A 126417-nucleotide genomic window follows, 5' to 3' on the forward strand; every position below is an offset into this window, starting at 1 on the left:
AAAAACCGAGAATTCAGTCTCCCATGAGAGGAGGACTCCGAGCTCCGAGCAGCATGCTCATAGGCGACCCTTTTAGAAAAGGGGAGCGCTGCTAACTACCGCGAGAATTGCCCACACAGCCCCCCATGTTAAGGGGCGGTGCTTGAGGTGTATTACAAATACACACTGGTTGGATGAAGCCCAAGGAACCCCGGGGCTAATCATCTTAAGAAAGGGAACGAAGCGGAGCGCGTAACCCTTACCGTACAGGATTTTAGAAAGTGCGCAGAGCCTTGCGTGCACACTTACCACTTACGTGGATTTGAGACAGTGCGCAAAGTGTTCACGTGCACACTGACCACCATGTGGTTTTGAGAAAGTACACAGGCTTAGCGTGTGTACAGAAAAAGGTTACCTGACAACCACTGTATGTGGGAGCTCACCTTCAGAGAGACCTGTGAAGCCTACTATCTGATAACCACAATATGTGGGAGTTCACCTACAGAGAGGCCTAGAGAGGCCTACTACCTGTTACCTGATAACCACCTCAGTGGAAGGTAATATGGAACTCGACTCCAGGGAGACCTGGTGAGGCCTACTACCTGACAACCACAGTATGTGGGAGCTCACCATCAGAGAGGCCTGGTGAAGCCTACTATCTGAAAAGACCACAATATGCGGGAGTCCACACAGCCCCTCATGTTGAGGGAAGCGATGCTTGGGGTGTATAACAAATACACACTGGTTGAATGAAGCCCAAGAAACCTCGGGGCTAATCATCTTAAGAAAGGGAACGAAGCGGGGCGCGTAACCCTTACCGTACAGGATTTTAGAAAGTGTGCAGAGCCTTGCGTGCACACTTACCACTTACGTGGATTTGAGACAGTGCGCAAAGTGTTCACGTGCACACTGACCACCATGTGGTTTTGAGACAGTACACAGGCTTAGCGTGTGTACAGAAAGGTTCCTAAGCATCGCAGAGGCGCTGGATCGCATGGGAGAGGCGAGCTCCAACCCTCAAGCGAGGGGAGCATCACCTGAGGCAGTACATACAGAAGGACTCCGTAACTACCACCTCCCCGGATGCGCCAAGCGGCCAGGCGGCCCCTCAGGGTGACCTGGCCGGATATCCATGAAATTCCCTGCAGTGCTATGCCAGTTCTGACGATCAGCCAGGCTCCTCGGGAGGGGTGTGGGATGAGCAACCGCAGAGCGCTTGCTTCCCGCACGTGGAACTCGCTCCGCGGTGGGTGTCGCGCCCTGGGGGGGGCGAACCCACGCGGCACGGCCGCCTGCCGAAAGCGTGTGATCGTGGCCAGAGCACAAGGCTGGAACTGAGCACTGTAAAAGGAAACTCACAGAGTCTGTTAGAAGACATAACCACCAGCAACATAACACCCATAAGCAGAAAGGGTTACATACTCACCCACCCTCCTGTACTGGAGTCCCGCTTTACGGGGCGTCCCCTTTTGGTCCGGACCGTCAGTAAGGAGGTCACTATGAAAATAGGACCAACCAAAAACATAACAGGTCCAGGATAGGAGACTGTTATGTGAGAAACTTTCCACCTAACCACGATCAGGTGGAGCGCTGGTGGCTACAGGGGAATTAGGCAGGGGAGAAATGAAACAGAATTTAAAAACATCCAAAAGGAAGTGACAAACTCCTAGGTATCGCTCTGATCCAGACGAGAACGCTGCCCCGTCTGAATCACATCCTTCAGACCCTGCTTACCTCTTTCGTGACCCGCGATTCCTCTTGCCCCTGCCCTCAGGCGGGGGAGGAGCACGAGCCGCGACACTAGCCTTCTGCGCCCGTCTTCGATCCTCAGATCGAGATGGGCCAGGACCCCTTTGTTGTTCGGGCTCTGCTACTGCGTATGATTTACCATTTAAGCGGGATGTATCCTGGAAGGGCTTAGATGGCAAAGAGGGAGATTTTAGAGAGGATGTTCCCCCACTGAGAGATAGCAAGCCAGCATCTCTTCTACAGGGGGCATCCTCTCATAGCCGTCCTCGTGCATGCCATCGATATCAGCATAACTCGTATGCTGAAACCGATGGATGCAAGAGAAAACGGCCTCTTCCATTCCTTTTCAACTTCTGCATGTAAGTCAGGCAAGAATGGAAGGCTCACCTGGGCTGCGGGCTATGGTCAGAAAAATAACACTCATCGAGTCTACCTCGCGACGTTACTATTCTGGCACACTTCCATGGCAAGTTTATTTATTTTTATTTTTATTTTATTTACAAAAATTTTTTTTTTTTTTTTTTTGGCCGCGGCGCGATCCATAACCTCTAACAGCTCCCCATACGCAGAGCAGGAGAAATGAGCGGCTCAGCCTCAGCTTCTTCACCACTCTCAAATATCTCCTGCTCTTTCTGGTTAGAACCCAGCAGAGCACTAACTTCAGTGTCAGAAAGGGTTAATGACAACGCATCTTCCTCTCGAAGTTCGCTCTCGTTTGCCGCCGGAGAGTGTGAGAGGAAAGTCCCTCTCTAAACTCCTCAGCGAGATCCACCTGCGATCCCCACGAGCTCATTCTCCTCCGTGCCTCGGCAACGGCGGGTCCTGAGCCGCGAGATCCAGATGACAAACGAGAGCGGAGCTTTTCCACAGAAAAACGCTCGCAGTGCGCGCAGATTGCCCCCTCAAGGACATCGCGCGCGTGCTCTTTGCCCAAACAAGAGACGCAAAGACTGTGTGTGTCATCAGGTGTCAAATAACGCTGACATGGATGCACACACTGTTTAAACGCCTTGCTAGTGGATGCCATGATAACCATAATAGATCGCTCTTACCATTCTGGTCGTTTCTCAGATGCACGCTTCAAACAAAACAGTCAATGAAGACGAAGAAGATAAGTGACGGGTCCTACGGGCGCGTATTTATAGTCGCGCCGGTAGCGACGTCAGAGGCTGTCGCCGGCCAACACATTGGCGTTTTTCAAAGTATGCTTCAGACACGGGTCACGACGAGGTGTTCCCCATCGACAGTCAGTATGTTGTTAAACAATCCATTGAACATGCTGTTTTTCTATTCATCGCTACCTTGACTGCTGTGTTCATGTTGTGTTGGAATTACTTTAATTCTACGAATTATAAAACTGTTTCAGTTTTCAATTTCAGTGCTCATCCAAAATGGATCCATGTGAAAAGTTTGTTGGAAATGCACACAAGAAAAGCACACAAGGTAACACCAGTGAATATGGCATTTACATTAAAAAATTAAGAGTTTGAAAAAGACATGAATGGATCTTACAAGTGGAAAATGTGCAATTATGGCAATTAATACAGACGTGACCTGAACACAGCATAACATACAGAGCTTGCCATGCTGGATCAGGGAGTCGTTTCTTATTGAATTTTGCATCAAATCAAAAGTGGATCGATAGTTTTTTCCCTGTATTCTACAGTGAAATAAACATTCTTCTTTTTGACATGTTTTACCTTTTAAATAGTGTTTTGTGTGTTTTCGGTTTCCAGGTGGTGTAGTGGTTAACGCTCTGCGTTGGTTAACCAAGATGCAACCCTTCAATTAACATACTCTAGACTACACATGTATAATACCCTTCAAATGTTTGGGGTCAAAAGGTGTTTTTTTTTTTTTTTTTTTTTAAGAAAGTAGTGCAAGGATACATTAAATTGATCAAAAGTGACAGTAAAGACATTTATAACATTGCAAACAAAAAAAAACTGTTCTATTCATCATATGATCCTGTTTTCAACATCTATTATAATAATCTTTCTTGAGCAGCAAATCAGCATATAAGAGTGATTTCTGAAGGATCATGTGACACTAAAGACTGGAGTAATGATGCTGAAAATAAAAGGAATAAATTACGTTTTAAAATATATCGAAAATAAAAAGTTACTTTAAATTGTAGTTTTGTAATATCAGCATTTATACTGTATTTTGTTCAAATGAATACAGCCTGGGTGAGCATCTTAAAGACTTTTTATTTATTTTTATTTTTATTTTTTTTTACCAACGCCAGCTTTTAAATGTTAAGTGTATGCAAGTATATTCACAGAATGAACAGGTTGCAGTGTTAAAAAGTCTTAATCCGTCTTTATATAAAAAGTTGTTAACTTTATTTTGGGGGAACACTTTAAAACCGTTTCACATTACATGATGCATGAACTAACACTGAGCAACACATCATTTAAACGTTTGTAAATGTTCGTTCTAATGTTAACAGACCCATCTTCTGATTTTAAAAATGTATTTATAAATTGAGAAACAAATACATTTTGCTAAATTGTTGTTCATTGTTAGTTTATATTAACTAATGTTTTTAACACCAAATGAAATCTTGCCAGTAATGTGTTAACTAGTTTTCAAGTAGCGTGTATCTAATCTCTAGAGATCTTTGGCACAAAAATCCCTTCATATCTCCTGTTCTAGTTATTACTCATATCATATCAAAACCAATGTACTTGTGTGTGTTGTAGTATTTTCTTCTCTTTTGGGTAAGGAACCAGCTAAATCTCCTAGTTTATTGTTAGTACATTGGTTTTAAGGTTCAATTGTTTTAAAGCAAATCCTTTTCTTGCCTGTAGATGGCAGTGCAAACTTTAAGATGCTGTTTAGCAAGACAACCCATACATTTAAAATCCCCAAAAGGCATCAGTCATCTCTTATCTCCTCTTTTCTGTGTAATGTAGCAAATAAAAGTTAACCCAGGAGATATTACACACGTATGCGCTTTGATTTCTCTCCAGTCGTAGTAAACAAATGCCTACATAGTCCTGTGCATGAGAACTATCGCGTTTCCTGCTCTGACAGTTACGAGATAAGATCTTTAGGCAGTTGTAGAGATGCAGATGGAGACACATGAAATATGACGGCTGCATTTTGCCTGTGCGTGCATATGTATGACCACCAGTCTCATATCAGGCCATTTCCCCGCCACAAACTATCAGCGCGAGCTCAACTTATCCAACTAGATAAAGCCTGTGGCCTCTTCCTCTCAGAGGATAGGTGAGCTAGAAAGCACCTGTTTGCTCCGGTTTTCTAACAAAAACAGGCATTTCATGTTTTACTTATGCTTGATGTCACCTGGCAATGCCAGAGCCGAGAATGTAGCAAAAGATCCTGAAATCATGAAGAACACTTTCAGCTATGGCTGGTTGTGCATCGATATATTTGATTCTTAAACTGCATGCATCTGTTATTTGATTATATATAGATAGACAGAGAGAGAGAGATAGAGAGAGAGAGAGACTAATTAATGTGTACTGTTTACAGTGGTTAACCATTAAATTCCTTACACTAAAAGCTACCAGCCATCGATATGTATAAGATATATAGATATAAGATTCGAAAAATTGGATCGATTTGATTCTTTTGACATCGAGTCTTTGATTCTACATTTGCAGTTAATAAATACAATAAATGCAGTTCTAATCAGATTATAGATATAAGAGATATATTAAAGGGACATAAAGGGCGTCGAAATAACCACCCTTCTTTGTTTATTTTAGATACAAAAAGATTTGATTCTTTTATTCGACTCTTTTAAGACTCGGTGTTTACAGTAATGAGTACAACTGATTTCATCATATAGACTTTAGACCTTTAGCCTCGACTGTGTAAGGATAAAAAATAAAAATAAAAACTTTATTGAGTTACATTTTTAAAGTTTCACTTTTTATTTAATAATTTGTGTAATTATTTAATGTACAGTTATTGCATCGCTGCTACATTTAACATGAAATACACCAGCTCTTGTGGTGTGTTGATAAAAAATGATTTGATTTGTACAGTTGGGCTACAGAATGAATCAAATATATATTTGATTATTTTATTTATGTTTTAATACAGTTCAAAATTAGCAATTTTTTTTCTACAGTTAATCTGTAGAATCAATCTTTCACCACTGCTACATATAACATGAAATGAATTCTTCCACGGTTGTGTCTTGATACGTTGATTTTTCAGAATAGAATCTTTGATTCCATTTTTTTTTTTTTTTTTCAGTAATTTAATTTGTTATTGAATTCAAACTTGGATATTCAGTGTTTACCTTAAACATGTATGACTATTAACTTTAGTTAACAGTTGACTCTTGACTCAACTGAGTTAAATATTTGCTTTTTTTATAACAATTATATATATATATATATTAATGTACTTTAACATTAGACAGTGATTTCACCACTTCACCATATCAAATGAAATTAATTCCATCAGCACTGATAAAACATTAGATTTTTCAGAATTGAATCTTTGAATCAATGTTTACAGTAAATAAATGAATACGTTTGTTTTGTTCTTTAAAAACAGACAAAGCATGAAAGGCACCAAAATAACAATCCATCTCTGTGTGACTAGATGTAAAAAGAATTTATTCATTGATCTCAGTTGGAATCTTTGAGAGGATTCTTGATTCTTTTTTTTATTCCGTTTTTCTTCTATCATTACTTTTATGACTCAATCTGATCATTTACTATTGGGTGCGTGTCAAAGAGGATTTGATTATTTTATTATTCAATTCTTTTGCAATTTTTTCTAATTACTATCAATAAGTCACTAACTTTGATCATTGGTCATTTGTCAGTAGTGGTCCCTGTCACAGTAATTGATGTTCCAGAAGCAGCCCCTCTGATCTGACGTCACTTTCCTCATATTTCTAAAAGCATGAGCTCTCCACTGGACAGAAGTCAATATTTGGCGACCTCATTGTCACTGTTCCCCGCTGCATTCTTCAGACAGCCCTGTGTTTGCATGGAAGTGAAGGCTACATCTGAGTGGGAGTCTCACAGGGACAAGAGTGCATTGATTTTTCCGTCAGTGCTAATAGATTTAGCAGCTCAGTACTGACCTCTCTCTCTCTCTCTCTCTCTCTCTCTGCTCAGAAGAAAACACTATGTGACTCGGTATGAATGATGTTCAAACAGAAGCCAAGGCAAGCGCTGTCAGACGTGCCGTGTTGAGATTGTCCAGCGCTGCGTGAAGCTGTGTGTACAGTTTGAACAGATATCTGGAGAAACACATCAGGACACTGTGTTTCTGAGGCGTACAGTCCATCAAATGCATGAGAGAACAGCACAGAGGTTATGTGGTTAACTGCCACTAATGCATGTTTTTTATGAAGTCGACATGCAATCAAAATGGACCTTTTTCATTTTTTAACATGCATTTCTGGTTTCGTTGGGGACAAGTAATTTGTTTGTGTACAGTGATATTTGTGTTCATAATCTTTCATCTAAATGTAATTTAATAACTTTGTCTGTCTCTGAAAATACTTTTTTCAGTTGATGTCACCATATTTACCACATGACTACATTCTGTTATGAATCATTTTTTGTGCGTATATAACCTAATCTGACCTTCCATCTTTTCTCATTGATTTCATCATTGATGGTTTTTGTGTTTTTATAGGTTCAGCAAAGAACCATTTTCTTCTTGTGAACCATTTTTCGCAGGATAGGGTTCTTTCTACATGGAACAAAATGGTGTGGAAATCATTTTTCAATCAGAAATTTTTTAAGTAGAAAGACTGAAGTATTTATTTTACGTACTCTAATAATCTTTTTTTATTATTGTTTGACATCTTTTCTTAGATACATAAAATATATATAAAAATATATGCATGTGTGTGTATATGTGTGTGATTTATTTATTAAATTGAATTAATTGTCATTATTCTCATACTGCATACATGTGGATTTAAAAGTATATAAAATGTACATTATTTTTCATTTTTTATATTTTTCATATTTTTTCATCATCATTATTATTTTGTTTGTTTGTTTGTTTTACATTATGGTAATGACAATTGAGAGGGAAAATTAGCTTGAGTGTCATGAAAACAGTGTCAAAAATGTTCATTTAACTAAGTAAAATATAATTTCCTATTTCTTTTCATTTTGAAATATGACCTGGACATTTTTGTGACAGGTTTTGTGTTATTTGCCTACATATCACCCTATAAACAAATAAAACTCCTGGTTTTGTTCAACCACCAGTAGATAGATGTTTGTTTTTTCGTTTAGTTTTTTTCAGGACAAACTTATGAAGGTTGTTCCAGGCTATGGCATATAAAACCCCTCTTGCTTGTGAACTGAATCTACATTTCCATGATTTTATTGTAATTCCCTCATCTGCCTATGTGAGTCACTAGTATCCATGAAAACAACCTCTCTTTAACTACTGATAGCCCTCGGTGAGATCCACCCAGATAAGAAGGCACTCCTGGAGAAAAAAAAAAAAATCGGTATGTTTTGTTTTTGACCTTTTATTTATTTGTTTATTTTTCCCCTCCACATTTCATTTCTGTCATCACAATTTTCCTTCCTCCTTTGCATGAATGTAAATCTTTGGCTCTGGAGAACGAGTAAGCATAAAACTCAGCATCTGACATGTCAACTGCATGCATTTCATATTCAAAAGCATGATTTGTAGGCTTTTATAATGCACATGAGGACTATTTCAATGCTTATGAAAGTTTTGGCACAGCCTGTGTTTTATTACATGAGGAAAGTGGCCCAGCCCCCTCTTTTGGTGTTTTTTTTTTTTTTTTTTTTTTTTTGCGAGACCCTTAATGCAGGGCCCTTGTAAAATGCCATTATGTGTAAAGATGATTTCTATGTGGGAACTGCATGGCTCTCTCCTGCTTCTCTTTGATGTTTTATCTCGCAGACTTCCAGGATCTAATCCCAGACACCCCTCCTTCTCTAGCTTTCCTTCTCTTTCCACCCTAATTTTCCTGGTCTTTTTGTTGGTCACCAAAACAACTGGAACTAGTTAGAGATGACCTCATATAAGTTCACTTAAGTTCATTGTTTTGCAGTGAGTGAGGGCATATTAATACAAATTCAACTTAAAGAACAAATCCCACAGGATGCACTAGCACCCACTGAAGCTGTGTGAAGTTTTGGGTGTTCAGGCTGGTTTAAAAAAAGAGAAAGGAAACTCAAACGGACCTCTTGATACTGTAAAGCCCTTTCTGGGTTCCTTCCTTCCTGTGTTTGAGATGTCAGCCTTTGAATGGGGTCGTAAAGAGCCCCCAAAATGCAGAAGTACCTTCACAGCTGCTTAAAGAAAGCGTATATTGCGTTGCATTCCCTCCTGACGTAAACACGGCTAGAAAAGGTGTCCTTGAATCAGGAAACACTGCAGGAAACACTTTCCGTGAAGGAGGCAGAAAATCAGACTCTTGTGCAACAAATGGACAGTGAAAAAAAGTTAACCTTCAGAAAATAGGTTGAACCTCATTAACAGAAGACCGAAATGACATGATAATATGATTTTTTTTTTTTTTTTTTTTTTTTGCAATTAGGAAAGATGGCAACAAAACCAGTATCATTGTAATTATTATAGTTAAAACCATGAAATACATTTGAACTGAAATTACACTTTAACTTATTTTGAGTTAGTTTCCAATACAACATTTCTCATTTTCATTTAGTTTAGGTTGATGTATACAAAAAAATCTCAAAAATACACAGCAAATTTACTAAAACTTTTATTTTAAAATTAACAGAATAAAATCTTTTTCAAAATATTAACAAAAACTATCTCAGTAGATGTCTGAATTATTATTTTATTTTATGGTTGTCTGGTGTTTCATTACAATAAGAAATTAATAGTCAAAATTAATGTTTGTGTTAAAATTATTTAATTTCTAACAGTGTAATGATTATTTAACATTGAATTGAATATTTAAAATAAAAAAATGTAATAAATTGTTGAAGCTCTCACTACATCTTTTTATTAAATATTTACGTATATAAAAATACATATGCATTTTTTACATATAATTAATCATTTGACTTTAATGGCCAGAGTGATAGAAACACTTGAGGTTTTATGCTTGGTTAATTTTATTCTGGATGAAAAGTTGAACAGATCTAACAGTTCTGATGATAAAATGCTAAATATATTTCTTATACTTTAAAAATAGAAAGTGCCTACACTCACTTTAGAGAGATAAAGCAGAAAGAAAGACAATACTTCAGTGTTTTGTGTGTGTGTGTGTGTGATCTTATAGCCAGTTTTCTGTATTATTTTTCTTCCTCTCAGCAGTTCTTTTATCAGACGTTGACGCAACAGCTCTGTCCTGCTCTTTCACAGTTTGATAACAATACGCTTTTGACCTTTTTTTGTTTAGTTTGCATGCGATTTGATGGCCCATCACCAACAGGCTCAAGATGGCCTCTAATGTAATTAAGCGGTCTAGTCAATGTTGATATGGATTTCTCCCCCCATATGAGCATCTTTCAGCCTTGAAGAAAAATCAAAGTATTGATATGTTCCAAGAGGCTGGAGTGTTCAGCAAAGTGGCTTCTTTTATGTGTCCCCTTGTTCGTTTTCCTCAGGTAAACAAATTTAAGAAGAAGGACAGAGTGCCGAGCGAAAAAATGCTTCACTTAATCAGCAGACCGCGTGTGTTTATGCCTCTTCAAACACAGCCTTTCATTAAAAAAGGATTATCAAATTCCATATAAATGAATATGGTTTATTTGCAAAGAGTTTGATCATTGAAAACCCAGTGTCTTGCGCTTATAACAAAAGACATGTCTGGAATATATTGTGGTTTGATATGAAGCCTTTCATGAAATTTATGTTAATGTCTTAAACTGAGACAGGGAATTCTTTTTTCATTCCAATATGCAAATGAGGAATTAAAGAACTCGGGAAGAGCTTTTATGTCATAATGAGGACCTTTTGAACCTTTTGAAATTAATTAGCTTATGTTGTAATGTAAGACAGGCTTTTATAAAAAGATAAATCCAACTTTTAGATTTATGCTCGAGCGAAGCTCAGGCACTTATAGATAAATATTATAGTTGCTTATATAATTATAGTTTGAGACATGTGTATGTGTGTGTTCACACATGTATATGTTTAATGTAATTTTTATTTATGTAAATATTTTATTTTTATATATTTATTTATAATCTATTATAAATTGTAGTATTTATTTTTCAAATTCCGTGAAATAAATTTGTGTGTTTTTATTTTAAGTAATTTTATTTAAAATGGTTGAATCCTCTCTGATTTCTAAATAATAATAAAAATAAGCCATTCTCATTATGCATAGATATAATTTTTCTTTATTTACAAAATGTAAGACTGTAATTGAATAAACAATGTATAAAACTTTCTTTTAAAGATATTTTAATTTTAATTTCTCATACAGGTGAATCTCTTGAACTTCTTAATAATGAGTAAAATGAGTCATTTTTTATTGTGCATGAATGTCATTTTTCTTATTTTTTTTTTAAACATAATATACATATATATAACATATATATATATATATATATATATATATATATATATATATATATATATATATATATATATATATATATATATATATATATATATATATATATACTATTCTCAGCAATGCTAAGTAAAAATTCTTATTGGGCATACATGTTATTTTTCTTATTGTATAAAATAAAATTTAAAAAATAATATATTTTTTAAATATCATATTACTAATTATCTGTTTGTGTACGTATTTTATTTATTAATTCATTCATTCATGTATTCCCTTTTTGTTGCAATGTGATCTTATCTTTTATCAGAAGATATATGCACTTTGTTTGTAAAAGTATTCATGCGGTGCTGTTGTTTGCATATGCAATGCAAAGGTCTCTATTTCTACAACAGAATTGTCTTTTTTGCATTTAGTAGGAGGCCATTCACAGGTCTTGATTTGTCAAGTCTCTTTTGTGGCTGTGCTGTATTCACAGTTGTGTTGTTTTTGTCTCTTATGCTTCTATCCTGGGTTGTCAGGAAGCATTACAATGTGACAGCTCTTTTGTTGTTCTTCTGAGATGGAGGGCAGTGTTTTAAAACAGTTCAGCGGGGGGTAGAAAAATAAGTATAATTTTTAGCCAATGGAGAGCATCTGAATGTGCTTTGCTAAACCCCCATAAAAGTCCTTTAATGGACAAAGGAATTAATTCCCACTCCTCTTGCCAGAAATGTCATTTAATGACCTGGGTGCTCCACTTTTTCTTTGGAAAGGGCCTTTTAGAGAGATACAGTGCTACCTAAGAGCACAAGCCTCCCATTGTTATACAATGACTTTTTATGTAAAGCATCACAGCCATTGTTCTTCAGTTTTTTTTTTTTCTTGAAAGTGTGATGCAAATAATTGCATGGAGAGGGAACATGGGAATTATTAGTTTCATTTGTTTACTGGCTTAAGGGTTTATTGTTTTTCTGCGATCATTTTAGTCAGTCAGTCCAAACGTTGTACACATTAAAATGATTTGCCTTGTTTTGCATCTATCAGAGTTTAAAATTTGAATTGCATATGAACACGTATGTTTGGTTGCATGTGTATGTGCGTTTGCTTCTGTTGTAAATACAATGTGCTTTGTCATTGAGTTTTAGCCTTAGACGTGACTTATTTTACTCCAGTCAGCAGATTTTGTTGTGTTGGCAAAGTCAAAAGCTCATAGCTCACGCTCCATAAAGAGACAACCTTTGTTTTCACTACCGTTTGGGAAAAATGGTTGATGACTCCTCCCACAGGAAAGAAAAACACATGTGAGATCTCTTTATATCTCAATCGCTACTTTAGACAATAATGAGATTAAATGAAGAGCAAAAGGAGGCATTTGCTTTAGATGTGTCTCCAGAGAAAAGGACCACAGTAATCTGTCATTTGTAAATCGCTTTGGATAAAAGTGTCTGCTAAATGAGTAAATGTAAATGTTAATGTCACAGGGTTTAAAAGAGATCTCAACAACATCCCAAACTGATCCCAGATTTGTTAAGATGCCAAAGTCTGCAGTCGGTTATCAGGGATCTCAATGTGAACTCAAATATTCCTCAACAAATTCATCCAAGACCAAATGTTCTGAATTATCACATGTATTTTAAAACTGTAATGCTGTAAAGTGTAATTATGACTTTACAACCTCACAATATGACTTTCTCACAATTGCATCTTTATTTCTTGTAATTGTAGCTTTATACCTCACAATGCATCTTTCTCACAATTGCAACTTTATTTCTATAATTTTGACATTATACCTCACGCTTGTACATGTATTTCTTTTAGTTGTGAATTTATTACTCAAATTACGGCCTTCTCACAAAAGCAAGTTAGTTTCTTGTAATTGTGACTTTTTACCTCACAATTGCAATTTATTTTTTTGTAATTATGACATTATACATCAGAGTGACTCTCTCACAATTGTAAGTATTTCCTGTAATTATGACTTTATACATCACAACTGTAACTTTATTTCTTATAATTGTGACTTTATTCCTCACAACTGCAACTTTATTTCTTGTAATCGTGATATTATACCTCACATTTGAAAGGTTGTTCCCCACAATGCAACTTTCTTACCATTTTCACTTTATGCTGCAAAATGGAGATTTATTTCTTGTAATTGTAACTTTTTACCTCACAATTACAATTGTGATGTTATGTCTCACAATTGCAACTTTATTTCTTACAATTGTGATGTTATACCTCACACGTGTATGTGTATTTCTTGTAGTTGTGAATTTACAACTCACAATGTGGCCTTCTCACAAATACAAGTTAGTTTCTTGTAATTGTGACTTTATACCTCACAATTGCAAAAAAATTTTGTAATTATGAAATTTTACATCAAAATTGTTACTTTATTTCTTGTAATTGTGACTTATCCTCACAACTGCAACTTATTCTTGTAATTGTGACTTTATACCTTGCAATGCAACTTTCTTACAACTGAAACCATATTTCCTGTAATTGTGACTTTATACTTCACATTTGCAATGTTTTTCTTGTCATAGTAACTTTATACCTCACAATGCAGCTTTCTTACAATTTTCACTTTATGCTGCACAATGGAAAATTATTTCTTGTAATTGTAAGTTTATACCTCACAATTACAACTTTATGTCTTGTAATTATGACTTTTTTACCTCACAATTGCAACTTTATTTCTTACAATTGTGACATTTTCTGTGATGTTATATCTCACAGTGTGACTATTTCAATACTTTCAATGCGATTTAGCCTTAGTGAAACAATATCGGATTTTCCTAATTTTTCTTGCATACTGTACAAAAAAAAAAAGCTCAATAAAACCACTCTTAGTCATAGAGGCGATTGAAGTAAACCGCCTTGGATGAATGCAAATCAGTGGCTCGCTCAGAAAGCATGCATATCCAAATTCAGCAACCCCAAACCATGTTTTGAATAGTATATGGTCAGATAGGTTTGATTTGGGGACAGGTTGGTTTAATGAAACAGTCATGAGGGCATTTGCTATTTTCAAGCCATGTGCATAATAAATCAAATTAGCATTAGGCTATTTTTTTTTTTTTTTTTTTTGAGATTTCACAACATTCAACAGATGGCCACAGGGAAGGCCAATATTTTCTTTGCTCTGGCATACCTTATCCTAGGAAAACAAACATGAAGGAAATCTGATCTCCACGCATCTTATCCCATTGTCCAACTGTGTTGCTGGCTGTGTGTGTTTCAAAGGCATCGTTTGCTTTACCTGCCCATTCAAGCTTGCATCCTCAGTGGAGCTGACAGCAAATGCCACGGCTGATATTTCAGGATGGAAATGTAGCATTAGCCATTATCTCTGAAAGGAAACAGATAAAATTAACTGTGCTGACTGAAAAGGCTGAAATGACACCAAGGTTTATTAATAGATCTTGTTTGATTACCAAAAAACAGGCTTTGCAAATAAGTGCTACCATTAGCAAGTAGAAAATTGCTTCGTCCTCTCTCGAATCAGTTTCTTTTCTTTGGAAGCATGTTGGTCAACAGAAATCACAATGGCCTCCCACTGTTTTTTTTTTTTTCTGTTTTTTCTCGCATGCATCACTCAGTTAGTCCATTAACTCTGCTATTCCTGATGTTGGAAATATTTCAGCCACAAAAACTCCCTGGTTTTTCTTCACTCGCTGAAATATATTTATATTAGTTGAAAAGGTATTAACAGTTAATATTAATTTATGAAGGTATGCATTGGCAAATACACTACGAGTCAACAATTTGTATACCAATTATTTATTTATTTATTTATTTATTTTCTCATCATAACATCTTGGTCTACAAGCTTTAAAAATATTTTTATAAATATTAATTGTTTGTGTGTGATTTATGTATTTATTTATTTAATACTTGGGATTTTTTTTTGTAATTTTTATTTTGTTTCTGCATCATCAAACAATTAGGTAGCGTGCGCACACACACACACACACACACACACACACACACGTGGGGACATCCCATAGGCGTAATGGTTTTTCTAATGTAGAAACTGTATATTCTATCACCCTTCACCAACCCTACACCTAACCCTAACCCTCACAGGAAACTTTGTGCATTTTTACTTTCTCAAAAAAATCATTCTGTATGATTTATAAGCGTTTTGAAAAATGGGGACATGGGTTATGTCCTCATAAGTCACCCTCTCCTTGTAACACCTGTGTCATACCCATGTCATTATACAGAGTTGTGTCCTGATATGTCACAAAAACATGCCCACACACACACACACACATATATATATGTGTGTGTGTGTGTGTGTGTGTGTGTGTGTGTGTGTGTGTGTGTGTAATTCTGCAATGTGTGTTTTTTATATTGAATATTTAGTTTTCTTGTTGGATGTAAGCAGCGTTATACTGTATACCATATATTTGATAAAACTGTAATCTTGAACCAGAATCAGAACTGCTGTCAATTTTCAACGATTCACATTCTCTCACTGGTCAGAGCGTGGCTGTGAACCTGCTGAACTCATGCTATGAAAACATTAGCGCTCAAACCCATAATCATTGTGGCACACAGGAAAGAAACCACGAGCAGATGAATTCTGAGTGCATGAATGGACAGACAATGGCCATCAAGAGCAGAGATGTGGAAACTTCCACTGAGGAGTGAAAACACCATGGTCTGAGGATCAGATTACTGCATGGGATACATGGAGGGAAATGACCATGTGATGAGTTAGGACTGTTAGTTTTCCAAGTTATCACAGACTTAAAGATAATAAAATGAGTGAAGCAGCTCTTCTAAGATAAAACAAATTATAGAGTCTTAAAAATGTGTAATTTATGGGCCAAAACACCAGGAAGTGCATAGCAATGTGCCACTCATGACTCTTCAGAAAAATCTAGTCTAGTTTAATTTGTTTCAGATTTTTTGTGTCCTAACAAATTTTTAGAGAAACGTATGAGACTAAATTGATGCGCCAAGAAACTATTTATCGAATGAATTTTCCTCTGAACTGTTTTGTTAATCCCAGACAGTTTTCCAGACATGCACATCTCTTTTCATTGATATTCTAAAGGCGGGTCGGTGCAAGTGGACACTCGGTGGCTCTTCCAGATGGAAGAATGATGCTTTGTTTTTATAGTGGGCCTGGAATGCATCCAGATCTGTGGACATCTGCCAGATTAGCATATGAGATCCCACCCACCTGCACTATCAATGTGTTGGTGGTCTGATGATCTCTTCATGGGTGAAAGAGTCTGCAAACGTTTTAATGATGTGGTCATTGTGAAGCTGTATCACACTGCCTTCAGTTTCACTCAGTTTCTTTCAAATTTATGGAGACAGGCTTTGGTAAACACACTGCGGATCACAAGTTTGGACACGTCACGTTACTCAAGACTGTCTGCTATATAAAATACATATAGTATATATAAATCTAAAATAATTGTAAATCAAGTTGTTTTGTTTAGTTTAGTTTTTGTTTTGTTTTGCTGACAGTGTCTAGCATGCATGCAAACTTCAGACAATACAGTGTAAAAAGCACATCATGCAGTTGTTCATGCAGTTCCTGTTGTTTCTCTAAGTATGTATACATTTTATTTTTATTTAATTAATTTATTTTTTTTACCTGACAGAGCCTAGTATGCAAACTTCCTCAATATAGTGTAAATAGCACCTTGTGCAGTTTTTTTATCTATAACTTAACTATTTATTTATTTATTTATGCTGACAGTGTCTAGCATGCATGCAAACTTCTTAAACAAAGTGTAATAGCACCTCGTGCAGTTTATTTTATTATCTATAACTTTTTTATTTATTTATTTATTTATTTATTTATGCCGACAGTGTCTAGCATGCATGCAAACTTCTTAAATCCAGTGTAAATAGCACCTCATGAAGTTGATTTTATTATTTTTCTAGGTTTTTATTTTATTTTCCAGCACATGTGATCTCCTTTAATGCACTTTAAATAGCACCTCATGCAGTTGGTTGGGAGAATGGACATGTGTTGACATCCATTACTCATCGCTCTTTTATTTTTTTATTTTTTTTGGTGTTTGTGAATTATGCAGTTGCTTCGAGAACACACAACCTGCCGAAAGTCATTTGAGCTTCTCTTGACTGTTTCCACCTGTCTAAAACATTCATAGGCTTCCTTCTTTCCCTCGGTGTGAAAAGAATCCCTCCAATGCTCTTATGTTAATAGCACACTGATTCTTAGTAATGGATAAGATGCATATGCAAGACACACAAGACACATAAGCCCTGGGTCAGATATCATCTATTAAAAACGCCCCGGTGTAACCCAACACCAATGTAGGAATGCATTCAATCACTGCTATTGTGTTTGGTTACATACAGTTCCCTTTTGTGTGATAAGTGCACCCTGGCCGGAGAGATAACAGTGCTGCCCTAAAAGCTCAAATGAGACACTGGGTGTCAACGCCTCACCAACAGGATTCCTGCACAAATTAATCTGCTGGGTTCAGGGTCTATGTAGGTGGTAATCATCTGGAAGCCGCTGCCTGGGAATATTTTGCTTAGAAGTTTCTCTAATTTATGTTTGACTATTTTATTGCTTAGGAATAATGAAACTAGCCTGATATGTAATGAGGCATCAGATACCGGTTTAGTGAAAAATATTGGGGGCGAACTGGACAATGATCAGTAGTTGATGCCTTTTCTGTGTTGTTTAGTTTGGTGACATGATGAAACTTGGTGGTCACACTCATGAAAACCATTTACAATTCTTTTCAAATATTAAAAAGTAATGCTTTGTTGTAACATACATTTTTTGTTTGGTGTGTGTGTATTTTAACATGTATTAATAATTTATTAACAAAAGATATATATATATATATATTGTAATTCAAAGTAAAATGTTACTAAAACATTCCTTGTGTTGACCCAACAAATTATGTGACGGCAAAAAAAAAAAAAAAAAAAAAAAAGGATAAAATAAAGATGCAATAATTAAAAATGTTTGCATTAATTACTTAAATATATATATATATATATATATATATATATATATATATATATATATATATATATATATATATATATATATATATATATTAGTGCTGTCAATCGATTAAAAAAAATTAACTAATTAATCGCACAATTTTTTAAAATTAATCGCGATTAATCGCAATTAAAAGACTAAAACTTTTTGGATATGTAAATGTAAAATGTAAATAATTAATGTAAACTCAAGACAAAGAAACTATTTAAATTCAAAATATGATTGTTTATTGGAATTTTTGTTTAACTTGTAACAGATTTTCTCATGTAAACAACATACCTGCAATAAACCATCAATATCCTCCAAATTAACTGTTGGCTTGAAAGCCATATTTATTACAGAAATAAAAACACAGGCATGTAAGTACCATTTGAATTTCAAAACAATCAATGCCAATAAAAAACAAAAATGATTTCCATGTTGAATTCTAAGTGGACTGCAAAAAAATTCCAAAGTATAGTCATTGCCAGTGCTTTAAGTGGGCCGGTACGCACAGGTACTCAGTACCGCCACTTCCAAATATAGCTCTTGAGCGTACCGCCACCTCTCCGTGCGCCCAGAACGTGCTTTTAGCGTACCGGTACGCTCATTTGGACATCTGTTTTAATAGAGGTTTTAATCTTTTTGCCGATTTTCAGAGCGCCCTTCACAATGCAAGCTTCCTAATTCATCCCACCCAGAGCAGAAACTACATTACCCATTCACCCTTAAGTTATACAAGTGAATAGCGCATGTGTCGCTTTTCCCACTGTTAAGTGTCAACAACTCAACGTGGCCGGAGAAGGTGTGTGAAACTCGTTGTGAGTTATACTAAAGCAAAATCTTGAGTATTTATTGTCTGATAAACATTAAAAACTGTCTGCGGAGGTTGAGTCGTCCTGCAGCCCCCGCCGGCTGCTCATTGGCTGCAGCATCTTTTTTCTAAGTTCTAAAAAAATACCGTAGACGGCAAGGCACAAATTTAGATATTCATTTATCTAATTAATCTATAGCCTATGCACAAAGACAATATGATCTTTTTGTCCCCTTTTTGTTTTAAAGCTTGATGAAGAGAGAGAGCGCAAGTTGCTGCAGCTGCGAGGAGGACAGTGATGCACGCGCACAGGAGTGATTGACAGTTCACGGCACTGTGTACAAAAAATACTCCGCTACACAATTATTTCGTTATTTTCGTTTAAGCTTATTAACGTTAGCGTTACAGAAAGGTCTGATTTACGCACTGTTACAGTCATTGTTTTTGTTTTTTAAACAATGACATTTGAATTCATGATTTTAATGTTGCTGTTTCTTGTGGCAGACTGAATGAAGAGTAATGTTTCTTGTGGCAGACTGAAGAGTAATCCGGCAGAGTTTTATACTGAAACTTTCCGTCTAAAACTCCTTCCTTGGTCTTATCCACATTTCTTTGCACGTTGAACACACATAGGCCACAACTGGAAATAAAAAAAAACTGCAACCGCGTTAATTGCGTTATTTTTTTTTAACACGTTAAATATTTCAAATTAATCGAATGCGTTAACGCGCTAATTTTGACAGCACTAATATATATATATATATATATATATATAATTATAGAGATTTAGTGTTATTCCTCCAGTCTTGGGTATCATGTGATCTTTCAAAAATCATTCTAATATGCTAAATTTAGTGCTCAAGAAACATGTTTTATTTGTGTGTGTGTGTATATAAAGTAATACATACAATTTTTTTTTTTTTTTACAGTAAAATAGTTTATAAGGTCACAAAAGTTTTCTATTTCGAATAAAAAATGAAAACCTTTTGAAATCAAACCTTAAAGATATTAATCCACAAAAATATGAATGTTTATGGTGCAGCCAATCAATATAGGGAAGAAATAGAGGAATAGCACTAAATCTCTAAATGTATTCTCTAAAATTAATTCATGCAAAATTGGCCCTTTTTTACAGTATCGCATCTTTATTTGTATCAAAAAAGTCATATTTTTGTCATTTCATCATAGAATTTGTTGGGTCAACACAAGGGATTTTCTAGTTTCAAAATCTCGATCTAAAGACAAATCCACTGCGATCCTTGTGTAATTTTATCTGTCTTTCACTCTGTAAATCTCAGGGACTTCAGCTGACACATCCAAACTTGCTTCCTCTGTGAGTAAAGCTAATTAGCGAGTCTGGGATTCAAGCCTCCCGTTTGGGGAATAAGCGAGTGCAGTTTGTAATCATGGCCTACAGGTTTGTTCTAATGTCAGCGTTTAACATTCAGACTTCACAGCTTCTGTTCTTTCCACAGTCTCTCTCATGCCTGGACTGTTAGTCAGGACGTAATGAGCACTATAAACCCAGTCAAAGGGTCACCGTCTGAATAGGTAACATCAATTTTATGCCTGAGTTGCTGTGAGTCAGGATATGAAACCTCTAGGCATTGTGAAGCACTGCTTAAGTTAAAAGGGCAAAGGCGGAAGTTGACGGAAGATTTGTCATCAGAGTTTATCTTTTCAAAGAGGGCCTCTTTTTAGAGGAGTTTTAGATTACAGATGACCACGGACGACTTCAGTCATCTTTAATTATTATTCTATATTATATATATGTTATTTTATATATAATGCACTGCACATATAATAGCCTACATACACACATACACATTATTTAAATTAGTATTCTAATTTAGAGAGATAGAGAGAGACTGTGTATTAAACTACTAAATATTACATAAATATTTCGTTTATGATGTATGATTACATGTTTGATTTTCTGGATTAGATGATTTTGCGTGTGCGTGCATGCGCGTGTGTGTGTGTGTGTGTGTGAGTGTTTATGTGTAAAACCCCACCATCCCAAAAACTATGGTAACTACATTTTTACTAGCCTATAATAAAACCATGGTTAAGTTTCTTAAGGGATTTGTATAACTACAGCTGTAGGTCTATGGTTTTACAATTTAATAAAAAAGGAAGAAAGAAAACAGAAAAAATTGATTTGTGAATCCACTCTGAAACCCCGATCTAAATCAAATGATTTGTGATATGTATATATATATATATATATATATATGTGTGTGTGTGTGTGTGTGTGTGTGTGTGTGCGTGTGTGTGTGTGTATTTGAAGGCTTTTACCATGAAGACAAAGGACAAATATATCGTCCAAAAGTGCTAAAATGGACATTATTTCCTCTGAATTAGAAAAGTTGACTGTTGCAAAGAAGCGATTTTTAGAGAGCCTTGCTGAAACTTCAGCCTGTATAATAGTTTCCATATGGAAGGCCTTACACACCTTTAACAAGGTGTTAATTACGCAGTTTGTGAAGGGAAGCATTAGTTATTTCCATCTCACGTTCTCTGTGGTGGGACACATTTTGTGCACAAGTTCACACAGGAGCGGGCAGTAATTATACACGGCTCGTATGTGCAGCGAGCTATATCAAGAGAAGCACTGTTTCCCAACGCTTGAATTCAAGTGCTACATAACAGTGTGCTCAGCCATGAAGCCCACCTCCCAGGACCCTCCGAAAGAAAAGGTCAACCAGCTCATTTCCTAATTACGGTTTTCATTTATATTAAACTACCTGTATGTTGAGAAGTCAAACTTTTAGAAAACGGAAATCACAACAGTGCGATGAAGTGTTGGTCTTGATCTTTCAGCGGTTTTTGGAGGGGCTTTAATCCAGAACAACTGCCCAGGATGTCAGGCGGTCGGGGGAGGCAGAGCTCATCTATTGTCCTTGAAATTGTTTAATTATCTCCTCAGCGGGGGTGTGAGTTCAGTCATACAGAGGCATCAGAATCATGCTTGACACCATTCACTGCTGAGTCAAAGAGCATTAGTGCCAATCAAGAAGTTAGGGACGTTTTGCTTCGGGGGCTAAAAATTCTAATTTCACGCATTATACATTGGAGGTCAAATATTATAACGCGTAATCATTTGCCAAAGTTGCAAATAAGACTTGATTTTCAAATAAATTCCAAAGCATTGCTTAGTGGAATTCCTGACATCATTCAAAAATTTGAATTTCTTTTAATGATATTTGGAATGTTTTGTCTGAATGGTTGTTATGGTGTTTCTATGTGGTTGCTATGGGGATCTAAGTGTTTGAAGAACACTGTATATGATTGGTAGCTAAATAAATAAATAAATACCCACCCCCCACCCCCACACAAACACCATGTGTCAATCTTTTAGATGCATTTCAATAAAATATAAATATATTTGTATCATTTGAAGGATGTTGTATATGCTTAAAGTTATTTTTGCAGTGTTTTTTTTTTTGTCATGACCACTGTGAAAATCTTTTCGAAAAAAGAATGTAAAGAAGTGTAAAATATGTAAGTATCTTAAATATGAAGTGTATTTATACTTAAAACTTAAGTATAAATAAATTTATGTTTTCAATAATTATTTAATTTCCTAAATATATATTTACAATGACTTTTTAGTCTACTGTCATGCATGGATTAAAATAAAATGTTTAAAAATATGTAATCACTTACCAGAAATGTTATTTTGTGTTTATTTTATTTGTATTGGACAGTGAAGGAGAAAGCAGTGGGACAGGAGACAGTGTTGTGCCATTTGTCAGAGTTTCTGCCCACTAGGTCATGGATCCAGCATGATCCAGTTTTCTGTAATGTAACCACTACATAGGAGTAATTGTGTTATATTGTTGAATGGAACTCAAAGCCTGCAGTTACAGCAAACAACCACTAGTAGTGCTGAGACAAAGCAAGAGAAGCACTGACAGACACATGCTACACCTCAGGCATTATGCTCAATCCTACTGAGAAACATTACATATTTACTTTCATAATACAGCAATGTCAACACCATTTTGCCATTATAGTCATAATATAAACTAGTATCTACCCATTTTTGTGTCATTTCAGTAACTATATCATTCAAAAGATTAATAAGAACAGGTCAAATCAATATTTTATAGCAGGTAAGGATAGCATCAGTCCACATTTACTCAAAGCATCATATATTAGGCACGCATCAATGAGAGCCCGCAAACTTCATGTGTTGTGCTTCACAGAAGAGAGCGAGTCTTGCAGGTGTGGAGGAACTGATGATTGGATGCTGGGGGTCTGTCCTCAAAAAGAGTGTCTTCCTCTTCCAGCGTTCACCAGGGCGGGTCGCCAGACCTCCCACCATCCACACCAACCCTGTGTGTGTGTGTGTGTGTGTGTGTGTGTGTGAGGGAGGGAACGAGATGCCAGAAACGCTGCCTTATCAAAGCATCAGGAGGCCAAATATAGAGGCACGCAGCTCCAAGTGGACACAGTCCAGATATAAACAACTGGTAAACAACTAGACGAACGGCTAAATATCAGCGCTCAAGCCATTATCCTGTACTTCACTCGCATATCTGAAGATAACTAGATCATTTTGTAGCTTGGAATAGGTAAGGCAACAAGATTAACTTGTTAAATGAAAAGGTCACCCAGAAATAAAAACTGTCATTAACTCAAACCTGTGTGTAAATATATTGTATTTTCTGTCACACAAAGGCAAGTAGGTATGTTTTTTTCTTCTTCTATATAATAGTAATGAAAATATCCTTGTTAAGTGTTTCTCAGAAGAAAGAAAGTCATACAGGTTTGCAGCGATGCCATTATAAAAGTAATAATTATAATAAATGATGACAGAATTAAAAGTTTTGAGTGAAATATTAATTTAACTTTGGCAGCCTTTAAATATTACAACTAAAATATAAAAAAAAGTTAAATTTTTATTTTATTATTATTATTTTTAGAAAATTAAAACAAAATACGTTCAAATTATTTCTAATATCCTTGTTTTTTTATTTTAGATAAAAATGTTCAAATGTTCATGTGTAAAAAAAAATGATACAATAAAAATGCATAATTAATATTCTTAATAATTATAAACATTAAAAAAATTATAACCAGTGTCAATTATATAATATTCGGAAATCCCAAGCTATAATAAATATATATAGTAGGAATATTTTTAAGACACAATCGCCATAAAATAATATTTTGAAATTGTTACATTGCTGAAAAACTGTTAAATTATAACTACTTTTTTTAAATATAAAAAAGGAAATCATATAAAACATATAATAAAATGAATAATAATTTTACTACTTAATGATAAAAATTCTAAACTATAATATCTTTAGTTAGAAATATCTTTAACACATAGAGTCTACATGTCATAATAATATTATGTAATTGTTATTGCTAATGTTAATTGTTAATGTATATAATATAAAATATAATAAAAATATATTTAAGAAATACATTTAACATATACAATCCCCATGAACTAATATTATGAAAATCTTACATTGTTAAATATAATAATATATATGTAATAAAAAGGTATATAATATAAAATATAATAAGATATCCTTAGTAAGAAATATCTTTAACACATCTCCATTACATAATATTATGAAATTGTTATGTTAAATATAATAAAATAAATGTAATACAAATGTATGTAATATAAAATATAATAAATAAATATATAATAAAAATCATATAATTATTTTATATTAATATTTTAGATAACCAATTTTGATTAGAAATGTGTTTTATATATATATATATATATATATATATATATATATATATATATAAATGAAAAACTACAGCAAAAATAAATTTCTTCAAGATAAAAACAATCTACATCCAATACTACTAAAGTGATTTTTGATATTTATTTCTGATTCATTCAGAGTAACTGAAATAAACCCAGTTGATGAGAGGAAGGCTGAACACTAAAATCTTCAAACTTCAAATCAAATTAAAAGATGTGATATGAGTTTAAACAGTCAGTCATAACGTCTAATCATGTGAAGTTTGATCTTTGATCAGCATCTCTACATTTCAGATTTTTTAGCTCTATTGTGACCGAGCTGTTTGAATGTGATTGAGAAGCAGGAGGTTAGTTTAGGTAGATGACCCACCCTCCAATGTCCCGAGTCAAACACACCCTGCCCCCCTCGCGCTCTCCTTCATAGGAGGAGGGGTGGTGAGGAGAGATTACAAACCATCTGAATCTCTTTTAACTGAGTGCCCAGAGAGGGATGAGGGCAATTATTCCTGCATGATGCATTCCTTCCCAAAAGAGCATTCCTGCTGAGTGCAACACGTGGAATGCAGCTCAATGCATCTGCAGCTGATCGCATGTTTCCATGACCTCAGTTTAAATCAGCTCAAATGCAGATAGAAATGCTCCTGTAATAGTCAAATGATTTGATTTGTGCATTCAAATGAGTTTGAAAGTGTCGGACTTTGTGCTTGAATCAAACAAGGTTTTGTTTTTGATAGTCTTCAGGGATAGTTCACCCAAAAATGGGTGTTTGGTCATCATTTACTCATCCTCATAAACCTGTCTGACTATTCTTCATCTGTGGAAGACAAAAGAAAAAGAAGAAGGGAAAGAAGAAGGGAAAAGTCACTGGGTTCCAATGTTGAGTTTTTATAGAATTTAGATTTTATTTGTCACACATCGACTTATTGAATGACTTTGTATCAGGATTTTTATTATTTACTAAATCCATTAAATATGTGTTATTTGAAATAAAATAAAATGCAGTAATACATTTTTTTATATATAAAATAAAAAAATTAGCAAAATATTAGCAAAATTAAGTTGAAGCACTAAAATAATTAAATATACTAAAACCTAATAAAAACTATAGGCATGTCAAAATAATAATAATAATAATAATAATAATAAGATAATAAACACTGACAAAAAATGGATAACAATTAACACACAAAAATGTCTAAACCTTTATCTGTATTTATATTATTGTAACCGGTTCCTTCTTATTTTTATTTTATAAAAAAATTTTCATTTTCTTCTACTTTGTAAGGAGTATTTATTTACTTATTTATTATTTGTGTATTGATATTTTAAGTAAATGCTATACGTATATTTGTATGTTTCTACAAAGTTGAATAAAAACACAGTAAAAATAAATGACTAAAACTTTCATTAAAAATAAAATTATAATATAAATTATAAAAACAAAAACTACACAAGTATCACTAACACTAAAATAGCACTGCTTCAGAACAAGGTTATTTATTAACATAAATTAATATTAAAACTATTATATATATATATACAGTCGCCACGTTGTCAAAATCTCTCATTTTGTTTAGTGCAATTTGATGTTAAAAAATTATATTAACAAAAATACTCAGTATTCAGTTAAGAACACTGAAAAAGAAAAAGAAAAAATTTATGACAAACAAAATGAAGCAAAAATTATTGAATAGAAGATGCTCTTCCTCCTTCAGCTGTTCACGTGTAATTCAGCATGTTTCTATCTAATTATTTGGGAAGTAATTTCTTAGTGAAAATAGTTTGGAAGCTGTAGCACACAAGTTTTTGCGGTGTTCTTTGAGAGCTGTGATCGCTGGCTTACATTGTGTGGGAAGGATCTGTGTGAAGGTCTGAAACAACATGAGGGCGAGTAAATAATGAAATAATTCATTTTTGTCATTTTTCGGGTCATTACTTCACAGCCGTGTTATCACTAGAGCTGTAGATGGCCAGCTGTACTCGAAACTCATGACAAATGATAAAAATCCAGCTGCTGCAGTTTGAGAAACAGAAACCTGCAATTAGAGAAGATTAATAAGCACATGGGGTAATGAAGACCCCCGGCCCCCTCGGGCAGAGCTCTTTGAGAGCTCTTTCTTCTGTTTGTTTGTTTCCCCTCTCTCCGATCATGTTGATTATGAGGAAATGATTTTTTAGTTGTAACTGTCACGTGGAATTTCCCGCCTCTTTTTTAATCAGGCCGCTCATATTGCTTTATTTTCACCTCAGGAATGTTTACTATGTGGACTTTTGTTTAATGGTAATTACCGTCCTCATCATTTTAGTGAGAGCGCTGGTTTCATAAGAGTCGGTGTTGTTTTTCTCTTCAGATTTTTATTTGGTATTTATTTATTTGCTTGTTTTTTATTGAATTTATTTTTTTTAATTTTTATTTATTTTTTTATTTTTTAGTCTGTGTTGTGTTTCTTTTCTGTTTTTTTTTCTGTTGTCATCTTTCTGTCTAAATTTTTTTTTTTTTTTTTTTTTTAAATAGAAATTTCTGTTCTCATCATTTCAGTGAGAAAGTTGGTTTTACTACCTCCTCAGTGTTTTTATTTCATTTTATAATGTTAATGTGTTGTTTTTGTCCTTGTTATTTATTTATTTATTTATTGCCTGCTGGATTATTTTATTAATTGTTTTTATTTCATTCATAATAATTATTTATTATTTAACTTTATTTTTTGATTGGTTGTTTTATTTTATTGTGATAAATCTTGGCTTTTTCTCTTTTAATTGTTTCATTCATTCGTTCTTTCACTTCAGTTTTATTGATTTTATTTTATTATCCACTTGATTATTTCATTATTTGATCATTTATTATTTATTCATTAATTTATTTTATTGAGTCTGGGCTGTTTTGTCTTCATAATATGTTATTATTATTATTGTTAATAATAATTTATTCATTCATTTATTTTGTGTTAAGCTGTGTTGGGTTGTTTTTCATCTTCATAATTTATTTATTTTATTTTAAATCATTTTTTTAATTTTGCATTTAGTTCTTGGTCATTTTTCTTTTCATAACAATTTTTATTTGATCCTTTTATTATTATTTTTATTATTTATTTATTTTATTCAATTTTATCAAGTATATTTTATTTCATCAGCATATCAGTGTAAGAGTGCTTAAAGGGTCTATGCAGAATCTTCTGAGATGTTTTAGTTCCTGATGAATCTGTGGAGCATGTGCCTCCCACAGCGTGTGATCTCACAGGTAACCCAAGAGCATCATAGTTCACGCTTGAGGTTGTGCTGTGAGTGCTCTCTTGTATGTATGTGTCTAGTTTTGGTCAGTAATGTCTATCCGTGGTGTTAAATGGAGCACATCGTATCCCAGAAGCCTCACTGTTCCCTCAGAAACCGGACACCCCTGCCAGGATCATTAGCTGTTGCCTTTATTGGTTTGAAGTGAGGCGTTGTGAAGCCAGTATCAATACACCGCAGCGGTGAATATATCTGATGAGCTGAAGAGACTGCAGATCAGGGCTCATCCTCATGGATGCATCTGGTTCATATTTCTCTGTGATGACGAGTAAACCAGCGCTAAACATGTGTTTGTGTTTGTGTGACACGAGGAACAGGGACTTGACTGATAGCGGGATCTCAGGGAAATGTTTATAATGCATCTTCTCATAACAAACTTGTTTTTCTTGGTTGTTTGGGAACAGGAATTGTGGGAATTTACTTTAGAGGCTAGATTAGGGTACTGTAGATGCGATATCATTGTTTTATATTGTTATAATTGTATTATTTTATTTGACTGAACATGAAATACCGAACACTGAGCACTTTAAAAGCAGTTTTATTACTATGAAAGGTACTTTGGCATTAGACAGATTTTATGAAGAATTTTTTTTTTTTTTTTCAGATGTTTGTGCAGTTTACTTTTAATTTCGGATATTAGGTTTGTATATTTTAATTCAATTTAATTTCTTAAATTTTTTATTTATTTCTTCATAAAAAGTGATCAAAACTAAATTATTTTTTAGACACTTTTACTAAAGAAATATATCAATAATAACAGTCATGTATTAAAATCTTATTTTATTTTAATTTGAGTGTGTGTGTATATATGCATAAATGACTATTATTTAGTGTTTTTTTTTTCATAAGAATATTACTTCGGGGAAATGATATAATCCTTAGTAACTTGGATTTTATAATTATATTAGAAATGATATTCATTATATTTTAAACGAATAATTTATTTAATATATTGTATGATATGTGAAATAATTGTTACATTTATTTTGTTGTATTTGTATATTTTCTCTAACAAAAAAAAAAATATATTTTTGGTATTACACCAATTTTATATTAGATATCTGATAGACATACAATGGTACTTTGAAGGTAGCAATCCCATGAAAAAACATTAAAAAGCACCGTTTTTCATTAACTCCTAAATGCTGTGGTAGCTTAAATAAAGTCTTAACAGATTGTTTCCAGTGTCTGCCTTTCATCTACAGTCATTTTGTAATAACAAGCCCTGGATAGGTCAGGGTTAACCACAGGCTTGTCGCTGCACCATTATGTGCTCTGTAGATGATAAGAACGCAACCCTACGTTTACGAGTTTCTAAACCTGGCCCATATTTCCGAAGCTGTTCAGATTTGACTGCTACCTCAAGAGACCGAAACACTAATTGTATAGAGATGGCACAAGCATGAAATCACTCAGACCTTTGCAGGAATGTTCTGGGTTTAATACAAGACAAGCATTTGTGGCATAATGCTCATTAGCTCAGAAATCAATTTCAGCTCATCTAGACACTTGCAAAGGAATTATGTGGAGAAATGTGAAGCTTGTGTTTTTTGAAAGTCAAACAGTTTTTGAATGACATGATTGGTGAGTAAATGATGAGATGTCTTTCATTTTTTATGCGAGCTGTCCCTTTAAATATGCATCTATTACCCTTCAGGTCTATCAGTAGAGTCTGGTTATCTGAAGACCTTATATATGCTGATCCATGTCTCTTACCAGATCTCCCAGATTAACCAGTCTTGAGCTGCAGCTATGTCTGGAATGTGTAGAGTCATTGCACTGGTTGATGAATGACAGCGTATACCTAAACAAATACATCAAATCATGATCTATCACCCCAAATAGACATTCTGGTGCAAGGGAATATATGGTCAACATTCAGTCTACTGTCTTATTCTTAAGAAGCACAAGCTTCTGGACACATCAAATCAATGTTTTCCCTGATTACATGTGATGTATTTGTCCTAATCTCATTTTCCCCACAGCCACAGATCAATTCTGTGGCCGGTCTGCTGTTTCAGAGCGGAGGACTCGAGCTGCGGCTTTGGTTAACTGTAATAAAAAGGAGGACGCACATTAATTTTTCATGTGGATTGTGGTTGACAACTTCAGCAAAGTCCACTATAACAACCTTCAAGGGCTTCCTGACCCGGGGGTGACCTCTGACCTTATTTGGGCTGCTTTTATGAGGATTTTTTTCAAGGCTCTGACCAGATGGCCAAACTATCAAAGGCTTTTTTATGAGAAAAATTTGCAGGCAGGAGCGGAGTAATATGTTTCTCTCATTGTGCAGCGCTGCCTTTAATATCTCTCTCACTGTGTTAAATGTATACTATCTTCACATAAGTATATTTCACAAAATATAATTATATGCATTTTAATTTATATACATATAATTATATAATAATTATATATATTTTTTTTTCTTCATTTATTTGTATTATTAATATTATTTACAATTATTTAAAATAAATTATATTATATATTACTTATCTTTACAAAGATGTTAAGAAACATGTTTTTCAATATTCTATATTTTAAGTAAAAAAAAAAAACTTTTTATTTTGGTAGTATATTTGTCTCTTGAAACATTTGAAATTAAAACTTGAATATTTGTGCAAAATATTGGCTATAGCTATGCTTGTAAAGAACTATCAATTGATTAAAAAAGAAACATTAATGATGATATACATTAATATATATTTATATTAATTGATTATATATATATATATATATATATATATATATATATATATATATATATATATATATATATATATATATATATATATATATATATATTCTACATATAAAAACTTTCAAACTGTCAATTTTTCTCTTTGGGTAACAAGTTATCTTTAGAAAATTGTTTTTTAATAAAAAAAAAACAAATAATACATTGATATGTGATTCATAAAAATTATTTGATTGTTTCAGTATTATTAGAAATATATTTCTCTCATTGTGTTATAGAATTTTATCTTTAGTCTTGATCTTTATACTTTTAAAGTTTCTTTTTAAACTTAATGTTATACTTGTGAGTCATATATCTGAGAAAGTATCCTCAAATTATTTCTCATATTTAAATCTCAAACTAATACAGGTGCAGAGTTAGTTTTGTTACAGCATTTTAAAAACCATACATACATTATGCTTGTTCTGGAAAAGTTGTGTCTTCACTCTTACACCTGAGTAGTGATGTATTTTTAGAGGATGACATTAAATGATATGAACATGTGTGGGAACATCCATGATGGTCCTCAGAAATCCACTGTGAGAGGATGACTGGTGTTTGAGGAAGGGGAAAGAGTTGTGTGTCCCTGGGTCGCTATAACTTCCACTGCTCCACATCAGTCATGAGGCTCCTCTCCTTTATGAGAGATCAGCTGTGTTTCTGAGGGACCGCTGGTCTCATACAAACTCCCTTCACTGCCAGCAAACAGCCTGACTTCAAGAAAGATCATCATGTTCCAAAACAGGGCTCATATTTCAGCTTTATGGATTTATACTTCAATATAGCAGTTCAACAGTCCAGACTCCAGTGCAGTAAAACAACCAGCTTTTTACATTTCTAAAGACAGTGTGAGTGTTAGAATCATCACAATGCTAGAATGCTCTTGGTGGTTGCCGGGGCGTCACTGTGCAGTTGCTGGGGTGTCCTGGAGAATCGCTAGAGTGTTTTAGGTTGTAGCTATGGCATTGCCACTGCTGCTCTTTGTGTTTGACAGGGCATGTAGTTTTGTTGCTCGAGCATTTTAAGGTGTTCTGTGATGTCGCTGGGGTATCCCAGACATTATAGTGTGTTTGTTGCATTTTAAGGTGTTTTATGATGTTAGTAGGGAAGCAAGATCATGACCGATTCATTACATCAAACTGACCAATCCTGATACCGATTTCCAATTTTTTTTTTTCTTTAAGCAACAAACAAGAAAGAATGAAAGTATGCATAAACAAGATGTTTATTTAGTATTTAATAGGCCAAACTGGCTTTTGTCCATTGAAAACAATAACCATAACCATCTGAAATGAACGGCAGTAAGTAGCCTACATTCAATACAATACAATCAGCATTTAGCTTTTGTTTTTGAATTGGGTTGAAACTACATAGAACTGGCCTTAAATTAAAAGATTAACTGTAACCATGTGAAATTAAAGACAATAACTGAATACAGTCCAAACAACACAATCAACACACATTCAATAAGATGATTCTTAATCAGCATTCGGTATTTGTTTTACTTTTTACGTCTGGTTTTAAATAAAAAAAAGGACTAAAAAGTATGCTGTATGAATTAATTATTACAAAATGTTAAACTCAAATATTGTTGGTGCAAATAAAACAAAGATTCAAAGTGTTTCATCCATCCAGTAAAAATAATAATAATTAGGGTAATGATTCACATCTATATTTGAAAGGGACGTGACATTCAGCCAAGTATGGTGACCCATACTCAGAATTTGTGCTCTGCATTTAACACATCCGAAGTGCACACACACAGAGCAGTGAACACACACACACACACACACACACTGTGAGCACACACCCGGAGCAGTGGGCAGCCATTTATGCTGCAGCGCCCGGGGAGCAGTTGGGGGTTCAATGCCTTGCTCAAGGGCACCTAAGTCTTGGTATTGAAGGTGGAAAGAGAACTATACATACACTCCCCCCACCTACGATTTCTTCCAGCCCGAGACTCGAACTCACAACCTTTTGATTGGGAGTCCAACTCTCTAACCATTAGGCCACGACTTCCTTTTTATTACTTGAGCCAATGAAAAATAAATAACTATTGTCTCAAGTTAAAAATATAGATGTGAATCATTACCCTAAAATGTTTTAATTGGATGAATGAAACACTTTTTTTCAGTGTGCTACGGAAGGTGATTTTTCAGGTGTTTTATGATGTTGCTAGGGTGTACCAGACTTTACATTTTGTTGCTAGAGGATTTTGAGGTGTTCTATGATGATGTTAGAGTGTTGCTAGTGTGTTCTGGTCTTTATAGCCTGTAGCTACAGCATTTTGAATGTTCTGTGCTGGGCAGGGTCAGCTGTGACCTAATGGTTAGGGAGTTGGCCTTGTATCCTGAAGGTTGCAGGTTTGAGTCTCAGTGCAGCAGGAGTTGTAGTTGGAGGGAGTGAATGAACAGTGCCCTCTTCCACCCTCAATACCCATGGCTGAAGTGCCTTTGAGCAAGACACTGAACATCCAATTGCTCCCTCCCACTGCTCTGTGTGCGTGTGTGTGCGTGTGTGTGTGTGTGTGTGTGTGTGTGTGTGTGTGTGTGTGTGTGTACGTACATACGTACACACTTGGATGGGTTAAATGCAGAGCACCAATTACAAGTATGGGTTACAATACTTGGCAAATGTCAAGACTAGAGGATTTTGAGGTGTTCTATGAGGTTGTTAGGGTGTTGCATTTATGTTTTATATATATATTTGGTTTTTTGCAACTGCATTTTAAGGTGTTCTATGATGTTGTCAGGGTGTTTTTAAGCTATTCTGGACATTATAGTTCAGGGATCCTCAGATATGGCCCATGTCATTTTAAGCTGCTCTGACATGTTGTTGGGGTGTCACTGGGGAGTTCTGGGAAATTGCTGGTGTTCTATAGAGTTGCTGGGTTGTTCTAAGTGTTTGCCAGTGCATTATATGTAGTTGCTATAGCATGTGTTCTATAAGGTTGCCAGGGTTTTGCTAAGGTGGCTGTGGCTGGTTTCTAAGACTTTACCAGATATTTGCTAGGTTGCTCTGTGCTGAAAAATAATTGGACATTTGTAAATTGTCAGTAGCCTCTGGATTTCATTAATAACCCTGGAGGCTCCTGACTTCAGTAGGTCTCTCTCTCTCTCTCTCTCTCTTCAGGAAGTAGCAGACTCTGTTAATGACAGCTGTTGTAAACATTAGCAGTTGGGCATCACCCTCACCACCCCTTGTCTCCTCCTTCCCCTGAGCACACTTCACTTTTTCCATGTAAAATCTTCAGGAGCAAAAACAACACACGTGGAAGCTTTGAGAGCACATCCAGAACAGTCCAGACTCCCGTTTGTCGTTGATATTGATACTGACCCACTATTTTTGTTTGTTTGTTTGTTTTGATTTCAAACTGAAAATCTATTTTTAATGATATACTGATGCATTATTTATAATTTATCATTTTATTTCCTGTACATTTTTAATGAAAGTGAAGGTAACAATCATATGTCAAAATAGAAAAAGAAAGTGAAGATGAAATAAATTACCTCAAAGTATTTTAAAAAATATGGTTTCTTTTCATATTTTCTCTATGATTTTGGAATGTCCCTAGGTTAATAAAACAATAAAAGTGAAGACAAAATAAAAATAAAATAAAACTATAAAAAGTGAATTAATTAGTTAATTGACTGTGATTTTGACTAATTTTCGATGTTTCAATACAGCCTCATTATGTTTTGTTTTAGTTTTTTTTTTTTGGGGGGGGGGGGTCAAATGGAAAAAGTATATTTATTTTATACTACCTTTATAATTAAAAAATTATTTTTATATACTTTTTTCATGCAAAGTGAAGATCAGTTAATAATAAATAACAATAAAGGTGGAGTGAAGATAAAATTGCATCAAAACATGCTAATTAATTAATTAAATGTTATTCTGTCATAATTTTGCAGTGCTTTTCATATATTTCTGAGGACTTTTGCACTTGGGATTAGACTGAGTTGAAGTCTTTTAGCTTATTTGCTTCTGCTTTTTTGGCTTTTTTTTATTCAAAACCATTTGAAATTCAACTTTTAATTTGATAACATTTTTGTTGACATTTTCCCATCCCTGTTTTATTATTTCTGTAAGATTGGACATTGCACCAAATTACTAGTCAAAACATTGAATCAAACATAACCGCAATTAATTAATCAACCTGATTTTGTTTAAATATTTTGATGACTTTGTTTTATTTACTAACGTCAAGAGTGGAATTGCAGTAAATGCTCTCACAAAATGTTGTTTTGTCTTTGTTCTTCATAGGGTGGTAACCTAAGCTGTCCTGCGCTTAGTGTTTTAATCTGTCCATTTCTGTTCCTGATTGCACTTGGAGGTCACCGGGATCTAAAGTCACTGGAAGCAGTTAAAATAATAGGAGCTGACCACATGTTGGAGGTTATGAGATGTGGGCCCCCGACATACTGTGAGCCGAGCTCAGCGAACCCACTGTTGTTGTGTCTCGCTGACCTGTTTGTTTAAAACTTATGCAAATATTTGTGTAAACTGATTTACAGCAAACATTTGATGCAAGTTATTGCTGATATATGAATACAAATACACAAAACCACATAAACGGAGCTCTTTTTCCTTTCATTTTTTTTAGATGACGCAGCTACTTTTCGTGTAATGGTGAGTAAACACGCGCTTGTAAATATAAATCAAATATCAGGTGCGTGTGATTGTGTGTGTATTGTGGGAGCGAATGCACACTTCCTGTTTACCTTTCCTCACTGATACTTTACCTTTCCTTCACTATTGCATTCACACAAATTTACACATACTTCCACATAACTTCATTATGGGACAAAGGGGTTGCAACTGTTCTGCAAATTGCACCATCTTCCCTATAAATTATAATTTTACACATCTGGTGGTCATTTCCTGTTCATTTAGTTCCCATAAAGCACATGTAAACATGCATCAGTCACCATACACTAGACCAATTAAATAATGTGTAACATATCATAATGTGATATTCCTGTATGAATGACTGTTTCTTTCTTTGTTTAAGTTCTTGACTCACTATAATGGGATTTTGTTTGCAGCGAAGCAGGGGAGATTTATTAGTGGTGTTTGCCTTTTGCTTTGAACGAACCACTTTAATCTTTACATTTGAAACACTGGTCCAAAACGTCACTTTTCCGAGCCATTCAAAGCAATCAGTCTTTGTTTTTACTCTTTTACTCAAAAGCAAACAAACAAACAAACAAAAATAGTGGGTCAGTATCAGTATCAACAACAAATGGGAGTCTGCACTGCTCTGGTGTGCGTATGGTCCCAAAACCATAGTTGCTAAGTTAGCAACTTTGTTGGTTGCAATGCAAGTTCCTAAAAGGTTAGCAACTATGGTTTTGGGAAACGCACCCCAGGATGTGCTCTGAACTTTCCTGAAGACTGAAAACCATCCAGCATCATAGCAAAATGCTAAAAAATAACAAACTCCCAGAACACTCAATGTGCTTAAGTACACTTATAACACCTTCTCTAACCCTTGCAACCAACAACAACACCTTAGCACCTTATGGTGGTAAGTTCTGCAGAGGCAAATATCACTTTAATTAATTTTCTTGTTTAAATGACTGAATGGAGTTTGATTAGTGGCTCTACTTGTCCCTCAGTAAAGCAGACCACATGTCGTCCCTCCAGCCCACCGGTAACCGTGAGCGGCCGTGCACTGGAAACAATTAAGATTAATGATTAATCGAAGCCATCTGAAACCGAGCGCACTATTTTCCATCTCTTTCTTAATATCAACGGCCACCAGCCGGGCCGGTCTTGACAGTGACCCTCAGCGCACATCTGCGGCCCACGAGTGTCTCCAGCTGCTCCACGCGCCGACGCCACACCTGTCCAATCCCAGCATCCCTCACTCGAAGCACGTGCGTCCCAAACGACTTCCGATGAGTCTCTTGACTCGGAACCATACAGCTGGATTCGCTAAGGGTCTGAATCGCTGACCAAAAATGTATATTTCACAGAAATTAGGAAAGCATTTGTACACGATGTTTATGCTGATCTTCTGAATGGCTGTGATTGAACCGCGTGTGTCTGCCAGCTCCTTTCTTTGCTTTCTAATTTTTAGTTACGGTTAAATCCACTGAGCTTCAGGGCACACAAAGGGCTGCTGAACGCGGGCCACTGCACCCCACAGATGGTCTGGGGATCAGAGGCTCTCAGCGCGCTCCGAAAAGCCAGGCACCGGGGTTCAGTCTCCACAGGAGCACGGCGGGTCTGAATGGGAGCATTTCCACTCGCTTCTATAGCCCCCCGCTAGGCATTTGTAAAATGATTTGTGGCAAATTTGTTGGACCAATATGGATGCCGGAGGTGAGGCTCCTGTTTCTTTGGTTCCTCGCGGTCGAGGCTGAAGCGCCTCTGTTTGAAGCTCTGCGGCGGTAAAGACATCTGGAGATCGGAGGCGATGACACGTTGACCGTGACTGAATGCGCTAAGCCTGAGGAAGAAACATAATTAGCTGTGATAGGCTTGGGACAGAGCGATTGTGTTCGAGGTGACTCGCACTTGCTAAGTGGGTTTGTGAACATTTGGAAGCATGACGAGGAAAAGCCAAATTAAAAACTGTAGCTTAGGCTGGTTTTTAAAGGAAAAGTCTGTGTTAAGTGTTTTTTTTTATGGTCTCCAAATTAATGTTTTGTGCATTCTCTTTTACCCAAAAACAACTACCCATAGACCCCCGCAAAAAAGTGCACAAGTACCTAACAATACAATTTTGATGATAATACAAATAATGGTCACATATATGTATATATAAATATAATAAATGTAATAAAATACTTATTATAATTAATTATTTAGGAAAAATATATATTATAAAATAAATAAGTATTATGAGTAATTCATATTTTAATGATGAGGATAATAATAATAGTCACTTTAATTAATGATGCTATTATTATTTAGATACTATATTTTATTTATTATATGTAATTTTACAATAGTAACCACAGTAATATTGAATGAGTAATTTCTCTTGATTTTAATCATTAGCGTTATTAATAATAATAATAATACATTTTGATGAGGAAGTATTATTAATATGCATTAATGTGATTAATATTATAATTAAAATACATTTTAATTTTTGATTATTAATATATTAATATGCATTTTAATATTATTAATAATACTTATTATTAGTTATTATTATTATTATCCATACTACATGTTAATAAGTATTATTAATATGTATTATTTTATTAATTATAATAATTATAATAATTTTTATTATTGTAATTATTATTATTGTTATTATCAGATAATATGTATATTATATTTTATTGTACAATAGTAATGTGTCCAGATTTTTCTTTTTTCTTTTTTACCTGTATTTAGAATTTTTAATTATAATTTTTGTAATTTGTCTCTTCATAATTTTGACTTAATAAATAATAATAATAATAATGTACACTTTACAAAATGTAGAAAATAGGGCACAGTGTACTTTATTATTATGAAGGGAAATTAATGGATAATGTCCTGACAGAAAATTATAATATAATATAATATAATATAATATAATATAATATAATATAATATAATATAATATAATATAATATAATATAATATAATATAATATAATTATTATTAAAACTACATTTTTTTTTATTTTTATGTTTTTGTTGTACTGTAAAATAAAATATATTGTTGTGTAATATAAACTTATCAATATATAAAATTTTGCTTAAAAAAATAGATAAATCAAATGAAAGCAGCCATGTGCAGCTTGTATTTCTGAGGTCCAGCCTAAACCTGGATGCTGAACTTTGTCGCACCTTTGGTTTAGCGATAGCAGATTGTGAATCTGTGTAGTTGTGACTGAAGCGTAAGCAGGTGCTAAATGCTTCACAGGAGTAAAACCTACACCTGATTTCCCTCCCATTCAATCTCTCGGTATCTCTTTCTCTCAGTCTTTTCGTATCTCCCTTTTTGTCAGTGTCTCTCTCTTGTAAGCTGCGGTCCAGCTGGACAGCACGAGGACAAAAGCTTCAGTCACTGCTGTTGAATTGACCGTGCCTGCAGGTCATTGTTGCAGTGTTTCTCATCTCATACGGTCACATCAAAAACCTGTCGCGAGAAAAGTCACATTCACGTTTCATTTACACATGAAAAGCAGCAGATACCTAATCCATTCCATGCATCACTTCGACATCTGCCCGGCGACTGGCCCGCGTCCCAACAGCTATAATGTTAGAGGGCTAAAAGCCTTTCGATATGATGCTGCGGTCAGTGTGATTTCCTAAACCCTGCTGACCGCTGAAGTGGGTTGGATTTCCTGTGGTACATAAACATCCCAGTGATACTCTAGCAGGTAAACTGAGGTTAGACACACGGCCACAGACCACAGCCACACTGTTTGCATATTGTAATTTTACCCCGTTCACAACCCCCGTGGTTGCCTAGTGCTGCAGCCATTTATAACTTCAGTAAGGTCTGATGGAGATGCTGCATTAGGCAGAACGTCCCAGAGACACATTTAAGTGCTGGACTCGAGGTTAGGAAACATAGAGGTCACATTTATGATCTGTTAAAAACTGCATGTCTTTCTTCTGTAGAGCATACTTCGAGTTAGAGATCAAGCTGATCTGAGTAGAAATTTTAAGTAGTAATATAACAAGTATTGCACAACATGATTCATAGGAGAACATAAGATTTTTAATGAAAAATGAAAAAGAGCATGAATCTGTTCAACTGGCATGAGCTGGAATTAGAAAACGTATGAACGATATCATACAAAACCATAAGAATTTGTCACCAATTTAAACGCTAAAATATAAAATCGCTTCAAATTATCAAGAGACTGCTGAAAAATCTGTTTACTTTTAATTCTGTGTCACTGAGAAGCAAAAGAGATTTTAAAGAGACTATTGTGCTTTTTTCCCATGGAGATGTATTCTGTGAGTAACTGTTTTTTCTAAATGTGTTAAATACGTTAAAATTTTAACTGATTTGAATACACATTTCTATGATAAACACATTATTTTTTTTAATTCAATAAGAAAATTCTAGAAGAAAACCTTTAGGACATTGTTCTGCATAATATTGGATTATAGTTTTATTTATTTATTTTAAAAGCTGTTTTCTTTTAAAATAGTTTTTTTTATTAAATAATTATTTAAAAACGTCTTCCCACCTAAATTTTGTAATGGTATCATATATAATATGATCGAAAGTTTGAAAACAGTAATGTGTTTTTACTTTAATGTTTTTGAAAGATTCCTCTGACGCTGATCAAGGCCGCATTTATCGGATAAATAATACAGTAAATTGAGAAATATTATTACAATTTAAAAGAAATGCTTTCTATATTAATATACTTTGAAATATAATTTATTCTTGTGATTCAAAGCTGAATTTACAGCATCATTCCTCCAGTCTTCAGTGTCACATGATCCCTCAGAAATCATTTAATATACTTTATTTGCTGCTCAATGTTGTGTTGCCTAATATTTTTTTGAAACCTGTGATATTTTTTTTCAGGATTTTCTGAGGAATAACAAGTGTAAAAGAACATAATTTATTGAAAATAGAAATATTTAGCAACAGTTACTATCACTACATAGATAAATATATAAGTTTCGGTCTAGGCTACATATATTTCTACTTGATAATATGTTTGAAAAAAACAGATTTGTTTCAAAACTTCTGATTTCTGTGATTTATTAAATATTTCTCCTTTTCAATATCTGGAAAATCCTTATTTGATCCAAAATGTAGCTACCCAAAAGTTTGAGTTTCTGTTGATCGGCTTCAACGGTCGTCTCTCTTGCACCGTCCTCCCTGACCTGAACAATTCTGATGATGTATTTACTAAACAGCCCAAAATATATGAGGCACGGGTGTTTTTTGTGAAACAGAAGTTGGCTGATGTCCACAGCGCGCTCGTGTGTTCCACCGTCTGCCGCTTTTCAAAGAGGGTGGCGGCACACACACACACACACACACACACAAAACATAATCGGCAGAACATCCCATAATTCTGAATGTGAGGCAACAGATGTTGATGGTGAAGAAAGAGGCTCTCAGGACTCTGGCCTGTAGAGCTGGCCATTGTTCGGCCTCAGAGCCATTTATGTGGTGGCTATGGCAACACTATGCCACTTTTATCCATTTCCCTTCGCTGGACGCATGCTAATGCGAGATCATAGCTCTTATTGACAAAGATGATAGAAGCAGAACAACAAACAGAACGGCGTGGATGAAAGCCAACAGGGCTCCGAGCTTTCATGTACATGGTGCAAAACAGAGTTTTATTTAGCAGCGTGCAATTTGTTTGATTATCATTATGAGCATAAAGCGAACCGAATATGTTATGATGTTCTCGTTCAGGAGAAAGCGATGTTCTAAGTTGTTTACAGCTTCAGAAATGTCTCGAGGGTGCCACTTGTTATTGGAGTCGAGTTGGTAAAATGTCAGAATGACCGTGGTTGTCCATCCAGCTGCATGAGTCTCGACAGATTGTCTTTTTATGTTACAAAAAGTTTATTATCTGCGGGACGAAAGCTGGCCGTGTCAAAGTGTCCGGCCAGGTGTCGATCTGTCTTTGAGCTGCTGGACAATACTGGGACTCATTGTCAAGTGCCCCGTGAGTCTCTCTGTTCTCTCTCCCAATCACATTCATTCACTTCTAGATTAAGGCCCCGTCCACACGGAGAAGGAGCTTACTCCAATCCGATCTTTTTTTTTCCTTGTCTCAAGAAATATCCGCGTCCACACGAAACCGCAAAATGATGTAGTATACATGCCAGACCAGTATGTGGCGCTGTAATTCTGACACAGAGGTACACTAAAAACAGAGAAGAAGACTTGGACTATGCTCATAAACTTTGCGCATGGTAAACAATCGAACATGAAATAATAAATTTATTAATCTGTGTTAATGTTAGTTAATAAAAAGACGTCATCGTTTCTGAAAATATACGGATTAGCCGTCCAGACTAAAACGCAAAGACGGCGATTTCAAATTTATCCACTTTGGGACCCGGTTTCAAAAAATAGCGGTTTCACCTTACGAAAACACCGGATGCGTGTGGACGAAACGCCTATCCGATAAAAAATTTGTGTGTATTCACAGAAACGCGTCTCCGTGTGGACGGGGCCTAAGCCAGGTCTAGAAGACTTGTAAGAAAAGTGGGTTTGGTGCTTGAGATGTCCGAACGTTTAAAACATTGTACAAATATATATACAAATAATGAAATCAAATCAAATGAAATTAATAAACAGGTAAATACATTTAAAAAAAGCAGAGTAAAATGAACTCAAATGGTGTCTAAATAAAGAAAATAAAAAAAATAAACGTAATCTTCAATATTCATTAAATTGATTCATTATTTTTATGTTATATACATTATACAGTATGTTAAACTGTTACTATGTTAAAGGGGAAGTTGTGACCAAATGGTTAGAGAGTTGGACTCCCAATTGAAAGGTTGTGAGTTTGAGTCCCGGGCCGGCAGGAATTGTGGGTGGGGGGAGTGCATGTACAGTTCTCTTTACACCTTCAATACCACGACTGAGGTGCCCTTGAGCAAGGCATTGAACCCCTAACTGCTCCCACTGCTCCGGGTGTGTGCTCACAGTGTGTGTGTGTGTGTTCACTGTGTGTGTGTGTGTGTGTGTGTTCACTGCTCTGTGTGTGTGCATTTCGGATGGGTTAAATGCAGAGCACAAATTCTGAGTATGGGTCACCATACTTGGCTGAATGTCACGTCACTCACTTAAAATTCTAAAATATATTTTATTAAATATTGATTAATATTTCAAGTAATACTTAAAACGCCAAAACACATTAAAATATGATTTATAATGGTGGTATAATAGCAATAATGTGTTGCATGATGTTATGTTGTTATATAACAATAAACTAAAAGTAAAACTACAATTTCAGCTTTCTGCTCCTAGAAGATGCACTTCAGTATTCATTTTTCTAGATTGGATGTATCTATCTGATTTGGTCATTATATATTTATTTTTTTTGATGTTTCTGAAAGTTTATGCTCGCCAAGGCACCAAAAATAAAATATATATATATATATTTTTTTTGTAAATTGTGAAATATTATTATTTCTGTTTTATTATTATTATTATTATTATAACTGTTTTCTGTTTGAATTTATTTAAAAATGTAATTTATTCCTGTGATGTAAAATATCCTGACTTGCTACTCAAAGAGATTTCTGATTATTATCAACACTGAAAACAGCTTAATACTTTTGTGGAAACCGATACATTTTGTTCAGAATTCAGAAAACAGCATTTACTTAAAATAGAAATCATGTGAAAGTCTTTACTGTTTTTATTTTTAAATCAATTTAATGAATCCTTGCTGAATGTATACTTTTAAAAAATCTTACTGACACTAAACTTCTAAATTTCTAGAAATGTTTGAGGAAATTAAGCAATTTCATTGACCTTTTGATTTCTAATGTTAAAGAGAGTCATTCAAGCACTTAAAGGGACAGTACACCATAAAATGACAATGCTGACTCAGTAGTTGTTCTCCATTGACATCCATAGACAAAAAAAAAACAACGGAAGCCACTGGCTCCCATCAATTGTTTGGTTATTCACATTTTACTTATGTGTTTAGCAGATGAAAGAAACTCATACAGGTTTGAAGATGAGTAAATGTTAACAGAATTGTCATTTCTGCGTGAATTATGCTTTTAAGTATTAGTCTTAGTCTCCAGAAGGACTGAAGCTGCAACCAAAAAGCTACTGAGGTCAGAATCTCACCGTGTCTTCAGGCAAAATACATAATGCTCAAGTCACTTCAGACAGACTGTCCCTGCAATAATTGCACTGCAGTGTACTGGTGAAACACATCAGCTAAAGGCCGAGAAACTTGTAATATCAGCAACTACAATTACAGGTTGAGCTCTCTACAAACTATGACCATGTTTTACACCCTTTTGCCACTGGCGTTGCACTGTAACACTGGCCAAAAAGTCAAATACACTCTTGCTGTTTTGCTTGAGGGGAGTTGACTGCATTTACAGGGTAACTGTCCTTCTCAATGCACTCGAGTTTGTGAGTTCAAACAAAAGCAGTAATGATATATCCATTCTCAAGCAGAGCTTAATGAGAGGTTTAAGTCAGGAGAGCCCGGGGACAAATGTGTTGATCATTTGTGTGTTTTAATCAAATCGGATTCATCAAAAAGTGTTTGCGAGTGTAAATTGTTTTGATCAAAAGACTGCACGTCTTGTTGACAATCAGTCTTGTTTGTAATTGATTTTACAGTATATATATTAACTTCAAAGGATTCCAGTATGCATGCATGCAGCTGATAGTAATAAAACACTTTCATGGTGCTTTGTTTTCTAATTTCTCCTTTTGTTTAACGACGCATCAAAGAAGCTGCTTTTGATACTTTGATGTTGAAAATCTGAACAGTGTCAGACTCGTTTTTAGAAAATGCAAGCAAAGAACTAGAGCATCACGGTGTTGTTTGAACTGAGGCACAATGTTGCTACTTGTATTGTCAAATCAAGTTAGCAGTGATCATAATAACACAGCCATGCTAAGAAAAACACGCACAAATGTTTGTCTGCGTTTGTTTGTTAGCATAAGACTAAACCTTTCTGATAGCAATCAAATCACATGTTGGTGATACGTATCAAATTTCACACTCAAATTTGCACGTTTAACTTAAAAGGTTTTGTGTTCATTTAGGTCATGCAATAAAACAAGGAGCTGGCAACACTAAGGTAATGGGTTCGATTCCCAGGGAAAATCGAGCAGCACTGGCTTTTGCAGTTGTATTGATTTCTGTTCCTATTGAGTTAGTTTATTATTGAACATATGTCTTTAACAATCTGCTTAATTAATTGTAAAAAAAAAAAAAAAACTGATTCTGTGACTGATTTTTGACAGCATCTTGTACCGGAAACAGATGTCCAGTCAGTTTCAGGAAACGGGGCTTTTTGTGTCCTTATCTATTTAACAGAATATTGATAAATTTTTGTTTTTGTTTGAATATCAAATTTACATCATATATTTTACATGATATATTTGAAATGCCTAAATGTTATGTTTTTTGAAATTATAAATACATTTGATATTAAATATCATGCTTTTACACATTAATATACTATTATATGTGGATTAAAAAAAAAAAAAGCTAAGTATCTTTAGTTCTTATTATCATTTGAATGTTCAGTGTTGGTAAGATTTTTTTATGTCTTTGAAAGAAAAATACAGTAAAATACAGTAAAAATAGTAATAATGTGAAATATTGTAATAAAATACTAATTTTCTTTTGAAATTTATTGCAAACCTGAATTTTTAAGAGACATTTATTGTTACTGTCATAGTGCTGCTTAATATTTTTGTAAAATCAGTGATCCTTTTTTCAGGATTCTTTAAAAGGAAGTTCCAAAAACTTTTTTAAATATAAATATTTTTCTGAATTTTTTGAGATAGGAATTTTGGGTTTTCATGACCTGTATGCCAAAATCATCAGTATTAAAACAATAAAAGACCTGAAATATTTCAGTGTGCAATGAATCTAATGAATCTAAAATATATGTGCAATGAATCTAAAATATATGAAAGTTTAATTTTTATCATTACATTATGGAAAATAATGAACTTTTTCACAATATGCTAATTTTTTGAGAAGGACTTGTATACACACACAAATTATTTTTCACATGCTTGACTATGAGGTGAGAAATGTGTATGCTATGTCAATGCTTATATGAATTGCATGTTTGAATGGCCTGTAAAGAATGTGACAATGCTTTATCTGTGTCTGTATGCAGTATTTAGTGAAGGTGTGTTTGGTCATTAGCATGTAAGTTTAGACACACACAGAGATCCTCCCAGCTGGTCAATGTTTATAGCTCTGTTCCTGAGATTGCATCTGAGATTTGAAGAATTGACCTCCTGTTGTTTCACAGCATGATGGTGACGGCAGGACCCTTGTGTATCTCAATCGCTTTTCATTCGCACCGCTCCCATATCCATCCAATAACTCCACACACCAGAATACCGCTGCTTTATATATTTTCACATATATTCAGTTGTTATAAATTGTAATAATATTTCAGATTTTTACTGATTTAGTTGGATGTTTCATCAAATAAATGCAGCCTTGCTAAGCATACTTTTAAAATGATAATGATTATTTGATCAAATGCAGTCATTGATGTTGGGAATCTGTTATCCTCTTACAGTGCGAGTGTTTTCCTTCATTAGGATGATGTGACAGACTGATGGGGGAGTTTATGGTGAGAAGTGTCCTCAGCAGGGGTCTCCGTCCACTGTGTGGCCCGTTCTCCCCCTCACACTTTTATTGTTTGTTGATGGAAGCAGTTGTCATACTCTGGCAATAACAAAAGCAGAGCCATCACTCTGTTTACCTCTGCACAGGAACCAATGGGCAATTCACCATTAAATTACAGCCATGTGTGGAATCCAGATGCGGCTCCCCCTCCACCCCTCTCAGACACACACACACACACACACACACACACACAGACATTTAAAAGTTGGTGTGAGATTCAATAGCTCATTTTGTCTTTCTTAAAATCATAAAACATTTTAACTACACAAAGTGAAACTTTAACTGGAATAAAATATATAAACTATAAACTTATTTCAGTAACGTTTCTCATTATCCTTTAGTTTATCTTGATGTACTAAAATAACTAAAACTAAAATTTATATTTAAATTAATAAAAATATACAGATGTTTTTAAAAATATATATACAAATGACAAATTAACAAAATTACTGTAAAACATTACATAAAAATAAACTGAAAACTTAAAATTTTAAATAAAACCTATAAATCTCTAAAGACCCTAAAACTCTTTCTTTCTTTCTTTCTTTCTTTCCAGGGTAATTATTGTTAACTAAAAATAAGACCAAAAAATTATTTCATTGAAATAAAAATAATTACTTGAACTTTAAACTTAAGCTTATTTCATTTAGGAGCCAATGCATTATTTGTAATTTCTGAACTTAATGTACAAAAATAACTACAATAAAACTGTACTAATTATGTAAAAAGAATAATAATAAAGTACTAAAATAAAAAGCAATACAAATTATAGACATATTTTTTTTTTAAAAATCATAAAAATGACAAAAAACAACAACACAATTACTAAAATATTATCAAAAATAGAAACAGAAAACAAAAAAATAAAAGCTAATAAACTATAATTTTACCTCACTGATACAAATAATAATAACATTAACCATTAACATCATTACTTCTTTCTTCCACGTAAAAACATCATAGTTTTATAAATAAATGTAAATATGGTGTGGTGAAATATTTCTTTGCCGGAAATATTTTTAATTAATTCAGTCTCACAGAATTGAACTTAATTTAAGACATATTTTAGAGGATACATTTTCAAGTTTTGTGATTTAAATCTCAGATTTTCATTCAAAAATGCTTTAGGAGTAGACACAGATGATGCAATATTAGCATTTAGGGCTATGAATGTAAATGTTAACTCGGATCATCACAAAAAAAAAAAAAAAAACAGAGCAAGGTTTCATCGCACTTTGAGCACAGTTTAAGACATTAATGAGACCTCTTCTCCAACTTTAGATGTGACGTTAAATTTTAAGGATAAAATTTAATCTCCATTTAATCTCACTGCAGTTTTTGAGAATTGATTTAGAATCACCAAATAAAAAAAATTAAAAAATGTGTCATTAACTGCACTGACATGTCCGTTTTCAGCTTCACAAACAGCGAGCTGAAGTGAAGTTGTTTGTGCGCTGCTGTTGGGTTTGATGTGGCCCGTTCCACCCCCACCTCCCCAGTGATGCTCTCAGACCAATCACAGTTCACTTGTTATCTTAAAAGGGTCACATCTCTCTGAGGACTTCCTGTGAGACATTCATCTGAGCATCACAGCATTGTCTCGCTCTTATTGCCAGTCATATACTCGGCATTTCCTCACTCTGGGGGAACTCACTTGTCAATAAAATGAGAAAACAACGTCTTGAAAAGTAATGAGATGTTTGGAATCAGTTATTTTATCAGGTGCATGCAAAAAAAGGTTACTGTTATTTTGAAATTAAATATTTATTTTGCCCTTACATTCTTTATATAAGATAAAGCTGCTTTTTTATATATATATTTTTTTTTATTTACATGTTGCTCTTGTTATAAGCTGAGGTGCATATAAAAATAAAAGCAGCAATTTTTTATTCATTCAATGTTTATTTTTCTTTCATATTCTTGTCCTAATCAAAACCCAGCAGGCAGATATGACTCAAGCTTTAAAGTCGACATGCACCTTTCCGAAATGTAGGACTCTGTGACCCCAAACACACTTAACCTGTTAAATGTCACCCCGTCCCATATACAGGACGCCTATGTTGACTATACTATATTACAATCAAATCTAATCTAATCTTGACAAAGACTCCCAAATATATAGTATACCAATATTTTTTGTTCAAAATTATGTAGGAAAAGTAATAGATCAATTTATGACAAGAGTGCACCCTCAGAAATCTACATTACAAAAGGAGTTTTGACCTTTGTTTAAAAAAAAGACTTCCTCGTTGCCTTTTTCTCTATCAGATTTTAGAAATCATCAGAAGTTATATATCACTTGAAAACATAAAATCTCAAAATTCATCCTTTAAAACCCATTTTAAAATCAGACATTGCATTACCGTGTAAATGGCACATCAAAATCATGTTACAAAATGTTTTCAGTCATGAAATATAAAAATGTAGGTTTGTATCATGCACATTCAAGTCTATCTTCAAAAACGTGAGTGACAGTTATCAGGTTAATATAAAAAAAAAATTATGAATGAGGCAAGTTATTAAACTGAAATATGAGTTCTCTTCTCAATATCAGTTATTATAAGGAAACGTCTTTAGGTATCAAGATATCAACCTGATAATTCAATGTCAAGTATGTTTTTGAAGGTTCAATTTGTGTGTGTGTGTGTGTGTGTGTGTGTGTGTGTGTGTGTGTGCAAGCGCGTGCATGCGTGTGTGTGTGTGTGTTTATGCTTGCTTGCTTTATTTATTCATTTACCTTGATGAAAATTGCACAAAAAAATAAACATTTGATATGTCTGCTAATAAGTGTTTATATGTTGTCATTTTTTTTTTTTTTTACATTTATTTGTTAGTTTTGTTTTGTTTAGTTTGTTAGGTTGATTGGTTATATTTGTAATATCTGTGAAGTAAAAACTGCAAATAGAAATATAGGATGTGTTTTACATCCTAAAAAGCTTTTGTTTGTTTGTTTTTTATTTTGGTCTTGTTAAACTTATATGTATATTGTTAATTTGATATATATGTATATCTTGTCTATCTATCTATCTATCTATCTATCTATCTATCTTGTTACACTTGTATTATCGTTAAGGCCAAAATTGCTAATTTAAAGATTTTTTTTTCATCGTTTTTGGGCGATATATCAATCAATAATAATCAAGTAGATGTGTACTGTATGAGAACTGCTGAAACCTAAAAAGCTATTTTATAAACATATTCATCTCTCGCTCCACATCTCATGCTTTCATCCATTATGTTATGTCTGCAATTATCTAAACATATAAATATGAGGTTTGGGTCCTTCCTTTCATAATCTCTCGCACAAAGAGAGTTTAGTTACAAAACAGATGAAGATGAATGCCGAACCAAGTCTGAAGTCACAACATAAAGAAACAAGGTTCACCCCTTGATGAAATAGTTTACAGAAACAAAAACCACGTTCTCCTGAGAGAGCAACAAATGATCGCACCAGGCCAGCCATTTATTTAAATCAATCTATTTTCCATTTCTTTATTTGTATGTTTAATCCTTTGAGGAGAGCAGATGCTGAGCTAAACAAATTATTTTTAGAGTCGAATGGTTCCAGTGTGTGTAGAAACTTGAGCGCTGCGCTACACATTAAGAGTTGCTTAAAGCGCTTGTTTGATTTGGTGATTTTGTGCCTTATGATTCATTTTAATCTAGCGAGGCGATATTGCAGAGCGTTTTGAGTGATGAGATGTTCCTGCTGGTTTGATGTTGATCACCGTCAGGCACGCCAAGCAGAAACAGCCATGCCAACATCTGCCAGCTGTGCAAAACTACACTTTCTTTCATAAAACACAGCATTGTAAAAGATGGGTGAAGAGCATCCCAATTGATCCAAACTTTCTCATTTGCTTTGTTCACAGTGTCAAGCAGACTTTTAGGAACAATGTGCCGCGCCGACGTGAGAAATTACAGCAGCGTCTGATCGTGTTTGACACAGACGCAGGGAACATGTGTTCAATTTACAAGTGCACTTCAAGCGTCTCCCTGCTGCTGTCCGGTAGCTATTAGAGCTGATACCATCAGAAGAGCTTTTTATAGAGGCCATCTGAAAAAACACAAGATACTGACCCTTACAAATATGAAATAGGTGCCTTTTGCATTTTAAGAAAGGGTTTTTGAGCTGAATGAAAACGCATTGACAGCTTTTCAGTTTAATTTGATAAAATAAACTTCATACCTATGGACATAAAACTACTGCATGCTAGAAAGCAAATGTTATGCTGATAACAATCGAAAAAAATTATAATAAATACATTTTTATTTTATTTATATATATATATAATCATTTATTTACTAAAAGGCTCACATTTTAAGACGAATCAAAGAAAACATAAAAAAAAGTTTGTGTTTTAAAAGTTAACTTTCTGAAAATATGATGCTATTATGATAAAAATATATTTTTTAAATCAAATATGATGGTATTGTGGAAATGTTGATGCACAGATATGTTCATCTATTTTGTATTATATATATATTTATCTCATTTCATACTTACATTATCAATATAAATGCAACTTTAATATCATTTTTATTTACTTTTGAATAGACATTTAAAAATGTTATACATACATGCATACATATACGCACATACATACAATTATTTAAAGATTTTATATAGTAATATAAAGTATTTAATAATTGAATACATTAATAAATATATAATGTTTAATAAATAATTCACACTATATTATATTATATTATATTATATTATATTATATTATATTATATTATATTATATTATATTATAAAACAAAGTCATAAAAGTATTTTCTTTTCTTTTCTTTTTTTGTTATGAATTTATTATTATTATTTATTTAAAAAAATTATGTATGAAACATGCTAAGTATTATTATTAAAATGTTAATGGTCAAATTTGGGGCAGGAATTGTATCACATGGATCTCGAATTTAAAGTATCACTATATATAGTGCTTTTGTCAATATAGGATCACATTTTTTATATTCGTCCCTCAGAGATATTAATCCGTCCTGTCACATTATCGACGTTGCATTACTGGCAGATTTATCCCTGAATCATAACCATCAGTCCACGTATCATTAATCAATTGAGTGCATCTGTGTGAATCTTCAGACAACACGGCTGAAATTGATGTTTTGAACACAGATGCACACGGCTTCATTCACGCAAACTGTTCTTCCATACATTAGCTTTAGGTCAGCTTTTTAAATACAGCTACTGCTCAAAAGTCCACTGTCAGAGGTTAGTTCTTTTCAGAATAAACATCAGCGTATACATCCACAAACAAATATCTCATCCTCTCTCAAAACAAAGGACAGAGAGGTGAAGACCTGTGCTATTGTCCACAAACATGCAACAATAGTCTATAGCATGCAGAAGAAAAGGACTTCACACTATTCATTTGGGAAACATCTATTCTGAACTAAAATACTTGTTTTGTGCATTGTGCAATGCACAAACAACTTTGAAATTAAATAGTTTTTTTTACAGAGAGAATATATAAGGTTTTAGTTTCACATGACACAGTGTTCCCATATCTTTTTCATGTGTTTCCGATCATTTTTGTGGATTTTTACATATTTTCGTTGCATTTATGACATTATGTTTTATAGTTTGCACTCACAAAACAGCCATTTCTAAGAATAACTAAAAATATATATATTCACTAAAGAAATACGCATGACTTTTATTACTTTCCGTAACTTTTCCAAGTCTGGAAATGGGAAAATGGTTTCTGAATGTTGTCACATATAACTGCTTGAATTATAGCTAAGCCTACATTAATGCATGAAAACACCATTTCTATATTCAAAACTGAAACAAACTCAAAATGAAACAAAAAACCCATCTGTCCATCCTAAGAGGGGGAGAAATATAAGATGAGACCTCGCTCATTCCCACCGTCCTGGATTTATGGCTCCGCTCTTACAAAGTGAGAATTGTTTAGTTTGAACACAGTTTCTTACTGCTGTCATAAAGCGTCTAGACTGCACACCCCTCCTCTCTGCACCCTCAGTCCGTGCATGATAGACGTTTGTTTTTACTAAATATATAGAGTCCTCTTTGTGTCCTGATGGACAGACGGTCCATTTTCAAGGCTTGTCTTTATCTAAAAACAGTGCTGATGGTGGAATGGCACGGCTGATTGTGATTAGCTGGACAAAAATAATGATCTTTGCAGACATATTGTGTTTGTTACAACTCTAACACTCTTAAAAATAAACGTGCTTTATTAGCAATGATGGAACCTTTAACATCCTTGGAACCTTTCCAATAGATGCATGTTCTTTATAGACATGTAATGCTCTTAACATTAAATGTTTTATTTTAAGAAATGTTCAATGAAAGGCTCTTTAACCACCCCCCAAAAAATGGTTCTTCAATGGAATTGCTGAATTTTTTTTTTTTGTTTTTTTTTTTACCTTTATCTTTAAGAATACACTCTTTAAATAAAAGTTCTTCACTGGCATCCATGGTTCCATGAAGAACTTTTAACAACATTCCTGGAATTTTTTCCATTCCATAAAAAGTTCTTTATAGAATCTTAAAAATAAAGATTTCAAAAGGTTCTTAATTTTTTAGTGGTGATGCCATAGAAGAAGAAAAAAATTCCCCAAAGAACCATTTAGTGAACATCTCTTATATCTAAAGTAGCTTTTGTGGAAAAGAAAGTTTTCACAGAAGTTACCGGTTCTTCGTGGAACCATCAAACCCATTAAGGAACCTTCAGTTTTAAGAATGATGTTTTTTTTTATTTAGATCCTTTAACATCCATGCAACTTTTCCATTGGACAAAGGTTATTTGTGATGGAAAAGGGTGTATAAGATTAATAAAATGTTTTTAACAATATGCAAAAAAAAAAAAAAAAAAAAAAAAAAAAAAAAAACATTCTTGAGGACTCTTTACTGAAAGGTTTTTTGGGGAACCAAAAAAAGAAAAAGATTATTCTCTAGCATTGCTGTATTTATAATAATAATAATTATTATTATTATACATTTTAAGACTCTTTAATACTCTTACAAAATAAAGGCTTTTTATTGCTATTGCTGGTTCCATGAAGAATCTTTAACGTCCATGGACGTTTTTTTGAAAAAATGTTTGTTTTAACTGTTCGCTGAAAGGTTCTCTGGGAAACCAAAATGTTTCTTCTGTGACATCGCTGTGAAAACTCTCTTTTGGAATCTTTATTTTCAAAAGTATATGAACTTAAAGTTTACAAATAGTGTCATAAAAATAGTTTTAAAAGGATCTTCTGTGGCATTGAGGGAAATTCATATTCTGCTATGGAACTTGAGAGATTTTTTGTGGAAGAACTGCGGAGCTTCTGTCACGAACACAAATTCCTCGTATGTGTAAACATACCTGGCAATAAAACTCATTCTGATTCTGATTCTGAAAAAGGTGTGTTAGATTATTAAAATGTTCTTCGCACTAAGAAAACAGTGTTTTTTTTTATTTTTTATAAATGTTCACCGAAAGTCTTCTATGGCTATTTTTATGAGTGAATGTCTGCATCAAGGTGTTCCAACACTGCTAAGTATTTTCCCAAACACCTAGCGTCCAGATTCCTGTAAGATGGGTGAGTCACAGCTCCTGCTCTAACCTCAGCCCTCAGTCAGTTTTAATGGAAACAACACTTACATGTCTGAATTGGGCAAATGGATTGAAAATATTCTTTCTTCCTGTTCTCCTAAGTCACAGAGGCCCTCCATTAAGTTTAGGGGCATCAATCTCCTCCGGTGTAAGGCATAAACGCGGCTGACAGTGAGACGGGTGGGGGGTGATGGCCTATCTTCTTTTGAGAAAAGCTATAAATTCTTTCGCACCCTTAAAGCACTTGCCATTCTCACATTGCCTTATGAAAAAAGGGGGCGGGGGAAGCGGGGGTTAAAAAAATCTCTGTCCATTCTGAGCTGGGAAATTTACAAAACCATAGCTGTCCATCGCAGAACAGGATGTGCCAATTGGTGTGTGCTTTAACAGCAGTTACTGACACATCTGATGTGCTGAGATTATCCAGTGAAAAGCAGCGCATAATGCACATTGTTAGCTCTGAAAGGCTGGTTGTGTGCATTAAATAAGATGGAAGCCTGGCCATTTGCATGAAAAGCTAAGTGAAGAATTAATAAGCAAATGTATCTGACTTCACTGTCCAGTGTCTGCAAAGAGAGCAAATGACTCATGTGCCCACCTTTTCCAAAAATCATCCATGATGCATCCTCACTAAAACCATCAGACCTAAACAAAAGACCACCGTCCTGCCGGTATTGTTAAGTCCAGTAAGTGACATTATTAAAAAAATATATATATTTAAGCTTTTGATGCGTTGTGTCTTGCATAAGGATATTTTGGTAATTTTTAGTCTTAGAAACCCTTAAAATAAAAATAAAATAAAATTAATAAATAACAAACATAATACAATTTATGTTGAGTATTTCCATTAAAAACTTAACAAGTCAGATACAGATAAAAAATAATAATAAATGTTTTATCATATATGTTTTTTTCTTTTTAAAGAGACCATTGCATCCAGAAAGATGACATCAAAAAAAAAAAAAAAAACATTTTGGTCATAGCAAAAAAAAAAAAAAAGATTATAGATTGTACGTATATATATATATATGCACACAAAATGAAAATGCTAAATATTATTTGTTAACTAATATAGTCACATATCCATATTTTTGAAATAAGGTAAGACAATTGCTTTGCATACTGCATTTGAATGAACTAAACAACTCCAGGTATTTTCCCCATTTCTTCTTTAACATTTGCATATATTTACTTGTCTGCTCTTCATTCATACATTACACATGAGTACAGTGTGACAGGCAGGTCTTTGTGTTTAATGTGATGGGTTAATGTCAGTTGCAATTTCCATATTTAAATCACAGAGTGAAGAAGCACGCACAGATTTGTCTTCATGTACACTAAAAAAAATACATTTTATGTTTGCATCATTTAGAATGAAGAACATCTTCATGCAGTGGCAAGTATAAAAGGACAAGTTTATCATTTCATTCAAAATATAAGATACAGCATTGTACAAAGTGGAAATACAATGATTTAATAATACATCCAAAATATATAATAAGGTGTAAATTCATAAAGTAAGACACACATATACCTGTATAAAGTATGTTAAATAATTATACTATATAATATTATAATTCCGTTATCAAGATAGATAAAAAAAAAGTTGCATGGGGGAAAAAAAATTGTGATAATGTTTTACAAAAAAAATGACAGTTTTTGTTTCTCCCCGCCTGCTCACTTGCTTTCCTCCCTCCCTCTCTCTCTCTCTCTCTCTGTCTCTCTTTCTCTCCAGCATCACTCTTCCCTCCCTCCCTCTCTCTCTCTCTCTCTCTCTCTCTCTCTCTCTCTCTCTCTCTTTCAAGACTCCTCCCCCTTTCTCTCGACTCTGCATTTCTCATCAATGAAGCCTCATTTGAATAATGCGCGAGTACTTTGGACCGGAGCCAATCAGCTGTCAGAAGAGCATGATAAATCGCAATGCATTATTGATAATAATAATTACTTTGACATGCGCATTTCTACTCAAGGGGCTAATTTCCCCCGACCTGGAGAATTTCTAAAGGAGAGGGACTAAATAGTCTTACTACTCGCCCCTGATGGTTGTAGGTTACCATGTCGCGGCGCAAGCAATCCAAACCACAGCATATCAATTCAGACGATCCCGCTTCGACACAAAACGGTAAGTTTGAGGCGACACAAACTTTCTGTATAATTCTGTGCTCGTGTACTGTAGGTTGAATGTTTAATTTCATACCTGAATCACGAAATTCGGCGTCAGTGGGTTCACGAGTCTCGATATCGAGGTGATGTGGTTTTATAAATCGCTAAATCAACCAGAAAGTTGTTTTAATCAAATTCGATTAAACTTCGGTCACTGTTTATCGTGACAATTTCACCAACCTAGTTAAAAAAAAAAAAACACGGTCGTTGTCTTTTTTTTTTGTTTTGTTTGTTGATTACGTGTTTAGCTATTTTGTTTACATTTTTACGATTTTTTTTCTTCTGATGTTTAACGGCGTTTTTACGTTTGTCGAGTCAGCCATGCTTTTAGTTTTACGTTGATTCAAAACTATAATAAAGTAATTTCTAAGGTGAGAGGGGAAATATTTACCCACTGAAATTACATTATTGTAACTTAATTTCGTTAAATGTGTTTTAGCGTCGATCAGTTGGATCACTGGCTGATAAATATACACGTAAGTTATATTCCAGACTGTGCTTGTGTGTTAATATTTGATGTGGCGTATTGGTATCACTGACCACTGTTAAACAAAGGTGCTCAACAGGTCGGCATGAAATGTGAGTCGCGAGCAAGCTTGACCACAAAGCAATAAATCCCCCACAGTTTCTTTTGGTCGCATATGGAGATGTGAATGGGGGGATGGAAATGAAGTTGTGTGTAATGGGGGTGTAAATGTAAACTACATGACTCTTATCCACGACATACTGAAATGTGGTTATTCGTAAAGATGGCATAGATGTGTTTGGTTATTTACATGTACTGAGGGTTGGATTGTGTTTGTCTTGTTTCCTTAAAGTTGGTTTTAATTTCAGTCAAGCTGCGTTATAAAATGTTTGATGTGGAATTCCCTTTCAGTTAAGGTACAATCCGTGTGTAACGCTGTGAAGGTATCAGTAAAGATACATTGTATCCCTTGTACATTGATCAAACGCCCCCTTGTGGTGAGCAGAACAGCGCGCAGGGGTTACAATGTACCCAGTCGACTAACCCTAAACACATGGTTGAAGCATGATTAATTTCTGGCACTTTTTTTTTAATCCGAACATTTTTAGCTTATTTCCACTGCCTTGGTTTTTTTTTTTTTTTTTTTTTTTACTTTTTTTTTGAACATGCAATAATTTGTACCACCACCCGTTTTTGAAAGGAATTTAGTTTTTAAAAAGTCTTATCGTTTTTTTTTTTTTTCTAAAATAGATGTGCTGTTTGATTTGCCTAGTAGCTCTGGGAACAATGCAACTTGTTTTCTTTACTTCTACGTGAACAATTAACATGTCCAGTTTCACTGTCAGAATGTTAACAGGTGGTCTTTCCCTTTCATAAGAGATGATGAAATTTGCATTTAACAATGGCCCTGTTAAAAGGGCCTTTCTAATGGTGCTGCAGCTTAATTTGATTTGCTTTGCATTTTCTGCAATTAGAAAGACCAACTGGCTGCTATACACCTTATCAGCATTTTTTTTTTTTTTCACTATTAGGACTGCCTAACAACAATGAACATCAGTTAAGCATGTGCTGTGCTTTATGAGCCATGTGTATTTTACTGTTGAGGAACATGGTAACAGATGGAGGAAATTTATATTTAAGATGCAGTTTGTCTTTTTGTATTGTTAAATTTATTTCTAGTACAAATTGGATTAAAAAAAAAACAATTTCTTGAACATGCTGCCCTCATCTGGTGGGATTAAATGGAGGGCTTTAAATGTGGCTTCTTACAAAAGCAGTTTGAGTTTATATAACATCTGGCCTATGCAAATTAAATACCCCAAATATGTCACTTAATGCATGACTTCAGAACATAAGTCCCAAGTAAAGCTGAACTACTTCTGTAAGTTTTAATGGCCTCTTGTTTAAAAAAAAATAAAATCACTATGCCTTGCTTTTCACCCGTGAGTACTGGTAACATTTATATTTATCTAGACTTTGTTTAATATTTACAGCACATTATCCTTTGGTCTTGAATAATAAGTTATCTTTTAAACTTTATCTCTTTGCTGCAGGGATCTTGCACAACGGTCAAGGTGAGGAGGATGGTAATGAGGCTAAGAGACGGCGATCAGAGGAGACGAGGGTTTGTGACAAATGTTGCGCCGAGTTCTTCGATGAGGCTGAGTTTCTCGAACACGAGAGAAATTGCACTAAGAGTCAGCAGGTCGTGATCATGAAAGATGCCGATGGGAATGAAGTGCCCTCCGAGTTCTCCCAGCGTTCTCCGGGTGATTTCCTGGGTGATAATGGGGATCAGTCAACCAGTAATTCCCAATCAAAGCAGAGTGCAGATTCTGAGGAGATGGAGGAACAACTCATGCTGAACCAGGATGACCCTTCAAGTCAAGATCAGAATGTGTCTGGCAGTTCAGAAGCGGGGTACATGGCATCTTCCAAATTACAAGACTCTAATGTGACTCTTGAGTCCATGGCTGCTACTAAAGTTGCTGTAACCCAACACTCGTCCAATTCATCTAATCAGAAGTCTCCACCCCCACAACCACACCAAGATGCCCTTCTTGCAATCCCCATGATCCTGGAACAGCTGGTCAGTCTCCAGCAGCAGCAACTGCAGCAGATTCAGCTAACCGAGCAGATACGCCTCCAAGTGGCCATGATGACGCCTCAGAGTTTCCACTCCGCACTGGGTGCCGCTGTGGATCCACTGAAAGCACTGGGTGCACATCTATCACAGCAGCTTTCGGCCGCAGCTGCCCTCATTGGCAAACGGACGGGCTCTCAGAACTTGTCCTTGGAAGCCTTAAAGCAAGCAAAGCTACCTCAATCAGCCACCATCCCCACATCCCTCGCTGGAGGTTTGGGCTCGGTGCCCTTAAAAGCAGAGTTGAAGGGACTCCCCGATTTAGCTAGTCGGCTTCCAGCGCTCCTTCCTCAATCCCCAGGGGTCATGGGTTTGCAGAGTCCCTTTAATACCCTTGCAGCAAGCATGGATTCATCTAAAAAGGCAAAAAATAAGATCCCTGCCGTGTCGGAGTCCAGAAATGGCTCGGGTGAACATATGTTCAAGCACAAATGCAAGTTCTGCGGGAAGACATTTGGAAATGACAGCGCTCTCCAAATCCACTTGCGCTCACACACTGGCGAAAGGCCTTTTAAATGTAACATATGTGGAAACCGTTTCACAACCAAAGGAAACCTCAAAGTGCATTTCCAGAGGCACAAAGAAAAATACCCACACATTAAGATGAATCCCCATCCTGTACCAGAACACCTAGACAACATGCCGACACACAGTGGCATCCCTTATGGCATGTCTGTGCCCTTCGATGAGAGCAATTTTACTGACACCAAACCAGTGCAGGGGCTTCCCTCCACAAGTCTCCATCCACCAGTGCTCCAAGGATTCAAGCCCTCATATGATGTACCAGTAGGTGGGGACCTCTACTCTCAGAGGCCTTCTTCATCTGGCAGCGACGGTGCATCTATTTCTTCTAGCATGTTCGGTCCGGAGATGGCGGGACTGGATCAAAGCAAAGATTCCTCGGATGCGCTGGCTGGATTGCACCACATAAACATTAACAGTCTACATGGCGAAAATGGCTCTGGTACTGCAAAACTTCAGCAGATGGTGGATGGCTTGGAGACGAAGACAAATGACCCTAATGAATGTGTTATTTGCCATAGAGTGCTGAGCTGCCAAAGTTCCCTCAAAATGCATTACCGCACACACACTGGTGAGCGACCTTACAAATGCAAAATTTGTGGCCGGGCTTTCTCCACAAAGGGCAACCTTAAAGCGCATTATGGCGTTCACAGGGCCAACACTCCCCTTAAGATGCAACACTCGTGTCCGATTTGTCATAAGAAGTTCACCAATGCTGTCGTCCTCCAGCAGCATATTCGCATGCACATGGGTGGCCAGATTCCCAACACCCCTCTGCCAGAGAATCAGTTTGAAAGTCCTGAAGCAATGGATGCTAGCATGACTGAGGATAAGAACATTGACTCCACTGGCCATGAAGAAAGTATGGAAGAGCAAGACTTGGATTTGGACAATCAAGAGAAGCTGAACAACTCTACAGAGCCCCAGCCTGGTGCCAAAGAAGATCTGACTTTCCAAGGTCCACCTTCTATGTTTACAGGCATCGCCGCCCTGGAGAACCACATGAGGAGCCTCACCTCTGCACTGAACCTGCAACGGCAAAGCAGCACAGCTTCTGAGAGCGATAGCGGGCTGAAAGATTCTCCTTCAGCGGCTGGAGAAATGGACTACAAGAATGGCCGCAGTCCGGCTGTGTCTGAATCGGTGTCCTTCCACTCTTCGTCCCCAATAGATGGTCCCCTCAGTAACGGACAGTCAAAATCGCCAGAATCCACAAACCCAGATGATGGACTCCAATCCAAAACTGACTTGGATGCACCTCAAGATTTTGGTGAAAACAGTGGCGCACTGGACTTGACTTCGAGTTTTAATCCGAAACCAATCAAAGAGGAGCCAGGCCTGTCCTTCTCCAATGGCGAATATGGTAGGTTTAATCTCAACACTCTTAACATCACACTGACATTTCTTCTTGATGTTTTGCCCTCTAAGTTGTTTTTGTTCTTTTTTCTTAGGTTCTAGTCAATTACCATTCATGAGGGTGCCTCCAAGTCTGGTCAAACTGGAGATGCAGATTCCTCCTGAGACTCCCATGGGTGCTCATGGCCTGTACAGCTCCCAGCTGCCCCAAGGAGCTGCAACCCCTCCTGCGACTTCTTCTAGTGCTCCTCGTCGCTCCACCAAGCAACATCTCTGTAACTCCTGTGGGAAGAACTTTTCATCTGCCAGCGCCCTGCAAATCCATGAACGTACACACACTGGCGAGAAGCCTTTCGTTTGTACAATTTGTGGCAGGGCTTTCACAACCAAGGGAAACCTTAAGGTGAAGATGTCTTTTTGACTTTGTATTTATTTATTTATTTTTTTAAGTGAATTGATTGAAAGTCGGATATCTTGTGTATACTGCAATAAATCTTACCAATTGTTGTTTCCTATCTTACAGGTGCATGTTGGGACCCACATGTGGAATAACACCGCAAGGCGGGGTCAGCGGCTCTCGTTGGATAACCCAATGGCTTTGATGGCCATGGGCGCAGAGTCCAAGATGAAACCAGACATGCTGCCACCCCCAAAGGATTTGATTCCCCCACCGATTAATTTCGACCCGTCGATGTGGAACCAGTACGCCGCTGCCTTCACAAACGGGCTGACCATGAAGACCAATGAGATTTCGGTCATCCAAAATGGCGGCATCCCTCTCCCAGGAAGTCTCGCTGGAGGACCTTTGTTGGGTTCAACTGGGGGAATAACCAAGATGGAGACCTCTCAGATGGGCATCCCTGGCACAATTGCAGAAATGGAAAAGAATGGCTCTGACAGCATAGCAAAGTTTCCACATTTTATGGAGGAGGGTAGAGTGAATTAGACAGTAAAAGGACTACAGATGTTCACAATCAACAGTCTGCATTTGTGCTTAATGAGCCTGCTGAAATGTTAGGAACTGGGCTATTTATTAGTTGGTACAATCAATTCCTACATGTAACATTGCTTTTAAGAAGTTGCAAATTTACATACCCTTGTTAAATGAGCCTATGCCCTAAAATGGGCCATGCCTTCCATATTGGACACTTGCATGCTATCGATTTCTTCTAGTTGAATCTGATCTAACTACTGTAGGGTTTTTCTTTTCTTTTCCCCTTTCCCTCTCTAATATATGCGGGTATTTTGTCAGTTTTATTTCTAGAAGTTGAATGTAAGTCTTACTTGAAATGGCTTTATTCCAGAGCAGTCTCATTGGTGATGGTTACATTGGGCTCAGCTCTTTGACCCTCAGGATGATCTCAGCCACAGGTGACCAGAGATCTCAATGTTTTAACCGTTAACATCTTGTCCATCTCTGCTTGACCACTCCTGGTCCTGTTGTTAGTTGTTCAAATAAACTTCATTAGTCAAAAATAATATCCATGGCATAGATGTCGTTCAGCAAAGGTGTTTGTGGAATACGTGCCTAGATAAATTGACCATTCCACACAATCTACTGAGGATTACAGTTTAATTGATTGACTTAATGAAAAGTAGTAGTAGTGTAGGTTTGTTTTGAAACTGGATTTCACTAAGTTATTAATTATTATAAATTTTTTTTACTTGATATAGTTTCTATTTTGCGCTTAATACCAAAAAATATTTTGCGAAGTGCCTATCTCGGAGTATATTTCTCGCTCCTGTATTTTCCTTGCCCTCACAAAAGACACCACAGGATTGTAATCAATGCCTTTCTTTTATTTAGACCACAATATGCTATATAAATTTTTTTTTTTTTTTTTTTTTTTTTGTGATTTAAATTGGTAGTCACTTTCATGCTTTCAGTGATCTTTATCAAATATTAGGATTGAGTCGCTTTCACATGAGACCTTTTTAATAGGTCAAAAGGCCGGTGTAATACTGAAATGCCTAATCATTCCTTGCACTTTATTTTTCCTCATTCTGCTAAGATCTGATATAAACCAGGCTTATGCCGATTATTTGATGAACGTTTGTTTCTTGGGCTCGTCAGATCATTTGCTTGCTTGCTGCCGTTTTAGGACCCAGAGAGTTTTAGAATTCTGTAAATTTGCCATTTACCATGCATTTTATATTTGTGAGCTAAGCAGGCATGCAAATCTAGTCCCAAAACCTCAGCAGTCATTCTTATTCTGGGGGAAAAGTCATGGTTTGCTACCCAGTTGTGTGTTGTGGGGGAAATGTTTTTGAGATCGTAGCCATGCATTCTTGAGTTAAAGGAATGAACGCGTGTATGCACGCAGAGTATCGAAACCGTAAAGACTTTACGCTGGTCAAATCTCTACCTCATTTAGAATCTTTCCCTTTTTTTTTTTTTTTTTTTTTTTGCATTGTGTTTGGAGTTATGGTTGCATTGTGCCCTGTAACCTGCTGATTTCTGTAATATAATGAATGTATGGCCAGACACTTTGCACAACACTTGTTCAAAATAGGCAGACTCCTCCTGTACATGCTCTAATATGCCTTTTACCAAGTTGTGCCTTTTTTTTTTCTAGATCTAAAAGGAAGAAAAAAAAAAAGGTGGTGTCAGATCTTGGTTAAATGGGGTCATGTCTGTATGATTGTTCAAATGTTGAGTCCGTTTTAGGCTTGTTTACAGTGTAGACTTTTTGTAAATGTTTGCTTTTTTGTTTGTTCCCCTTCCATTCCGATATTTTGAGAATAAAACCAAGGATGACTTTTCCAAAACTTTGTGTATAAATTAACATCTCATTACTGTTACAGAAGAGACTTGAGGACATTGTGGTGAATAATAGAGAGGGAGAGAGATACTTGTCTAAATTGATTACAATGCAGGAAAATTCACTTTATCATGTTCAAAGCAGAAAACTTAAATTTAGAATGAGGGCGAACAGAACTGAATAGATGCTATTAAAAGTATCTGATTTTATTTAAAGTTAGTCTAAACCTTTTAGTGCCTTAACAAAAGTACTAGTGCTATCATGGTGTTTACACTGCACTCCATGGTACTTGGAATATTATGCTATTAAATGCTCATTAAAACTACACAAACTTTGCATACCATGGTACTGTATGGCAAAAAAAAAAGTGATATTTTGAGTTATTTACAATGGTTTAAAGTGAACGTGACATACAGCCAACTATGGTGACCCATTCTCAGAATCCATGCTCTGCGTTTAACCCATCCAAACTGCACACACACACTGTGAGCAGTTGGGAGTTCGATGCCTTGCTCAAGGGCACCTATGTCAAGGTTTTGCTGGCCCAAGACTCAAACCCACAACCCTAGGGTTAGGAGTCAAACTCTCTAACCACTAGGCCACAACTTCCGAACATGAATATGCATATGTATTATGGATATTTTAATGTGGTCTGTTGTCAGTTTTAATTTTTTATTCCTATTCTAATTTTAAAAGCTGAAAAGCAGGATATGTTATACTACCATACAACTAGTATGGTGAAACTACAGAATATTTACTGTCATTTGTGACTCTGGAGCAGTCATCAGTAGCACAGATTTATTTGTAGCAATAGTCAACAATACATTGTATGGGTCATAATTATTGATTTTCTTCTATGACAAAAAGCGTTAGAATAATTAAGTGAAGATTGTGTTCCAGGAAGACATTTTTAAATTTCCAACCATTAATGGGCTATACCAAAACTTAACTTTTGTTTAGTATTATGCATTGCTAAGTACTTCATTTGGACAACTTTAAAGGCTTTATTTATTTATTTATTTATTGCACCCTCAAATTCTAGATTTTCAAACAGTTGCATCTCAGCCCAATATTGTCCCAACAAACCATGCATCAAGACAAAATGTATTTATTCAGCATTTTCATTTCAGCATTTCATGTATTTATTGATGTATACATCTAAAAAATTATAATAATAAAAAATAAAAAAATGGACCCTTATGGCACAAGGTCACATATTTACGACGTCATTAAGCATATCCATTTCAGTTTGTGAGAGTAATTCTAAATAATAATAATAATACACACTAATATATATATATATATATATATATATATATATATACTAATAATAACACACAGGCCATCCTGTGGTGCGCGCGGCGCAGCCCTACGTCACCCATCAGCCTCCACCCAGAACGCGCGCTGTCTGCTGCTCCACTGTGGACAACAATGACGGATAACATTCCGCTGCAGCCTGTCCGACACAAAAAACGACATGACAACAAACGAAGAGACGGGTAAGAGCACGAAACGACGTTAAATGACAACAAAAACGCGTCGCCTGGAAAATAAAAGCTTGTTTATGGCCGATATATGCAGCATAGCATAATGGCTAACAGCCCAGCTACACTTAACCCGCAAAATTATGTTGATAACGACATTATATCGCGACATGTCACTGAACAGCGCTATATTTCTAATGCATCATTGATTATTCGCTATGAAGATGTCGTCTGAGCGATATTAGAGTCTTTATATTGTAGAGACAAGTGCACATCCTTGTTCCGGGACAGGTGAATTGTTGTCAAGGATGCGTCACAAATGTTTAAAGGAAAGCATAAAAATGTCTCCCTATGTATTCTGTTATGCTCTTTATTTATTTTTTTACCTAATATTTTCGGTGTGCTGCATTTAATGCCTTTTGTTAGGATGGGCGACACTTAAAGACCATGATAAAGCTCTGATAGCACTATAATGCCCTGCAGTTTATACGCACTTAGAAATAAAATCACAACGATAACCACAGTTTCTGTCAAAATGCCATAATTGTAGTTGCCTTCACCAAGCAAAAAAAGTACCACAGTACTAACATGGAGATGTAGTATTCTCTTAAAGGCCTAGGATAGACATGAAACTGCACTTTTAATTCTTTCAAATAAATAATATAAAATTGCATGAATTATTCTTGAACAGACCAAAGTATTTAAAGGGAGGTTACATTAAAAACATACATTTTTGATGCTGTATCCACTATTTTTAAATAATTTTTCTGTAGTCTGTACATGCAATTGCATGAGATAATTACAAGAAAACTAAGAGTAATCCCTGTAGGGATTGTTGCTGCTGTGGGTTTGTTTTACATTATAAAAAAATTAATGCAATGTTTAATGCAAAACTGTAATCTTAATATTGTTTCGAAAATTATTTTCAAGTCAGATATGGCTCATGTACTCATGGTTTGCCTTAAATGGATTTTATAAACTTTCTATAAGCTGTTGTCAATCAGTTAAGCTTTACATATACGGAAGTACAATGCCCAATATAAATATATAGGTCTTGATAAGAGTTTGTTTGATGAAGGTGTTGGTTAAAAAAAAGCTAATATTTACCAACACTGTTTTGTTGCTTGAAAATAATTCTGTGGCTGCCGTTAAATTCCAGTATCTGGAGCTGAATTTTTCTTTCTGGTAAAGGATCGTGAAGGGCTTGCTTTAATGCATTTCTGTATTAATTGAAGCACTTTGTGAATCTAGGCCACATTTAATGTTGATGATGATGTTGTATATTCAGCTGCTGCCCGTGGTCCAGATGCTGCGGAGGGGGAGATTTCCGTCCTCGGACCGTGTGGTTGGGCCATCCAGAAAAGAGAGAGCAGAGATACCCGAGAAATGTCATAAACAACCAAAAATACAATTTCTTCACCTTCCTGCCAGGGGTGAGTGACTACGAACGTGCAGAGAGCACCACCAGAGTAATTCAAGAACATGTTGCTAACATGTTCTTCAATTGCTCTGGTGGTTAACAGATGCATATGAGCTATTTGAAACATTTAAGCTGATATTGTATTGTAACCACTTAATCACATCCTAGCAATGAACCAGAACACCCTGACAACTCGGAGCCAAATTTTGCAAAAGTGGCACTTGCTTTTCACTGCAGAAAATGTGCAGATCTCATTTCCTTATGCCACGCAGTGCGCCACTTTAAAAACAACCTTGTCCAGATTGCTGTATGGAAAGACATTTCTTTTGCATTGCAAATGCCTTCTGGTTATTTTGAATGATTTGAAGGACAAATGATAATCGGCGTTCAATTCTGAATGTTTTGCAAATGAGTGCCCAGCACTCTGGCATAGAGCGAAAAACAAACAGCGAGGTGGTTTAGAGTAAACACTTGAAACTCTGTGTGGCATCGTCAAAACAAACGCAATTCTAGATGAACAGCGCTTGCTACGTGAGCCAATATGTTTAGTGGATGGAAATATGTTGAAATGAATTCGAAAACGTTTCAAGAAGACATTTAATATCACTAACAAAAAAAAAAAAGTGCTGTAGTAGTACCACAATGCTTTTTTGGACATATATCATGGTACTAGCATGATGTATAAATATATATAATTATATAATATAAAACTAAGCATCACAGCTCTTTTCAATATTGATAATAAAAGGAAATATTAAGCATAATAGAATGATTTCTGAAGGATTGTTTCACACTGAAGATTGGAGTAATGTTGCTAAAAAAAATGTAGCTTTGCATAACAGGAATAAATTTAATTTTACAACATATTATAACAAAACGGTTATGTTGAATTGTAAGAATATTTCACTGTTTTTACTGTATTTTTGATCATATAAATGGAAACTTGGTGAGCATAAAATCTAACCAATACCAAACCTTCGAATGCTAGTGTATGAATATTCAGTACCATGCTATATATCATATTTTGTTCGAACTATAAGTCATCTCATGTCATATGTTGTGTGTTTGTGTTTACAGGTGTTGTTTAACCAGTTCAAATACTTCTTCAACCTGTACTTTCTTCTGCTGGCCTGCTCACAGTTTGTGAATGAGCTCAGATTAGGGGCTCTGTACACGTACTGGGTTCCTCTGGTGAGACCGACCACCGTTTTGTCATGATAAATAGGCTTATTAATATAAATGTGCATGGTCAGATTTGATGCATTTTTTGTTTTTCACAAGGGGTTTGTTTTGATCATTACGATCGCGAGGGAAGCTGTCGAGGAGATGCGATGTTACCTACGGGACAAAGAGGTCAATTCACAGATCTACAGTAAACTCTCCACAAGAGGTGAGCCATTGTTTCCACCTATAAAGCTTTTTGTGTGCCACACATTTTAGTTTTTGTAGATTTATTGGATGAAGCTGAGTCCTTATGCCTTGATTTGTTAGGTAAATGTGTGTTGTAAATGTTGCGAAGTGAGCAATCAGCGGGAGAGAGTTATTTGCTGGTTTTGTATATTTTTAATGTTTCCGTTTTATTGTTTGGCGTAGATTTGAATGATGAGTCTCTATGCGGTGATTTCTTGTGTAAATGCATTCTTAATTAGCAATCACTTTTTGTTGTTGTGTGTTGTAGACCTAAATGTTTTTAGGTTGATTCAGTGCACATGGTTTAGTAATGTAGGCACTAAATGCATGTTGCAAATGTTTGCAATGGGCAATCAGATTTGTTTGGGGGTTTTTTTCATGCATTTTCTTTTTAACATGATTTTTTTTTTTTTGCTGTAGGTGCAATACATTTTAACGTTGTTCTCACTCATATCAATGAAAGTCTAGCAGTGTGCATTCAATTCAAGATACAGATTTGTTATTTCTGTAGTGCTGTATGTTTGCCATAGATATAACTTTACACATTACATGTGTTGTAAACCGTGTACATGTGTAACCGGCCTACAAAAACTTGATTATGCATTTCTTGTTTGCTTTATTATTGTTAAATCTTGGATAAATTTTTTTCTGTAAACTTATTTTCTTTAATTTAGCAAAGGTTTGATGGTAGGCCTCATTGATCTAAGCTTATGCGCCTGGGTGATTCTCACGAAATTGTAGTTTCAAAGATTTCATATATGACATTTAAAAAATTTTTTGTATCAACAAATTTCCTTTTTTAAGCATTAAGAGCCGGGTCTGAAGTGTCAGTGACCATAAATTTAAAAAAGTTTTACTGACAATTTAACAACTTTTTGAACATATTTTCCAAAACATGTCCTTAAAAATCTCATTACCGTAACACTCTGAAAAGTCCAGTGATGTGGGGAAAAATAATACATTTTCACATTTTTAAAAAGTTTATTAACAGTCATGCACAGTTACTTGAAACTCTGGAATAAAATATATTTTTATAATAACATTTTTATGTGATTTTCAATTATTTCTCTCATTACCGCAACACCTTCTGCATTTTGCAGCCAATTTTTAAAAAAAATTTCAGTAAAAACTGAAATATTTTCAAAATGATGTTGCAAACCTGAAAGAACATAATGTATAGATTCTGCACATACATTTAAAAGCAGACTACTATTTTTCAATTTCTTAAATAAATCTTAAAAGAACACATGTTGCGGTAATGATACATAGGTTACGAAAATGAGGTTCATGATTTCGGTAATGATAATAGGCATATTAAGTATGTGGTATAGTCAAACAAATAATATTTAATGTAGAAAATAAATTAGATAACATTGGCATAAATTATTTTGCAGTGCTTCATAACTAGATAAGATAGGGTAAAAACAACAGGGGCCATTTTCACAAAATATTTTAAGTGAAACTAAATGTTGATCCTAACTCCACATCTTTAGGACTCTTCGACTCTTCTTCGAGTACTTCATAAAGTGTTTTTATGTAAAAATCAGCTCTTAAATCTGTGAAAAGTTAGTGGTAGTCAAGAGGACACTTAAATCACAAAGACCAAATCCTAAACAATCCTAAAATGGCTGTTTCCACAGCAATCCAGTTTGGATTTCTTTTACCTTTGTACTAAATCTTACTGTCATATCAGCCATAATAATTCTAGTCTGTTATTTAAAAGGCTGCTTATACATATAACAATTATTTATAAGATGCAGACATGTAGAAGCTGACAATTAGCTGAACATATGCTTGTTTAATTAGTGACACTCTAGTTCAAACTTTATTTGAATATTGCAACATTTTTATTTTGAAATCTTTATTTGATTATGGCAACATGATATCTCATTCTACAATATTTCTATTATAAAATAACTGACAGAGACCCATCCCTTATCAGCCAATCACTGTGGGTGTAGTTAGAAATCATGCTGACATCATCCATACCAGAAAGGTCATCCTCACTCTTTTTCTTAGCTTAAGATTTCTCCCCATTCCTTAGTAAAATTCTGTCACAGCTGCTTTATGAATAGGTTTTATGAGAAGCAGTTTAAAGGGCACCCTTTGGTTTTCCACAAAAATAAATACTTAATAGTGTAATGTTAGAAAACAAACAAGACTAATATTAGTTTTATAATTTTAGTCTTATTATTAAAAGATTATTCACAATACATTATTACAAAATAATGTTTCTTATTTTATTTTATATTTTATGTAATAATCATATAATTATGTAATAACTATTTATTAATAGTCATTGACAGTGGGAATGTAGTCTTTGATAACTCAAGTGGATTTTTTACTTTCTACTGAAACAGTTGGTTCCGGTAAAGAGTATACCCAAGTGTGAACCTAAAGTTTTTCCAAAATCGCTCATTCCTAAAAAGATGATTCACAATATATTTTTCTTTTTTCCTTAAAGATGTTCTCATTCAATTTAACCCTAACCATTCTTTAATAATTGTTTTTTAATTAAAATTTAAAACTGCTGCCTTTTTTCATATTTAAATACACTGCCATTCAAAAGTTTAGCATCAATAATAAAAAATAAAAAAAAGTTATTTAAAGCCTCTTCTGCTCATCAAGGCTGCATTTATTTGATCAGAACTACAGTAAAAACAGTAATATTATGATAAAGTGATTGTTATCTTTTTAATATACTTTAAACCAGAATTTTATTTCTGTGGTGACAAAGCTGAATTTTCAGCATCATTACTCCAGGTTTCAGAGTCAAATTATCCTTTAGAAATTATTCTAATATGACATACAGCCAAGTATGGTGACCCATACTCAGAATTTGTGCTCTGCATTTAACCCATCCAAAGTGCACACACACAGCAGTGAACACACACACACACACACACACAAAGTTCTGTTGCTCAGTATAAAAATCATTACACTTATAGAAAGTCCTCATAATGATAGATGCACCAACATTTGTGTAGGCTTCCCAACAATTTTTGATAACTACTCCTGCAACTGGCCTTAAATTGTTACGGTGAGTGAAAATGTTGTTGCGGAGGATGAAGTGTCTTGAAGTGTCTTAGCATGTTTTGCTAACAACAGAGAAGCCATGATGATTTAGCTAAATTTTTACTCCGTGTATATAATCAGTCATTAATGAAGTATATTTTCATAGAAAATTTGTAATCTAATATTTTTCTAAATGTGGAAAACTACCCGTTTCGGTGATGATAATCAATTTGTCGTGTACACGTTCTGACAAGAGAATTTCACACTTTTAACTGGAACAATATGAAGATATCTGCCTACCTTGTTGGTATTTCGAAGGTTCTGCCTCATGTGTTGAATAATGTAAAATCAAGATTTATATTTTAAAAAAAATTGTGTGCATAAATGACCCTCAAAAAATATTGCAGAGGATGAGAACATTAGTCATGGACACTTTATATTTCCACTATTGTATCATTATTATTATACATGAATATTCAGTCTGTCATTTTTCTGTCATGTGAAAAATTATAGAAGAATATCCATTTACCTTTTTCAGAATACTTTAATTGTAATTTGTTTAAATTACAACATAACATAAGTTAAGATACAGCTGGACGCATTGCGGTAATGAGAATTTCAGCAGAAAATGCAATAAAATGCTAAAATAATTAATTCCTATGTTGAAATTACTCTTTGTGCAAGGTAGAGAACAGTATTGTCTTTATTATGGTGTTTTTATATATTACTAAATTGCATGTTTAATATCTAAAATCACTAGTGACATGGCGTTTCAACTGTTTCGTGAGAATGACCCGCCTTAGTTTTTAAGTTGAATATTGACAAAATTGTCTACAAATAATGCTCCGTTTCAATCAATCAGTTCTAAGAAGAAATACAAATCCTTTGCTAACTGAAATAAAACAAGTTGACAAAAATTCAAGTATTTGGTGGTAATGTGGCATAATGCGAAATTTACAAGAACACCAAATTGGGTTTTTCAGAAAGCATTTTCAGCACAAGGAAGTTTGCAAACTTCTTTCATCTTAAATAAAATTTCCATTAAACAAAAAAAGATTAATATATGGCTTGCTAAAGTTACAGATGCATCAGCCATAAAACAGACTGCTGTTTGTCTTTAAATTGAGGTAGGGATGTAAATTGTATCATATACCGGGGGATGAAAAGCGTTTGACAATAAAAAGGAAGAGAACCTCCTGCCGTTCCCATCACATGCCTTCCTTTGATCTGGCAGGCTCTCTTCTCTCATAAACCCAGTGTATGCACGCTCGGCAGTAACGGCCTCCATATAAGGCTCATAGAGCGGAGCTGTGGCATTTGCTGGCTACCTGGGAGGCCTTGTGATTGCCCTGCCCAGACCAACAGGGAGGAAAAACATCAAAGTTCATCATATTTAAACTGGCCCTCGACTCCTGTTTTTAATAGACTCACACCATTAAAGGTGGGTGTGGGATTTATGGTCGCAGGTCACACCTTCCGGAGCAGAACACTGTTTTTCCTGGTTTCTGGAAGTTGGAAATTTAAGGGGACGATACCAAGTGACCAGCCTGTTGGGGAATGGTTTAAACCAGTGGAGCAAGTGATAGGGATAAAATATTGGCTTAATTGAAAGAATAATTCATTAAAACCCAATATAACCAACACTAACTTAATTGTTCATTTGTATAAAAAAATTAATCTGTAACAGTACTGAGCTTAGTTCAATAAGAGTGTCCTTTTATTCTAAAAAGAATGCACATATACATATGTGCTAATGTCTTACATATGCATTGGTAAAGGTCTCCACAGGGGTTAAAGGTCCCTGACCTTTTCCAAACAATTTTAGTTGTGCATTTTCAATGGAATGAGAGATGGTTCTCACAGCACTCTTGTAAAGCCGCATAGGAAGGTATTGTCTGAAAACAAATGGAAATCTCATATGCACTCGGAGCTTTTGAGAAATCTGAATGGGGACTTAAAGAAGGCTTAAATATGTGAGGTTTTATCATGAAATATGCAGATTTAGGACCACGGGTGAAACCTCTGACAGATGCTTTTTTTTATTGTTACATTTATTCCTACTATGCAAGGTTTTGTTTAATGGGGAGTCTAATGCACCTTTTCTAATGCACAAATGTATGAGGATTGAACAGAAAGTCATGGAAATCCTGGGAATATCAGGGAATTTATTTTTAAAGTATGAGCTTTCGTAGATGTGATTTGATCTCAATTATACAGTTGGCTAGAAATCACTGTGGAATTGCTGAAAAGTTGTGTAAACTAAATCAATTGAAGATTTTTAGATTTTAGGCATTGCTTTTTCAGACTTTTGTACTTTTTATTCATTATATTATTCTTTTTTTCAATCTTATTATACTCGGTGTGTTTCTAGTTAAAAATTACTGACCTACAATTTCTCATTAAGCTAATTATTATAAAAAATGTAATTCAATCTGTCAACTTTTCATTTAGCACAGATTTTGTATTTATTTTTGTAACTGATTGGTCGTAGGCCTCATTTATCTAAGCATGCATACCTCAGTTTTCAAGTGAGTATTGGCAAAACTATCTGTATATAATATTTTTTTACCTATATAATTTGCTCTGAAATATGCAACTGGCTAGAAATTGACCTAAAAAATGGGGAACTTTTAGCTATTAGGGCATTGCTTTTTCAGACGGATTAAATGTTTAAAATAATCATCCAATGGTTCAACACATAAAGAAAATGCATCAGTCTGAATTTCTCTTTCTCTCTCTCCGCAGGAACCATGAAGGTGAAAAGTAGTGGCATCCAGGTTGGAGATCTTATCATTGTTGAAAAGGTTGGTTTGCTAATCAGCTCACTCATTGTTAGGAATTGAGATCTTCTGACAAATGGCATCTCATACCTCTCAATGCTTTAGCTGTTTACCTTCCCCTGAGATTAGGGCAATTTGACCCCTCAGTGGGGCGGTAAGACATAACAAGCTTTATATGTATATGTAAAATGAAGATTGTGCTATAATGAAAATGTAAGGTTTTCACACACTAGAGCATAGTTTTGTTATAGATCGAAAACTCCAACATAGAATATTTGGCTTGTATTTATTTATTGATTAAAGTTGCCAGTGGATCAAAAAGGTCTTTGAGCTTTTAATGCTGAAAAGAGCTGTCAATCATTTTGAATGACTGAAACATGTGACCCGAGGCCAGTGGTTGGTTATTAGTAATCCTGCCTAATTCCACTCTGGTATTTAGTGTTGCCTTTTGTTCAACTGTTGCCTCTCTGCCGTGCAGACTGAAGCCTATTGTAAGGGAATTGCACTGTTGGTCTCCCCCTGCGAAGTCTGAGAACATGAAATTTGAGACACGTCCGCAGTCTCCAATTACCCACCGGGCTAATTTTCTTGAAAATGTTGATTTTACACAGAAAGACAGCTCACACATGCTGCGCTCAATCTGGTTTTGTTAAAAAAGCACAGTAAAAAAAAAAAACTTTATTATTAGGCAACCTCATGTGTGAATTAATGAAAGCATGTCCAGCTCACATTCTTTTCACCCCAAACGTAAAAGAAAAAAGAAAAATATATATTTATATTTGCATGTTTTGCATAAAGAAAATGCATTAGAGCATTATTTTACTGTTTTCCTCACCAAATTCTCATGAACATATCTTTGCCTCTAGAATTTATTTTGGTATTCATATATTTCAAATTAGGTTTCTGTTGATTTTAATACAGTATTTTGTAAACAGCATTGCATTAACACAGTATATTAAAAATTATGCAAATTTAACTCTTTAAATTTGTGCATTATTTTAATGAAAAGTGGGTGGAAAATTACATAAAATTACTTCAATATCATGACAAAAAATCTATGAGCGGTGTGTTTGTGTGTGTGTGTGTGTATATGTGTATATATATATATATATATATATATATATATATATATATATATATATATATATATATATTTATACACACACACACACACATGCATACATCTCAGCATTTGAAATTTAGCTTTTTTAAAATTAGGTTACTGTTATTGTACTGTTATTAACACAGTATTTTGACTGTATTACGAAAAATTATATGATAAAATCTAGAATTTATTTTGTTACATATATTTCAAAATAGTTTTCTATTCCTTGTTAACTGTATAACATTAATACAAAATAATAAAAAAAAAAACTTTAATCAAACAAATGTTTTCATTATGCTAATGAAAATGAGGATAAAAAAATGTGCTTGGTTGTCATGATCATACTGCAAAAATTCAGTATACATCCATATAATATAATATTTCTCTTTAATTTTGAGCGGTGAATTGTCCCAGATTTTGTAGTATTTGAATTATTCAGACTTGATAAATCAATCACGTCAGCGGCTATCTGGTTGTATTTCACCTCCAATGTAATACGTTTGATCTTCTAACCCTAATCTGTGCAAAATCCAATCGGGTTTAATATTTAGAGCTTGCATGTGGGTTATGAGTTACATATAGTAAAAGCCTAATTGATTAAAGGCGTAGCCCACGTCTGAGATACTGAAGTCCTGTCCGATGTTTTGAAACATCTGCCGAGTTTAATAGCATGGCGAATTCATCTTCTAATAACTACAAACAGAGCTGGGAGTGAAGCGGGGGTCAGGCCGGGTGGAACGGGCGGTCAGAGCTGCCACGGGGCACCACCCAGTGATTTGCTGCGGGCCGTACTCTTAAAACCAGCCGAATACTGGTAATTGAGTAGATTAAAGCCAAACTGAACTTGTACAACTAAACCAAGGTGACTGCTGCTGACGACATGCTGGAGTCTTTATCTTTTACCTTGTTTTTCTCTCTTTCTTCTGCTTCAATCCCTATCTCTCCCTTTATAGAATCAGCGTGTTCCTGCTGACATGATCTTCCTAAGGACCTCTGAAAGAAATGGTAAACATCTGTCGGTCATTCATCCAAATTTCCCAAACAAAAGGGCAGGGGAAATGACATGGCCGCGAGGGCAACTGCATGTAGATGGAGGCATTAGCCTAAACCTCAGACATTTAATGATCTACGCTGAAATTGCCCAGAAAGATGGCATGCAATGGGAGTTTTTTGAAATTCTCTTTAAACACTGACTGCTTTCGGTTAGTGTGACCAGACTTGCTAGTTTCCAGTGTCCTGTTCAAAAAAAAAAAAAACATTGTATGACTGGATACAATGTGTAAATTTAAATTAATCGTTATTTTAAGTTTTAGAAAAAATATTAACTTCTTAAACAAAACAATTAAACAATCCCAAGCAAACTTTATGGACAGAACATATATTTATGTTTATATTATTTGCATATTTTATTTATGTACATCTCTTTATATATATTTTTTCTGTTGTTTTATATTTATAAAGCAAAAAAGGCCCAATAGTTATTACTTAACATTTAATTTTATGTATACTTAAAAATAAGTTAAACATTAAAACATAAAAAAAAATGTTTTAATCATAAACAGACTTTAAGGACAGAGAATATATATATATATATATATATATATATATATATATTTATATATTTATATATTTATATATTTATTTATATTCATATATTAAAATTAAAATTATTAAAATTATTTCTTACCAGTTTCTATTTTCATCTTTATTTTTTGTTTCAGACAAAAACTGAAAACAGTCACAAACAAACTTTATATTATTTGTATATTTTAATATTGTTTTATAATTACATAGCAAAAAAGGCCATATAGTTATTACTTACCAGTTTTTAAAACGTAAAGGTTATCTTTATTTAGTTTTAGAACAATCACAAACAAACTTTTCTGACAGAACGCATTTTTGTATTTATTTTTATATTTATTTGTATACATTTATTTTTATATCGCCTTATATTTATATAGCAAAAACAGCTCCATAGTTATTCCATTACCAGTGTGCAGTAATTATTGAGATGATTAACATATTACCAATTTATTTTGACATCATTCTCGACAGACATCATTTCATGAGTGTGCTGATGATTAAATATAATCTAGAGTATGGTATTTCATACTTCATCACTGTACTACATTCACCATAATCACAAAACGAGTGTATTTGCCCTTGTTTGACTTCTGAACTAGAAATCTGGTCTCCTCACCGTAGATCCTGTGTTAGGAGACTGATGCGACCTTGAATGACAATATTTTTGTCTTTCAAATTTCAGGGTAGCCAGAAGGAAAATCAAGGCATGCAAAGTAGCTCAAAATTTAAAGATGAGACACTGCAAACAAATTTAAAGTGCCATCAGGAACGAAAAAAGACAACGATTCATCTGAATAAGCAAATCCGGGTCGAGCTTAAATGTGCAGTTTTGTTGCTAAGATAAAAACTCTCATAAACAACTTTTTAATCTCCGTTTTTGAGGGTTTTGGAATAATGAGTAGCTACTAATTGGTCTAAATAGATTCAATGAACTGGAATTCCGCCTGGCTGAGATTTCCTTTTTTTTGGGGGGATGGAAGTTGCCAGTAGTGCTTGATGTGTTAGTGTTACGGGAAGGGAAGCATTGTTATCTGCCCCGCAGATGGACACCATTAGGCAATTATTAAGAGTCCAGGGTTGAATGGCAGAGTAACATATCTTTAAATGAGTGGGGGCTGGGTGGGTGACACGCTCTAATGCTAGCACTAGCTTTAAGCTTACTGGAGTTCTTTGCATGACTAGCACTTCAGTTTGGCTGGAGAACACATTTGATCAGTGTGCCAAAGTAATTTCACTATATTATGCATGCGGCGGGTTGGTAAAAGTACTATATAAGCTATTCAGTAAAACAGAAACGTGTCTTTTTGAGTCACACTGCCCTCTGGAGTTCACCAGAAAGACATTACAATAAAATGTTCTGTGTGAAATGTCTCCAGAAACAATGATGCGGGATATCAAACTCGCTTTTTTATATCCTAAAATATTAAAAATTTTTATTTTTTCCCACTTTTACATCATAAAGGCTCCTGTTTTCTGAGGACTGATCAGTTGGACGGAGAAACTGATTGGAAACTGCGCCTCCCTGTGGCCTGTACACAGAGACTTCCTACCGCTGCTGTGAGTTTAGTCCATGATTCCTTTCTTTATTAAAAATCATAAAAGAGCATTGGATTTTCTTGGATTTGTGCATAAATTCATCACACATATGATCTTTAGCTAGTTCACAATTACAGTCAAAAACAGGTGTTACACATACCTAACAGAGGTTGATCATTGAAGTTAAGTTGGTTTTGAATGCTATTTCATGTTGTGATAAATGGCTTAAGAAGTTGATTTCTCTATTTCCTCAGGATCTACTGCAGATCAGATCATTTATTTATGCTGAAGAACCGAACATCGACATCCATAACTTCATCGGTACCTTCACTAGAGTGAGTGCACATCTCATCGCTCGTCAGAAGAGATGCGTTGTTTGAGAACTGACTAAACCCTCATTTGTTTTGCATCTGACAGGAAGATGGAGACCCTCCAGTTAATGAAAGTCTGAGCATCGAGAACACTCTGTGGGCGAGCACTGTCATTGCTTCTGGTAAACAGCAGAAAATTATGTCTAACAAACAGAAAAGTTTTAATAAATAATATATATCAATCACAGATTTTAATGGAACTCCAAGTGAACTATGCATTGTTTGCAGAAGCTTGCATTACTGTCTTATTTGATTTGTTTAATGATACTATTAAACTACTATATGTAATAATGAATGTAGTTGGTTAAATTAATATGAATAGATTCACCAGTTGTTTAGATTCTAATAAGTACATTAATTTCCTGGACATGCATTTTTTATATTTCAAGTGAATGCAATCACTGATAATACAACAAAAAATGATTTTAAAAACAATGGGCAATGATAGAATTTTGAAACTGAGAAACATGAAATTTTGAAATTGAAAATGTAAAGTATATAATCAGGAACACAATTATGTGTTTTCATTAAAGCAGAATTATAAGTGTCATACACACACACACTTATAATTCTGCTTTAATGAAAACACATAATTGTGTATACTTTACATTTTCAATTTCAAAATTTCATGTTTCTCAATTTCAAAAATTCTATCATTGCCCATTGTTTTTAAAATCATTTTTTGTTGTATTATCAGATTATGCACAAAAATGTTTACAATTGTTTTACTTTTACCGTCACTGACACTAATTACATAAACTACATCATGACTGTTGGTGGGTTTTCATTGAAGCATCAACAAAAAAAGATGCAAATATTTCTGTGATTTTTGAGAAAAGCTGAGGAAAATTCAGCCATTTTCGGCTGCTAAAAAAGGTCCTGCAAAATCCTAGTCATACTTAAAAAGCTAGTTCACTCAAAAATGAAAATTAGCCCATAAATAACTCACCCTCAACGTCATCCGCCCAGAGCTGCTTCCATTTACAACAGTGAGCGCAAGCTAGACTCAAGTGATTATTACGTTTTAAATATGGTTTCTTACAAAAATGCATCGATTCACTACAGGAGATCTTTGTTCGCCCCCTGGAGTCATGTGAGACACTTTTTATTAAGGATGGGTGCTTTTTATTTCACTTCTTCTGAACTGAAGCACTATAACACCCTCTAAGTGCCATTAAACAGCTTGAAATGTTTACTATAACTCTGACTGGATTCATCTGAAAGATGAGAGTCATATACACCTAGGACGATTAATTTGTGGCCCAATTTTCATTTCCGGGTGAAATAACCCTTTAATGCTTCACAGCCATCTTATAACGTGGAAAACAGCACCATTCCATTTTTACAGCTGAGAAAAGCTTGTTAGATATTCCTCATAAATGTGTTGTTCTCTAATCCAAGGCACAGTGGTCGGGGTGGTGATTTACACCGGAAAAGAGCTGCGCAGTGTAATGAACACCTCCAACCCAAGACACAAGGTAAAAAGAGCAGTATCCTAAAGTCTACATAAATTTAGACCAAGTCCAAAACTTTGCCATCTGTGTCACACTTCTACTGTATGTGATGTGCTGTTACAGATCGGCCTGTTTGACCTGGAAGTGAACTGTCTGACTAAGATCCTGTTTGGTGCTCTGGTGGTGGTGTCTCTGGTCATGGTGGCCCTGCAGCACTTCGCTGGACGCTGGTATCTCCAGATCTTCCGCTTCCTTCTGCTCTTCTCCAACATCGTCCCCATCAGGTAGGAGTTATTCTCCTCTATATGTTGGTGAAGTCTATTGCTGTCAATAATTTTAAGATCATAGTTTAATATCTCTCATGCTGAATTTCCAGCAATGCTTAAATGATCAATCTATGACATTTGCCATTTTATGACTGCCAAATTGTACAAATTGTAATACATATAGGGCAAGAGTTTCAAATGCTTGCAAGATTTCTTGATCCCATTCTTGTATAACGTCTCTTACTCTCTCCTAAAAGTGGCTGAAAAGCCAATAATGGGATGCTCCAATGTTTCGGCCAATAATTGGTATCAGCTGATATAAAGCAGATGCATTATCGGCCATCAGCCAATTGTTTAAAAACAGTCAGTGATTAGGGCTAATTATATGCTGTCAATCAAAAATGATGTTATTATGAAAACAACCTTATGTGCACTTGAGTTGTACACAAATTCAGTTTTGAGTGTAATTATTATATCTGACAATAAATCAGTTAAAGCAGTGAAATATATAAGTTTATGCTCTGTTGTTAATTTTAACCTCTAATATAGTAATGTACCAAATGAGAAGGCTCCCTGCATTGCTTACAGCATTAGTAGGAGAAAAATTGTTAGCCTGAATGAAATGCATGTCACTTTGGATAAAAGCGTCTGCTTAATGCATAAATTAAATTTTAATTTAATTTAATTTAGTAGGGAGAGATATATATCGGTAAATATACCGATAAATTATCGGTATAGGCAGATGTTATCCTGAATAATTGATTATTCTGAATAATCAGTATTGACAGAGAAATTTAGTATTGGTGCATCCTTAATGTCTAGCACTTATTATGCTTTATTTTCAGTTTGCGTGTGAATTTGGACATGGGCAAAATGGTATTCAGTTGGATGATCAAGAAGGACTCTAAAATCCCTGGGACCGTAGTCCGAGCCAGTACCTTCCCAGAGCAGCTGGGCCGGATCTCTTATCTGCTCACGGACAAAACTGGTATGATTTCATTTAACTGTGAAAGCTCGTGTGAAATCTGCGGTTTTGCTAACGAAGTTACAAAAGGAGACAGATTTTAGTTGGATTTTTTATATATTTAACTGCAATTACAATGTAAGTTACCAAGTTTGGTGTCAGTTTTTGTTTATTTTTTGTAATTAATTAATATTTTCATTCAGCAAAGATGCATTGTATTGATCAAAAGTGACAGTAAAGACATTTATAATGTTACCAAAAAAAAAAATCTTATTTCAAATAAATGCTGTTCCTTTGGAACTTTTTATTCATCAAAATAATCCTGAAAAATTAATCACTGTTTACAAGAAAATATGAAAAAACAAATCACTATATTAAAATGATTTCCGAAGGATTTTTGTGACACTGAAGAATGGAGTGAGTAATGATGCTGAAAATTCAGTTTTTATCACAGGAATAAATTACATTAGGTATTTTAAATTGCAATAATATTTCATAATATTACTGTTTTTGCTGTATTTTTAATCAAACAAATTTAATCAAATAAAAAAAAGTCTTACCAAGCCCAAACATTTGAACAGTAGTGCGTTTTAAAGTAAAGTAGAATATACTGTGGGAAATATTTGGTTGAATTGTAACAATTATAGGTTTAATACATTGTTTTAATATTGTTTATTACCAGCATCCTAGCAACCATCAGAACATCTAAGCAACCACATCACAACAAACCCAATCACCACTCATAGACTTTCTTTAAAAAAAAGTCTAGTCAACTTTATATAAGGGGAAGTTAATTGTAAAAATGAACATTTTTATGTGACTCGGGAGAAAAGGTAAAAAGGAAGTCATTGCTTTGACAGTTAAATTTACGCTCCTTAATGCAAAGGGCTTTCCTGAATGAACCAAAGCAGAAATGAGAGCACTGTGCTGATGCGTTTGAGAGTTGATAGTGTTGAAGTGTTTTATAAAGTTTCTCCCAGTAGCTCACAGGTAACTGAGGCTCTTACCATGGGGCTTAAACTTGTGTGCCGAGAGCGCAGACATGCTACTTATTACAGCCTTAAATCAGCGAGGGCCTGAAGGTTCTCATCCTCACACACTTACTGCACACACTCATCCAGCGCTACCCTTCAAATTTATGCATTCGACCGCCTGTAAAATTACAGCCTGTTTCCCACACGGACGCTGATGTAGCTTGACCGAGCCAGTTAATAAAGGAGGTCAGAGGTCATCGTAATGTAAGGGGTAGACCAGCGACGCCTGACTGAAATACTACCGAGAGGCTCTGTTTAAGAGCAGCCGACACGAGAGGTGTCAGGAAACGAACCCGAGGCTCTTTGTCATTAACAAGCCATTAGTGTTTATATTGTTTAGTTTGAGGTTTTTGGTTCTAGGAAGTGCATGTCGATCAGGGGAGGCCGTTAGAGGCTGTTGGGTCCTATATTTCTATTTTATTGGCTGTGTTTGAATTCGAATAATAGTGTATTGCATACTGTAAAGTATGTACTTTATACTGCATACTGATTAAAACCAGTTGATTAGGTAATTGCTGTAACTAGATTTTACAGCCAAAACATGTTGTGGCGTATTAGCAAGAAGGTGTACAACCATTGGAAGTTGAACCCAGTGTTATTTTAGTGTAATTGAGATACTATTACAGTTTTATTAATTTTTTGAACAGTTTTTTTTTTAATTAAAATTTTGATTAAAGTTGTTTTTGTCATTTTAGGGGTTTTTGCTCTTTTAATGTCTGTATAGTTTTATAAAAAAAATGATGTCCATTTTAGTTATTTAGTACATAAGTTTAATTCATATAAAATAAGAAATGTTTCCTAAATGTTGCCTAGAAGTTTGTTTTTAAAGTTTATTTCAGTAAGTCCGTTACTCAGTTTATTTTACTGTTTTTTTTTTTTTTAAGTTTTTAACTTTTATTTTCATTAAGTAACTAAAAAATTTTTTCTACTTTTTTTTTATGTTTTTTGTTTTAGTTGACTACAACTTGATGTAGACTTTTGATCTCATTTTATTTGGTAGGGTTCATTTTATTTTGTTTGTTATTTTAGTATTATCTATATACTTTTATTTTATTTATTAATAGTTTATTAGTTTAATTAGTTGTAATTAGTTTTTATTTTATTTTTCAATTTTTAAGTTTTCTTTTTATTCTTATTGTAGGTTTTATTAATTTTGCTTTGTACTTTTGTCATTTTTATTATTTTTTTATATTTTTGTTTATCTTACATTTTTTTTAATCTGGTATTTAGAAATGTTAATATTCCAATTTAAACCTATATATATATATATATATATATATATATATATATATATATATATATATAGGTTTAAATTGGAATATTAACATTTCTAAATACCAGATTAAAAATTTTTTTAGATAAACAAAAACATAAAAAAAAACTAAAAAAATATTTTATATATAGTCTACATTTCTAATATATATTGAAGCTTAGTTTTTTATGTTTTATTATATTTTAGCTTTATTTCAAATATTGAAAGTTATGTTTACTAAATTTAGATTCAGTTAAAAACAACACTAAATGTTACTAAAAACGTCTGCAAAAACGTAAATCATAATCATATAAGCAAATCTGTTTGTTTAGGCAGGATGGCTCAACCTTCACTAATGTAATGCTTTTGACAGGGACTCTCACTCAGAATGAGATGGTGTTCAGACGACTTCATCTTGGAACCGTGGCGTATGGGATGGACTCCATGGATGAAGTACAGAGTCATGTGTTCAGCGCTTACACTCAGGTATTTCCCAGAATTCCCTGCTTGGAAATCTGAGCATGCTTGCATCCAAACTTTGCATCTAATTCATTCACACCCAGTTTTTGGGCAAAGTATCACAATGCATATGTAATTTGTGCAAAGGTACAATAATGCAGCATATTTGAACCATCTTTGTAATTATATAATTACTGTAAAATAATTTATCTTAATTATTATTATTATTATCCTGTGCAATTTTTTTTTACTATATATGAAATATTGCAGTAGTATATGTATATATGTGTGTGTGTGTGTGTGTGTGTGTGTATACATACACACTATATGATTTTATAGTTTGCATTATATAATAATAATTATTATTATTTTATTTTTGTTTCTACATTATTTTTGTCATTAATATATAAAATCTCAAAATGTTGGTAAAATTGTTGTGCGTTACAAAAACAAGCAAAACAAACAAACACAGCAAACCTAGATAATAAAAAAAATCAGTTCTCTTAATAAAGAATCTTTTTTTTTTTCTTTTTTTTTTGAAAGTCTATTGAAAAACAATTAAATTTAATCCAAATTTTGAAGCCTAAATATAACAGTATTGTGCATGGCGTTAACAGCATCAAGGACACGGGTTCGATTCCCAGGGAATGTATGAACTGATAAAATGTGTAGTTTGAATGCAATGTAAATTGCTTTGGATAAAACCATCTGCAAATCATATCATATCAATTTACGTAGATTAGATTTATCTGTGATCATAAGATTTTGGTCATACCACCCACCACTGTATAACCTTCCTGTTTAGAAAAGTCTTCACAAAGCACAATTGTTCAGCTTTTGTCCAGCAGACAGAGTGAAGTCCTTGTAAAATGAGTCCCTTTCACCTCTCACTGATATGTTTTGTCCGTTTGACACCAGAGGTCACTGAGGCAGGAAACCGGGGTTACAAGTACTCCGGCCTCTCAATAGCTTATATACGAACTTACAAACTCTCATTAGCCCTAGAGTTGTGCGCTCTATAAATAGTAGCTCAGTGCAGAAGGTAATTGTTCATATATATACATAACACATCTGGGAGCATTTATGAGTCCTTTTTCAGGATATTAGCAATCAGAGACATGGATATTATATCATATATATATATCATTTTGTCAAGTGCTCATTTAGCTTCAACTGTGGTCATTAAGAGTCAAAATAATGAGAATGCATTTTATATGTGCACTATGTATTGTCTTTACAACTAAAATAGTTTTACGTGTGAAGAATTTTTTTTTATACATATATATGCATTAGGGGTGTAACGGTTCACAAAATTCACGGTTCGGTTCGATACGATACACTGATGTCACGGTTCGGTTCGGTTCGGTTCGATACGTTTTAGATACAGCAAAATGTAAAAACATCTCAACTTTTCAGAATGCCGCAAGCGCACCGCGGGTCATGTGACAAGAACCAACCAATCAGCTTCATCCTTTCCCGTAACAACGTTGAGAGCTCAGCCAAGATGAAGGAACAGCTGATCATAGTTGTATATGGATTGCAATTTTGAAATAAATTCAGTAGCAGAGCTACTGCAAGCGATTTTTAGAGCTGCAAATCCATTTATCCTTCGCTGAAATTTCCGCGTCTCATGGAGAGAGCACGTCATTGTTGCTTAGCAAAGACAGACGCCTCAGGAGAAAGACGCGCTTAGCGTTTTCCATGCGTTTTTAGGCACGATATGTGAACGGCCCCTAAGGCGCTTGCTCACTCAGCACGCGCTGAAGGCTCGTTGCAAAATGTCTAATGCATTTAACAGACCAGAAATATAAGATCCTAAAATAACCAACAGGTCTGGTGTTTGGGTTGGATTCCCTGTAAGCTATAGTTTCTAAATGCTGCAGGGATAGTTTGCTGCGTGCATGTTTCTCCTTTTTTTCGTCTTTTCCCAGATAGTACTGACGCATATATCCCAGATATTCCCGCTGTTTTTTTTTTGTTTTTTTTTTGTAATCCCGCTGGTGTACCCTGTCATGTTGCAGATGCGACATACCGTTGTTTATTTATCCACCACTCTCTTGCCATCACCATTATAGCTTAAAGGGAATCCAAAGTGCACCCAAACACCAGACCTGTTGGTTATTGGAGGATCTTCTCATCTCTAGTCTGTTAAACACATTGGCTACTTTGCAACGAGCCTTCAGCGTGTACTGAGTGAGCGAGCGCCTGCTGAGTAGCCTAACATAAACATATAAGATGGTGTTTTTTTCTTCTTCGGGAGTGTCAGGGGCGTTGCCTGTTACGTTGTTTGGGTTATTGGGCTACCTTGTTGAACGCATATCATTATATTTCTTTCTCTCTCTTTTTTTTTTTTTTTCAAATATAATTAATTACTCCAACGAACCGTTCGGTATACATAATGCGTACCGCGTACCGAACCGAAAGCGTCGTACCGAACGGTTCAATACGAATACGCGTATCGTTACACCCCTAATATGCATGTCTGAGATTCCTTATTTTTAAATATTTGGCGTCCTTTATGTATAAAGCAATCCCAGAGTGCATTGTGGCAAGCTTAGTGGAGACATTTAACCTAAGGTAGTGAATGAGTTGAGAGAAATAAAAAAAAAAGATTTATTTAATGTAATTTTACTCCGATTTTATTCAGTAACTGAAAAGAGTCATTTGGAAGTCATTTATATATTAAAAAAACAAAAACAGTAATATTGTGGAATTTTTGTATGTGAATATATTTTATTTCTGTGATCAAAGCTGTATTTTCAGCATCATTCCTCCAGTCTTCAGCGTCACACGATCCTTCAGAAATCATTATAATATTCTGATTTGCTGCTCAAGAAGCATTTCATTGTTGAAAACAGTTTTATATGCTAAAACATATTTTTAAGGAAAATGTGATTCTTTGATTAATAAAAAGTGTAATAGAACGGCATTTATCTGAAATAAAAAATCTATTGTAAGATTGTAAATATCACTTTTGATCAATTTAATGCGTCCTTGCTGAATAAAACTATTTAAAAAAAACATGAATGACCCCAAACTTTCTAACCATGGTGTAATTATAAAATAAATTTGTCTAACTTAAATAATGGTTTCAGTCACTAAGCAGGAGATTACTAGATTACTTACAGGAGATAACTGTTACATTTAACAAATTACTTATGATGATTGCTTTAGTGTCATTTTAGTTAAATGTTGGAGACAGTCATGTTGAATGTGATCTCCACAGCCTCCTCAGGACCTGCAGGCCTCTCGTGCACCGGGCGCCGGCAAAGTGAGGAAGACCATCAGCAGTCGAGTGCACGAGGCGGTGAAGGCCATCGCACTGGTGCACAACGTGACCCCCGTGTACGAGTCCAACGGTGTGACAGATCAGGCAGAAGCTGAGATGCACTATGAAGACACATGCAGGGTTTACCAGGCCTCCAGTCCCGATGAGGTACCACACTCTTATTCACTCTCAAATCAATGTATGTATCGTTGTTTATAAATAATGGTAGTTTCAGAATAATTTTTTTTTAATCCAATATATAAATTTAAATAAATATATTAAATGTATTCATATTTGTTTAATTCTTTGAAGAACAGAAAGTAAAAAAAAAAAATGTCAGCATTTGTTTGAAATAGAAATATTTTGTAACATTATTAAAGTCTTTGTCACTTTTGATCAATTCAATTCATTTTAAGTATTTTTTTAATAGATTAAAAAATATAAAACATTTTGAAGTACATTACTTTTTTTTAATACAATGATAATTTAAATACTTGACACTCATAAAACATGAGCATTTAAATGTATTAAATACACAAATATTTTAATAATTAAAAAACCTTAACGTTTATAAAACATGAGTAGACAAATTTAAGATAAAAAATTCTGTGACAATTTACCGTACATGTTTTTTCCAATGATTTACACAAAAATATATATTAAGAAAAATTAATACATAAAAAAAATTAAAAGCATTTGTAAAACCAGGGAATTTACAAATACAGAAATGTACATGAACATAAGAAAAAAATTATACTTGTAAATTCATAAAACATAAGCATTTAAATGAAATAAATGCTTGAACATTTGAATGATGAGTAATATAAATTTCATGTGTTGAAAATGGTTAGAAAAATGTATTTGAAGAAAAATCATTTGAAACGAAGTCTTGTGACATTCTATTCCAGTGATTTTAAACAGACATAAATTTGCAAAAACATTAAGTAAGTTGCTGAATGAAATGTGTGTGAATCACTGAAGCTAGCCTTAATTTCACTTTAAATTAATAATTTGTGAGTTGCCACATATTTCATCATCCCCTGGCCATGTATTAGATTATTCCCGAATGATGAGTCGAGCATTTGGCATATTCACTTCTGCAGATGTGCCGTCTCATACTTGATCATTTCTGGGCACCAAACCCAGATCAGTCGGGCCAGGAGCGAGTGACGCATGCAGTAATCAATTGACCCATGCTGTGGTTATGTAGGCAGCAATCGCATCATTACTGGTTTGGTTTTAACCACTGCACGCCGTCACACTGACTGTATGTGTTCATAGAGATGCTGACTAAATGCATATACATGTTCTATCGCAGAACCTCCACGTTTGTCGGAAAGACATGACGCACTGATCTGGTATTGTTTTACAGACGATCGTTGCTTCTCTAGCCATGGGTTTAAACTCATATTAAAGGGGATATATATTCCACCATTTACAGTCACCATTTTTCTCCGTAAATAAATTTCTAAAAGTGCTGCTGACATGGAATTTTCACCGGATGTCGGTAAAAAGCCAAGTAATCCATACATACAAAGAAAACAATAAAACAAATGTTTTTCCTTGCCTGGGCGTTTGGGAACATTGTCTCACTGGAATGTGCTCCCTTCTTTCATCTTCATCATTCTGGTAGATGCCAGCAGATTCTTTATCAAGAATTATTTTTCAATTCATCTTTTTTTCATCCTTCTTCAATTATATGTATTTTGCCAGTGCCACACCATAATGTTTTGGGGTGATGTGCGGTGAGTGCCATTTGACCCCCAAGCATGGCCCCAACAGTACTCACTGGAACATTCAGAAGTATAGAAATCCTTCTGTAACCAATGCTATCAGTATGTTTTGCAACAATAAGGTGGCAAAGGTTTTGAGAAAGCTCTTTGCATTTACTCATCATTAGATGTTTTTTTGTGTGACACATTGGTAATGAGACACCTTTTTATAGGCCAGCAGTTGGACTAACCCAGCTAATAATAATTTCCACTGACAAGGGGAAGGATTGTTTTCTAATTACTGATAGATGACTTCTGTTGGCGTTTTTCCACCTCCCTTTCTTCATGTGTTCAATAGATTTTCCCTGGGTCATTCAATTTTATCACACAGAATTACATTACTGAACTTATTTGTATTGTTTTCTTTGTATGGATGGATTACTTGGGTTGTTACCAACATTTAGAAATATATTTACTGAGAAAAATGGTGATGTATTCAATACTTATTTTACCCATATATTAGGTGGCCTTAACTACTATGTACTTACATAAAAAAATAAGTACAATGTACTTATTGTGTTCATATTGTATTGTAAAACACTTTTGCTGCTATTGAGGTGGGATAGGGTAAGGTTAGGGAGAGGGTTGGAGGTATGGGTAAGTTTAAGGCTGGGTTAAGGTGTAAAGTATGGGTCAACAGTGTAATTATAATTGTAATTACAGAAATTCAATACAGATGTAATTATTTTTTTAAAAATAGAAGTACAATTTAAAAAGTACATTGTACTAAATTATTAATTAAAATGTAAGTACATAGTAGTAAAGGCCACTTAATATAAAGTGGGTCCATATATAAATATAAATATATATAATGCGTGTGTGTGTGTGTGCGCATGTATGTGTCTGTGTGTGTGTGTGTGTGTGTGTGTGTGTGTGTGTGTGTGTGTGTGTGTGAGTGAAGAGTTTATTTGCAAAAACAAATTTTTATAGAGTTATCTGTTTTTGCAAATGAACTCTTTAGTAGTAGCATATAGGGATGTAACGATTCACTAAACTTACTATGCGATAAAATTCATGATACAGATTACAAGATCCAATTTTCTTACCAAAAACAAAATATATATATAATTTTTTTTTTTTTTTTCAAAATCAGATTAAAGACAAATTATAAATGAAAAGATGGCCTTTTTTATTAATTCTCAGACAAAATGAAGCATATTCCTTTGTGAAATTGAAATGTTAAATAATAACACTAACCTAAAATTTTTAAAACAAATCCCAAATCTAATAAAATTCTATACAACCTAAAAGGAATCTCTTCATTTAAACAAAGATGCTAAATACATGTTATTTGGATTGTATAATTAAACATTTTTAGGCAAAAACAGAATTATCAGATTTTAGAATGAAAATGTAAATGTCATTTTCTGACAGCAGGTGGCACTAACGGAACAGCAGGTATTTATAAGCTGCTGGCCCTTTAAGACCGAATGCAAGTATCCAATATAATGATGCACAGGAGATTTCTTTCTCCACTGTTTACGTTCACTTAAGACATAACCGTCTGTTTACGATAATACTTGCAGAGACAGTTATTTTGAGATAATTTTGTGTATGTGTTCATTCAGAAGCAAGTATACGTGAAAGAGGAATCAGTTCTGTGTATGCACATTGTCTGAAACGCAACTCTCTGTGCACGTTTTGAATGAGTGCGTTCAGAAACCAGCGTGCTAGCTCAGAATGTGCGTGAATGTTTTAAAACACTTGAATGCAACGTGAATCAAGTTAGGAATTTTATATCACTATTCAAAATGGTGAGGCATTTTGGTTGCCTGATTGTTGTATTGGACACAATTGGATGTCGGGCTAGCAATTTTGTGTTATATATATGTATATTTATGTGTGTGTGTGTGTGTGTGTGTGTTCACTGCTGTGTGTGTGTGTGCACTTTGGATGGGTTAAATGCAGAACACGAATTCGGAGTATGGGTCGCCATACTTGGCTGAATGTCACGTCACTTTATATATATATATAATATTGCTTTATTATTTAACTCCACATTTATCAAAATATAAATGAATGAATGAATAAATATTATTTTATATAAATTTTATAAAATAAATAAATAAATGTAGGGGTATCTGGAATGGATAAACAAATACAAACCTCTAAATGCTTTGAAGTGGCATCACTTTTTCTGCACAGTTTGGATAAGCCTCATTTGTTGGTTTGTAACAGCGAGGGCTGTTTTTTAGGCAGCAGTCCGCCCATCTGGATACTGTGAGATATGTTATTAGCAGCTAGTCAGGGAGGGCATATGAAATCGGGTTTTTTGATCTCTCTGTAACCCTTGGTCTGGAAGTTATTGGGCAATAACTTCTGCCTCCCAGAAATTACCCCCTTCAGCGTCACACTAATGGATGGCATCTGGTTTGCCTTTATCTTCACATGTTCCCAGAAGAAAACACGCTTATAATTGGTGGCCCATTGCATACTTGCATTTTCTGAGCCACACATCCATAAAACAGTTGCAGGAAACAATTCGAGATGTGAAACGCAATAGTTCTGTGTTTGATTTGGAGTTTGTTTTTTGTTAAAGAAAACAGCATGACACATTTAACTAATTAGCTTAGAGCGTTGAGAAGAAGCCAGACTGATTACTTCCTGTTTGTTTATGACTTTTTTTCATGAAACTCAGGAGTTTGCAAATTCACAGCAGTTTTATGTATAGTGATTTCTCTTTGGATGGGTCTCTCTCTTCTGCACTAGGTGTCTCTGGTTCAGTGGACGGAGAGTGTGGGTCTGACGCTGGTTGGGAGAGATCAGTCTTCAATGCAGCTGAGGACACCGAGTGGACAAATACTGAACTTCACCATCCTGCAGATTTTCCCCTTCACCTACGAGAGCAAGCGCATGGGCATCATAGTGCGAGTGAGTGTCACATCCAGACACAGAAACAGAAGTGTCCCAAAATGACCTGTCTGACATATAAAAGGGAACCAAAAGTCTGAGATGACATGAAAAAGTGTGTATTAAAATAGGAGAATTTTCAGTACTGCATTCGTTATGACAGATGTGTTTTTATATTTTTAATTGCAATACAAAAAAATGTGTAGGAATTACATTTAATTTGAATTTTCACAGATATTGCTAGTAAATTTAACAGATAGTCACAAAGAAATGGCAAGTAACAAACTCAATCTGAAATTTAGAAGTAGAAAGACTATATTAGTGTTTTCTAGTAAAACTTACTTCAATAATCTTAGTTTCATTTCCTTGTAAAGTTATTTTAACAGTGTACTTGGCATTTTTTATTTTTGTATAATTGCAGGTTGATCATATATTAATTGAGAAAGTATGCATTTGTACTTTAATTAAAATTAATTTGTCACACAAGATATCATTTATTAATTAGTAATGGTGGATAAATACAAATGTATATTTTTTTACAGTAAATTTGTTAACATTTGTTTATGTATCAGGTATTATGAACTAACATTTGGAAAATACTTTCTCAGGATTTATTAATCTTGGTGCGTGTACATTTTTTACATTTACTAATAAATTTTTTACAATTCAATTTAATAACATTAGTTAAAGTGCAGTGAACAAACATACATTTTGGGTTAAAATGTAATCATTTTTTTATTACGTTAACCCTAAATGTGAGCATAACTGGACATTTAAATTTAATTACATTAGATGAAGCGTTGTGAACAAACATTTTGTTAAAATTTAATTTAGGGAGAAAAAGAAAACATGAACATTGTCAAACCAAGATTTATTTCAGTCGCCTTCAACATTTCTCATATAATCACAGATTATTCACTATAGTTTAGAAAATGCTAATAAAATATGACAAGACTTATAATCAAATAACATTGATAGAAAGGTATGTAATGAATTTGGTTGAATAGCAGCTGTTCAGTTTAAGTACACAATTCGATAATAACAATTTAGCTCAACCAGTTACCAAGCGATGCTTAATTTTGTTCAGTCTGTGGTGTAAAAAGTACACATTAGCAATGAAAGAAAAAACACTTAAGCAAAACCTGGTCAGGTCAAAGGATCTGAATACATTTTGGTCCCACACTTTACTGGTTGTCCACTGTATGACTTTATTTTGCTATCCTTCTCAATTACATAAATTTTAAAAAAATTAGGGCTGTCAAATGATTAAAATTTGTAATCAAATTAATCAGAATTTTCAGTGGATTAATCATGATTAATCACTATTTGCAATTACATCTGAATCCTAACCATTTTTTTTTTCCTGAAATGCATACCAAAAGATAAATAACAGGACACAGATACATAGTTTTCATGTATTGATTCATCAATATGTGGTCCTTTTTTTCTGAATTTCAAAAGTTTAACATTTACTTAGATCAAATTTACCTGAGCACTATATCAAACCATGCCATTTAACTACTGATAGTGTAAGAGTTTTAGGTGAACCAGTGGTTAAATATAGCCATATATTTGTGAAATTATGCATAGAGAAACTCGAAAGAATGAACTCAGAAACACAAACATGCGCCACAATCACATAAGCAGCACTCTGGGCACTCTTGTTTTTGGGAGGTGTTCATTTGTTCTGCCACAATACTTTAGGATCGATATTTTCACGTTCTGAAGGCTTCAAGTGGCAGTAAAACCAAGTTAAAATGCATATGCTTTTCCAAACAGCTGTAATTTTCACTGCATTGCATGTATGCGTTCTGTGAAACACAGGACGCTATAGCAGGAAGAAGCTCCAGCGTATCAACTACCAAAGTCGTCTCTGTTTATCGAGCTTGGCATGAATGTATTTGAGAGTAAATGGGGTAAAACCTTAAGTTTCTTCGGTGTTTACGTCGCGGCACTCGCCGCTGTTTTTTACTATCTTGAGAATTCAGAGATCGACGAGACTTTCCTGACCTGAATAATTTGTCACACTGCGCATGCGTGGAATGCGTTAAAAAATTTGACGTAATTAACAACAAACAACTAATTAACGCCGTTAACGTGCCATTTTTGACAGCACTATAAAAAATACATATATATGTTGTCTGAATAATTTTTGGTTTGGCTGTATTTATATATATATATATATATATATATATATATATATATATATAATATTTTTCAAAAGGTACAACATTTAGGAATGTAACATGTCCTGCAATGTTTATGCTTTGTCAAAAAAAAAAAAAGGTGCACATCACATAAACCCATTAAGGGCTCAGGTGCAGAAGAAAAATGGGATATGTACAAAAATAAAAAGGCTGCACATTGATGTAACTGCTCCAAGAAACCTTTGTACAACATTTCAACCATTAGGTCTTCATCAGGCACACTCCGTCTGTTTGCTTGTATTTGCATCATTTATGCTTCGGACATCAGTGACGCCTCGAATCATGTGGCTTGTCTTGAAGACGTGGTCTGTTGTCGTCATTTTAATTCCTGGAAAATAATAAACTAGAAAATCATGCCCAGAATGTTATTCTTTCAAGGTGGGTTTTGCACAGGCATTTATGTCAGATAAAGGAAATGTAAAAATGTAGTTCCTTTACCCTTTTAAACAATGCGAAAATTGAAGATCAGCCCACAAATGATGTGACTAGACTGAGTTTTATCTGAGAAAGTGGTGACCCTGCCCTGGGCTTGATGACTAACTCTCCCCACACCAGTTTGCAGCTATTGTTGTTGGCCTGGACTGAGGCCTGTATCAGTGTTTGAGGAAACCAGGTTTCCTCTGCAGAATCCTTTTAAAACACCTTCAAGGACGATCAAGGAAACCCAAAATGAATGCTTGGAAAAAACAGCACAGACTGTCCCGCTTACCTGTGAACTCTTCCTGTTGCACTCGGTACATCGTTGATATCTGTTACAGCGTATGTGTCTATGCATTATTTAATAATAAAATACATTGTGCTCCTGTTTGCTAGGATGAATCCACAGGAGAGATCACGTTTTACATGAAGGGTGCTGATGTGGTGATGGCCGGTATCGTTCAGTACAACGACTGGCTCGAGGAGGAGGTCATTCATTTCATGATTTCAAATCAAAGTCATGTTTATGCCAAGAGGTGGTGTGACTTTTACTTAAGGAATTTGTTTTCTGTTTTCTGCTTCTTTATCAGTGTGGGAATATGGCCAGGGAAGGTTTGAGGGTGCTGGTGGTGGCCAAAAAGTCCCTAACGGAAGAACAATACCAAGATTTTGAGGTGAGTTTCCAACACTTAGTCATTAGAAAGTTTGCTTTGGAACAAACTCCTGGGGGGAATAATTGCTGATAGATTGGTGTATTAATAATATGAAGAATTTAAAGACTTGGCCCAAAAAAAACATGGAAAGAAAATGATGTGGAAGAGTCATCATGCAGCAGTTATTGTGGACAGCTATAGAAGTTTACACTGTCATTCAGAAGTCTGGGGTGGGGCTTTTAGATGTTTTTGAAAGAAACCTCTTATGCTCACCATGGCTGGATGGCTACAAATGCAGTAAAAAAGATAAATATTATAAATTATTATTGTAATTCAAAATGTGTGTTTTCTATTTGAATAATTTTAGAATGTAATTTATTTCTGTGATCAAAGCTGAATTTTCAGCATCATTACTCCAGTCTTCAGCGTCACATGATCCTTCAGAAATCATTCTGATATGCTGGATTGCTATTCAAGAAACATTTCTGGCTATTTTCAATGTTGAAAACAGTTGTTCTGCTTCATGTCTTTGTGGAAACCATCTTTCAGTTTTTTTTTGTTTTTTTTTTGATAATTTTAAAGTTGAATAGCATTCATTTGAATTAGAAATCTTTTGTAACATTTTATTATATATATATATATATATATATATATATATATATATATATATATATATATATATATATATATATATATATATATATATATATAATAGCCATTCAAAAGTTTGGGATCAGAAAGATTTAATTATTATTATTTTTAATTTTTTTTAATATTAAGAAAACTCTCATGCTCATCTAAGCTGCATTTATTTGATCAAAATATAATGAAATGTTATAACAAATTAAAATAATGGTTTTCTGTTTTAATATATTTTTAGATATATTAAAAATCTATTAATATTAATGTATTTTTTGCAATGAAAATCTGAATTTTCATCAGCCATTTCTCCAGCTTCAGTGTCATATGATCCATAATTGTAAAATGCAAATTTTTTATCAATGTTGGACACCACTGTGCTGCTTTTTTTTTTTTTTTTTTTTTTTTTTTTTTTAAGTCTCATCAGTTTAACACATTCTTGCTAATAAAATAATTTCTATCCAAAAGAGAGAAAAATGCACTGTCCCTAAACATTAGAACAGTAGTGTATATTGTTACCAAAGATAATTAAATAATTAATCAATTATACAAATAATTATATATATATACACACACACACACACACACACATCTGACTTACACGTCATCAACTGTGTAATACATTTCACAAAGCATTTCACAGACGTTTACAACTGGCTGACAGCTATTTGACTGTCAAATGACAAATAAATCAAGCTCACATCAGAATAATTCAGCTTTGTAAAGATGTCAGTCAATTAAAAATGTAATCAAATGATCTACATTCAAGGTTGACTTTCTCTGATAAAGACAGCGTGCAAGATTCATTGCAATCATTTTTTTGTAATTAAAAACAATAAATTGACATCCTTAATTTTTTGCATCAGTGATTTAAGGAGGTGGATGTGTTTGTTTGTTTTTAGGACATAAAGACCAGTGGTTCTTAATGGGATAGTTTACGCAAACATTATTTATTCACCCTTGAGTTTCTGTCTTCTGTTAAAGTTATTGGTAACTGAGTATGGGAAAAGACATGGGCAGCATGAAACCCAATACTGAATAATAACGTGTTATGTTATTTATGAGAAACACTTCATATATCTTTTGTTCTCGATGGTCACGGGCCATAAATACAGTTGCGGTGCAATTTTATATTACAGTTGCTTAGTAATATGACTATGTACAACAAATATTTGGCTAATATGTCCATGTTCCCTTGCAGCCTGTGTCAGATGAATAATTGAGCATTTTTCTCCTACACAGATTAATGTGATATATTGTGTACTGCTTGTTCAGTGTGTGTGTGAAACATGGGTCCTGAGAACGGCTGGTATAGATGGTGACCTTTGGATGTTTATAACGACGATATCCAGGTGCTGATCTATATTTAGCCGGATTAAGCGGTTTCCTAGCTACCATCCATCGTCAACAGTAATTGTCAGAATAGAAATGTAACATGTTTTCCACAGGGAACACCCCCTAAACGAAAGTTACCCCGCCCACACACACACACACACACACAGAGAAAGAATTGTTTCTTCTCCCAGACCCACGTTCTCACTCTCCAAGCTGAAGTGTGTAATTGTGTGTGAGCGGGTGGGCGGCAGTGACTCACCGAGTGTGTGAGTCACCGAGGGAGAGTGTGTGTTCCTGTGTGACTCGCACACACATTGTTTGCTCTCTATCTCACTGCGATTGTGGGCCGTGCCCTCCAAACTGCGCTCTGGGTTCACTCAACACCCTGGCACGTCGGATTGAAGGGTCAGCGCAAGGGTGGGTGATTCTGACAGTGATTATATGACTGCCGATGGAGAATCAGCAATCTGAGCTTTCTCATTTGACATGTCTGATAGATTTCCTTTGCTTCCAGGAACAACAACAACAAAAAAACAGAGAAGTTTGGAGATCAGAGTTCGATGCATTTTAGCTAATCACCGTAATGCATGGACATAGCAAAACTTGAGCAAATGTAATGAATGATGTGTCATTGCATCTGTTAGATCCATAGATGCTTGTAAAATCAAAATGACTTTAAAATACTAATGCTAAATATTGTAGAAACTTAGTTTTCTGTAAAGTTGCTTTGCAATGATTGTAACATTAAAAAGCGCTGTACAAATAAACTTGAATTGAATTGAATAAGGGAGGATTTTCCAAATTAGCAGGGCTTTATGACCCCAATCTTGACCCCCAAGTTGTTTAAACTGGAAATAAATGTAGGGTACTGGTAATATTTTTGTTTGCAAATATTAATAATAAACAGGGATTACCGTTACGCTTTCATTCAGTAGACCATTACATTTTGTTAATAAATAAAAAACTGTTTTACTGATTTACTGTGATTCTTTGTTTTTATGAGCTAAGATTTATCTTTAAATATAGTGCACACATGTAATATATATTCTGATTAAACATCTGATTATTTATCGACAGTCCTTATTTACTTGATAGGAAATTTGCTCTGTGTGCAGTGTAATCCCCGAAATGTCAAAATGTATGAGAAATTTATATAGTATTATTCCTGTTCTATATTTTGTATGAAATAGTTACAAATACAGTAAATAAGAAATCTCTGCATCTTTGCCAACTTTTGTTATATTTTAATGTATGGTCTGTCACCTGCCCTTAAATGTCATGTAAAATAAATAGCATAGATGTGTATTATGTATGTTGTCTAACATCATTCACATGTGCCGCAGGCTCGCTACGTCCAGGCCAAGCTGAGCGTTCATGATCGTTCCCTGAAGGTGGCCACAGTGATCGAGAGTCTGGAGATGGAGATGGAGCTCTTGTGTCTTACTGGAGTCGAGGACCAGCTGCAGGCCGATGTCAGACCCACTCTGGAGATACTGCGCAACGCTGGCATCAAAGTCAGTGTCGGCACGCACAAACATGCACAGAAAATGAGAGTTCACAGTGGGCGGAGCTACCCTGCGCAATGCGCCAAAAATAATAGCGTTTATCAAAATGCATTGACATGCAATGTTTTTGCCAGTTGAAGCTGGTGAGGACAAAAACTCAAAATTAAAATAATTTAAAATGAGATTTATCAATGCATTATAACATCATGATTGATTTGGAGAACTTAAATGTCTAAAAGACACCGGTGTTGCATTTCTACAACACTGCAAATCTGATGCGGTACCATTTCAAAAGGTAATAATATGTACCTTTAAGTTACTAATGTGTACCATTTAGGGGTAAATATGATAAAAACATTTACTTTTTGGCTTTGTACCAATGATTTTCTAAGAATATTGCATTTACATTTATGCATTTGGCAGACGCTTTTATCCAAAGCGACTTACAGTGCATTCAGGCTAACATTTATTTAGTTATTTATTTATTTTACCTAACATGTGTTCCCTGGGAATACAACGCAATGCTCTACCACTGTATACAGTCACTGTATGCCTCTAAAATGAGTTGTTTGTTGACGTGTTAACACGAGTGCTTGGGTATATCAATGTCAAGCCTGATTTAACTTAACCTGTTCTTTGTCCAGGTTTGGATGCTGACTGGGGACAAATTAGAGACTGCAACCTGCACAGCCAAAAACGCCCATCTAGTGACCCGCAATCAGGACATCCACGTGTTTAGGCCTGTAAGTCCTCTAGGCTACATATTTCAACCATTATTTTTAAATAGGTCATATCTTATCCTTCTGTAATTATTTATTTCCCCTTGAGGTTAAGTAGTAAGGTTTCTTGCACCAGTAAATATTTCCCATTTTCTCTCTGACCCGTAGAAACTGGCTCTAGATCCTTAAACAAACTCTAGGGTCTCTGCAGGGAAAAAATGAGCAGTGCTTTTTTTTCGGATTGTAAATCTTTCATTAATGTGTTTTAGTATACATTATTTTTCAAGACGCTTAATGAGAAAATACTTGTATTTTTTGGATGGCCTCTAGTGTGGGGTGTGCTTGTTATTCTGGTGCTATGAGAAAAACTGTTTCGGGATGTCATTTTGGGAGAAAACAGGAGCCCATGTGCGAAGATGACAGTTGAGTGGTTGCCATTGAAATGAATGTAAACAATAACTGATATTATATACCTCCTTGACCAAAATAGAGACATAATCTGTCAGACAAATGCACTACCTTTCAAAAGATTTTTAATGTTTACGCTCACCAAGGCTGCACTTATTTGATAAAAAAAAACAGTAAAATTGTGAAATATTATTGCATTTTAATTAACTGTGTTCTATTTTGAATGTATTTTAAAATGTAATTTATTCCTCTGATCAAAGCTGAATTTTCAGCACCATTACTCCAGTCTTCAGTGTCACACGATCCTTCAGAAATCATGAATTACTTTCCAGAAGTTTTTCCAGAATCCTTTGATGAATAGAAAGTTCAAAAGAACAGCATTTATTTGTAAAATAAACCTTTTGTAACATTAGAAATGTCTTTGCTGACTATTTTGACCCATTTAATGGGTCCTCGATGAATAAAACTATTAATTTCTCTAAAAAGTGACTTTTGAACAGTAGTGTACTAGCTCAATAAATCATGTCTCACACCCAAATGTCTCCAACACATATGGGCTCCAAAGCTTGATTGAGTTTAGTAGACTTCATCGATCCGGACAGGGAAAGTAGCTTCCTGAAGCCTCTTTGTGCCGTTTCTCTGTGAAATGTGACTCTGTGAGCTCTTGTGAGGTTCCCATGTGGCGTGCTGCCACAGAAAGATAGGCCGCTCTGAGGAAGGTTAAATCTTCCTTACTGCAGCGGTTCCTGGAAACAAGACAATGACTGGCACAACATGAAAACAAGCACCTCGTTCCCTGCGGATCATAGCTTCATCTGGATTGACTTCCTCCTGGACACAAATGGCATCCAGATTGAGGTCTGGTGTGTTTGAAATTGACAGATGAATTGCTCTTATGTGAACGTCCACAAATTAGAAAACATCCTCTCTGTTGGCGAGGAGTTTGGGATGGATTTATGTGTCCAAAATTACTTTTGGTTCATGTTTTGAGTTTAATCGCACAGAAATAGTTTGTGATGTAGCCTTTGAGAATGCAGTTATATGCCCCTACAATTCATATTTGAGAGCAAAAAATTTGCGGGGTTAATTCCTGTGATGCAAAACTGAATTTTCAGCATCCTTTACTTCAGTCTTGAGTGTCACGTGATACTTCTTAAATCATTCTAACATGCTGATTTGCTGCTCAAGAAATATGTGTGTCCACAATTGGTTTTTGAAGGAATATTTGAATAGTTCACCTTAATCATTTACTGACCATGTTGTTTCAAAGGTGCATGGTGTTTCTTGTATAGGAAACAGCAGCGTGAACATTCTTCCTAACATCTCTTGTAGTGGTTCACAGTGGAATGATAGCCATATAGGTTTGAATGCAACATAAGAGTAAGGCTTGTTTACTCATTTATCCTTTTAATCTAACATATTGAGCAAACACTATATGTCCAAAGCCATCTGTAAAATACAAAAACAACAGTTAGTTATAGTGAACTTCCTGTGTGAAACTAGCAGACAGCAGGCGAAGTAGACCTCACGGTTTAGACGGTTAAGCAGATAGCTCGTTGAATCTAGCACGGTCTGCCACACAACTGACAGCTGAAGTTAATATCTCAGACTGGAGATCTTGCTGTGGTTCACCGCTGGTGTCTCTGAGATTATTATCTGAGTGGCTGCTCGTGTGCTTGTGTTCGAAAAAACAGTCCTGACGCTGAGCTCTCCGATGGGTTGCAGGTAACCACTCGAAGCGAAGCCCACCTTGAGCTCAACGCCTTCAGGAGGAAACACGACTGCGCACTGGTGATATCAGGAGACTCTCTGGAGGTAATGTACACCTGACAAAAACCCTGACACTGTAACAGACCCAAGACGCACTGTTTGTGTAAGACACCTCAATAAAACATGCAACTTGTGCTATGATAAAATATACAAGTTTAGAAACAAAGATATGATAAGAAATGTATTGTAAAATTTAATTTATTTCAGTGATATAAAGCTGAATTTTTATTATCATTACTCCAGTCTTCCGTTTCATAAATCATTCACTTATAATGCTTAGTTTTTGGTAGAATAATAAAAAATTCAAGAGGAAATCGAAATCTTAACATCTTTCCTGTCACTTTTGATCAATTTAAAGGGATAGTTCACCTAAAAATTAAAATTACCCCATGATTGACTCACGCTGATCCATCCTAGGTATTTTTGACTTTATTCTTTCAGACAAATAGAATTGGAGTTATATTCAAAAATACATCCTTGCTCTTCCAAGTTTTATAATGGCAATGAATGGGGGTCGAGATTTTGAAGCCCAATAAAGTGCGTCCATCCATTATAAAAAGTGCTCCACATGGCTCCAGGGGATTACCGTATTTTCCGGACTATAAGTCGCACTTTTTTTCATAGTTTGGCTTGTCCTGCGACTTATTTATCAAAATTAATTTGACATGAACTGAGAGAAATGAACTAAGAGAAAACATTAACGTCTACAGCCGCCAGAGGGCGCTCTATGCTGCTCAGTGCTCCTGTAGTCTACACTGAACACATAGAGCGCCCTCTCGCGGCTGTAGACGGTAATGTTTTCTCTTGGTTCTTGATTCTAAATAAATGTGACTTAAGAGTCTGGTGCGACTTATATATGTTTTTTTCCTCGTCATGACGTATTTTTGGACTGATGCGACTTATACTTAGGTGCGACTTATAGTCCGAAAAATACGGTAATATAGGCCTCAAAACTTTAGAAACCATAATTTCTAGCTTTCACTAATTGTCGTACTCGCATTCACAAGAAAGTGGCATTCCAGCAAATGACATAGAACATAGCCATAGCATAATGACAGTTAACAGTCTACACTAAAAATTACAGTCTATAAAGTATTGAATACTGATAAACCTGTAGATATTAGTATAAAATATGACTGTTTTTTTTTATTTTTATTATTTGTCTTGAATGTGTGTAATTTGTGTGAAATCACCTCCATCCAGATTTAAAAAAAAAAATAGTATAATTATTTTGTTATAATATAATAGTATATAATATAATAGTATATAATAGTATAATTATTATTTTATTTCTGGAGGTTTTGTGTCATTGTGTCCTTCAGGACTGATTTGTCTGTCTGATGTCTCAGTGAATGGCCTGTTCTCAGTCCTGTTTGTTGTTGTTGCAGGTTTGTCTGAAGTATTATGAGTATGAGTTTATGGAGTTGGCGTGTCAGTGTCCGGCTGTCGTCTGCTGCCGCTGCGCTCCCACACAGAAAGCCCAGATCGTTCGACTGCTGCAGGAACGCACCGGCAAACTCACCTGCGCCGTGGGTGAGCACTCAACTTGGCCCTGCTCAGCTGTGTTTGATTAGGGTTGGAGCTAAAGCTGTAGGAAAGTGGATCTCACGAGCCAGATTTGAGGATCCCTAGTTTAGAGTTTTCTATATCATCCGACTCAGATTATTGCTGATATATAAAAAAAAAATAAGCATAACTATTTACAGATACCAATATACTGATATGGTCATCAATATATTGATAAAATGTTATTTTAATTTTCCATTTCATGATTAGTCTTGAGATGTGACAAAACATCAGTTGGGGGTGATTATGGTAAACTCACTTAAAGGGTTATTTACTGTAGTAGTATTTTTATTTTTAGATTTTTTTATCATATGTTAATATGAAAAATCTTTTATAATATAACTTTTTTTGCCATGAAAATAGCCTAAGCTGCTGACATGGCATTAAATAAAAAAAATACACTACTGCTGGAAAAAAAAAAAAAAAAAAAAAATATATATATATATATATATATATATATATATATATATATATAGAATTCTGTTACTTGAAATAAATTAAATGTTAACTAAAATACAATAAAATAACATTTATTTCAGCTAGTTGCCAATGCATCATGTCTCATTTTCATTTACTTTTAAGTTGAATACAGTAAGAAGTAGTAATAAAATGATTACAACTAAATAAACTAAAACAAATGAATTGGAAAAATGCAATATGCAATTAAAAACTAATAAAAATCTAATTCAAAATAAAAAATATCAGTGATACTAATATTGACACTGCTCTTGATCTGGGTCACGGCACCAGCTGTCTCTGGCTCATCACTCTCTGTTTTCTCTTCCTCAGGGGATGGAGGAAATGATGTCAGCATGATCCAGGAAGCAGACTGTGGCGTGGGAGTAGAGGGCAAAGTAAGAGCTAACACTTCCCAGAGCAGTAGTCCTGTCAAACACACTGCTGCCTTCTTCCGGAGGCTTCTGTCCATCTGCGTCAAACACACTTGCGTTACACAGATTCTCACATTTCTTACATTACATGACAGTGAAAGCTCAGCGATGTTCTCATGTAAAATCTCTTCAAACGTTTACACACTACAGCTTCCCACGACTGAGATGGTCAACTAGTTTATTAATCGTTTTTCATAACTGTATTGATTAAGACTTAAACCCTCTGTTTTAATTTAAGTATTATTAATATTAAATATTTTTATAAGCATATACCAAAGTATAACTATGGACATGTATCATAGCATTAGTATGAGTTTTGTACTTGATACTAGTGTCTTATCAAAGATTTTGGGCATGTCCCATAGTAATAAAATTTCATTTTATTTGTTTAAAATTGCATATAATACATATAATATTTTTGTACATAATACTGTGGTATTACCATAATCTTTTGCATGTGCACCATGGTAATTCCATGTTTTGTTAGACATAATACTATTGTAATACTGTGAAATTTTATCATTTCATTTTAATTAATTAATTACAACTATTTTATTTACATATTTGTATTTTATTATTTTATTTTATTTTTATATAAATAGTTAAACTAGGTATGAATTAGTTTTTCATATACCTAGCTATATCAACCAATAATTAATATCCTAATATCAGAAATATTAATGTTTGCAATTAATTTATCTGTTTTTATTTAATTATTATTTATTAACATTTAAGTCTTATTTTATCTATATTTTATTTTATAGTATATAAATAGTTCAGGATATGCTAGTTTCTTTTTTACCTAACTGTTTTGACAAAAAAAAAAAAAAAGATATATATATATTATATTATATTATATTTTTTATTGGTGTTTCTTTAATTATTTCATATCTTATAATACTTAATATTTTTGCATATTTTGTGCTGTTTTGATTAATCAAGACTGAAACCATCCATCTTAATATCAAACATATTAATGTGTTCAGTTAATTTTTAATTTAGTTTTATTTTATTTTATCTAGTTTTTATTGTATCTTATATAAATAGTAGGGATTTAATAGTTTATCATATACTTAGCTGTTGCATCTATATTGTTTGTTTAATTTTTATTTTATTTTTTATTGCATGTTATTTAACTATAAATAGTTCAGCTAAGAATGTAATAGTTTTTCATAAACCTAGCTGTGTTGACCAAAGATTTCAAAATAAGAAACTTCAGTGACTCTACATTGTTTATTTCAGGATGGTCTGATTTCAGGAATCCCACCCTGAGGTGGACGTCCAGTTTAGAAACACACATTTTATGAGTCTAAATGTACCTAAAATACAACAAAGCCAGCTTGACCCAGTTGTGGTGTGCCGAGCGAGATTTCCAGGTCATCAAAATGAGACGTTATGGGACAGTTAATTGATATTGAGTCATTCATGACTAACACGGCTTAAGCCTCGATTGACTTGATGTGGTTACGTGGGCCATTGTTTTGGTTCACTCACTCACTCCTGAACTTCCCAGTGATCCGAACATGCTTAATATAGGCCGGCTTAATCTAGAAAACATTGTTGCTCCTGGTCCAGAAGCTGTGTGTCAGTGCTCTGAGCTGTTTGTTTGTTTCTCTGCGTGTGCAGGAAGGGAAGCAGGCGTCTCTGGCTGCAGATTTCTCCATCACTCAGTTTAAGCACTTGGGCAGGCTGCTCATGGTCCACGGCAGAAACAGCTACAAACGCTCCGCCGCGCTCAGCCAGTTTGTCATCCACCGGAGTCTCTGCATCAGCACCATGCAGGTAGCGTCTGCTGCAGTGATTATCCACCGCTAGCTCATCAATCACAGCAGCCACACATTAACACAGTGCAGCGATGAGGGCTTTATCTTTAAAATAAACAACCACTACCATATTTACCCTGGTATAACACACATTGATGTTAGTAAAAATAAACTACCATGGTAATATAAAAAAATATATATTATGAGTATATACCAAAGTATAACTATGGACACGATTTTTGTACACGATACCAGCGTATTGTCATAGTTTTTAGACGAGTTCCATGGCAATACTGTAATATTTTATTATTTCATTTTATTTGTTTAAAATTGCATATACTATTTGTTTATTTTTATTATTATAATTATTTTATTTATTTTTGGACATAATACTATGGTATTACCATAATTTTTTTGCAAGTGTACACTGGTAATTCCATGTTTTGTAAGATAATGCTATTGTAATTCTGTGATATTTCATAATTTAATTCTAATACATTCATTTTTTTATTTTGCATTACATATAATATTTAAGTTCTTTGGTTTTTTTTAATTAAATGTGACCCCAACATAATATCATAATATATATATATTTTTTTGTGTGTGTGTGTTTGCATATATATTTTTGTGTTTGTGTGTGTGTATAATGATAATTCCATGTTTTTTTATTGACATAAAGACTATGGTAATACAGTGATATTTTAGCGTAATTAATTCATTAATTTATTTTTTAATTTATTAATTACACGTATAATTTATTATTTTTAATTGCATATAACATTTGTTTATATTATTATAATTACATTAATAAATAAAAATAATAACTGGAAAATAACTAATTTTTGCGTGTGCACAATATTACACCGTAGTAAACGATTACAATAGTATTTTTTAAGACATGATACTATGGTAATGCTGTGATATTTTATTATTGTTTTATTTTAATTAATATATTAATTTATAATTACATATCTATTTATATCATTATAATTATGTTATGTATTTTTGGACATGTAACCATGGGTTCAAATGGGCCGGAACTGCGTCCAGCACGTCAGATAAATCAATAAATAAATAGATCTATTAATATTAATGATAGAGCGATAGTAGGCTATAGTAAAAAAAAATGTTGCGTGTAAACTTTCAAATTGCAGCCAGCCTGGTGCTTCTGATCTGAAGGAGTCTTTACGCATTAAGTAATATCACCCCCTGGCCCCGCCTTCACAAACGCTTCCCGACGTGTGTTATGTTCTCAGTCACGGTTCTCCTGTCTGATTTTAGGGCATCGCTGGTTCAACACAAGTCGTGGTGTTTTCAGCTGCTGTTCTAGCCATAGCTAGTGGATGTTGCAGTGGAGTTAAGAGTCTAACGTGAAGTAGGCTAATATCAAATTTCCATAATTTAGACAGGGCAACAAACACAAGTTAAAGAACGAGCAAGGCTCCGAGTTAGACTATTATTTGCAGTGCGGTATGGCTCTGTTCATCAGCTTGTCAATGAGGAATACACAAGAGATATTTTCGTAAACAAAAACTGAAACTAAGCCTTAAACTATTGGTCAAAAATGTTTTTTCGTAAACTGGAATAATAAAAAAAGACACAATAAATGAAAACCGAAACGAAACTAACAGCAGTTACTGAAATAAAATAATAATAATAAGCAAAAATCAATAAATGTTTTAATTATTAATAAGCTCTTTATTGTGGCAGAAAATCTGTCCGTTTAGGGAAATGCCTGTTGGCGCATGAAGTTGCTCAATGAAGGACCGTAACATTAAACACATCGCTAACGTTGTTAGTCCTGAGCGGCTGATCTTAAAGATGCGTCTGTCGCAGTGAAATGGAAAATAACACAGGTTATGAGACAGAAGTTGAACTTTAAATTTGAGCGCTGCACTTTTAGTTTATTGTGCGAGACGCGGGTGCAAAAGCAAAAAAAGTTCGTTAAGCACAAACAAAAACTTTATTGTAGCCTACTAATACTGTGTGTTTGAGATGTAATACTTTCACGAAGGTTGACAGACTGAAATGTGCTGTTATTTTCTTAGTTTTTTGCGAAACATTACTAATAATATTATCATCCGTGTGGAGAGACATTGTAGAGAATACCAGGACAACACACACACACACACATGCATACACAAATAGACAGACACACACGATTTCATCTTTAATATGAATTAGTTTTTTTGAAATTTTTCATAGTTTTTACTTATATATATTTTATATTTTACTTGTAAACTTTTAAGTTGCATTTATTTTATTTTATTTTATTATTTTTTTTGTTCAATCTCAAACCATTATTTCATTTGTATTATTAATATGTCTGCACAAGAGTTAAGTAATCTGTGCAAAAAAATAACTTTTCTGTTTAAATGTCTTGCTTTGGTCTTCACTGGAAGTGTTCTGTTTGCTCTGCTAAACTATAACTACTAATAAAATAATATTATATAATTACTAAAACTAAATAAAATAAAATAAAAACTATACAAATGTGTTTGCAAAATAAAAAATAAACTAAAACTAACAAAACCATTGATGAAACGAACTAAAACTAATCTGAAATTTTAAACAGAATTGAAAAGGATATTAGTGATAAAAACTCTATCGAGTAAATAAGTATTGTGATACTTGGTGCCACAGTGACACTCTTGTCCCAAAAATTATTTCTATACCACGATACTCAGTATGTTGTCCCACGGTGAGTAATTTTTCATTGTTGCACCTACACAAAATTTGAGGGTTCCCCCACCTGCCAAATCCCACTTTAACCACTGCATGTTACCATGGCAATACCATCATATTTTGCATGTGTAAAATGGTAATTCCATATCTTTTCAAACAAAGTACCAAAGTTTTTGGACATTTACAAAGAAAAAATAGCTTTGAACATGATAATCATTTAACAGCATGGTATTTATCAGTATTTATCAGTATCATGTCATTATTATCTAAGGCCATGGTACATATACTACGATACGACCATATTTTGTGAAAATGGTAACATTATGGTGTTTTAGAGATATATATATATAATTTTTTTTTTTTTTTTTTGAACATCTACCATAGTATGAATGTAATTTATGGACATGATACCATGGTAATGTCATGTTTTTGGTCATGTATCATGCTATTTTAAAATATTTTATTTCCTTCTATAGTTTTATTTATTTGTTTGTTTTATTTTATCATGTCGTGTACCACATTCAAAAAGAAAATGATAAAGTGAAACATTTTGGATGCAAATGTACATGTTTTTGGACATGATAAAATGGTAGTGCAAAAGTTTTGAACATCTACAATACACTTTCATCTGCACATGGTAACAATTTGGTACCTTGGTGTATATATATCAGAGTACCACAGTATTTACATCTAATGGATTTATTTTACCACTGAGAAGTGACGGGACGAATGAATCTAGCATGGCTTTGGTTGCCTGCTGCCTGATGTTTGTGTTGATGTTTCCACAGGCCGTGTTCTCCTCGGTCTTCTACTTTGCATCTGTTCCACTTTATCAAGGCTTCCTCATTATCGGGTGAGTGTGCAAGAGCTGATGACTCATTTGCACTCGCTGAAATCCCGCTGGCATTTCAGCCATGTGTTTCAGACAGCTCTGACATTTGAGGATCGCTGAGGGTTTTGTTCCATTGAGAGTCACGGCCGCTGAGCTCGAAGAAGAGCATCAGAGCTGATGCACATCAAAAGAGTCTTTGTGAAGTCTGAAACGAAGAAGGGGTTAAAGCAGACAGGCTTAGGTCTGGTCTAATTCAGGGAAAATGATGAAACTCTCCATCAAGGCCGTCCAGATGAAACTTCACCCACACTAGTACTGATGTCAATCTAGATCTGTCACTTTGACTTTCTCTGTGTAGGAAACACATGATTGTAACGTGTACAAGCCAGCAAAATGTCTAAAATGTGCCTACATTTGGTGCATTTTAATTTTATTCACTGATAAATGTCAGAGTTTAAGATGTTTTCCATTACTGGCTCAAAAATAATTTTCCTGTGCTGGAAAAGTTATGAAAAATCTCAGAAAAGCATGAGAAGCTCCATAGTCCGTATATTGTATATATTATTTAATATGCTTTGCTTTAAAAGAGATTTAACTGGTTAGAAATTGATTTTCATAACTGCATGTGGCAAACTCATTGGTCTGATGGTTTAGAAAGCCAAAATTGTTAAAAAATGGCATATAGTATAAAATAATTGTATGCATTCTTCATGAAAAATTTTGCATCAGCAAGCGTGCATTAAATTGATGAAAAGTGTCAGAAATCTATATTGTTTTTATATATATATATATATATATATATATATATATATATATATATATATATATTAGTGCTGTCAAAATTAGCGCGTTAACGCATTCGATTAATTTGAAATATTTAACGCGTTAAAAAAAAATAACGCAATTAACGCGGTTGCAGTTTTTTTTTATTTCCAGTTGTGGCCTATGTGTGTTCAACGTGCAAAGAAATATGGATAAGACCAAGGAAGGACTTTTAGACGGAAAGTTTCACTATAAAACCGGATTACTCTTCAGTCTGCCACAAGAAACATTACTCTTCATTTAGTCTGCCACAAGAAACAGCAACATTAAAATCATGAACTCAAATGTCATTGTTTAAAAAACAAAAAAAAAAACAATGACTGTAACAGTGCGTAAATCAGACCTTTCTGTAACGCTAACGTTAATAAGCTTAAACGAAAATAATGAAATAATTGTGTAGCGGAGTATTTTTTGTACACAGTGCCGCGAACTGTCAATCACTCCTGTGCGCGTGCATCACTGTCCTCCTCGCAGCTGCAGCAACTTGCGCTCTCTCTCTTCATCAAGCTTTAAAACAAAAAGGAGACAAAAGGATCATATTGTCTTTGTGCATAGGCTATAGATTAATTAGATAAATGAATATCTAAATTTGTGCGTTGCCGTCTACGGTATTTTTTTAGAACTTAGAAAAAAGATGCTGCAGCCAATGAGCAGCCAGCGGGGACTGCAGGACGACTCAACCTCCGCAGACAGTTTTTAATGTTTATCAGACAATAAATACTCAATATTTTGCTTTAGTATAACTCACAACGAGTTTCACACACATTCTCCGGCCACGTTGAGTTGTTGACACTTAACAGTGGGAAAGGCGACACATGCGCTATTCACTTGTATAACTTAAGGGTGAATGGGTAATGTAGTTTCTGCTCTGGGTGGGATGAATTAGGAAGCTTGCATTGTGAAGGGCGCTCTGAAAATCGGCAGTGCAGGTAAAAGATTAAAACCTCTATTAAAACAGATGTCCAAATGAGCGTACCGGTACGCTACAAGCACGTTCTGGGCGCACAGAGAGGTGGCGGTACGCTCAAGAGCTATATTTGGAAGTGGCGGTACTGAGTACTGGTGCATACTGGCCCACTTAAAGCACTGGCAATGACTATACTTTGGAATTTTTTTGCAGTCCACTTAGAATTCAACATGGAAATCATTTTTGTTTTTTATTGGCATTGATTGTTTTGAAATTCAAATGGTACTTGCATGCCTGTGTTTTTATTTCTGTAATAAATATGGCTTTCAAGCCAACAGTTAATTTGGAGGATATTGATGGTTTATTGCAGGTATGTTGTTTACATGAGAAAATCTGTGTTACAAGTTAAACAAAAATTCCAATAAACAATCATATTTTGAATTTAAATAGTTTCTTTGTCTTGAGTTTACATTAATTATTTACATTTTACATTTACATATCCAAAAAGTTTCAGTCTTTTAATTGCGATTAATCGCGATTAATCGCGATTAATTTTAAAAAAATGTGCGATTAATTAGTTAATTTTTTTTAATCGATTGACAGCACTAATATATATATATATATATATATATGTGCGTGTGTATTTTTCAATGTTTTTTGACATTTCTATTAATCAAAGAATAGAAATAAACAACATTATATATATATATATATATAAATGTATGTATGTATGTATGTATGTATGTATATACACAAACATAAAGCAACACAACTGTTTTCAACATTGATAATAATGAACGTTTACATTATTTTAAAACATTATTATTAGACTTTTTATTATAAAAGTATTTAAACTTTTAAAATAACTTATCTTATTCTTTTATATTTGTACTGTTTTACTGTATGTTTGATCAAATAAATGCAACCTTAGCAAGGCTGCATAAATAGCATATTATAGTCCATTACATTATAATGATTTCTCTGCTGGTGTTCCTCACAGATACTCCACTATCTACACCATGTTCCCTGTTTTCTCTCTGGTTTTGGATAAAGATGTCAAGTCTGAGGTGGCCATGTTATATCCCGAACTTTACAAAGATCTTCTTAAGGTATCTTAGACTCTATCAAATTAATAACCTTTGACTATTTCATTTTTATTTTATTTTATTAATTGTAATTAATTGTTTTCAGGGACGGCCTCTCTCGTTCAAAACCTTCTTAATATGGGTCTTGATCAGTATCTACCAAGGTAAGCGAATGATCTGGTTATTCTACCATATGATGTGATGCATGAGCTTCTCTCAACAAGTAATAGTGTTTAAATTGAAGAGAGCATTTATGTCTAGTGCTGAACGAAGCGCAACTGTGATTGTAGCATCCATTCAGAGGATGTCAAGCAAACAGCAGCACTGTTCAAATGTCAGTGTTGTTTTATCTAGACAAACCCACGCACATGTTTTCTCTCGCCCGCACTGAATAGTTTATTTGTGTCTGTGGCTACAATAGCCCAATAACATGAGGAGGTTTTCCACGTTGGCTGTTTGAGCAGGCTTTGTGTGGAAATCTTTTAACATCGCACTGTTGCATTAAAAGGTGATTGTGTTTGCATTAGACTGCGCTGGGTATTTTTCAGAAGAGATGTCCTGTATCCTTCATTACACATCTCTGTTCGAGATCTGCTTTCTCCCAAATGCAGCTTATTCTGCTCTTTGTGTTTTGGGTTCGGTTCCAGGTCTATAGCATGTTTGCATTTGTGCTATAAATAGATATGCATCAATCACGTTTTTCAGTGTCGGTGGTGTTTGCCTTCGAGCTCAGAGGTCACAATAACACTTCAGGACAGGAAGCTCTCCGAAACCGCTAAATCCATGGAAGTGTTCATCCTCTTCCTGAGATGGCAGATAGGACAATCTGAGGGAATTTCTGTGCTCTCATAAAATGAATCTTCCATTCTGAGACAAATGTTTTCTTTTCATCTTGACCTTTGTAACATATCTACAACTAAAAATGAATGGACAAAAGTTCTTTATTTAACTTGAAAGAACCAACTTCCTAATCCTTTACTCCATTTATAACCTGCACGCATAAATCTAAGTAATACTATATTATAATTCTAATTATATATACTGTGTGTGTGTGTGTGTATATATATATATATATATATATATATATATATATATATATATATATATATATATATATATATATATATATATATATATATATATATATATATATATTAGGGCCGGGACTTTAACGAGTTAATTGAGATTAATTAATTACACAAAAAATAACGCGTTAACTAAGATTAATTAATTACAGAAAAAAAATTCCCGCATTTTTAATAACGTATTTTTGCACCGCGGGACGTTTCTCACAGGATGAGTATCGGTGGACCGATTATACTGAAGCACCAACTAGCGTTCGCATATCACCGCAGCACATGATCGAGTCTCAAGTATCACCTCAACGCAAAACATATAGCAGCTAGCGTGGACTTTACACTTTATGTTGAACTATGTATTATTTTGTTGGTGCAACAGTTTATGTTGAACTCTTTATTGTTTTGGCCAAGGTTATTGAGAGTTGGACTTAGTATGTTATGGCCTCTGAAGCAACAGAGAGATGTTTTCTAATAGTCAGTGTTTCCAATGTTCTGAATGTAATTGACAGTATTGTGTTTTACTTAAAAAACACTTTACAGAAGGTTCCAGCACCTATAAACTTCCTGAATTTCTGAAATGTACTATTTCTAAATTGTTTCTAAATATGCTATTGCTACACTTCAAGGCAAAAATTGCACTGGTCTGCTAGACTTGGTTGAACAAAAATAAACAATATTTTTTTGCTTAAGCTTATGTATTCAGTCATTATTCAATGGTATACTATAAATCCATGTGAAAAAAAATTACTTCTCACTGTTCTCAGGTCAAATATTTATATGCGATTAAAATGCGATTATTTTCGAGTAATTAATTACAAAGCCTCTAATTAATTAGATTAATTTTTTAATCGAGTCCCGACCCTTATATATATATATATATATATATATATATATATATACATATATATATATATATATATATATATATATATATATATATAGTACATATCCATTTTACATATTATTTCAGAAATTGCATTAGAGTGTTTGCTATGCATATTTATTAGTGCATTTCAAATGCTTCATCATTATTTATCGCATCCAAAGTTAACGTTTTTGTTTACATAATATATGTGTGTGTACAGTTTATTTATTATGTGTGTGTGTGTGTGTGTGTGTATATATATACACAAAAATACAGTATATTTTGACAGTATTTACATGTATGTATTTATATTCATGTCATTTATATTATATATAGAGTAAATATATTTAATATATAAACAAGACAAATTTCTCTTAAATATACAGTATTCGTGCATGTGTGTATTGATGCATACTTAGTAAGTAACACAGTACGAATATATATTACGTAAACGTAAACTTTTATTTTGAATGCGATTTAATCGTTTGAAAGCTCTAATATTGTACAATATTGTATAATAGTGTAAAAATGTATATTTAGTTTTTGTTGACCAGGGATTTAGTCTATGTATTTAAAATGTCTAAGCAGTGCATATGGATATAGATACATGTATATTTAACTTTTTAGTAATATAGTTTATCATGTATAATTAGGGCCCAGCCCACTAAGGCGCAGGGCCCTAATAATCCCCTATGAATTTTATTTATTTATTTATTTATTTTTTACTATCCGGGGCTTTTTAGAGGCCTTAACATGCTTAAATACTTGAAAATTGGCACACACGTTGGAATCTGCAGTCATAAAAGATCACCGCAGAGGCAGGGACCCAGACGGGGCACACGGGCTCTATGGCGCCCCCTGGAACACTGCATGTCATAGGCTCCGCCCAACAGGAAGTTGGCTATTCAGTATTGTCTAAAAAGTACATGCTCTTGAATTTGATATACTCCTCCTAGGATTTCCAACCGATGGCCACCAAACTTGGTCAGCATGACCTCGAGACATTGGGGATGCTAAATTTGATATCTCGAACGGTTTGGCCATGGCAAGGCAACAAAATTATGGCGAGAAATGAGAAACAGGGAGTGTCTTATAACTGTCTGATTTTGATGGAACTACAGTGGCTTGTTCACTGTATGAGTTCACTATTATGAATGAAAGTTATAGCACCACCAACTGGCTGCAGGAAGTGTGTCATTTTCAAAATGTTTTGAATTGATCATCTTATTTTTACTTGATTTGCTTCAAATTTCATCAGAATAATGTCAAAGCACGGCAGATGCAAAACTGGGAAAGGATACTGTAAATACTGTTACCATCGCAATGCATCTAACATTTGTTTCCTGTGTTTTTGAGGCAGATAACATGCTTAGAATTTCATGAAACTCAACACACATCAGTATTAATCATAGTTAGACACTGACAAAAGCTCAGTAATGGGTGTGGAGGAAGCGCTCTATAGCGCCACCTTTTGACAAAACTGAGGGGGTTAGTTTTTTCTACAGTCACTAAAATCGGAACATATATTGTTCTCATCAAGCCGGACAACTTTCTAATTTACAGTCATTAGCTACGACCAACAGGAAACCGGCTATTTTGATTCGAATGTGAAGTTTTGGAAAAATGTGGCTATGAATAAATGCACACTAATCCTAAGAAAATCACCGAATTCAAATCAAAATATAAAGTAGTACATAAAAAAATGGGAAGGGGGAAATTATGGTTATAAAATATAATTGTGTAACATAATGATTAGTGCTGTCAAACGATTAATCGCATCCAAAATAAACATTTTTGTTTACATTATGTATGTGCGCTGTGTATATTTATTATGTACTGTAGATATAAATAGACACACATGCATGTATATATTTCAGAAATCTTTTATTTTTCTATATTAAATATATTAATTTATAATATCAATTATGTGACTAGAAATATAGACATAATTCCAAAATATATCCTGTGTGTGTATTTATATATACATATTAAATATACACAGAACACACACATATATTATTATTTTGTATGCGATTAATCGCGATGAATCGTTTGGGAGCACTGGTAATGATAAAGGTTTAATGGCATGACAGCACACTGCTACAGGTCTCTTCATCATCTTAAATATCTGTGTGTTGTGACGTCTCTTCAGGTAGCATCATCATGTACGGGGCTCTGCTGCTGTTCGAGTCGGAGTTTGTGCACATCGTGGCGATCTCGTTCACGTCTCTGATCCTGACGGAGCTGCTGATGGTGGCGCTGACCGTGCAGACGTGGCACTGGCTGATGATCGTAGCTGAACTCCTCAGTCTGGCCTGCTACATCGCATCCCTCGTCTTCTTACACGAGTTCATCGGTCAGTCTGCATTATACACACACGCCTCACAGATTCAGAGATTTTTTTGTTTTGTATTGAAATTAATTTGTTTTAGATTTAATTTATCTTAATTGTTAAATATACAACAATACAATTTTGTTTGGTTGGTAGTTTTTCTTATTTTATTTTTTATTACAGCTCAAAAATATTCAGTCACAGATGTTCCTTTTTGTGAATGCATTTGTAAATAATAATACATTTTATGTAAAAAAAAAAATCTGCTAAATGTAAACGATTAGGAAAAGATTTGTCTTGAAATAAAATATATTAAATCTTAATTCTATTTAATCAATAGTTTTAGCACATTTTATTTAATAATGCATGTAAAAATATGCATTTTTACATAAATTGGAAATCAAATATAGCAATATGCTAAATAATATTATAATAAATATTATTTAAACAATATAGCAGTTTACTAGTTTTATTAGTTGTAATTGTTTGTAAAATGTAAGAAATGTAAAAATAATAATAATAATAATATAATGCACAATAATTTTATCCCAGAAAATGTTCTTATCGTCGTTTTGTTTTTTTTTTGTTTTTTAAAGGAGTTTTTTTTTTTCATATATCATTCGCCTAAAAACAAAATAAGACAAGAATTTTCAGCCTGGTTTTGTTCAGATTTCTCTTCTAGAAATATATGCGAATGAGTGCAAATTTAATTAGATAATGTTTAATTTAAACAATTCAGATAACTCGTAGTAAAAATATTTGCAGTTTTTAATGTAATCAGTCAACTAGGGAAGTATAGTTTTTTTTGCTCCTAACACATTACTGACATGGTCTTGTGGTGTGATAAATTTTTTTTTAATTTTGTTGGTGTCCTCTTCTTGTCATTTTAGTGGCACTATATATTTCATCTATGCTCTCTGCTCATGTTTTTGCTCCTGCTTTATATCCTATTATCGTCATTAAATCCTGTTGTTATTGAACGATCTTGACGTCAGTATTTGGGGCGTGCAGGTAAAGAATGTGGCCACATTCCACACAACCATTCCTGTGTTCCTCAGAGAGAGTTCGGTGTGAATCTCTTAAAGGTGCGGGACTCACTGAGTCAGCGTTCCAGCGCTGCTGTGGCCGCTCCTGTCCCGTCTGCTGTGTTTGCAGCGAGAGGGAAATACCACGAGCCTGCTCTCATTTCCTGCTGCGCTGATGCTACTCTGCCAAGGCCACTGTGTTTATCAGAGCGCTCCTCCATTTCAACAGTGCACTCTTTCTTAAAGAAAAAGCAATCGAGGATTCACATATTTACATTATTGTAGTTTTATTCCAGCAGATTTCATAATAGAGCAGCTTCTCTACTAACAACAATCTGAGGTCATACTCACATGCAATGTGTTAATAAATGAATCCGTAAATTGAATTAGTTCATTTCGATGATTCCTTTGAATGAACTGGTTAAAAAAATAATAATAATTCACGCGTCCCTGCAGAGACAACCTTGAGTTTTAATAGTGATATTCAGAATAATATTATAATTGGTTATTTAATTGTTTTAGTTTTATATAGTTTAATTTGTAGTAATTAGCATAACGTGATCTACTGTTGTTTTTAGCACTTTTTATAAAATGGTGAATATTATTATTACATATATTGTTTTACTTTAAAATAGGGCCGGGGCTCGATTAAAAAAATTAATCTAATTAATTAGAGGCTTTGTAATTAATGAATCAAAATTAATCGCATTTTAATCGCATATAAATATTTGACCTGAGAACAGTGAGAAGTAATTTTTTTTCACATGGATTTATAGTATACCATTGAATAATGACTGAATACATAAGCTTAAGCAACAAAATATTGTTTATTTTTGTTCAACCAAGTCTAGCAGACCAGTGCAATTTTTGCCATGAAGTGTAGCAATAGCATATTTAGAAACAATTTAGAAATATTACATTTCAGAAATTCAGGAAGCTTATAGGTGCTGGAACCTTCTGTAAAGTGTTTTTTAAGTAAAACACAATACTGTCAATTACATTCAGAACATTGGAAACACTGACTATTAGAAAACATCTCTCTGTTGCTTCAGAGGCCATAACATACTAAGTCCAACTCTCAATAACCTTGGCCAAAACAATAAAGAGTTCAACATAAACTGTTGCACCAACAAAATAATACATAGTTCAACATAAAGTGTAAAGTCGACGCTAGCTGCTATATATTTTGCGTTGAGGTGATACTTGAGGCTCAATGTGCTGCTGCGGTGATATGCGAAGCGAACGCTAGTTGGTGCTTCAGTATAATCGGTCCGACTCGGTCGGTCCAACTCATCCAGTGAGAAACGTTCCGCGGTGCAAAAATAAGTTATTAAAAACGCGGGAATTTTTTTTCTGTAATTAATTAATCTTAGTTAACGCGTTATTTTTTGTGTAATTAATTAATCTCAATTAACGCGTTAAAGTCCCGGCCCTACTTTAAAATAAATTATTTTAAAATACTTTAAAATATTTCTACTTTTAAAATAAAATAGAGCAGTATGCAAAATAATATTATAACTGGTTATTTATTTTATTTAGTTTTATTTGTATTATATGATATAAATTGATCTGCTTAATTGTTTTAGCAATAACATTTTGTTTGAGGTTTTTGTTGGTTTGCTTTTGTTACACTCAGCTCAAAAATATTTATTACCAGACGTTTTTTGAGAGTGCACTCTTTTATATATGTAAAATAATAAATATTACATTGGAAATGTGAAAAACTATTAGAAAAATATTTATTATAAAATAAAATTTTAATTTTAATATTTTATCAATTGCTTGAACACTTTTTTTAAACAAAATAATGCATGTCAAAATTTACATTTTTAAATCTAAATTAATATATAGCAAATAAAATATATAAATTTTAACTATGTGAAACAATAATATAATAATGGTTATTTAAATATTTTAACATTTTTCTAGTTTTATTGGTAGTATTTGTTTGTAAAATTGTAATTATTTTTAGAAATTGTTTTCTTTGTTTGTGGCAGCACTTTATATAAAATAATGAATTACATTACATTTTTTTTAATGAATTTAAAATTTTATTACAAATATATTTTTATATTCATTGTAGATTTGTAAAAAATATGTTTTACTATACTTAAAAAAAACTTCATCCAGCCTAATAGTTATCCGAAAAAATATTTATTATAACATTTTTCATTTTAATATTTTAGCAAATAATTTTTTAATGTAAAATACTGCATATACATTTTTTATTTTTTATATAAATTAAAATATAGCAAATAGAATATTTTAGAAAATGTTAATAGAATTTTTTTTTAAAATAATAAAATAATGGGTATTTAAATATTTTAAGTTTTCAAATGTTTTGGTAGTATTTGTACATTTTAAGTTGATTTATATATTTTTTTATGGCAGCACTTATATAATATAATATAATATAAAATAATTAATTTTACATTTTTAAATTAAAGTAAAATTTGATAAATATTTTTGTATTAATTTTAGAATTTTTAAAATCTGTATTCCTAAATTTACATAAGATCCTTATAAAAAATCTTTATCCAACCTAATCCTTATCCAAATAATAATAATAATAATAGAAGCATCATGGAAGTGAATTGGTAGAAAGGTGTGTAGTAGACCTTTAGTAGATGCCTTTATCAAAGAAACCTTACATTTCGTTGTTAATTCATCAAACACGTTCAACACAGCTGGTTTCCTTCTGCCCACCAACGTCACTTGGAGAACCGGCTCTTGGATCTGGTGCAGAGAAGATGATGGATCCATGATGGTGGAGATGACTTGTGTCCGTCTCAGGCTCACGTTCACGCGCGAGAACAAGACTTCTTTGAGTCGTGCTGATGAGGCGTCCAGCGGTGTGTGGCACCTGACCACACTAAACAATCCCACAACACGTTTGATCCCAGTCTGACCTGACTCTGGTCTTCTCAGAGCATTTCACAAGCGCTGGCTTGGTGTCCTTCCCTGCATTTCTGGGAATAAAGGATGAAAAAAGAGCTTATTGAGCAAGGTTTTGCAGTTCGTGAACAAGAATTCAACAAAAGCCTTGATGGGAAACTATTACATGAGTGCACAACTTAGACATGAAACAGACCAGACTTTATAAATATCACAAATGCCACTGGCAAAATCAACATTGATTATAATAATGAGGGTTTTTTGAGCAGCGAAGCAGCATATCAGAATGACTTGTGAAGGATCATGTGACGCTAAGACTGGAGGAATTGTAATATTTCACTGTTTTATTGTTTTTTTTTTTATCAAATAATTGCAGTTTGATGAACATAACAGACTTTCCAAAAAACATTAAAACATCTTACCCAGCCAGAAATGTGCGTGTGCATGTCAAACGACATTTCAATGTATTTATTTTTTTTGCTTAAGAGTTAAACTGAAAATAACTGTACACTAACAAGTATAATTAAATGTATAAATGATGTTGCCATTTGCACAACTCTAACCTGATAGTTGAAAGGTAAATTAGAAAAGTGTAGAAAAGAAAATATTATATATTTTGAGTTTTAGTAATTATTATTAATATTTTTTTATGTCTTTATAGTTTTTATTACTTGTTATTATATTGTATTAATTGTATTCATTTCAGTTGTAGTCGTTTTATCAACTTCGCTTTGGGAACTAGCTGAAATAAGTCAAGTAACATTTTAGTTTAGTGAAGTTAAATAGTTGTAGTTCACTATAATAGCCCTGGTCTGAAATACTTGATACCACTAACTTTTTTTCTTTTTTTTCTTGATTTTTTCCTCTCACCCCAAATAAATGAATAACAAATTAGTGAAAATGTGTCAATTTTGTGTCAAGATATTGAGACAAGGTTAAGAAATCGTTGACGTTGTGAGCGATTCATGTCACTTAGCTTTTTAAAATAATATCTTTTAAAAGATTTGATCCCACTAATCTACCAGACTTATTCAGACTTCTCCGCATACTCCAAACTGATCCAAATCTTCATCACATGACTAATCAGAATCTCCTCTCTTATTCCCAGAACCTGCGTAAGCCCAGCCAATCAGATTAGAGCGTGCCAGATCGAGAAACTCTTGCCAGTGGAGAGTGTGTGTGATTGAGTCCAGCACTAACAGCATTTTGATCTGTGTCCCTGACAGATGTGTATTTCATCACCACGCTGTCGTTTGTGTGGAAGGTGACGGCCATCACTCTGGTCAGCTGTCTGCCGCTCTACATCCTCAAATACCTGCGCCGGCGCTTCTCGCCTCCCAGCTACTCCAAACTGACCTCCTGAGCCCTTCACCGCCTCCTCCAGCCGCTCAGACGAGCCCAACACTGCGGGACCGTCAGGTTTGATTCAGCCCCATGCTAAAATAACACGTCTGACGCTGCATCTGTTTTGGTCAGTTGGCTAGTTTTGTCCGTCTGGTTAGAACGGACGCTTGTGTGATGTGAAGTCCAGACGCTCTGAATCACTTAATTTCTCCAGCGTTTAGCTTTCGGTGAATCACTGTCCCCTGAGGAAGACTAAACACGCTGCTTAGCTTTGGGAATCGTCCATCAGACGACAGGGAAGATTTTCCATGAGATTTCATAATCTAATGCTATTACTCGATTTTCGACTTCAGTTTTGTGGTGCGTTTGTATTGTAATGTGAAAAGAAAAAAATTGCACAAAGGGGGAAAAGGGAAATTGGAGTTTAACTTATTTTATGGTGTTTTCGGGACCTTTTTATTTATTTCCAAAACTACTGAATATGCTGATACGTGTGACTTGATCAGGTTAAAAACAGAACAGAATGCATCTGTTGTACAACCAAAAATGATTAAAAAACGAACACTAATACTGGTGACACTTTATAATAAGGCCCCGTTAGTTAATGATAGTTAATGCATTAACACACAATAACTAACAGTCATTACTATTAAACAATACTTCACTGAAATTTTGTAGCATGTTTTTAATTTATTATAATATATATATATATATATATATATAACATTAACAAAGATGGATTAATTGATTTATACTGTGTGTTAATTTATACATTTATTGATACTTTTAATATTATTGAAAACAATAAATACATATATATATATATATATATATATAATATGATCATTGATTAAATTATATTAATTATTATTATTTTTTTTTTATAGAACTGTTCATTGTTTGTTCATGTCAGCTCAGGTCTAATTATATTTGGTAGATCATTTGATTTTAATAATATAACAATTAAATGTAATAAGTATTAGTAAATGTTGAAATTAGCATTAAGATTAACAAATGCAGAAGAAATATTTGTAATCATTAGTTTGTGTTAACTGAAGAGCTTAACTAATGTTAACAAATGGAAGCTTATTGTAAAGTGTTACCGAATTATTATTATTATTATTATTAATATATGTGTGATTGTTGGAAAGGGTGTTCAGATTGTTCCTGTGCTAGTTTGAGTGTGTGATTGATTGGACACAGCAATGCTAACCCTCCTCCGCTGCTCACTGCAGGGTTTTTGAATAAAGGGACGCTACAGTGCCATAAAGACCCAGAGTTATTTCCACATCGCGCGTCTGTGTGTGTCCACTCATGCGGTGACCTCTGACGCTTCTTCAGACTGCTCTCAATCACCGGTTTCCAGAACCAAACCCCATGAGTCTGCACCAAACCTTCTAATCTTGTCCTCGAGGTGTCCTGAAAAGTCTCTGTAAATGATGCCGACTGTGACGTGCTCTTAACATTGTGTCTGTGTTTTCTGTGACTGTGCCATACTCTCTCTCACCTTCACACACTTTATTCTGTGGAACTGACACTTCTCTTGCATGGATCAGAGTTTGTGCAGATTGTGATGTGGACTTAGACTTAGAGCGAATGCCGTGATCTTCACCTGACTACCTTCTTGTGTTTTGTTTATATGAAAGTTTTTAGTTTTTTTTTTTCGGTTGGTAATGTAATCTGCTGAATTGTAAATAACAAAAAAAAGGGTCTTATTTATTAATTTGTTTTATTTGTGTTGGAATTTGCACTCTAATACTTGCAGAACAAAAAAGGGACAAGTGTGTCTCAGGATGAGGTGTTTAAAATAAAAATCTTTTCTTAACCACTTCTTTGTCTGTTTCTTAATACTGTATAAATAAATAAATATATATATATATATATATATATATATATATATATATATATATATGCTATAATTCAGAAATGTGTGAGTAAATAAGATTTTTTTTATGTTTTTGAAAGAAACCTCTTTTGCTCACCAAAACTGCTTTTATTTAATTAAAAATACAATAAAAACAGTAAAATTGTAAAATATTATTACAATTTAATATAACTAATTTCTATTTGAATATGTGTTAAAATGTAATTTATTCCTGTGACGCAAAGCAGAATTTTCAGCTTCATTCATCCAGTCTTCAGTGTCACATATTTTTGTTCATCAGTGTGCGGCTTCGTATTTTTGTGGAAAGTATTTTTTTTTTTCAGGATCCATTGATGAATAGAAAGTTCAAAAGAACATTTATTGGAAATATAAATATTTATAACCTTATAGATGTTTTACTGTCATTTCAATTATTTTTATGTGTCCTTGACAACTTAAAATATTAATTGTTAAATATTAACCTCAAAGTTTCAACAGTAATTTGTATTTTTGTATTTGTAAAGTTTATTTATTTTCTTTATTTTATGGCAGCTATCCAGATTGCAATACCAGAATATTTACTGTTATTAATAGCATGTAAAACAGCACGACATTATAACATGTTTCAACCATTATTCATATGCTAATATAATAGTAGTATGCTATTCTGAACACAGCCATTGTGTTTTATACAAATTATCACGTTTCCCCAGAAGGGGGCGTCTCAAAAATTACACTCATCACCGCACCGCTATTTAATAAATAAATGCATTACAGTAATAAATCAAACAGTTTTTAGTTTTTTTTTCATCAAGCTTTTTCACTGAAAAGCAGAAGCCGAGGCCCCTTCTCTGTTCTTTTGGCTCAGAGTTGAATGGTAATTTGAGTGCTTTTGATGTTGCTCCCTGATGACCTCACTCTCTGGGTGAAGCTATCATTACTCGTCTCTCATGTGGCACGTTCTGCGGCGTGCCAGACGTTACAGTGCACACGTGACACACAGCTCAGCCAGAGTGTCCCTGCCAGATCAGACCCAGAGGAAGAAGACCAGCATGTCAGCAAGGACACATCCGGATAATGGGACCGTGAGTATGAGAGTGAAATAAATGTCGGAGAAATAAACACGCAAAGAAATGGCAAAGTATTTCATCCCGAAATAAATGAATGAATTTAAGTGAATGAATATTTTATTTTATATAATCCTGTAATATAATAGGACGGCAAATATGTGAATAAAGTTTATATTTTATCCAAAAATGTATTACTATTATTAAACCTTTAGTATGATATTTTAAAACTTTTTTTTTTTTTTTTTTTTTGTATTTGCTATAAAGATGTAATTAGTGTTTTTTTTTTGCATTGTGATATTAATTTGTAACAAAAAAATTATGTCTGGACAAAATGGTTGTTGTTATTATTATATCTGTATTATATTTAAATAATTGTTTTATTTATGTGAACTGTGCAATTATTAGCATTAACCATTTTTTTTACGTCTGGACAAAATGTTACATATATATATATTTATATATATAATGTTATATATATATATATTTATTTGCCATTTGTATTGAACTAATTTTTTTTTTACATTTATTATTTATTTATATATATTTTTAGCGCCATAGTCTTGAACTTTTTAAATGTTATTATTTTGTATTTCTTTTTTTATTACTTTTTTTTTTTTTTTTTTGCATCAGCCATAGTCTTGAACTTATTATTATTATTATTATTATTACTAATAATGAAAATGTTTGTTAATAGTAGTTGTGCGAGGACAGTATTTTACAGTAGCACCACTGAACATGTAGTCAGCAGTCAGGACTATATCATGTAAACCTTTGGCCCATGAGACACAGATCCAGACTTGCTCTGCTGTATTCCATTGTGTAGATCAACAGAGGATTTCGATGATGATAAATGACTTTAAGAGAGGCATGAGCGGCTCTCACACCCAGCAGAGCTATTTATACACACTACAGGCTTTTAAAAGCTTCATCTCTGCTGAGAGACTGACTTCAGTTTTCACTTCTGACTGTGATCATAACCACAGCTCTAGCAACAACAATAATAAACACTCAATGTGCTCAGTGCATTGTGTACATGATCACACTTATAGCTACTTGCCAAACATTTCACAACAGTTATTATATAACATGGTATGACCACACTTGTACATTGTTATGAAAAAAAAAAAAATATATATATATATATATATATATATATATATATATATATATATATATATATATATATATATATATATATATATATTAAATCAATACTGTTCTTGTGATCTTTCTATTTTTAAAGAATTCTGGAAAATAGTAAGAAAACTAATCAGAAATGTTTCTTGAGCAGCAAATCATTGTATTAGACTGATTTCTGAAGGATCATGTGACACTGAGTAATGATGTTGAAAATTCAATCACAGGAATAAATTACATTTTACAATATATTCAAATAGAAAACAGTCCTTTTAAATTGGAATAATATTTCAAAATATTAATGTTTTTACTGCATTTTTGTAAATAAATGCAGCCTTGGTTGGCACTTGTTATAGTAAAAACAAAAAATATATATTTTATATTTATTGAATTATTATGTAAATCTTTTGTTATATTTAAATAGATAAATAATCCATTAAATAATATTATTAATTTTGTTATACAAACACACTCACGTATATATATGTATACATATATATATATATATATATATATATATATATATATATATATATATATAGTACATATAATGACACTGACACATAAAATATGCAAATAAGAACGTTAACCAAGAAATTTTGAATGTTTATTTTTTTTTAAAAGGCTACATAGGATTAATTGTAAATAATTTATGATACATACGCAAATACACATAATTCATCCTAAACAGATGATTACAAGCATGCAAAGAGTTTTTTATCATTCTTCTCGTAAAAGCATGCATGGCCATTTGAAAATGAAATACAAATATTTGCAGAAATAATGAACAATTAATCAGTGCACTTTATTCCATTAAATAAATCTGAATTTAGAAAAGCATGCTAATAGCATAGAAATGACAGAAATAGTAGTGATAGTATGCAGTTCTCAGTGACCCTGTATGAGGTAACAGAGCACAATGGGGAAAATGACAGGCTAACAGAGAGAGTTTTGGAAGCGATCGAGCACATGGCCTGAAGATTTTCCCTTTTCCGAAACATGCCGACAGTTCTCCATGGGATGTGATATAAAGTGCCATTTCCAGATGAAAGCTCTGGCTTCAATACAACTGTTGCTGTTGGAAAAGTCAGATGTGCTGCTGTAACCCAGACGGCACAGCGCCGCTTCACGCTGATGGAAACCTGGAAAAAGTGTGTCTCTTCAGCAAAAGATGGAACTGCAGATCCTGTCTTCTGGAAGCACGCGTTTTTCCGTATTAATTTACTCATTCACATTTTGGGTTGCATAAGAGTGCTGTAACAGTGGAGGAATGTGCATCTGCTAGACGTCGCTCTCTGGCAAAAACTCCTTCCAGGCTGCATTCGTCTTCCTTTACACCTCCAAGAGTCAATCTAAAGCATCGGATGCTCACAGTTTCCTATGCACATCACATCACTGATGCAACCGGTGAACCGGGGGAAAAGCCCTAGTGGAGTATTTTAATGCGAGTTTATGTGAGATATAAAAAGGATTGAATTCAATTAAGAAGTGATGCACAG

The 126417-nt window shown here is 34.2% G+C and overlaps 2 protein-coding genes across 2 annotated transcripts; both read left to right on the forward strand.

Moving 5' to 3' along the window:
• Window positions 1–55558: 55558 nt before the first annotated feature.
• Window positions 55559–63087, forward strand: LOC113041271 (sal-like protein 4). The gene is made up of 4 exons (XM_026199709.1): window positions 55559–55790; window positions 57851–60325; window positions 60414–60721; window positions 60842–63087. The coding sequence occupies exons 1-4, from the start codon at window positions 55724–55726 to the stop codon at window positions 61262–61264; spliced, it is 3273 nt and encodes a 1090-aa protein (XP_026055494.1). The 5' UTR covers window positions 55559–55723; the 3' UTR covers window positions 61265–63087.
• Window positions 63088–64439: 1352 nt separating this feature from the next.
• On the forward strand, window positions 64440–121544 carry atp9a (ATPase phospholipid transporting 9A). The gene is made up of 28 exons (XM_026199710.1): window positions 64440–64579; window positions 65853–65997; window positions 67062–67175; window positions 67266–67374; window positions 73155–73213; window positions 75248–75299; window positions 77341–77435; window positions 77669–77749; window positions 77832–77907; window positions 79187–79263; window positions 79363–79523; window positions 80351–80493; window positions 83129–83241; window positions 86441–86650; window positions 90964–91125; window positions 94125–94217; window positions 94319–94402; window positions 97699–97869; window positions 98505–98603; window positions 100713–100802; window positions 102146–102290; window positions 103113–103177; window positions 104840–104995; window positions 108450–108514; window positions 111223–111331; window positions 111414–111471; window positions 115404–115607; window positions 120730–121544. The coding sequence occupies exons 1-28, from the start codon at window positions 64512–64514 to the stop codon at window positions 120864–120866; spliced, it is 3141 nt and encodes a 1046-aa protein (XP_026055495.1). The 5' UTR covers window positions 64440–64511; the 3' UTR covers window positions 120867–121544.
• Window positions 121545–126417: the final 4873 nt, after the last annotated feature.

The sequence above is a fragment of the Carassius auratus genome, chromosome 23 (assembly GCF_003368295.1).
Source record: "Carassius auratus strain Wakin chromosome 23, ASM336829v1, whole genome shotgun sequence".
Lineage (NCBI taxonomy): Eukaryota > Metazoa > Chordata > Actinopteri > Cypriniformes > Cyprinidae > Carassius > Carassius auratus.

What these genes read in the sequence shown, in the direction of transcription:
- LOC113041271 (XM_026199709.1), top strand. Translation starts at nt 55,724, where the DNA reads ATGTCGCGGCGCAAGCAATCCAAACCACAGCATATCAATTCAGACGAT. An exon ending in TCCCGCTTCGACACAAAACG is followed by an intron (nt 55,791 to 57,850) that starts GTAAGTTTGAGG and finishes TCTTTGCTGCAG; the next exon opens with GGATCTTGCACAACGGTCAA. An exon ending in CAACCAAGGGAAACCTTAAG is followed by an intron (nt 60,722 to 60,841) that starts GTGAAGATGTCT and finishes CCTATCTTACAG; the next exon opens with GTGCATGTTGGGACCCACAT.
- atp9a (XM_026199710.1), top strand. Translation starts at nt 64,512, where the DNA reads ATGACGGATAACATTCCGCTGCAGCCTGTCCGACACAAAAAACGACAT. An exon ending in GACAACAAACGAAGAGACGG is followed by an intron (nt 64,580 to 65,852) that starts GTAAGAGCACGA and finishes TTGTATATTCAG; the next exon opens with CTGCTGCCCGTGGTCCAGAT. An exon ending in TGTTCAGCGCTTACACTCAG is followed by an intron (nt 83,242 to 86,440) that starts GTATTTCCCAGA and finishes TGATCTCCACAG; the next exon opens with CCTCCTCAGGACCTGCAGGC.